At 37.4% G+C, this 116,216-nt stretch overlaps 2 protein-coding genes across 6 annotated transcripts; one reads left to right on the top strand and one right to left on the bottom strand.

Moving 5' to 3' along the window:
* Positions 1 to 15,680: 15,680 nt before the first annotated feature.
* Positions 15,681 to 62,666, bottom strand: LOC149775034 (uncharacterized). 4 transcript variants are annotated; one of them, XM_089943259.1, is made up of 11 exons: positions 62,575 to 62,666; positions 59,236 to 59,346; positions 53,551 to 53,677; positions 33,132 to 33,304; positions 30,747 to 30,886; positions 27,666 to 27,866; positions 23,166 to 23,240; positions 22,123 to 22,279; positions 21,268 to 21,330; positions 19,149 to 19,436; positions 15,681 to 17,516 (listed from the first exon to the last, which is right to left on the bottom strand). In XM_089943259.1, exons 2-11 carry the CDS (start codon positions 59,276 to 59,278, stop codon positions 17,323 to 17,325), a joined length of 1,461 nt encoding a protein of 486 aa, XP_089799385.1. In that variant the 5' UTR covers positions 59,279 to 59,346; positions 62,575 to 62,666; the 3' UTR covers positions 15,681 to 17,322. The 4 variants fall into 4 exon arrangements, with proteins under 4 accessions (XP_089799385.1, XP_089799386.1, XP_089799383.1 ...); XM_089943260.1 differs by having other exon boundaries at positions 62,581 to 62,659; XM_089943257.1 differs by lacking the exon at positions 62,575 to 62,666 and adding an exon at positions 60,388 to 60,474.
* Positions 62,396 to 96,345, top strand: LOC149775033 (uncharacterized). 2 transcript variants are annotated; one of them, XM_089943261.1, is made up of 11 exons: positions 62,396 to 62,471; positions 67,420 to 67,530; positions 69,695 to 69,821; positions 77,018 to 77,190; positions 81,194 to 81,333; positions 87,849 to 88,049; positions 89,525 to 89,599; positions 91,752 to 91,908; positions 92,701 to 92,763; positions 94,528 to 94,815; positions 96,029 to 96,345. In XM_089943261.1, the coding sequence occupies exons 1-11, from the start codon at positions 62,450 to 62,452 to the stop codon at positions 96,220 to 96,222; spliced, it is 1,551 nt and encodes a 516-aa protein (XP_089799387.1). In that variant the 5' UTR covers positions 62,396 to 62,449; the 3' UTR covers positions 96,223 to 96,345. The 2 variants fall into 2 exon arrangements, with proteins under 2 accessions (XP_089799387.1, XP_089799388.1); XM_089943262.1 differs by lacking the exon at positions 92,701 to 92,763.
* The last annotated feature ends 19,871 nt before the right edge of the window (positions 96,346 to 116,216 follow it).

Raw genomic sequence — 116,216 nt, 5'->3', positions numbered from 1 at the left:
CCATATTATTCTCTATCCCGTTTGTCTTAAGCCATTTCCGCTTAAACTTCTTGCAAATTGCTCCAGCACGAGTTTGCTTCACATACGTTATTATTGTAATGTATTCCTTACACGCAGAAAGCAGCCTGAGTAGGATCAGTAAGCAGGCATCATCCATCTAGTTATCTAGAAGCCATGCTGGCCTCTATTCTCCTTTAGTCGATCTTCAAGCTCAGTGTAAAACGAGTCAAATACTTGCACGTCCCCATCGGCCTGAATGCTGCGATGCTAGCACCTCCGTAGACTTTTTGGGTTTCGCGTAGGGTGTGGGACCACCTTGTCAAAATCTATTGGCGCTTCTGTTTCATCTGGTCTTAACTCCTTTAAGGCGGAAGATTTCCCAATCCAGCTGTTTTACGTTTAATTTCATGTTCCGAGTCTCCTCCTTTGCTTTTAGCTCTCTTCGTCGTTTCTCCTTCGCAGCTGTTAATTGTTCTGCCTGTTCCTCTAGCTCTACCAGATCTACGTCACTTCCGGGATCATCTGGTCGCAGCACTATGAGGTTCTCGCCAGGACGCAGTGTAGTGCTCGTGCTATGCTAGCTCTTAGGTATATGATACCACAATAATTTTCTCTAACAAAATGGAGGCTAAATCTGAAAACTGAATACTGCATTTTCAACTTCTTATTTCTCTAAGAATTTAATTTCTACCTTACGCCTTCACCTCTACGTTTTACAAAACAGCGTACCGCGCTTTTCTAATATTACGCAGCTAATATGATGAATAATTTTGCTCCCTGCACATTGCTCCTAAATGGATTTTTACACTCCTTCCAGAGCTTCTCATTGAGATCCACGCGTATGTATTCCTTCCGCCCGCCATATTTAATACATCTTAGGTGGCAGGGTCCAGTTTCGTAAATTGGCCCCTGGCAAATTTCTTAACTTAAGGCTATGGTGTGACTTTTTCAGCTATTATTGTTTACTATTTATAGATATGGATATATTTGTGAACTAGGTGTTTTGGGCTTGTGTTGTTCTTGAAATTGATGTCAGGCATGTACACCTTCCATAGTTGCTCTGCAGTATGTTGATAGTGAAATACCAATAATTGGCTAGGAAGAAGAGCTAACCTCCCTTAGCAGTAGACACGTGGGTTGAAGGCAAGCCGAGTATCTCAAAAACGGCTTGGATGACAACTATTCTGAATTGCATCAAACTATTTAGTAGACAATGTTTTTCAAAATTTTCATCCAGGGAAAGGGCTTGCGTTTGCACTGTGAGCACTACATGCTGTCAAAAATGGCATTTGGATGTGAAAAATGCAGGTATAAAATAGGGGTTGGGGTGCATAAACCTCTTCTGCTATGAACTGCCATTGACTTCTCTGGTCAAGTGAATACTATTGTTATGCTTTGTTTTAATATCGGTATCTAAAAATATGGACCTTTTTGACCTCACTTGTGTATTTGATTTTTTATGATTTTTTATACTAGGTCGCTGATTGCGGCATTAAATTTGTACATAAAAATTGGACCCTGCCCCCTTAAGGAAAATTGATCATTTTTTGATGGTGCAGTCAGCCACATCTATTATACTTTTCTATTTCTTTGTGTATATTTAAATAATTTTTATGCATTAGCTTTATTTTATCTCCTTCCTTTTTCCATATATTACTTAGTGTTGTATGTGATGTTCTTTGGAGAGGGAGGTAACTGTGTTTTGTACCTCCATGTGAGAACTGTTTACATCATGACAAAATAGCATATTTTGGATATAACTTACTAAATATGGGAACAAAATGGTAACCATAATGTATTGTCTTGCACTTTCTGTAGCTGTCAAGGTTTGGCACCTCTATTTTTATGAATACTATTCACATTTCAATACAGACACACCTAAACAATTGCATAGCATGTCAACATGTATTCTTTAAAGTAATTTAACTCCACAGGAGCAGATAGTATTCAGAGGAATCATACATAAACATACTGTTGTGAATATTGAATGTCACCAGTGGAACGGTCTTAGAAATAATGATGCATATGGCATATTACTTGCTATATTTTGGTGAGAAGAATGAAAGTTTTAGCACACCGACATAGTTTCTACCTTCATGACCCCACTCTGAAGTTGACATAAGAGATTAATATCTCACACTTGGGTGATAATAGAAAATGTTTCAATGTTATGTATATATCTTGAAATTTCTAGTTCAGTTAACAAAGGGGGAAAAGCTTAAAATTAAGTGGCAGCTTCATGCATTTGACAATGCACATACAGTTTCTCCTCTGAAAGTCTTATGTTTTCACTGAATGTTAAAAGTACATCAGTATCACTTGTTTCTTTTCTTTTTGCAGGTGTCAGTTTGCATAGTACGAGATTAGGATTAATCGGTTAGTCATGCTGAAAGAAACAATAGCTTCAATCTCATCCAGATACTCATTCTGATCTAAGTGCACAAGAGAGTGACTTTGATGGACAGACTTAGCTTCTGCAGGAGTTGTTTTATGGTACGTGCTTATCAAAAGCCAAGCCGGTGATATGCTTTTTACCTTTAACTGGATTTTCCACTATAAATATTTGTTCTATACCTTATCTTATTATTTACTATGATTTTGTAAACTCCAGAAAACATTAAAGTCAGTTGTAAGTAAATTGGTGTTTGAGAAGAAATTTCTCTGTTAAACTGTATTGAGTAATTTGTATATATATGGTCAATTTCATTGGCTATGTATCAATGAATTTATTTGATATGTCACTCTTTGTAAGTTTTAGGGTCCTACACATCAGTATATCAATATTCCAGCATTGTCTAATGTTAATTGATTAAACTTTGACTTTTCCAGACTAGCTAGACTTGTGTTACGATTACCCCCCCCCCCCCCACAATATACACTGACACAACACTGATGTTGCTATTAGCATCTCCAGAATGATAATGAAAAGTTAGGAACCACTTCTTTTATATCAGTCTAAGAGTACTTCTAAAGCACATGATTTACTTAAATGTGTGATTTCTTTAAGTTTGCTAGAAGAGTTTAGAGAAACTTTTCACTTCTGTCACTGACACCTAACATAGCATTTCTGTTATTCCCTCCTAAAATTTATAACTTCCAGATCTCTTCTTGACATTCATGAAACATTGTAAAGGAATTTTGATTTTGTACTGATGCTGTGGTGGTAAACAAAGACCAAGAGCATTGTAGGTTGCAAACAATTTGAAATCTTTCAAGAAATGCAGTCAGTCATAATTCACAATGTAAATAATGCAGTGTTTTTTGCCGCAAAGAGGTAACTTTTTTAAAAGCATAATACCATTTTTAGTTTTGTGCACAAAACGTTTTCCTTTATACCATTGTACTAGATAATGTCTAAATATGTGATATGTACACAACTTTTGACATAAACCATTTTGAGCCAAATCCTTAAGGTGGCAGGGTCCAGTTTCGTAAATTGGCCCCTGGCAAATTTCTTAACTTAAGGCTATGGTGTGACGTTTTCAGCTATTATTGTTTACTATTTATAGATATGGATATATTTGTGAACTAGGTGTTTTGGGCTTGTGTTGTTCTTGAAATTGATGTCAGGCATGTACACCTTCCATAGTTGCTCTGCAGTATGTTGATAGTGAAATACCAATAGTTGGCTAGGAAGAAGAGCTAGCCTCCCATAGCAGTAGACACGTGGGTTGAAGGCAAGCCGAGTATCTCTAAAACGGCTTGGATGACAACCATTCTGAATTGCATCAAACTATTTAGTAGACAATGTTTTTCAAAATTTTCATCCAGGGAAAGGGCTTGCGTTTGCACTGTGAGCACTACATGCTGTCAAAAATGGCATTTGGATGTGAAAAATGCAGGTATAAAATAGGGGTTGGGGTGCATAAACCTCTTCTGCTATGAACTGCCATTGACTTCTCTGGTCAAGTGAATACTATTGTTATGCTTTGTTTTAATATCGGTATCTAAAAATATGGACCTTTTTGACCTCACTTGTGTATTTGATTTTTTATGATTTTTTTATACTAGGTCGCTGATTGCGGCATTAAATTTGTACGTAAAAACTGGACCCTGCCCCCTTACTCGGACTTTTCCACGAGTATATTTTGCTGATATGCAAAACAAAGGGGTCTGTCATTTAGGCTGTTTATGACGGCCGTTTCTCACAACGCGGATCTTAAGCTGTGTTATTTGTTTGGCGTTTTTGTTTTTGCATTTATTTTGCTTTTGTTCCCTGGTATGGTGATATGATTTAGTTTATTTTTCTTTAGCCGCCCATGTGTAGAGACGAATGGCTGGGAACCTCGAAAGAACCATTTGTTTGGCGCAGCATCATCACTACTCAGCCTCCATGCTGTTATTTTCGTATATGATTGAATACACTAGTTGTTCTCCGAGCTGAGCTCAAGCCAATGATTCAATCACACTAGGAATCCATGCGGTGACAGTGCCGTTATAAACCATTACGCGTATCATGACTTATCAGTCGCTGCCCAGTATAGTTATATTTAACATTTCATGAGTAATTGTTGGCATCCTTGTTTAATTTTGGGGTCAATTATCAATTTCAAACTATTTTCAAACTAACGGTATATGTTCACTTCCACCATACTGTTTCCACAGCCATAATGAAATGCATTTCAAACAAAACGAAAAAAGAATGACTCCTTGCCAATTATTCCAGTTTAAAACCAGTTTCTGTAACAAAATTTCTCCGATTTGTAGGCACAGCCAACCAGAATATCCAAATTTAAATATGAACCTTTTAGCTAGATACTGATGTGGAATTATATTATTTCGGTCTGACTTGAAAGTGATGGAAAATTAACTTAAAAGTGCATAATTTCCTTAACTATTCAACATAAATTTACCTGGAAAATTTGGATTGCTTCGTTTTCTGGAACGATTCAAATTGTGTTAGAATGAGTTTTGGGGAATATACAAACCTGTAAACTATTGGAACGATTCAACTTGTGTTAGAATGAGTTTTGGGGAATATACAAACCTGCAAACTATTGGAACGATTCAAATTGTGTTAGAATGAGTTTTGGGGAATATACAAACCTGTAAACTATTGGAACGATTCAACTTGTGTTAGAATGAGTTTTGGGGAATATACAAACCTGTAAACTATTGGAACGATTCAAATTGCGTTAGAATGAGGTTTGTGGAATATACAAACCTGTAAACTATTGGAACGATTCAAATTGTGTTAGAATGAGGGTTTTGGCATATATAAACCTGTAAACTATTGGAAAGATATGTCAGATTAAATTTACGCGTAACAATACTTTGGTGTATTTTTGGATTTAATCTGTGAAACTATTGCTTAGAAGTTTAGCATTTATTTATTTTCTTTGTTATATTTATTTTCCCAAGTTGGTAGTTTCTTTGTTAGTTCATTTACTGGTTGGCACGATAAGTAAAATGCATTTGTATTGTCTGTCATATCATAATATTCTCTGTTCTGTTTCGATTTAGAATTAAAAAAATTATTTATACTCTCTCTCTCTCTCTCTCTCATTGATCTGACACCAAACACGCCCAAGTAAAATCGCCTTGTTCTCCGCTTGACCGCAATGTCAAATACAAAATTATCATCATCATCATCAGCAGCAGCAGCAGCAGCCAAGCACGTTTCCCTAATAGAACTGCCAAACTAGTAAGACATTTCAACGTGACCTCCAGACACGGTAAGTACCTTGCTGGGCAGCTGCGGTTGCTCAGTGGTTAGCTTGCCGGAATCGCGATCAAAAGGGTGCGGATTAGGGTCTTACCATCTTACCAGCCTCGTTAGATACCGTGTTGTGTCCTTGGATAAGGGACTTTACTCCTATTGACGCGGCAATAAGTAACCTGCTTATGTTGATGTGCAATAAAACACGTAGGCAAACCAAAATCCTGCATGGAGATGTATGTATATCAATACCATTCACATAATTGTTCCTAGAAATCGGACCCGTACCATACTCTATCCTGATCAACAACTTTAACTTGATCAATTTTGTGTAATTTGAATAAGTTTTCAAAATAACAAGTAACGGTTAAATTACGGAATGTATGCTCTTTAAATGTCTCGTTCATTTGTGAACAGTTTCAGTTATTTTTTCTCATTTGTTTTTGTCAAAAAAGTAGAAATATTATGGGCAACCTGCATAAAAACATTACTGAATTTCTTGAACACGAATTGTTTCTGTTCCTGCTTGATCCGTATAGGTTGACATTGACAAGGATGTTAAGTCATTTAAAAACTATAATGCACCTTGCATGAATGGCAGTCATAAACCTCCTTTGAAAGAGATGGCTTTAACGTAAAATGTTTGAAGCAGTGTCTTTGTCAAAGGTGCAAAAGGTAGGTCTCGCTGGAGTGTACGTTACGAATTATCGTGTTTCCAATGTTTGTTTTGTTTTTGACACAGGACTGCAAATGGGCGTCGAAACAAACACCGTTGTCACCTAATAATGTCACGAACTTGTTTTCCTAATGCGGTTATTGATTATAGCGGCAACAGTGAAAATAAATGTCGTAACTGTATAAACAACTGATTTTACAAAATACATCACAATGGTATGTTTTATATCCGACCGCGGGCCAAAATGGATAAGATGTGTAAATGAAAGGTATGTTGTTTTCTCCAGAAAACGATTCGTAAATGAAAATAGCAAACGCTTGCTACAGATTATTACAAGAATATCAGCCGCAGGATATGTGGACGGGTGGAAGTTATTTTGGGAAATTCGTTTGTTTTATAAAATGTACTATTATGATACAAAACTAATAACCGCGATCTGCCTTACGCCTTTCTATTCACAAGAGCACCAAGCTAAGTCAACTCATCGATGATATCATTCTAAACGTTTCTTATATGATTGCCACGATGAGAATACGTAGGTACAAAGCAACGAAAGACTTAAATAAAATGTACATATCCTTTGTTAATCCCTTATTAAAATAAGACAATATTTTCCGGGAGTTCTGGAGTTAAACGTGTGCTCATTATACATTCTCCCATACGAAGCTGCAAGGATAGTTATGGAACTGACGAGTAGTTCTAGATCAGTGTTTTACACTGTATCTGGCTGATAACTGTTAGAAATACAGCGAAAGACTCAGTAATTAATTACCTTTAACAAAATCATTTATCGTTTGGCAGCCGAATTTTTTAAAAACCGATTTGCTATCACCAACTCTTGCTGTAAATTTAGACTGCAGATACGACATGAGCAATATGTACTACTTGGTCATTCCTTTCTGCCATCTCCAAATTTGATCGAACTACTGCATGTATCAGCCAAATTGTGGAATTATGTAACTCAAAAAGCGAGTAAGTCTTCATCCCTATCATTTTTCCAATTTTTTTTTCTTCAGTGAAAACTAAAGATTATGCATGGCCTTCACACGTGACAATAAAATAAATATTCATCTCTAAAAATGGATATTTTGCAAATTATACAAACGTATATCCGATGTCCGACTGCCACGAATACAACTGAATATCTTTACGTTTCTACAATTTGACATTTTCAGGCTACATTTAATGGCGTTTCTTTATGTACCAGCAGTGCCAATCGATCTAAACTTGTTTTTATCTGGTAATGAAAATTATATAACTGCAATATTATCAGACACGTTCAAATCCTACCGGATGAGCCAAACTCCTTTGTCTGAATGCATACCTGTTATAATACTGTATATCCGTTTATTGCTAACCAATTAATAATCTAACCCAAACATTTATGCTCATGAATTTACCAAAATATTAGATTTCTGTGCTTTTCCGCATCAGTTTCACGTTGTTTAGCTGTTCCCTATCAGTATCACGTTGTTTAGCTGTTCCCCATCAGTATCACGTTGTTTACCTGTTCCCCATCAGTATCACGTTGTTTAGCTGTTCCCCATCAGTATCACGTTGTTTTGCATCGGTATCACGTTGTTTGGCTGTTTTGCATCAGTATCACGTTACTTATCTGTTCTGCATCAGCATGGCGTTGTTTAGCTCTCCTGCATCAGTTTCACATTGTTTAGCTGCTTCGCATCAGTATGGAGTTGTTTAGCTGTTCTGCATCAGTATGGAGTTGATTAGCTGTTCTGCATCAGCATGGCGTTGTTTAGCTGTTCTGCATCAGTTTCCCATTGTTTAGCTGCTTCGCATCAGTATGGACTTGATTATCTGTTCTGCATCAGTATGGAGTTGATTATCTGTTCTGCATCAGCATTGCGTTGTTTAGCTATTCTGCATCAGTATCGTGTTGTTTTGTTGTTCCGCATCAGTTTCACGTTGTTTTGCATCGGAATCAAGTTGTTTGGCTGTTCTGCATCAGTATCACGTTGCTTATCTGTTCTGCATCAGCATGGCGTTGTTTAGTTCTCCTGCATCAGTTTTCCATTGTTTAACTGTTTCGCATCAGTATGGAGTTGATTATCTGTTCTGCATCAGTATGGAGTTGATTATCTGTTCTGCATCAGTATGGAGTTGATTATCTGTTCTGCATCAGTATGGAGTTGATTATCTGTTCCGCATCATTATGGAGTTCATTAGCTGTTCTGCATCAGCATGGCGTTGTTTAGCTCCCCTGCATCAGTTTCCCATTGTTTAGCTGTTTCGCATCAGCATGGCGTTGTTTAGCTGTTCAGCATCAGAATGGAGTTGATTAGCTGTTCCGCATCAGCATGGTGTTGTTTAGCTGTTCTGCATCAGCATGGCGTTGTTTAGTTGTTCTGCATCAGCATGGCGTTTTTTATGTGTTTCGCATCAGTATGGCGTTGTTTAGCTACATCACTATCGCCTTGTTTAGCTGTTAGGCAACAGTATCCAAATGTTTAGCTGTTTCGAATCAGTATGGAGTTCATTAGCTGTTCCGCATCAGTTTCACGTTGTTTAGCCGTTCTGCATCAGTTTCACGTTGTTTAGCTGTTTCGCATCAGTATGGCGTTGTTTAGCTGCACACCTAATTATTTTATATATACTTTTTCAACTATAATTTGAAATTAAGAAATTAAATGTTTGCAACAACATATCCCCGAGTAACCACCATTCACAACCAGCTCCAATACAGAATCATTTTCATCTTTAAATCGCGTTCACCAAATGAAACATAATATATGAAAAATTATCTCCAGAAACTGATTCTTTAGAAATATGACCGTGTACTTAATGATGCAGTTGATATATTGATCTAGATTCGCGTATGTATGTATGTATGTGTGTATGTATGTAAGCTAAAATAATATTTCATTTTATCTGTAAAAGTAAACATAAACTCGTTCAAATAAAATGGGACGCGTTATCTCGTGTGGATCAGTATTAGCCATTGTTTGATGTTCAAATATAACCTACAAATGTATAGTATAACCTATTGATAAGAAAAATATATTGTGGGTTCATTGGGTTGAACTCCGAAGATTCGTGTATTTCTTGCTTTAAGAGAAACAGAGAGAGAGAGAGAGAGAGAGAGAGAGAGAGAGAGAGAGAGAGAGAGAGTGTGTGTGTGCTCGTTGATTGGTTTCATTATATCTCTGGATATGAGATAATGAGGGACAATAATCAGAGTTTATTAAAGCAAAGGCTAAGATACTAACAGAACGTCTCGTCAAAGGCTGAGTCGTTGATCTATTTACATAGCAAGACAAATACTGTATGTGGTTGCTATGGATTTGCAATCAATTTAGAACACGCTTACATCATGTGTCCTATATAATTGATTAAGTCATCTCAAAACAAGTTCACACACGTGTCTGTATCCAAGAACAAGAGTGTCGGTGGTCGTAATGAGTACAAAGCCTCTGAAAATAAGTTCAGTTAGCCAGACAGTGGGGCTTAAAAACGTTATCAGACATTGGGGCTGGGTTTAAAACGTTTCGTCCCAAAATTAGACCAGGCGTTATTGAATGGTCTATATTTTGTACGCAGCTTGTTTAAAACCTACGAGGAAGAAATACAATGTGTCAGTCTATATTATCCACATCACCCAACATGTATGAATACTGTGATACAAAGAATGGAAAGAGACATGCAAATGATGAAAAGATTTAAGGATTTTGTGCTCCGTTTAGACACGACCACACTGTTAGTCTGGAACCATGCTTCTTCAGAATCAACTACTTTTAACTGGGGGTGTCTAGTATTTTTGTTTTAATTTCCGGCACTGAAATAGCTTGCAAAACATGCTTGTTCCAATTTCTGGAAAGAAAAAAAGAACTTTTTCTTCCATTTATTATTGTAACAAAATATGAAATAATTAAGCTGAGGTAAGAAAAAAATTCGCGGCTAACAAAAACAACCTCCCCCGTTTTTTCATTTCGGACACCGTACGGGACCGATTTCGGCTGGGATTTAGGAGTATAAAAAATAACAACAGTCAATCCCTCAAATAGCTGCCAACATATTCTTGTTCTGTTTTCCAGAAAAAGAACCATTTAGTTTTATTAACTTAGTATTAAAATATTAATTAACTTGAGATTTTTAAAAAAATAATAAATTATCATCTCGAAATATTTCAGCCCACATGCTTATTAAAACCTATTTAAGACTCATTAAAACCCACCACCAAAAAAGAAAAGGTTGATGCCTTTTTGAAAAGATTTCTTCCTCCTTTTCATTTTGGGCACTGTAGGGGACCGACTTCGACTACAGTTTGGATATTCTCGGTAGCATTGATATGTAAGAAAACGTATGTCGAAACTTGGCCTGTTTATAATTCTTTACCAATACTGATAAGCCCTACGTTCATTGTCGATATATTTTGGAACATCTAGCGTAGATACTATAGTTTAGAGCTGAACACTTGCCATGCAGAAAGAAACAAAGAAAAGAAAGGGTTAGTAATAATATTAATAGTTTATTGCTTTTGTTCCTTGGTTCGTTTCAACAATATATTTTTTTTTGATTTGTGTTTTCAGGCACAGGAACAAAAGTAGCACTTAGGCGATTGGAGTAAAGGACAAACAGTGACAACGAATCTGGCCCGATCCGAATATAGGATTCAAACCTGTGCCCTTTCGGTTGCAGTCCGGTATACTAATCACCAAGCATCTGCGGCTCTTACCGGCATTAACCGCCTCTTGTCATGCAGGAGCGCTATCTTCTTGATTGAAAGATTTGGGAGAGACATGATGCTTTACCAGCCATCTGTTATTTTACTTGCATCAAATCAATTCAATACAAATAATATCAATGCATTTGACACCCCCAGCCCCCCCCCCCAAAAAAAAAACAGTCAGAGGAAAAGAACGTTTGATTATTCTTCTATTTATACAAAAGATATCTTACCATATCTATTTTCATGTTTTTGTTGATGAAAAACAAAAAGCAAAAAGCTTGTAGACTATTATTTATCCGGTAAATGAGAACCCGGATGTTGCATTACTAAGCGTAGTCTGGTACGGGTTTTGTCTTCATATTTTCAATGTTTTGGAATTACTTGTTTATCTATATTAATTAGCATGTTCATATTAATTACATGTATACACCACATGAAAACTGAAAACAATTCAAATATTCTGTGAAATCTGCATAGTTTCAGATATTTGAATTTTCTTTGAAGTTAGGTTATGGCATGATATTTTATGCCAAAATATGTTGGCACAGTTTCTCCGTTTTTTAATTTTTGTTTCAAAACTCGTCCAAAGTTATCTAGCTGAAGGTATAGGTAGGTTTTAATATAAAAAAGCATAAATTATCTAAAATTTGCACATTTATTTATATTCAAATATGAATATTTCTTGATGAACACCACTACAGAATGTAATTTTCTATTTGTTCGTAAATATTACATCCTGTCATCATTTTTGTCTTATAAAACATAGAACAGATGCACACTAAGATTTTTTTAAAAACTCTACTGTGTCTTGTTGGATAATATTATAATTATGTAAATTGTTTATTTATTTATTATTTAAAATAGTAGTTACTGTAAAAGTATATATATATATATATATATATATATATATATATATATATATATATATATATAAGTAGTTAATGAGATTCTGTCTGCTTTGGATAGCGGAAAGATTACAGTCCTCACCCTCCTTGATTTGTCTGCAGCATTTGACACAACAGACCAGAATATGTTACTTCACCGTCTCCAGCATGTACTTGGCATTCATGATAAAGTTTTACTGTGGTTCAAGTCTTACTTGGTCAACAGGACACAAATAGTGTCTGCAAATGGAATACACTCCAGCCTAGTAAATCTATGTTGTGGTGTTCCACAGGGGTCTGTTCTTGTACCTGTTCTCTTCATTCTATCACTCAGCCGCTCTCAAGTGTCATAGATCATCATCCGGTGTCTCACCAATTGTACGCTGATGACACCCAAATATACAAATCTAGCCACCCAACTGAAGTAGATGCTACCATCCAAGGTGTAGAGAGGTGCATTTCTGATGTGAAATCATGAATGACATGTAACAAGCTGCGCATGAATTATGATAAAACCGAGGCGATTACAATCACAACACAAAGATGTTCTCATTCACATCCTTTACCTCAAACAAATATCAGCAACACCAACATTACATTCACACAGTCAGTACGACCTCTATGTGTTACTCTGGACAGTACTCTCACATTGCACCAACATGTCACGAACATATGCAAGGCTCCATAAGCAAATATCTTTACGTTGATGCCACTAAAACACTTGTGTGTTCATTGGTACTTTCAATACTGGACTATTGTAACTCAATTCTGTCTGGTTTATCTCAATATCTACTCCAGAAACTTCAAAAAGTTCAAAGCACAGCTGCTGAGATCATACTTAGAGTACCACGATCAGAGCACAACTCCCCGCTGCTCTTTACCATACACTGGTTATCCATTTGATCCAGAATCAAACACAAAATTTGTTCTTTGTGCTACTTTCTCTGATGGACTCCAGTCCAACATACCTATCCGATCTCACCCATGTGTACACACCAGCAAGATACTTACGCTCCTCTTCTGACAATCGTAAACTCATTATTTCCACTATGAAAACAAAGTCATATGGACAGCGTTCTTTTGCTTACCATGGCCCAACTACATGGAATGAATTGCCCACTGAACTTTGACACAAAGACTCAGTGATCACATTTAAGAGTGCTCTTAATTCTCACTTATTTCAACTGCAAGAACAAACTTAAAGACCTAATAATGTTTCCTACCTTAAATATTTTCAGCATGTTGTTTTCTGTTTTCTAATTTCATGGTGTTTGTTTTTGTAATCATATCATTATATGTTTTTTATGTTATATGTGTTGTCTAATGTTGTAAAGCGCTTAGAGCTTCTAAAGATTAGGCGCTACACAAAGTCCTCATTATTATTATTATTTATTTATTTATTTATATGAAACTAAGAAGACTCTAAATTCCCAACACTTTAATAAGAGACTTGTATGACCTACTACATATTGATCTGTGTTTATGATAGCAATACAGAACCATAATTTGGAAATTTTATTTGATATTTATGTATACGTTTTATAGATCTGTACTTTCATATGGATCGATACTTTTAATGTGATGTGATGTGATTTTGATTTTTAACGTAGCTTTAACAATTTTTCAGTCATATCGCTACGATGTCTGCAATGTGGCAGTTTATAGTGATGTCTAGCACTGAGGCATCATGCTGCAGACATGTAGCATGATGTCCCACCCAGTCACATTATCCTGACACCGGGCCGACCAGTCCTAAAACTAACCTCTTAATGCTGAGCGCCAAGCGAGGCAGCTGTTAGTACCATTTTTGTAAGTCTTTGGTATGACTCGGCCGGGGATCGAACCCACGACCTCCCGCATCCGAGGCGGACGCTCTAACCACTAGGCCACCGGAGCGGTATGATACTTTTAATGGATGTATGAAAGTTTTTTTAAAAAATTTTTGAATGTATGTGTTAGATAGAAAACATACATACATACATTCATACATACATACATACATACATACATACGGCATTTTGCTGTGAATATTTATTGAAAACGTAACTTTGTATTTACTAAAAATAATCTAAACCCCAACAGAGTTTTCACGATGAATCAGTCATCTACATTAGCACGTTGTTTGAATGGTGAAGGAACTGTAACACACCAAGGATCTTACGTCATTCCACTACCTACCGAATTAAGCAGCACCTGAGCGAGTCTGGCTTGAGTTAGCTGTTTCCCATGTTTCCAAATATCCCCAGGACAACAATTATTGTCAGCTAAAGGGTTCTTAAATTTGCTAATACGATAAAAGAAATTCTGCAATCGCCTAGCAGTCATTTATTCACGGGAGGCTAATTTCACACTTGCATGTTGTTGGGGTTTTTTTTGTTTGTTTTTTTTGCTTCATATTTGTATGACTCGTCAGCATCTTTTGAAAACCACCGATCAGCATTTAATACCACGTATTCCAAACGCCTAATACACAGAATTAGTCCTATCTCAAACAACCAATCAATTTTACTTGAGAATATCCTGATAATTCCTTATGTTAAGAAATTAGGGAGAGTCCACTTTACAACCTTATGGCGTCTTTTAGGTGTGCTTCTCTAAAAGCACGCAAACCAATTTTAATTTACTAAAATCTTGCTGAAAGCAGGAAACGAACGACATCTGACTATTGGTTATGGAGGCAAATCATGTGCGTGATTAATCCGAAACAATTTACGCAAAAAATGGCATCTGAATTTGCATAAGAATGTCAGAATCAAATAAAATAATTACAAAATATACACAAGGGAAGTGTACGAAGCTATCGGCATTAACTATTCGACATTGTAGATTCAACCCATTGGACAGTATTGGATCGTCCTTAACCCAACCATGCAACAACCATGGGGTGGGGTGGGGGTGGACACAACAGTTGTTTTCCACCTTTAACTGGTCAATTAATACAATTAATACAAAATCAAAATAAAACAACAAAACAAAACAAACTGAAAGAAAAACAAACTCAAGACTCTGTTATAAAGATGCAGTTCAAATATGAGCAAAAGCCACTGGTTTGCTGTAGGCACTGGGTTTAATTAACTTGGTTTTCTGAGCAGAGATAGAATCGATGCTTATCACAAGTACTTCCTTTGCTACAGTTCTCATATTCATTTCTGTTTGTTTGTTTGTTTGTTTGTTTGTTGTGGGGGGGGGGAAGGGGGTAGCTTTGTTTAAGAGCGACTGCTACAAGCAAGATAGCCGAATGCTTTTCCTGTATTCCTCAACATCATTCACCATAGAGTAGAGGCAATCTCATTGATCTGTCTAGCATAATAGATCACAAAATATGTAAAGTAAATGCAGTGAAGTGATGATGAAGAAGATCATGGCTTTGAAATCAAGTACTCACACGAATAAAAAAGAAAAGGTGAATCATATCGGATATAAATTTCTTTGGGAAGCTTTAAACGGTTACTCTAACAAGACCGACTCACATACTAGTGAAGTGGATGTAAGTTGACAGAATTTATTAAACTAAGGGGTCAACAATGAAAAATGTTCAATGCATTCTTAAAGCTGAAAATGGAGAAAAGTCTAGATTGCATTTCTGACAGCAAAGGCAAACAAATAGCATTTTGAAGATAGATATATACGTGCTGAATCTCGTAAGAAAAAATAAAACCAGTCTAAATGACAAAGCTTCTGACAATAATGGAAGATAAAATTTTTCTAATTTTTAAAAGAAATAACCGCATAAAGTCAAGACACAAAAATACCATTAGAACTTAAATGTGCGTCTTGCTTCACAATACATTTGAAAAACGTTTTTATTTTAGCTTGAAAAGAGCAATAATAATAATAAATTCCTTTTCTGTGAGTAAATGAGCGATTGATTAATGGGCTATAATCTTGTTTATAATTTTGCTCCTCCTCGGCAGAAGAGTTCCAAAACATTTATTTTTACCGGTTAGGTTAAGGACGATCCAATACTGTCTCTAAATGATGTTGTAGAGTTCAATTTATATCGCTTTCAGCATAATGCTTTATATTCCCACGAAGGAGACACATATGGTCATCTTAGATTCTTCTTTGGGCCTACTCAAGTTAGAATGGGCCCATATAACTTTAACTGTCATTTGAAACTATTGACAAATGCAAATGAAAGGACGCAAGGAAAATCGTTTCCACGCCATCCCCAAGAAACACCACTACAATTTTAAAGAATAAATAAACGATCAAATTTCATATCCTCTCCTTCCAGGGTAAAATGCGAGCTAATGCGCTGGCACGTGCCAATGAACTATTTTGACAAAATGCAAATCATAGGATATTCATTAAAAACAGAATTTTTAAACTTGCATCAATACATGAAAAGAGATAGAACATGTTGAAAATTAGGACGGAAAATCATTATGAATGCAATATGCATTATCAAAGCTATAACACCATTATCTAGGCAATAGTAACACCAGCAAAACGAAAACTCAGCAAAGCTGTCTCTGCATCAGTTTGAAAATAACACTGTCACCGGAAGAATCACTCTCTAAGCACAGATATTCTGTTCCATAGATGATATGGCCTTGCCTTGTGTAACCGGCAGTATAACGCCCTGTTTTTCAAATGACATGGCCTTGCCTTGTGTAACCGACATTATCACTCCCTGTTTTTCAAATGACATGGCCTTGCCTTGTGTAACCGACATTATCACTCCCTGTTTTGCAGATGACATGGCCTTGTGTCACGCGCAGAACCATGTTGAGAACACAGCCATGTATCTTTCACAGATGACATGTCTTTGATTCGTGTCACCAACAGAACCACCGACCCACCCCTTACAGAAGCATGTCTGTTTTTTAACTTTCATCTCCTTGACTGAAAGAAAACAAGTCTCCATAGACTGTTTATTGTACAAATTTATACATCAATGGCCTAGCTAAAGAATACATCTTCAACAATCCCATTATATATATATATATATATATATATATATATATATATATATATAGCCACTGCCAGCTACAAAATTGATTTCGGATATAATAGCAATATTGCCGCAACCAGTATAGGTGATGCTGTCAGGTGACTTGCGAGATGAAAACATAACTTAACACTTCACGAGTTTCCGCTACAATGCCTGATTTGTCTGAACTGAATATTCTCTTAGAACTTCACTTGTTGACAATCCCGATATGAGATATAATTATGGATTACAAAATTACTATAAAGAAATCGAGCGCTTGCATACAATAAGTTTGATCGTCTCACAATCAACAATTTAGATTACAAAATCAGAGAAAATAATCGTATCGTCTTCAGGAAAATTTAGGAGGTTGGTTTTAATTAAGAACATGCGTCATAAATAAATGCTACCCGTCCACAGTATTGTCATTTCACCTGTATTCTGGACGTCACAATTTTATCAAATAAATGTTTGCTCCCCTCACATCTTCTGCAACAGTTCGTATGCATAGGCTATCTGCAACACTGACACTTCGTGAAAATGGCGGCCGACGATCATCATCCCTACTGGAAGTCCATCTAAGGACCTTCCAGCATTGATTGAAATGGCTGGATGACCGGTGCAGTTAAATGGCATGCAATTTACGTCCATTCCCGAATCAGCCTTGAGCCGTTCTGACAAAAAAAGTGGAGTCATGTTTTTAAAAATCTTCTAAAATGTTTAAGGGTATTAAAAAGAGTATATATCCTATCATCTTCTGTCTATGGCCGTGTCTTAGTAGTGTGCGTACGCTATTCATAACTGAAAGGATGCGGGTACGAATCCTGCAATTGGATCTGCCTTTCCAATGTATCTTGCATCAGTTGCCTCGACACAAAAAAATAACCCCGTTTGTGTTACTGTGCTGTAAAACACCAAACCAAGGCCTATGTCTCTCTTTTTGTATGTATACATGCCACTTTCAACCATAATTCTACATGCATGCTTTAAATCATGTACTGGTACATACTTATATTACCGTATAGACTTTCAGAGATTTTCATTGGAGGCATAGTCGAGAATGGCTATTTTTTAAATTATTTTGCGTGACTTTTCTTATATATTGTATTTAATCAAACTAAAATGGTATCTTATGACATAAACCAATTATCTTTATTTCTAAATAAGAATAAATATGCATTGCTTACGAATTTAAACAAGCCACCACACGTTTGTGACAAATAAGAATTCTTAATCTTCATCCCGGGAAACTTGTAAATCAGTTTCGCAATATCAATTGCAAAAGAAGAAAGAAAAAAAGTCAGCACACACACACACACACACCGTCGAGTCGGGGACCCGAGTGGCCGAACGGTCTAAAGCGGTCACCGTTCCGGATCACTGCCATCTCACCTCTGTCTGCGTTGGTTCGAGTCTCAGGTACTGCCAACGTGGGTACGTTAGAAAGCCTGCCAGTAGCTTCTTGTGGGTCGGTGGTTCTACCTGGGTTTTCCAGGGTTCTTCCTCCACCAGTTATACTGGCCGCCATGTATAGCCTATCTTGTGCTGAAAAATTCAATTAAAGCCTACAACAACAACAACCGTCGAGTCAACGCAACACCTAAAGCCGCTCATTGACCCCTACCTCTCTTCCCACCCACCCCGAAATTCGGATTAAAAACTAACCCTTAAAACCACTCAGCTGTCGTCAATTACAGTTCACAGTGCGAAATGTACGTACTACAAAAGCGAACGCAGGTGCTGCACAGAGGCTGTTCGTTTTATATTTCTTTTTGCCGAACGCGATTCTCCAACTAAATATTTTAACACCCTGTATCCAAATCACACCTAAATAAAGCTGTAAAAGAACATCACCAAGGTAAATAATGAATGCAAGTAATATGATATTTTCAAAAACAGTATCCGGTGGCCTAGTGATTACAGCATCCCTCTCGGAAGCGAGAGGTCAAGGGTTCGAATCCCGGCCGAGTCATACCAAAGACTTACAAAAATGGTACTAACAGCTGCCTCGCTAGGTGCTCAGCAATAAGAGGTTAGTGTTAGGACTGGTCGGCCTGGTGTCAGGATAATGATAATGTGACTGGGTGGGACATCATGCTACATGTCTGCGGCATGTTGCCCCAGTGTTAGACATCACTATAAATTGCCACACTGCAGACATCGTAGCGATATGACTGAAAAATTGCTAAAGCTACGCCAAAATCCTCATCACACAAACACACACACACACACACGCACACACACACACACACACACACACACACACAGAGTAATTTCAAATGGGGTGCTATTCTCGGTTACTACACCTTTCAATGTGGAGTCTTTCTTGGGCAGTTCGGGTGCCACAGATGTCAAGGTAGGCATCAGAAGAACATCGTACTCTTCCAGAATCTTATTGTAGGACGCATTCAACATGATGTTTAGGTTCTGAGCCATCGAGTAGAATTTGTTCTGGTAATTCTTCTGAATGAAAGCTCCGAATAGTACCGCTCCCTTGAAGGTTTCCGACATGTCTTGAGGTCTGAGGTTAAATCCTCTTGTTAAAGCATCTTGCATGGACGACGGGTAGTATCCCTTCCAGTGATATCCGTTCCCTATAAAGAGGAAACTTAAACTTAAAAAGACTATATTTTGTTTTATTTTATTCCTGCGTTTTTCTAAAAAAGGCTGGGATGATGTGAGCCTGCACGTTAAGACGTGCCTGTGTAAGTAATGTTGCAAAGCTCCTAGTACACCGTTGAATGTAGAAATGGCAAAAGTGAAATGATTAGAGAGTGTCTGCAATGTCCACAGAGGTTTGAAAAATCTGACGCAGCCCCACCCATGGATGGGGCGGGGATACACGAATTTAACTTAACTCCCAAATTATAAGAATATCATGTATTAGAATTATTATGCCTTATAACTGACCCAAGTTTCAACGCATAACACATGTCAGATGAGAGTTTGACTGGGATACCTGAATCGTGCCCAAAGGGCCATACGATTGTGGATCCTTGGTCTCAATAATAAATTATTCGAAATCACTATCATATACTCACATATTGCGAATCAGATAGGAATTTATATACAGAACTGACATTGGTTGCTGTGTCTTTTTTTGCCACAAGATTTTTTATCCCAAAAGGCAAAGCTTTTAGAGTAAGTGAAACAAAGCAGGGAAACACTGACATATGTGTCTATTGTGTGTACCTGTGTATATTAAGATGGAAACATAAAAAACTAAATCGTCTTAAAAACCACAAATATATGCAGATAAGGTTATATGAAAAGATCATGAAGACTTTCTATCAATTTTGGAGAATAATTCGACTTAAAACAATGAGAGTTCCATATGTTGGGTTGAAAAGTCCAAGAATTCGAGATATCAAACTCAAACTATAGATTACAACTGGTACTGGGCTCACAAGCTGAACTTTACATAACAAACAACAAATACTGGTAACGGAGCAGTTACGAAACATTGTCTCAACGTATCAAACTAGTCGAGCTCTTCGTCAAGGAAAGAGAACAGCTTAAATAGCTAATAATTACTGACAAAACATTAAGCATTGCACATAAAACCGTTACATGTTTGAATGAAAGGGGTAATCTAAAACAAACAAAAAATAATTGAAAAGAGAAGAAGAAACAGATGAAAAACTGTATTAAAATGAGTAAACTACAATCTATTTGTGCTGTTATCAGAATAGCAAAACTGTACAAATTAATCAAAGATGGGGTGGTCTGTGTAATTGCGTGTTTATCATATGGGGAACGAAGCAATTTCGAATTCATTCCAGGCTATAGTAGTAAAGACGGCAAACATGCGTAGCGGAAATCAACGCCATCTAAAACTGGTTGCTCCAATATCTACTAAAGATTAAATATCGTGGTAAAGTTTTGTATGGAGGATTTAGTATAGGAAATATGTCATAAAAATGATACTGAAAAGAGATAATAATAATAATAATAATAATAATAATAATAATAATCGTGCAAAGAGATAATGTATATCTACTTTGGTAAATATGGTCGCCAAGTTAAACTTGCTTTTTTTCCTTTCCATTATTTTTTCTTTTCCTTTTTTTACAGGAAACTTATTTAACGTAAAACAGCACAAATCCTCCTCTTCTTTTTCTCAAGATGGCCACCCAAATGGTTATATTGGATTTCAGAGAACCATCGTTCCGTTTAGGACCAACTAGACTACAAAATGTGAGTTATCGACCAAGTTTCACGACGTTTTTCTTTCATGGTAACGATAAAAAAATAAGTCCTAATAGACGGTACGGTTAGTCAACGGTTCATTGTGCTGATTTTGTGGTCTCGACCAGTGGAGTTTAAATTTACACAGTTATGTGATAGTCATCGTTACAAGTCGTTTCTTAGCCGCAATTTCTACAGAGTTACCGTTGTCACGAAGAAATAGTTAAGATTACTCACCGTTTCCTTTATACAAACAATTGTATGCCCCTTCCAAACAAATAGCACTCCATATTGCGAGACCTGTAAACATTACGCATTAAGAAATTCATATATTCTCTTAAAATTGGGCGAGTGAAAAATGTTGTACAGCTACCGAAATACAGAAAAATGAAGCATGGTTAGTGACCTAAAATCTCTGTAAGGTATTGATGATGATTTGCATACATGTACACGTCTTCTTCAATACTTGTAGAAATGCCTATTGTAAAGACTATCGCGCCCTCTTTTTTAGCGTAATCGAATTTTCCGTTTCTTGTTTGGGACATTATATAAAACTCTGTTGCACTGGAGTGTATTCAGATCTATAATATCACAGAAGTATGTTATTAATGATAACATTTCATGATGGCATTAGAAGATACGTCGTAATTTTGAACAAAATCCTTTAACCAATGTATCGATCATGACATTTTCTAATTGCTTATTATGATAAGCATCTCAAATGTTTCATTTTTTCAACTAATATCTTTTTGTTCATTATAAAACGCACGATATGAAATTTCAGATATGAAAAGAAATATGGCAGAAATAATACAGATTTAGAGCAAAGCAAGTCTTAAATACATACAGAAAAAAAACAGAGGAAAGTTACGAAATCTATTAAAAACGCAAAATGCAGGATATTTTTGGATTTTTTTTCTTCTCTTTCTTAATTGTGTAAGAGCCCATTTTGTAAAGTTTGAAGTTAGGTAAGATTCCAAAAAGAGAAAAAAAGACCCAGATCTATTGTCCTTGTATTTTGTTTGACCAAAGTAACCATAACAAATATGTATTTTAAAAAAAAAGCGTGCAAAAACATATAGAGATGAATACCGTCTTTATGCAAAGGTATCGACACCTCTTCCACTAGAGCTCCTTTGGTTGAAAGTTTTAAGGCTGTCTCCTTGACAACATCTTGCACGTTCTGTTCACAGCACGCGAACCCTTCAGTTATCAGAGCTATCTTTTTTCCCGTCATTTCAGTTTGGAGCTGAAAATAATCTGATCACGTGTTTACTTCATTTGTGTGCAATACAACTTATTCCTGTTCAGAATTAAAAAGTACATAGTTGCATGTTTATAATCTCACATAACTGAGAATGCATGAATGCGCTAAACAAGCTTTCGATTAAATTTTTATTAAAACTAATTACTACGACAAAAAAAGTATGTACTTGATATACATGTAATTAAGAACTGATAGTATTATCAATCTAATCTCCTTTCATCGATTAAAGAAAGAAAAATATTTTTTCTTGTCATACCCAATTTATTTGAATATCACTATATATATATATATATATATATATATATATACAAGGCAGCAGCAGCAGATAATATCTCTTTATCGTACAGGAGAATGAGTAAGTATGAAGTAAGTAGTTATAATTCATGTCCTACTGGGAAATGAACTCGGGTGTTCGAGATAGTGCACCCATCGCCTTGCATGGACTCACCAAAACCCACGCATCCTTCGATTAAACGTATATACCCAGCATCCCACCCCACAAAAGATGGAATTTATTCTTGAATATAGACATTCGTGCGTAGCAGAGAAACTCTCACGATCCACTAATTAACTCTAAGTATACAGTCACTCCGAATTCCTGTGACGGAAATCAAGTCATATAGAGGTTATAATTGTTGGTTACAAATATATGCCAAAGAAAGTAGCAGCCGCTAAGCCTACATTCTGCAAAAGGATGCGTGATAATATGCAGGATAAAACAAAGTATAATTTACAATTTTAAAAGTTTTGTTTTGGGGTTTATTTTAGCAAAGTATCAAACAATTTTAAAAAGCAATACGTTTGCAACCAGGCTGGGGATTTTCTGCCGAAAATAATTGTATAGTAGTTCCAATATAGTGAAGCTTACTTGTTTCGTGTACTCAGGCACATGAAAATTACTTGAATGCCTTGAATCATTATTTCCATCCCGTCCTGAAATAACCTGAAAAATATAGAAATTTTGACATCAACGTCCTTAACAAACTGTCAAATTTGTATAGTAAAGGGCAACTCAGAAAGACCAGATTTCTATGACTGAATCAAAAGTTTGTCATGTGTAAAAATTTGAAAAGCATGTATCAATCTCTGGATAGGTAAGCATCACATTTTCTAGAACTGCTCGACAGGTTTTAATGAACATAATGTATTCAAAACCACATGAAAATAATCTAATAGTTCTAATATCGCTTTTAAATCAAATATAATGGTTATACTGGTGTCAAGAAGATATATTTTATAAAATTATTTGCTTTTTTGTGTCTTTTCTTTCCACCCTTGTATATTTCTGATTATGAAACAAAAAATTCCACTTAAACCTACACAACATATTTTTAATACGTATTCCTGTGTGTGTGTGTGTGTGTGTGTGTGTGTGTGTGTGTGTGTGTGTGTGTGAAACAAAATCGGAGCAGTAATCGAAGCATAGTCTCAACCCTGATCGCGTGAAAATCACTTCTGGACCATCTACACTCTTATGTATCGCGATGACGTTACAACTTATACAATCAAGAAAATAATAGGTTTTCAGTTATGTCTGTACTAAATTAACATATACTGTAGACAAGGAACACAAAAACCATACACACAAATTTAGTTTAACAAGAAATCCGATAACAAATTTAATATATCAAAATATATAGCAGAACATGCTTGGATCCTATCACAGTTCAGAGCATCGTACTTAACCCAATATCCGGTTTTCATGCGTACATGTGCTTGCATGGGTGTACTCAGTGCATTCATGTGGGTATATGCCTGTGCAGAAAGTAGGAAGAAAACAGGAGAGCACAGTGATAATTCGTATGATGTCTTCTTAGGGAAACAAAGTAGAGCCACTGTGCGTGTGTGTTATATAACTGAAACTGAGAGAGTGGCGTGCTCTGCCTGGCTGTCACCTGGCTCTGACATGCTGAAAAATCTCCAGTATGTATATGTTTACACACACACACACACACACACACACACACAGTACAGTATCCGTCCATCGGTAGCAAAGACGACCAGTTTCAATTGTCTGTTGTCAAGCTGTTTGTCGGACATGACTAGTAAGGCCACCAATCCGGGCACTGAAGTCGCACATGAGAGATAGGGTGGAAGTAAATGTGCTGGCTTTCGAGTGGCACGTTTGCTCTACGTCTAACAATTCTCTGCTATTCCGAATAGAGCGAGCTAGATGTGATCTTTGCTGCGCTACGACGGACGGTCTTACGCAAGGGTCTCACATGAGGCACTGTTGATGTGCATGTTTTTTCAAGGACACCGTCAACGAGTCCTTGGAACGCTTATTTTGTCCTCCAACAGTGCACTTCCGCTCGCAGAGTGCGCCATAGAGTAGCCGCTTTGGAATCTGTTCCTTAGGCATGCGGACAAAGTGTCCTGCCCATCTATATTTGGCCCTCTGTATCAACGTGAAGATGGATGGAATGTCAGTCCTGGTGAGAACCTTGTTGTCAGGACTTTTGTCTTGCCACCTTATCCGCATCATGGAGACAGCTCATGTGGAATTGATTGAGTTGTCTGCAATGTCTTCTATAGACAGTCCACGTGTCGCTGGCATGCAATAGGGTGATGAGTACTACAGCAAGATACAATTCAGGTTGGTGATAAGGCTAATTCCTCACTGTTTTGCAACGCATGTTTAATCGTGGTAGTGAACATCATGGTGAAGAGCGTGGGCGCAGGAATGCAGCCTTGTTTGACTCCTGGAGCACCTACACGCTCACGTTAGCCAAAGGCAAACGCACTTCGATACTCATTTCTACGGCTTCCAGTCCTCTGGACAATGTTCCTTCCATAGTGCAGATGGGACAGCACTGCTTACTGATTAGGGTAGGATCATGAAGAGCAATGGGCCGACCACTTCACTTCTGTCCTCAACCGCCATCATCCATTAATGACGAAACCGTAGAACGTTTGCTTCAAGTGGAAACTAATGCTGCGCTGGACACTCCACCCAGTGTGCAAGAGGTTCAGAAAGCTATCTGTTGGCTTTCCTGTGGAAAAGCCCCTGAATGAGATGCCGTATGTGCCGAGGTGTACAAAGATGGGGGCCCCATACTATTTCAGAAACACACATACATTTTTCAATCAATATGGAAAGAAGGAGTAGTCCCATAGGAATTTACACGCACCTCTTTAGTTCATCTCGAAAAGCGAAAGAGCAAGTGTAAGTGCTGCGACAACCACAGAGGAATCACCCTCCTGTCAGTCGCTGACAAGACACTTTCTCTCACCAGCTCAATCTCCCCATACACTTCTTTAGCAGGGTCTATTCCCAGAAAGCCAATGTGGTTGCCGCGCAGGCCTAGGGATAGTCGACATGATTTTGCTGCACGACAACTCCAGGAGAAATGCCAGTAGCAGCACAAAGACCTCTTCACAACATTTTTTGATCTGTCCAGGGTGTTTAACACAGTCAGCAAAGATGGGCTTTAGAAGATCATGACAAAATTTGGCTGCCCGAACACGTTCATCACAGACGTTCGCCAGTTCCACGATGGCATGATGGCCCACGTAATGTATATATATGGTTACGTGCATAAAACGTTTAGTTTTTAAAAAGAGCACCTACACGCACACGTTATCCAAAAGCAAACGCACTTAGACGCCCATTTCTCATATATAGGATCGACTGAGCGGAAGTCAAAAGCAATTTGAAGTATTTATAGCCATCATCCCGACACCAACATATACAGTACCAACATTATCAAGCGAGCAAACATTATATGCATTAAAATACGCCTTAAGAGTTAATGTTATCAAATTCGATTTCTGTCACCCAAATAGAGAAAGAGACTCATAGGATGAAAAGCAAGGACACTCACTCAACGGAATTTATGTCTGAGATGGAAGGGTTACGAACCTAGAAACCCAAATTGGACAACGTAAGAACAATAACATAAACAGGAGGAAGATTATACTCATCTACGTTTATCATCAAAAAGGAAACTTAAATCAATCATCATTCAAAATTATATTTTACAGTTTTATTTGCTTTTCGGGGAGGGGGTATGAGGGCCATCTCTTAAAAATCTAACATGTTATATGTGCTAGGAAGAGTATGGGAGATGTCCACACTCAGATACTCCAACATTTATATGTGTTGCGAAGTGGCATCGAGTTGTCTAGAAATAAACAAGTAAATTCCAACGGATACTGCTGACAAATGTTTGGCAAATACTCAACGCAACTATATAGAAGAAAGAGACAGACAGACAGACATACATACAGACAGACAGACAGACAGAGAGAAATAGAAAGACAGGGAGAGAGAGAGATTGGTTATTTAGCTAAATATATTTTGAATGAGATCTATCCGTCATACGAACTGGCAAGTAAGTTCTCATTCTTATGTTACGTATTTAGGCTCGAATATACAGTAATACAAGAACGAGTGAAAACAACAAGCTTTGAAAAATACAATAATTTATTTCCCTGGAAAATTCTGCAAAAATGAAAATTTATGAACTTACGGTTTTAAGAATCAAATAAAAAAATAATCCACGAATTATCCACGAATAAAATTTATGAAGTCCTAATTACAGAATGTTTTACTGATTTCAAGTTCGAATCCCGACGAAGAATCCAAGATGGAAGGCGATGACGTATGCTGTAACCTGTCGTGTTGAAGTCTACAGATCCTTGTAGAAACAAGAATTGTTACTCTGGTTTTGGAAATCTAAATAAATTTCTTATAAGAACTATCTTTTATTAAGAATCTCACATGAGCACATATATATTCCAGAGAAAAAAAGGAATTAATCCTTTTGAATCCAAATAATTTGAAATAACTCCAAACAGCACAACATACAACTTACCGTGTAACAGCCCAACTTCTACTGAGAATAACACTCCAAAATAAAGGTTATATCGTCTTCTAAATCGTAAAAAGGGGGTCACGTGATCATGTTCTAGAAGCTCATACAAATTAAGTCCTTGTTAAAATACACGTACACCTAGTATGACCCTTACGAAAACCAATAATTTGACTCTAAGAAATAAAAAATAAAAAAAATGTTTACATCTTAAACACGTAGTTCCATCATGACCTCGACAACAACCAATCATTTTAAAATACAAATAGAACTTATTCACGTGGTTGCTACTAATTGTGAATCAAGGTCAGGATCTAGATCAACACATATTGTGTTTATAAAAGGAACAGCCAAGGTCAAACTATTTCTGAAAAAAAGTATCATATCTAGTGAATAAATTTACATTACAGAAGCATGTAATACAAAATATAAGTTTTTAAAAACTTGACAAACAATTAAATTGAAATAAATGTATATTAAATCAGATATAATTAAATCAAATATGCATAACATCACGCTGTGACAATAGTTTGAACAATGTGTCTAAGTCAAACCTCCAAAAGAAGAGCACAGTCATGGACATTTCTAGCCATCGGTCCGAGATGATCGATTGTTATTTCAATTGGACACGCTCCGGTATAGGGAACTAGTCCAAATGTCGGTTTCAATCCCACAATGCCACACAAGGAAGCCGGTATTCTAATTGATCCTCCTTGGTCCCCACCTATTGCCATGTCGATTTCACCAACGGCAACCTATGAAAAATGTTTTAATTTCCATAAATGCACAATATTGTAACTTTTGATTAGCATCTTTTGACACGTTTCAGACATATTCTGATATACTATTTATTATGATGTAATAAGTAGTGCACAAAATCGTTTCGAGTTTTAATTACTAAAATGGATCTGATTCACAAGACTTCTTTCCCCCAATTTATGATCTGGTTCTACCATTGACTTTTATGACTTTACATGTTTTACCGTTACCTATATACATTTCACCGAATTTTCCAATCTTATCCCTTTCTATTTTATCTTGTTATACTTGTTATAATTCATGTTTACATTGGAATCGAAGGATTTATCTTCCCATTGTATTTGAATTATTATTCATTTTTACATTTACAAAATTACTTTAAATTTGCAACATTTACCCATTCTCGAGCTGCCGTTAAACGCTAATATATGCATACATCTTATCTTAATGTTCAGACTAAATCAGGGCCCCATTATCCTTGGTAAGAAAAGCTGCAAATATTTAATTACAGACAAAACACACACATAATTACACACCCCCACACCCATATATATATATATATATATATATATATATATATATATATATATATATATATATATATATATATATATATACACGCTTTGGGTTGATTAGATTTGTGTGTGAATTAACTAAACAAGCGATTTCGTCCACTTGAAAGTTGTTGTTGTTGTTGTAGGGCTTAACGCCATTTTTCAGCACAAGATAGGCTATACATGGCGGCCAGTATTTTGGTGGAGGAAGAACCCGGAAAACCCCCGGAAAGAACCACCGACCCACGAGAAGCTACTGGCAAGCTTTCTCACATAACCACATTAGCCGAATCCGAGACTCCACTTGAAAGTAGAGATGATAAAGTTAACGATGTGGACGAGTTCACTAATTCACAAACGAAACTCTGAAACAAGCAAATAAATGAACGTGATATTTGCAATTTCAACAACAAACGCGAGAGACGCAGTAACTGAAAATACCATACTGATCACTTAAACAGTTATTACGGATAAATGTTCGCAACTTTTCACAAATATAATGGTTCAGACTATGGCCAGTGCCCTCTAGGGTCTATAAAGTAGCATAGAAAAGCAAACTGAGGACAATGGCTAGCATATCTATCCGAGATGTACCATTTTACAAGTCAGTCAAAACACTAAATTCGAGAAGAAATGCAAATGAAGGTCCTGGTAGAAGAATGTGCGCATAAAAGCCAATAAGCTAAGACGACGGCCGTCTAAATGGACTGTGACACAATAGCTGCTTTACAATTTTCCCCCGTTTAACTATTTTAATCCAGTGTTAATCCAGCGATAGAAGACATATTCTGTATGACACAGGTCATATGTCTTCTTTAGCTGTTAATAAGAGTGGTAATAAATATACTTACATTTTTGCATCTTGAATTTCCTCGAAAGGTACTTTCTTAATTGGTTCTGCAAATCCGAATGACATGACTCATGTCATGGAAAACCTGATACACACCTAAATTGTACTGTAATTTCGACTACACATCCAGCTGAAATCACATAGTCCTTACTAAACTGAATTGACCCAATAAATCAAGTACATCATAAGTAGAAAAACAGAATTGAGTTGGATCAACAGAAAAACAAACTCTTTCCATTTCACAACAACATGGAAAGCTTGTTCAATGCAGGATCATTCAAACTATGACTCTAAATTTCAATTTTATGAGACCAAAAACGATAATTTTTTAAAGCTATTATCGAGCGCATGACGAAGTTCAAATGTCGTTGGGTGGTGCTATGTACGCATTAGTATTATTCATTTGTATTGATGCATGTACGGTTGTGTATATATTTTGAAATACAGCATAAATTCAATTACATTTTTACTGGTCGTGTATTCCTTTATTATTAAGCCTTAGGTAGGAAAACGAAATGAGTATATAATAAAAAAGGTTACTTATTTGTTTGGGTAACTATAAACTCGTTTAATCTTATTAATAATTCACTCCTAAGGTTGTGCAGTACTACGCAGAAAAAACTAGTTCATATTTTCCCCATACAGATACACTAACCAATAACTCTGTGACTCGTCCGGCTAGATGGTATGGCTGAAATCAAATACATATTTAGTGCACACCTAAGCCAAATAATCGGTCGTATAAATGTTCAAGCGCCGAGGTGATAAACCAGATAGTGTGGGTTATATGCCAGGTCGTGCATGTATTCTATGTTGCTGAGGAAAAGAAGGTAATTTAACACTATATGTGTAAATATTGTAGACGATGCCAATGTACGCGTAACACACCTATAAACGACAATGTGTAAACAAAATTGTCTTCAAGCTCAATACAATGGATCATATGATTAAATAAATGTTGAATTATGCGAGAAAATACGTAGATGATAGAGGGAGGTGCAGTTTGATAAACATAGATAAATTAAGAAGACTATATTAACATACACCTCATTCTAAATAAAGAATGATATATTTCGGTCATACTGTGGTTTCCTTATCGTGTACTCTAGAACAAGGCCAGAACACCCACATCTTTGTATACAATAGGTCAACCAGGTGACCCCTTAATATTAGTCCGTCAATACATGTAAATGTGACGAAGGATACATGACCTAAATCTTGGTCATAAGGCAACGCACTCCGGTTCCTGTGAAGGTCACATAGGGTGACGTAACCATACTTAGATTATCATGTCACTCATGTGCAGATGACGACGCCATTTGCGGATGCGCAGTCGATTGGGCTATACTGAAGATGTTACCACTGACAATTAATTTCAGACAGTGCATTCTCTCGTAATTTTGGTGACACGCGCGTCCGAATGCGAACAACCTAGATCAATGAATTCAAAGTTTAAAAATATACAGTCTTACCAAAGCTGCACTACCGGAACTGGAACCTCCACTGGATCGGCTCCTGTCATGAGGATTTAGTGTGGGCCCCGTAACGTTGGTGAAACTGCTGCCACACATGCAGAGGTCCTCACAGTTTGTTTTCCCAAGTATTCTACCCCCTACACAGAAGAAGCAGCAACAAACTGTATTAAAACCAATTTCTGGTGAAAAATAACTTTTCTCTTTAATTAGTTATGAAAATGATCCTCTGTCACTCAACTGTTATTTTCCAGCATTTTCTAGAACCTTCTGTACCAATCTCTGCCATTCCCGAGCACTCCCGAGAATGTAACGAAATCTCAAACATTTCTAACAATTACCGAATATATAGGTCGCTATATTTGAAAGAAAAGGGAAATCAGCTGCGATCATATAAATATATCGATAAAAATTAACGTACTAAACGTGCAGACATATTCAGAACAGGTTGAGATCCCATTAAAATGTTATCAGACATGTAAATTGAGAACAAATGTTGGAACGAAAGAAATATTACTAGTTTCTAAAATGTGACCATTATTATGTATTTCAGAAATACTCTGCGATCTTTCATTTCATTTTCTGACGCTTAGCTTGAGACTTCGAGATGCAATCGCACGGCATTCCTTCCAGAGTTTATCGCGCTTTCCTCAATTTACCTCTGTCAACGTCAATGTGTTTTACAAAATTGTTATTAAATGCTAACTAATGATTTACGTTTACAGGTAACGTTCTCTCCAATTTATTCCACCCTTTCCAATCATCTTTTGTATTGTTGGCATAATTAAAACAGGTTTTCACTTATATTTCCAAACAAATATTAAAACAAATATGCTGTGGAAATTGAATTGTGGTATTCATATCAACTAAATCTGCCAAAATGTTGATGTGGTGACTAGCCAAAGGTGACAAGTAAAAAACAACAGCACATAGTTGGTGAAACGTTGACGTTTTATACAGCTGCAATTAACTCTGAGATAAGGAATCAAGCCGGGGATAAATGATTTTCAACGCTATATTACTAAGGATTCTGACTGAGCTTAGTATTGGCTGTGCTTGTTAAACATTAGAGATACAAATGTATGCGACCATCTGCTTTCACATAGTGAAGAGATCACGAAAGAGCGAAAGAGAGTAAATCTTAAAGTCACGACTGACCAAAACTCAAAAAGGAGTAGCGTTAAAGGAACCTTTCTGGACCTCCCCGTTTTTAAAAGATGTATCTGCACTAGTTGGGGACAGGTGAATCTGGTTCTGATTAATGAACAAACGGTCTCAATGACATTGATCTTTGATAACTGTATGCAGTCTTAAACTAAACATACTGCTCAGAAATGATTTTTGTTTATTAGACTTAAATATGAACGTGGTCTTTGACCTTTAGACCCTAAAATGTATGTGTCTATTTTGCACCAAGCGCTAACTATCAACAATGATTGGTTCAAAGCCTTACTCAAGAACAAAAAGTATTGTGGAAAATCCTTGTCACAATGACCCTAATATTTAATTTATTTTTCGACCATAGACTTTTACACTACTCCAAAATGTAAGTCACCAACAGTCCTGGTCTGTGAACTAGAATTAAATGTTTCTTCCTTCAGCCAGAGTAACTTGATCATTCTCCCTTTGACTCCTAAATCGATAGACTTATCTTTTACCCCAAGAGAAAGTCATCTAAAATGTTTGGTCCAGGTCTGTGATGTGGAATTAAATGCTATCCAAATGAAACGTTTTTCTTTTCTTAACGTTTGATTCCGAAACGTATAGGCTGTTATCACCTCAAAATCAAGATATTTCCACAACTTTGGTAACGGTAGACGCTGGAGATCACGAATAAATGGAACTTGAAGGAAGAAAAATGGGAAACAGAATAAGGACTTCATAACATGATACGCCATTCCTTATGGATAGAATATAAAACATCGCATCATGTCAAAAATAAATGAAGAGGCTGTATGTGTGTGTATTAGCTGTTGTTTCTGGATTACCACTTCGTTAGGACATACTGTCTGACAGAGTGCAAGTTAGAGCTAAATGGCAGGAAAATGAAGTAAACCGCCCTGATTTAAGCAGGCGACTCTAGATGCCATGCATTCGCTTTTGATTATTTCTGAAACAGTAGCGTTTGATTGAGCTTTTGCTGCAATGAAAAGGCATTATTCTCCATCAGTGCAGAAAGAGGAAATCAACCCCGAATATATGGTATATACAGTCACACAATTTTCATCTTGTTGACAACGTTCACAATGTACACTAAATAATTCAAAACTATTGGGCTAATTTGATTGGTAGATTAGCTATGATATCTGAAAACCAAACAAAACCAAATTATGCGAAAGTAACAAAAGTGTTTTAAAAAGTATGAGCAGTAATATTTCAGTATACCTGCATCCAGTATTCGTGAGACAACGGTTGCGTCAAATTCAGGCACGTACCCTTCTAGTAATTTTGAACCATTCATCATTGGGACACCGGCCACAGCCACATTGTCTTTGATCCCGATAGTTTTACCTGAAAGTTTTCCATTGTCGGCTCCTTTGATGTCACATTTCCAATACCTGGGTGACAAAGAACATGTATCAATATATCAACCAACAAACCAATCAATCAAAATATAAATTTTTATATATTTAAAAAACAGGTATAAAGTTTATTTTGCAACGTGCGTATTTAGAAAGAAGAAACCAATAAACTTGAAAAGAAGAAAAACGTCCCAGAACTACGTCACGTTGAGTGGATCAACTCAGAACACAGTTGCAGATCCAGAAATACCGTTTGGTATAATTTAGGAAGAAGCGTTTAAACGTAGGCATGGGTCGGCAGGACGAAACCCTACGGGGTCAATGGGCGAGGCTCCTAATTATAAGTGTTTTCAGGTCAAACCTGCAACCGTCTTACTGCTATTTAAAAAAAAAACTTACTCTAAAAAAATCAGGTTATTTCGGCTTATTTTTTGCAGCGAGATTAGGGTGAGGGGTGAGGTGGGGGAATCCGCTACTCCAAGAGCGACATAGTTTGGTTCTGTTATAATTTTTTGTGCCTTACGACCTAGCAACAGTGACTATGAACATCACTCAGCTAATAACTATAATGTCTTGAATAAAACTTGCAAGTGGCTTCTTTGATTTGCCTCTGGCTGAGTGCACCACATAACTTGCAATGGAAAAGGACGTCAATAGTCCGGTTGTTCCGAATGTGATTTTGTCTTCTTCCGTCGTCATACTGTGTCATGTGACCAAACGTAGCTCCGATTATAGTTCTCAATGATGGGGAAATACATCTTGATGTATCTTTCTCCACGTAACGGCAAAGGCCGAGGATGTTCCCAACAAAACACCAATATAAATGTTACATCGTTTCGAGATAAAGTTGAATAAAGAGTATCAACGGCATTCGACTCAGGCAGTTTCGATGGTGGGAGAAGGAACCAGTATGCTTCAGGTCACGAGTCCAACGTAATCGGATTAAAATCCTACGTAAAGGTCTGACAATGACCGCGTGTTGTCATGTTCTGGTAATCTTTGAATTAGCCAATGGAAATGCGGGTTCCTGAAATTTTTAAAGTGATTCAAATCGTTAGGCACACAATAATGCTCTTCAGTCATACTGCTCAGTCTCCCAAACAAAAAATATAAGACTTCATCTGATAGACTGATAAAATTATCAAGTACGGAAATAAAATTAGTCACCAGAACATGACCTTTAAGCGGTCGCTGCAAATATCTTCACATAGGACAATGAAGTCTGATTTTAGGCAGATTGTATTTCAACGCCTATTCTACCAAGTCACAAGGATATAACAAGGATACTGTCAAAGGTTTATGCGATCTGAGGTCATTTGAAGTGTCCCAGTCTCATGTTTTAAGAAACAAGCCATTCAAAAGAACACAGTCAAAGAGGATGTGAACAACAACAGCAGTAACACCACTACCAACACCACCACCTATAATAATAATAATAATAATAATAATAATAATGATGATGATGATGATGATGATGATGATGATCGGCAAGAGACACGGAACAATAAGGCAATGAGGCTATCTCGAGTATGCTTCAGCAGCAGAGAGGGTGAACAGACCACTTAGGGGAATGGTCACCCTTGTGTTTTACCAAAAAAAATAGTGACCACTCATAGAGGTCAATTACCACGTCTACGATTATTGTTTGTCCCAAACAGAACCGTAGACGCCCCTCTCTGCTGCTATCAATATTGGGAATCATCATCTGAATCATGGGAATCTTCATCTGTTTCATCTTCATCTGAATCTTCGGAATTTGTTCTATGTTTCAAGTAATATTCAAGTTCTGATGGTGGTTTTTCTATTTTTGGATTTATGTTCTTTCTTTTTCTGTAATAGTTCATCAAACTTCTGTATTCCTCTTCTGCTGATATTAATTAAATTATTATGTTATAATAAAATGGTACATCCAGAATCTCATACTGCAAGAACAGCACGAGAACGATTAGAAACAATTAAAAAATTTCTTCCTGTCAGAGACTCATTTAGAAAAAACTTGCAAGCGCAGCAAGAAGCACAAGTTGAGTATGAAGAGGACACTAAAAAACTGTTTAAACCCGTCACTGCAGCTACTGAGAAAGCTTCAGCGGCTGTTGAAAAAACTATATGGGGAGATATTAAAGAGGAGGATAAGAAGAGGAAAGAGGGTATTTTTCCGGTATTAGAACAAACTGCGGTGCAGGCTGAAAAAACAGCAAGAAGAACCAAACAAACAAAAAAGATTTTACGAGACCTTCCAACTGACATAGCTGCAGCTCAGCCTCCACCTGTTGATGAGGAAATACTTGAAGGTATTGGAGAACTTCGTACTGAAGTCGCCGATGTGAGAAAAAAACTTGCATCTAAATCCAAATCAGGAGGAGAGAGCTTAAAATTAATTGCAAGATTTAACGAAGGAGTTGTTGAGCAAATTAGAAACACTGAAAGAGAGAAATTACCTGAGATGATATCAAAAAATATATCTAATAAATCTAATTTTTTAAAACCCTTTTATGGAAAAACAACTGATGATGATTTCATTAAATGGATATATCGCGTATATTACAATAAAAAACAAGCTAGAGGTCAAGAATTTAAAAGATTTAATGAAGAAGTAAATAGACTTAGAGGGAGACGGGAACAACCAAAACAAGGAGAGTTCTCCCAGTATCAGCTTCCTCCACCTCTGCAACAAATAGAACAACAGCAATCTTCTTCGCCACAGCAAAGGTTGAAGTCGGAAATTAAAAAGACTGAAGAGCTAATTAAATCACTATTCCATGGGAAAATTTCTGCACCGGATGTAACATTTACACCGACAGGTTCACCATCTGGATCACCCCCGGCCACCACTGAAGTACTTACTCCGGTAATGCAACCACCAGTATTTAAAACACCTCAAGATGAACCTAAAACAGGATCTGGTTTATGTCCTGATAATATCATCAATGACGTATCACGGTTAGAAGTTCTCATAGGAGGAAAACGTGCCGGAAATAATTCACCAGAAATAACCAATGAAGCAGCTGATATTTGTCGGCGACTATTTCAAGGTGGCATTATGGATATCGGCGTTTACCGAGAACTTATTGATGAGCTCGTTGATGACTAGTTGTTAGATAAATGGTAAATAAAATAAGATGATTGTGCATGATAATCATCGTAAACCCACACAGGTTAGAGCGGTAAACTCACGATTACCAATCTATAGTGTTATTTACGGAAATGGACTTGGTGATGTCATTCGAGGATTATTCACGAGGATAGCTCCAAAAGTAGCACCTGTAGCAAAACAATTATCGATGAAGGCTATTGATATTGTTCGTGATAAAGCTCCTGGTGCAATTGTCAATGTTGCTGGTAAGGCGTTCTCGGCGATCAAGGAAAGACTAGCACGATTATTGCGACGAAAACAACAACCACCGGTGAAACTGGCAAGTACTGAGGTGATGCCTGCAGATGTTAGTAAAATAATAAATCAGGCCGCAAATCAAAAACTAGCAGCGTTAGCAGATCAAGGACTCGGTGAATCTGGAAATAATATCTCAAGTTTGATATCCGGAAGTGGAACTTCCCGAGGTGGAACTTTCCGGCGGCGGTGATCAACGTGTTAGACGAAAAATAATTATAATAAAATGTTCAAGCGCGTATCCGACACAGCATTTGACATGGAAGCACCCGTCCTTAAGGATGAATCTGTACGTAATTATCAATTTTATTCCTATGACGCAAAACAACCAGATCAACGTGGAAGAATTGAACTACAAGTTCATGACACAAGTAGATACTTTTTACCCGCTGATGCCTTTCTTGAGGTAGAAGGTACAATTATAAAAACGGATGATACTAATTACTTAGATCCAGTAAAAATTGGGTTTGTCAACAACGGGATCATAGCATTATTTAGTGGCGCCACATACATGATTGATGGAAAAAATATTGAATCAATTCAGAATGATGTCGACGTTGCTACAACAATAATTGGTCTGGCGAGATATTCTGATGATTATACAAGATCAGCAGGTCCCACAATGATGTTTGTGAAAGATAACTCCGATAACCCTGAAAATAATCCGTACAATACAGGACAACCAAGAAATTTTGCCAATAACGCTAATGCTGATGTGGAGTCAGTGGTTAAAAGTGTTAATGACAATTTCAACTTGGGATTTGCAACACGTAGAAATATGTTGCTAGGAGGCAATAGAGGTTTTTCATGTACAATTCCACTATCGCATATTTTTGGATTTTGCAGGAATGTTAAAAAGGTTATTTTTGGAGCTAGACACACGGTTGTTCTTGTAAGAAAGAACGATGATGATGATGCTCTGTGGAGACCCGCTGGTGACGCTGGTAAAGTAATATTATCAAAACTTTCATTGTGGATGCCGGTAATGACTCCAACGATCGCAGAAGAACAGCGATTAATTTCTTTCATGGATGCAGGTGGTAAATCCTTGTTGTCATGGTTAACAACAGGCACGGATAGCATGCAAACTAACGTTAACGGTCAGTTTACATGGCATATAGCATCACAACAAGGTGTTTCTGCACCACGACATATTTTTATTGCGTTTCAGAACCGTAATCGTTTAAACTCACAAACTCACTCTCATATGATATTTGACCAACTAGGTCTCACAGATATTTCTTTACGGATAAACGGACAACAGGAACCAACAGAAAATGTACAACTAAATTATGCATTAAATCACATAGGACGTGCATATCATCGTTTGATGTCATTTATGGGACGTGATCAAAATGTTGATACCGGGTTGCAAATATCACAACTAGATTTTAAAAAATTGTATCCGATTTATTATTTTTCATTAGAACATCTTGATCTATCAAAACAATCTGTCGTTGATATACATCTCAAAGCAACATTAAATACCGGTGGTGTTGATTACAGAGCGATCGCGGTCATACTTAGCGACAAGGCCATGTTACTTGAAGGTGGTAGTGGTCGAATGAGGGTCGTTGATGCACCGGTGGAAAATCTTTAATCGTGTTATTTAGAAAAATATATTTTATATAAAAATGTCGTATGGTCATGTTAATGTTACTCTGACCCCGGGTCAGGTAAAAAAGCTTCAATCAAAAACCGCCAACAAATGCGGAACTAAAATATCACTAAAACGAGATCAGATTGGTGGTGGTCCAAACAAATTATCGCTGACAAATAATCAGATTAAACATTTCAATAAAGCCCTAGAATCAAAAACTGGAGTTCAATTCCATCTCTCCCCGAGTGCCATCAAAGACATGGTTAAAACGGGTGGTATATTTCCATTTCTTGCGGCCATTCCGGCATTAATAGCTGCAGCTGCTCCAGCCTTAGCAAAAGCGGCCGCGTTAGGTGTTGCTGGAGGTGTTGCTGGAGCGGCGGGTAAAAAAATTTTCGAAAAAGCTACTGGTGGACGATATAACAAAAAAAAGGGACGCGGTCTAAGATTACCGGGATCTCGTTGGGGGAGAGGCCTAAGGCTTCCAGGGTCATTTCGTTAAACGTTCCATCATCAAATTTTGATTTACTTGATGCTGCTAAAAAATTAAAAATATCCGCCTTTAGAGGTGTTTTTATGCGAGATCAATTACCGAAACAACCAAACAAACTAGAAACAGGTATTATTAATCTTGACAAACGTTCCGGACCTGGTACTCATTGGGTATCATACGCGATTGATCCGCGTGGAATTGTTTATTTTGATTCGTACGGGTTAGCTCCACCTGTTGAATTTATCAAGTATGTCGCACCACTCCACGCAACAACCTCTGGTTACAAAGTTTGGTATTCAACGCTACCCACACAAACAATGACAGATCCGCCAATATGCGGCCGTGAAGTAATTAATGTACTCGACGCTATATCAAAATCATCCAGGCCGCCACATAAAGTCGTGCACGATTATACAAGCAACCGATATGTTGCGCGTAAAGCATTTTAAACAACGGATCTTATTATAATGGTTGACATTTACGGAAGATCTTCACGCGTTAAGAAAATAAAATCCGACGTTGATCTGTCAAAGTATGCGACTAAAGATGACCTCGCTGATATTATGAACCTTGCTGGAGTTGACCCAGATGAAGTTGTTATTTTTCAAGATCGATATGGTAAACTAAAAACCAGCAATATCAAATGGAATGATATAGTCCGGCGAGTACTCGGTGCAGTTGCAGATAATATTCCCGTGTTTACTGACGGTGGTAGAATCAGGGATTCAAGTATGTCACTTAAAACCATCAGAGATGAAATTGCAAAAAGTGTTGCTAATCGCGTGAGAAACACCGGTGACACGATGACAGGTGAACTCAACATGAGCGGGAACAAAATAGTAGCTGTAACAGCTCCAAAATCTGACAACGACGTCGCAAACAAACTATACGTCGACGACGTGGATGGAAAACTATCCACGCTACGGGCCGAATATGACGTTCACACGGGCGCGTTTACAAGGCTTCGAAGAAATTTTCAAAAAACCGATGATGCCATAAATAAGTTCTTTGGAAATCCTTCCGTCATCGATATAAAACTCGTTGATATCAAAAGTAACCTAGACACGATCAAACGAACACAACTAGACATCGTAGCGGGAATTCCTGAGATTATCAATAAAACCAATCTGATTAAAATTGCAGCTGAAATAACTCCCGGGCATATCACAAACATCGTATGCACGGTATCATCGGGATTTGCAACATGGTCAAAACAAAATAATACCATCAAATATACCGCAACAGTCACTGGCGTGTACAGGCTGTCTGTGTTCAGTGCTGCAAAATTTGAAATATTTACAACGTTTCCATGGCGTCATTCCACAGACAGGTTTTCCGGGGTTGTATCTGTTATATTAAATATCGGAGCCGAGGAAATATTTATTCTGGAAGCAGCTGATAAGAAATTAACCGCAACATCCTTCTGGTGGTGTTTGGAATTTGTAGCTGAAACACCTCAATTGGTTACTGCATAAAAATATATATGGACGGTGCGCAATACAGATACAATCAAGCACGTGAATGGCAGGCGACGCTAAAAGATCAAGTTGATCAATATACAGTAAAAGTAAAAAAATATCGACGACGATTGGTTATCGTTGATGTGATTGTTTATTCAGTATCCGCTGTTGTTGCTGGAACCGGTGTAATATTATCAGCGTTAACAACGATGGCACCAGTAGCTGTAACTATCTGTATTTCAGCAGCAACAACTATTGCAGGTGTGCTTAGTATCATCACAAAAAAAATATGTACCTGTACGAACGAAAAATTATCCGATTACAAAATAAAATTACATACAGCGACGGTAGCATACTCGAAATTATCCTCGTTGTTATCAGCGAGTCTCAGTGATGGAATTATATCTGATTTCGAATTTTCAATGATGACCAAAATATACGATGAAGGTATTAAAGATACAAGTATCAATAATGACAGAATTACTCCAGCAGATCGTGACCAACACAACTCCGCCAAAGATAACGATGATCTCGGTAAGTTCAACTAATCCTGAATTTAGTGTTAATTTTCCTATTGCAATTCCAGTAAAAGAAATAGCACTAGCTCAATTACGGGTATATTACAGCTGGCCAAATATCAGATCAAAATCATTTCATGGTACACCAGCAAATAATTCGCTCGTATTTACTAACAAGAACAAATCCGATGGAACACCTGACTGGGTTGTTGTTGGAATACCAACCGGCAGTTACCAGATTGAAGATATCAGTGAGGAATTTGCGCGTAGAATAAAATCAATAACAGGAAAGGAATCAAAAATATCAATAAACGTTCATGAGCCGACGTTGTCCTCGACGGTTGAAATAAACTCGCCTGATTATGCCGTTGATATTTATCAATCTTCAATCAGATCCGTGCTAGGATGGCCTGAAATTCCCCCGGTGCATAAAGGACCACCAGAACCAACTCGGGCTGATTTTATCACAGATGAAGCAAAATTTATGATAGTTCCTGAATATAGAGGTAAATATCCATGGAGAGGGGAGGAGAGGGGCAAGATTTCCGTGTTTACAACTACTCCTGATGGAACCTTTCCTACAATAATAAATAATGTACGTAATATTCGTACAGATGTTAGAGTAAATCCACTCGTTGATGAAGAATTTATTAAATCATATTCTGATCCTGTTAATTTTGAATTTAAACAATCAATCAACAAACTACGAAATTTCTTTACTGATAGCTACAGCGATGACGTAAAACAAAAAATCATTGAGACGATAAAACATCTAAATCAGGTCATATCAGATATTAGATACGTTAATAAAACTATCATTGTGAACATGGTTGAACACGGTGATGAAATTATTGATAATTATAAAGCTAGACCATGGTTTCTCAATCATTACAAAATAACTGAACAACAATTACCAACATTTGTAATACCGGGGATTGATGCTGGAGAACTAGTAAAATTATTAAACGATCTTATCAACGAAAACTTTCCTAAAATACTCGATGCGTGGAGAAAACTAGCACCATATCCAACTGTTCTCAGATATGATAATGATCCACATGGCGGCGGAAGGCACGTATCCCCGCGGATCGTTAATATAACACCGACGGTCGCGGTCAATCTAGTTTGTGACGTAATCGATGGCAGCTATCAAATAGATCTCGGAAGATCAAATCAAGCTCAACAAGGATACATCCTATACACGTTCACACCACAAGTTCCCCCTGGAAATTTAATCGTGCAAGAACCAACTAATCCCGTGTATTTACGGTGTCACAATAATATGTTAACACGAATCAATTTTAAACTCACAGACCACCTTAATCGCTTGATTGACATACGTGAAGAAGAGCTTGTAATAAATCTGTATGTAAAGTCCTAGGACTTTTGTCTTAAGGATTTTTGTCGTAAGGACTTCCGTCGTAAGGACTTTTGTCGTAGATCTTCATGTGGAGGAGGGTTTTACAAGCGAGGATTTCTTAACAGTTAGAAGAACATTTGTAACAGAGATCAGAATCAAATTCGATCAACTTAAAAAAATATTTTATTATTACTAGCACAAATTTGTGTTTGGTACAAATTAATCGGCCCAGGCAACTAAAAAAGCTAGTCGATGAAAGTAAAATTAAAATTTCTATCACAAAAAAAAATAATATTTATTAATTTTCCTGATTTTACAAATTACTTGATTTTGACTACCAACTACCCCCTCAGAAACATAAAAATGCACGAACTACTTGATTTTGACTACCAACTACCCCCTCAGAAACATAAAAATGCACGAACTACTTGATTTTGACTACCAACTACCCCGTCAAAATCAAGAAAGTTCTAACCTTGTCAAATTGTTCCTAATAAATTTTATTTATTATAAATTAATTTTATTTATTAATAATATTATTTTTACTGAGATTTTTATTTTTTTTTTACTAAAATACAACGAAATTGCTCAATTTTCCTGATTTTGACTACCAACTACCCCGTCAGAAATCAAGTAATTCGTGCATTTTTCTTTGATTTTGACTACCAACTACCCCGTCAGAATCAAGTAATTTGTGCATTTTTCTTGATTTTAGTAAAAAAAAATAAATCCTCAGTAAAAATAAAATTTATAATAAATAAAATTTATTAGGAACAATTTGACAAGGTTAGAACTTTCTTGATTTTGACTACCAATACACGTGGTCAGCGTTGACTTGGACCCCAGTTACCAAAACTTTCATTTTCATTATCATCAGTAACGAGGTTACCTTGGATCGTTTCACCAGTAACGAAGTTACCTTGGATCGTTTCACTCTCTGACATTATTTTTCTTAATAGTCTTATGCGAGTACTAATCGTTTTCTTTGCCTCATACTCGTGGGATAATAACGACTTAATTCTTTCTACGGCGGTAGAAAGAGGAACGAACTCCTTCACATGATCATCTTCTACGGTAGCTAGCGACTGAAACATTGCCAATTGAATCCGTTTCATGAGCCTGTATTCAGATGATAGTGTGTGTGTCCCCATGGTTTTACGTTCTTGTAAAATCTCAAAGTCAGAAACTATTTTTTCAGGATTAAGTTCATCAGATATATTAATTCCATCTTTTTTTAATTTTTTAATAGCGACAATTACATCATTGATATTTTCATGGTTCATTATATAATATATAAATCTTTAAAATAAAAAAAATATCCTTAGAACACCTATCGAGTGTATTAGCGAGTTCGTCGGGATGTTTCAGGGACAGCACAGCCAAGAACTCGTAGCTTGCCACCGCAATCTACCAAGTTCATTAGGCAAATATTCCCTCTACGAGAGCCCCTAACCCGCCAAACAACGGTCTAGAGGCCCAAGAGGGAGGACAGCACAACCCTCATTAAACTCGTAGCTTGCCACCGCAATCTACCAAGTTTAGAGGGTATACACATAACATATAACTAACTAAGGACAGCACAGTCCTCATTAAACTCGTAGCTTGCCACCGCAAGCTACCAAGCTTAGAGGATATACATATAACATATATACAATGAATGAAGAGCCCCTATCGAGTGTATTAGCGAGCTCAGATTATGAATGAAACGGCACTAACTAAGGACAGCACAGTCCTCATTAAACTCGTAGCTTGCCACCGCAATCTACCAAGTTTAGAGGATATACATATAACATATATACAATGAAATGGTTATATACAATGAATGAAGAGCCCCTATCGAGTGTATTAGCGAGCTCAGATTATGAATGAAACGGCACTAACTAAGGACAGCACAAACATATACGCTCAGCAAAATCACACCCACAATAATTAATCCAGTGGGTGATACGAAAATATGTATCAACAACCAGTCAATATTGTGGTTGTGAATTTGCTGAGCGGAGGGGTTCTTGCGGTTCCCCCCACTATTATAAAAATCGCAATTATGCGCACCACCGACAAATTGTCAGCCATGGGGATTCGATCCTGGACCGCGAGCGCCACAGTCCAATACCATACTGATCGAGCTATCAAACATTGTTACGAACATATGTTTCGGAAGTTAATATATAGCTAGCTATATAGCTAAGGAACCAATATTTACACTAAACAGCGGTTTCTGAATAATAACGGTTTCTGTATTTAACAGTTTCTGTATTTGTAGCGGTTTCTGTATTTATAACAGTTTCTGAATAATAGTTTCTGTATTTATAACAGTTTCTGAATAATAGTTTCTGTATTTGTAGCTGGTTTCCTAAGAGCAGACCGAAAATCAATAATAACAGTGGCATTAATGCACCAGTCAAAGAACTTTCCAGAATTGTAAGTTCAGTGAACACACAACTGCAGGTCAATTACAATGAGTAACGGTTTCTGTTTCACACACAGCTTCCTACGGATCAATAATATTATCATGTGTTGTATGATGGGAAAATATTTAAAAACCATAAATAATACTTATGAGTCTAATGAGTTAGGTTCGTCGGCACTATACGATGTAATTAGTTAAACTGACTAATTACGATCATAAAAAACCAACCATCTACGAAGAAAACTATATATTACAAAGTAATCTCCCCTTAAATCAAAAATTCAGTAGTGTATGGAGGACCTACTGTGACATAAATTAAAAAAAATTAATTCAATGTGGTGATGATAGTTAATAATGTGGTGATGATAGTTATTGATACTGAAAGATGATTTTCTGCTTATATTTTTTCGAGAGAGCAGATCTGGTTATATTATCTGCTACATTTTGTACTGAACGCGAGTGAATATCAAAATATGTCGCAGCTGAACGCATCGAACGAAACATAATTACTTTACCGGTTTCTATGTATGTAGAAATTACCGCCCTCTTTCCGATTGTCTTACATCTTCCTGTATTACCGCGTGTATTATTCTCGCTGTGAGAGATAGCTTGTAAATTGGATAAATTATTGTTTTGAGTGTCCCCGTCAATATGATCAATAACAAGACCATCATTGATCACTCCGAAGAAACATTCATACGTAAATCTATGACACAAATAATGTTTCTTCCCAACTGTAAATCGAAGATAACCAACATTATTAATACAACCAACTTGTCTCTTCCACTTGCGGTGTCTGATGATACCATTAATATTTGATTCATAGTTTGTTATGACAGGATGTGGGACAAATATATTTTGCTCCATTATAATAATATTATATGTTTAAATCATTGTTTGTCTGAAATCTTGATATATAATCCTTCACGGATTTTATAGCGTTTTCACCGCTATTATTTTTTTTGTCATAATATCTTTTGAGCTCTCTGAACCGTTTCCCGCTACACTTTCCACATAATTCTGTTTTTCCTCGCACTCCAATACCACACCGCAGACATGGTATTGGTCCTAGACTTCCTCGTCGTATGTTTTGTGAGTGCATCCAACAAAATTCCTTTCTACAGGATTTGTTGCATCGATTTACTGAGCCGATCATCAACCATCTACATTGGGACATTGTATATATAATTTTCTTTATTTAAATATTTGTTTTAATTATATGAACGAGTTTGAGAGATTATCCCAAACTAGGCCTGTTAAGTATAAATTCAACCTTGACAGATTATCTCAATTGCCAGTACGAGATCTGGTTGATCCGAAAAATAAAAGTTTGATCTCGAAAATTCATGACGCTAAGAAAGAATTTTACACGGATGGTGCATCTCATACATGGTCAACGTTCAAGATTATACGCCCTGACTCCGTCAAGGACGCTGTCACGGACGCCACAATGAACGACAAGCGAGCAGCAACTATCATTAACTACATCGCTGAATACGAGGGCAATCAAAAATATTTCTTCAGAGTAAAATTTATTGTATTAACAGAAACAGATAGTTGGATTATCCGTGACAAATATGATCCTGTCCTTGGTAATAATAAAACTATCATATTAAGTAAAAATTCCAGACCGGGTCTATTGACTGGTATTGATAAACCGTATTATGAGCGAGCGTATCCTGTAACAGCAGTTATTTATGGAATTTATGAGATAAATAAAAAACCCAACGTTGATAAACTAGCGCCGATGAAATTATCATCCTTGACCTTGTCAAGGTTAAATTGTGTAGCTGAACGAGTAATAGAACACTTTACAAACGCGATGCGTGGAAATGGATTAACTGATTTAAGGCGCGAAAAAATAAACTCGTGGGCTGATTCAGTTAAGGATACTGGTGCTACAATAAAAGATGTTGCTGAGTTAGGAAAAAAAATATTAAAATTTCCAATAACCGTAGCAACAATAACGGGAGAAGTACTGTACCAGTCGAAATATAAATCGAAAGGAGCTCCAATAAATATTATCGATCATAACGCGCACGCATGGACTAACGCAGTAACAATATTTCCACGTGATCGAACTGTTAGATTTTACTCCCCAGATAATTCTGGGGCAGATAATTCTGGGGCAGATAATTCTGTGGCAGGTATGTTTGATTTTATCAGCGAAATAAGTAAAACCGATCCTGTATCGGTATGGTTATTCAAAAGTAATGAGGAGGGTGAATTTGATCAGTTTGTCAAACCGAACGGTGAAATATATCGCACAGAATCCCTCCATGACGAGATGAAAAATCTTGCGACGTTTTTACAGTGCAAGCACGTGGAAAATACTGACAAATTACTAACTAATTGTTTTACCGTTCCATCTGTTGCGGCTCATTTCGCCAGAGAACGAAATTCATGGAAACCAACACGTTTTGATTTACTCGAGGACGTGCGCGCAAGTTGCGTCGAATATGGACATGGTGGATTATGGAATACCAAGTATAATTACAATGATGTTATTTCGGTTGATATGGTTGCATGTTATCCAGGAAGTTTTCTGGGATACGGAGATTGTTCTACGTACTTTGAAAGATTTGGTCACCCTACAAACGAGATGACGCGAGTGGCAATTAATGGACCATTACCTGATTTTGATCTGACTGGATTCGCCTGTATTGAGTCATTCGAGTTTAACGAAAATCTTCACAAGATTTGTTATGTTTGGTTTGGCAGACATTTTTGTGAAAAACGTTGGGCACCTATAGTTTTGTTACGATATATGCTAGATTGTGCGATACTGACATCGTTGGTGGTCAGTGAGGCAATTATATCATATCATGCACAGACCAAAGTTTGGTTGCCCATGTCAGATTCTGAAGTTATTAGCGAGTTTAAGGATGATATTCCTAATAAACTCAAAACCGCAAAAGATCTCGGTAGAAAAATTATAGGTAAATTTACTCAAGGTGGTGCATATGATTATAAAAGACATCACGCACGATTAATTTTAGATGATGCCGAGTACGATTTTATAATCGCTGATACAACGGCGAAAAATACATTTGTAAATCGAGAGAGTGTTTATTTATCCGACGGAACAAAATTAGGTACGATCGTTAGTTACATAAATGACGTATCCCCGCAATATACTCATCTAAGATCTTCCATGTTGGCTTATGTTTCTATAAATTTATTATCGATGATTAATAGATTTCCTGAGACCGCAGTCAGAGTCGCAACGGACTCATTTTATATTTCAAGTAAATATTTAGAACCTGTTAAGAAATTTACAAGTGATGATGAACGATGGGGTTCGTGGAGAATAAAAAAGGAACTATTACACAATTATGTAGAATCAGCAGATGTTCCAGTGAGAGATTTTTATCGTGAGGGTAATAAAATATCAGAAATGTCGAAAGCACCATCGTTGAGTGATCCAATAACCAGATATAAGACAGTATATCTCAATGGACCTGGTGGATGCGGCAAAACAACTCGAACGATTAATGTTTTTAGAAATTCAGATATAATCGTGCTGACACCCACACATAGACTCGCACGTGAGATGAAACAGCGGCAAGTACAATCGTGTACGTATCATAGTTTCTTCCGATGGCGCGGGGATACATGGACTCCTGAGCGAATGGGAGAAAAATATATACCTAAAATAATTATTTGGGACGAGATATGCACGGTGTCATTAGATACATTAAAAATGTTTCTTGATTGGTTGTTGACGAAAAATACCGCCATAATAATGTGTGGCGATCATGGTCAACCTCCGCCCTTTGTTGGACCATCTCCACATGATTGGTTAAAAAATTTCGTTGATTATTACGAAGAAATAGATGATGATCATAGAGCTCTTGATGCAAATTTGAGGGAGTTTAAAAAATTAATCAGATTACAATCAAACAAAATTCAGTGTGAAATAATACGTGGAGTGATCTCAGAGACATCAATGAGTGATTTTTTGAACTCATGGAGACCCAACGATTTGATCGTAGCAAGTAGAAAAATAATCAGAGACGCTTTACAGCAGCAGTTATTTCAGCTACATAAAGAACAATATTCAGAACTACCCGTACCGTTGTGTTATAGACCATCAGATACACGAAAACAGAATATTAATGTTGATATTCCAGGACCCTTGACAGAGTCAAGGAAACAGATTCTCGTATTAAATGATATTGTCGCCGTTGATATCAGTGTGGTCGAAGATGCATTACGCGCTGACAAATCTCCATGGGTGTTGGGATACGCTATGACGATCCACTCGTCTCAGGGATTAACTATTTCTGATACACGAGTCTGGATTATAGACGATCGTATCGAGTGGTCAAATTTAGTTTATTTAGCGGTATCGAGGGTCAGAAATATATCTCAATTACGTAGAATCATAATTCCTGAAATCGTTGATAAATTTAACATCATCGATGATGATATAATAAGAAAAAAATTAATCGGATACAAACAATCTGATAAAAAAAATAAACGTGACTTTGATCTTGATGTTGAATTTATTATTGAGTTAAAACAGCAGCAGAACAATCACTGCACCAGTTGTAATTGTATAATGTTATGGCGGTATTCAAGTAATGATTCAAGACAATTTACCGTAGATAGAAAAGATAATAGTCGCGGTCATACACGAGAAAATACCATGCTGACCTGTCTGGAGTGTAATCGACGTCGGGGTGCAGGCACCCTGGCGCTAGTTAAGTGATCGAAATCAACGGAGTGATCGCGGCGGTAGTTGTGTATCCGCGGGAATTATTTGTAGTTGTTCACGTGTAAATCCACGTTGAGGAGCAGCTGAATCTAATCTGTAGATTGCAGGTCTGGAAACGCCTACATTTCTTCTAGTGGATCTTGTCACGGTAGATATTTTGTGTGTGGTAACACTCCAAATAGGATCAGTCGCTCTCGCTTTACCACCTTCAAGTTCACCAGGCTCATATAAATATCTGACTGTGACATCACCTAATATTTTTTGTTTTCCAGCATCTTTCCGTTGTGTTCGTATACTTTTTTTTGTGACCGCGCTAATGGGTTTCATGTTGGTTGTTCGTGTGATCTCATTATTTAATGCAGCTATCACGATTGGTAATCTTGCAACCCATTCGCGAGATCTTTTATCCTGAATAAATTCCCTCGCGTATTGATATCCAAATAACCGTTCAGCAAGTGTTCGATTAAATCGCTCAACGATTGCCTGATCACGGTGAATTGCAGTATGACCTCGTCGTATTTTGGTATTATGTTGTTTCATCAGCGATGATACTGGACCAAGAAATTCCTTACCAGGATCAGCCTGTAGTAGCTGCGGCCATCGTAGACCACCTTGTGGTCCGAGTCCTCGTTGATAAATTCGTTCAAACGCATCGGCTACTTCAGATGATGTTTTCGCCGATAGCGGCTCTGCTTCTTTATATCTACTTGCAACATCAACTACGGTTAACGCGTACTTGTACGTTTTTCCACGCACAGTATCATGCGGTAAAAACAGAATATCAGCTTGATGAACTTCATTAGGAACACTGACATCGAAATACGAGTACTGAATTTGTTTAGGACGTGGTAGATAAATTTGCCATATTGCTTGTTTAGATAACCACGTTTTAGCAGTAGAATGTTTAACCGATGCTGCATCAGCGAGTTTACCAATTGCTGCTTTGCCTCTCCAGTATCCTCTCGGCGAATAATAAATTGATTCCATTATTAATTACCAGCCCCAATCGCTAATTTACCTTTCATCGAGGATCTTACTAACCAATTAGCTAATGATTCTCTAATATTTTTATTTTTTATAGAATTTAATGAATGAATTAATTTTACATCTGCAATATGCCTATCTTGTAGATTTTGACTTTTATAAGCTACATCATGAGCATGACAAGCTCGATCAATAGCATTTATTGGTTCCTCGCCTGGTTTTGGTTGATCTTGATTATCGAGCCTGATATCGAGTCGAGTACCAGGACCGCAATAATTATATCCTGGTAGATGTTTTTCTCCGCTGTATTTAGCCCATGGAGCACCTGGAAACTTTGACATCAAATTAGCAATATCACCCCCCCGCTTATTAGGTAAAAATGAAAATTTCTTTCTACAGCATACAGAACATTTTCCACCGTACGCTATTTTTTTATTTTTTGTTGTAACCGTAGCTAAATCAATAGTTGGAGTTTTAACTCTACAGCGTAAACAATATAAATTCATGTTATAATATATATGGATATAATTGATTTCTCAGCAACTCGGCAGCGAGAGCCAGTTAAGCATCATCCTGCGCTACCGAACTCCATCAGAATGATTATCATAGGACCATCTGGATCGGGTAAGACGCAATTATTACTTAATCTGATAATGAGATGGTTGAAATGGAATAAGTTGTATTTAGTAGCACCATCCGTTGATGATCAACGATGTTATGATGTACTTAAAGATTTCAATGAAAACGCGCGATTACTGGATGAAGATACTGATGTTATAGAGTTTATAACCGATATTGATGAAGCACCATCCGTAGATTCCATAGATGGATTTATTAATAATTTAGTTGTGTATGATGATGTGATGCTAGATAAACAATCAAATCCAGCCAGAATATTTTCCCGAGGGAGACATAAAAATACAGACGTGATCTATGTTACTCAACGATATACACAAATACCAAAAGTGATCAGAGACAACTGCAACATTTTAGTTGTGTTTAATGGCGTAGACACACACACGCTGCGAAATATTCATCAAACTTGGTGTGGTGGTGACATGGATATAATTAAATTCAAAAATTTCTTCTCACGAGCGCAAGCTACCCCGCATGGATTTATAACAATAAATTTACATGATCCAAGAACAAGATATCGTGTGGGTATTGATAAAATATTTGGGTAACAGGGGTGATGATAAAATTAAATTTAATTAAACAGATATCATTAATATAATGAACAACTGTGCGTGGCTGCGTCAAGGAACAACAGATAAATGCAACAAAAGGTGCCGTGGAGAATATTGCAAGAAACATAATTATCTTATAAAGAAAAATCCTCATGCTGGTCCACGAAGATGTGTTGGATGTAACAACGGCGCTAGAGGATTATATCAGATTTGCAAAAATTGCGGTGGAGATCGATACAGAAGTTTGATGATATATTATAAACACAGAAAGAACATAAATCCAAAAATAGAAAAACCACCATCAGAACTTGAATATTACTTGAAACATAGAACAAATTCCGAAGATTCAGATGAAGATGAAACAGATGAAGATTCCCATGATTCAGATGATGATTCCCAATATTGATAGCAGCAGAGAGGGGCGTCTACGGTTCTGTTTGGGACAAACAATAATCGTAGACGTGGTAATTGACCTCTATGAGTGGTCACTATTTTTTTTGGTAAAACACAAGGGTGACCATTCCCCTAAGTGGTCTGTTCACCCTCTCTGCTGCTGCTTCCGCTAAAGAAATAAGCAGAATGGTTGCTCATGAAGGAAAGTGTACAAAATCAAACATTCTTATCGATGTTGTGCGAAATGTGCAAAGGAAATGTTAACTGAGTCAATCTATAGTTTCAGACTATACCTCTGGCAGCTGTATCCCTGTACCTATTTTAAAAATGAAAAGCGTCAAGGTTATAAAAAAAAAATAAAAAAAAAATAAAAAAAAAAAAACATGCACAGAACTTACTCATTCCATTCACTGATTTATAACTTCTAACTCGATTGCCATTAAGCGTTCCCTAACATTATCACCTTCTTCGCGTTTTAAACCTAATGGAACTTCAACACTGACGCGGCGTCCATATTTGCGAAGGCGATTTTTTCACACAACGGAAGTGATGTTGTTCATAGTGTTCCGTCAGCTCTGAATAATTCCTTATATTCCGTAAAACTGAGATGTAAGAGCATAATTCTCCCACTTGTTTTTAATTTTTGTTGGTAGTATTAGGATTAGACATTGCATACATCGGAAGCAGACGAAAAAGTGCTTACCTTCTGTTAATGTGGAGGACATGCAGCCACCCCTTCACCTAAAATGAACTATTCCATCATTCAGAAAATAACAGTGAGTAGGTTCCTTCTAACATTGAAAACTTCCGTTTGGTTTGAAACACGAGAAAAGAAGACAGTGTTCGTTACTTTTTGGTGACAATCGTGTTAAAAATTATAAATCAACGAATGCATTGAATAAGTTTTGAATAGTATTTTATCCTTTATGCTTGTCGTTTTGAAAATTCGTAGATGGTTACAAGTTATAGTTGGTATAGGCTGAAGCAAGAGTCACTGAGTTCAGTAAGGTAGCGCAGTAGAAGTATTAAAATATGTATGAAGATAAGTTGCAGTATATGTACACTATGTACTGTTTAGGAAACATGGAATGAAATACACAGACAAACAGTAGAACTTGAATCAGAGAAAGTGGTTGAAAGCGGGCTGGAAAAAGTCCGTGGAAACTCGACTACTCGCACAACAGTTTAAAGCAGGATTCCAGAGAGATAGTACCGTTAGACAAGGAAATAATTCTCACATCGAACAAAAGGAACCTGAGAAAGTAACAAAGGACTGTAACCAGGGTCCCTCTGTCATAAAACAACAATCGACTTCAAAATCTTACTCCAAAGTATACTGACCAATCAAACCGCCGTATTTGCTAATTTCGAGTAAGATGTCAGAGTCTGGAGGAAAATTTATTATTCAAAATGTTCAGAAAAGTTTTATAACTGAGAACGCTGACCATATAGGATGGAAAGTAATAACCAACAATCTCAGAAATAGGCTAAACAAACAAATAATGCTGAAACCAGACCTACAATAGAAAGTAGCACACTCCGGGTCTGCAAGAAAACAACGCACATTTCTTGAAATCTAAAGCCACAAGAAGAAGCCTATTGACAAGATACGAAGGGAAAAGACCAGTAAAAATACCATCATAATTTTCAGTTATTTGCTTCTGGTAACTAGGTCAAGCATTCGTAGGACTTTCATTATAGTTATCGATATGCAACATTCAAACTTGGGGGGGGGGGGGGGGGGGGCGGGCAGACAATTTTGGACTTACCATCCGTTAAGCGTGTTTTCGTCCGGTGAGGGTCTATACCCTGGTGTTCTGGGATATTTTACCGGAAGGGACGGTCCTACCAGCTGGCTTATCCTATCGTAGCCACGCAGAGTTCCAGTGATATACTCTGACAAAATAGGAGATAAAGCTGAATATGTAAAATATATAAATGATTATTATAAAGATCACAATTTACTGTCTAATGTCGAAGCAGATGTTTTAGGAAAATTTCAGTTTGTACACGATTACAAAATATTTAACCCTGACAAACCATTCGCTAACATATGTATTATATAATACCATTACTAAGAACAAACATAAAAGAGAAAAAAAGATTTTATCGGAATTGCATTTAAATTTCAATAGCTCCAACGTCAGCTAATCCAATATTTTTAATAACTCTAAAGACTCTATAACAAATAAAGTCTTCTACTGAATACGACCTCGAAGGTTCCACAAACCAAAAACTCGAATAAAAATATTTCGGATTATTAAATTCGAAGTTGTGTTGTATCCAACGATCGATCTCTGCCTACTTTACACCATCGAAATCATTCGTAGAGCCTTAAATTTGCAGTTAAGGCAATAACAGATTAGTGCATAAATTTCTGAGAACTCTAATCAATAACCAGAAGATTTAAGCGCGTTTAAGTCAAAGGTGGATGATATTCAGACGTGAAGTTAAAAGCGCTGTTGTTGTGCAGGATTTTTAATTTATTTAATCTAGAATGTCCTATTGTTATCCATGTATTTGTTTCCTACACTGCGACATACAATTAACACAATGAAGTGCTTTGGGTTCACTTATACTGGTACAGCTTGCTAGCACCAACAGGATACTGTGTGAACTGTATGTATTAATTTTAGTTCGCATTACTGTGGCGTTTGGTAGGGTTGGGGAGTAGTGCTCCCAATATATTATTTAAATTACCATAGAAGTCCCACCCCGGGCTCAAGTTTATAGGGAGTGAAATTAGTGATAGAGAGAGGTAAGGCTCCGACCCCCCAGTCAGCAAAGCAGACAGTTTAATTATTGAGAACACACAAGGTGAAATTCAAAAGAATAACAATTTAATACAGTTCAGTACAGTTTAATACTTATAGGTTCCTGCATTTGTATGGGAAAATATGAACGAGTTTTCGGAATGAATACTGCACGAACTTGTGAGTGCAGTATATCCTTCCGAAAAAAAACGAGTTCCTATTTTCCCATAAAAATGCAGCAACCTTTTTATTATATGCTCATTTTTTTATTCAACCTAAGGTTAAATTATATAAACAAAATACACTACAAGAAACAAAGTAAATGAATGAATGCCGTATTCCAAACTAAATACACAAGCTCAGATTTGACATTACAAAATGACATCATTATTAATGCGCACATAGCTCCGCCCAGATATATTTGAACTTAGTCGCGCGGTCGACATAACTTTCGAAAGAAAATGGCGTGTCTAGTTAAAATTGAAATTTGCAGTCATATTGTGAATGAATGCGCATTGCAACGACTTTTCCATTTGATCTGGAGTGAATGTATTTTTTGGTATTTTGTTTCGATTCGATGAAAGTTTGTGATTTTGGACTGGATTCATCTGTGCAAATTATACATGAAATTCATCGGATTGAAGTGGCGAGGGAGAAGCGTATTTACGTCTGCAAATGTGTTTCTGTTTCTGTCATTGAATGTTTGAAATCATAACGTGGGAAAATATGAAGTCTTTAAATTGCAATTTTCTAAAGAACGCTATGGAATTTAATGTGTATTTCATTTTGAGTGCAGTAAGGAGGATGCAATTGCACTTATAGAAATTACAGCACACTTTTGAAATGTGTAATCCAGATTGAAAACCTATGACGTGGCTCATGTAATTCCGATTTGCAGGATTAAGAAAAAACATTTTGAGGAAATTCAGGATGTAAAACTGTAAGTATATTTTATTTTGCCATTCTTATCACCACATAAAGAATACACTATATTCCTTGTCAGTTGTATGTTATTTGTAAGGACATGATCGTCCGTCTTTTATATAATGTAGCTAGCCTAAATCCGTAACATTGTATCAACGCGGAATGTGCCAAAACAGCTGGGTTTTTTGTGTGTGTACAGTCTACGAAACATGTTTTAGTTCATTCAGAAACAAATTTAAATAACCACAACGTAAAGAGCCTCTTACGCGAGTGTATATGATTTGTTTACAAATCAAAAGTGCTGGTGTCTTGCGTCTTCGCTTTTTTACAATAGAAAGTAGTTCCTTTATTCACGTGAATGCAATATGTGTATTGTCGCGCGCATGCAGTATCGGGGAATACTGAACGATTCCGACAATGTAAAGTTAACGGGGGAAAAAATGAGCATATAATAAAATTTAATACAGTTCAATATTCAAATGATAATAATTTTCCAATCACTCTTCTTCCTCTCGACTAAGTGATAGCCTATTGCATCATGTGCTTTATAGTGTGAGATCGCTTTTCCACCTGTCCTTGTTTTCTACTCATCTATATCTCTCCTATCCCGCCAATTTCTTCTCTCCTTCGATTCACAATCGACTTCTCCACTAGTTTTAATTCCGTCTCTCTCCTAGAGACTCGGGACTAAACCACACCGGAAGTTTGTCCCCATAAAGCTTCCTTTACGAAGCTTTGTCTTTCCTTAGAAATTCCTAAGTTTTCCCGCCGTTTACGACTGGCTTTCCCAGAGTTATTGCTTTAACTTTCCAGCACGATGTTTCACAATTACTGAAGTTTCTAGTCTAAATTACTCAATTAAAATCGGATTGAACTGGTGACCACACCCTCTCTCAATTCCGATTGGATATCGATTCTACCCTGTTCTATTCAACTTAGCAGACAATGCTCCGGCCGTCTGTCAACGTGGTGAGATTTACAACGCCAATAAGGGTCTTTTGTTCTTGAACAAAGCTTTCAGTGTCCACATGTGATTTTTGACACCCAACAAAGCTGGCTCTCGTAACAATTCCGAACAGGACCACTATAGCCGCGGGGTCTAAAATATACACATGGCTTCTAACCAATTCCTTTATTCTTGACTTATGTAATCGCGGGCAGGCAACGTGACAATTACTTACAAAGCATTTAAAACGGAACCAATCAGTTTACTTAAAGAAATCTTATCATGGTTTGCCTATTTCGTTCTATTTAAAAAAAAATCTAAGTAAAATTACATAGTGACGGAAATGACCGTTCTAAAAATGGAATATGATATGAAGTCTCTTCAAAGCCCTTGAACTTTTCTTGTCAATGTCAAAAGCGACCATAAATTTTCCGAAGTTGCGATTCTTCAAGCGTTTATTTGGTATCGACTATGGAGTTTGTATCCAACGTAGCTACGTTTTATATTGGAAACCCACGATTGTTCATTTTCAGTCTCCACTTTATGCAAAGAGGTAGGATATATGTATGTTACAGACAATATTGTAAAAGAAAATCATCTCATCATTCATATATTTTGATGCGTCAATTACGTGTCACTACAATGTCAGTCTACCATGCCAAAAACTTCATGTCAATGGAAACAAAATGGCAAATCATGATGGCGAATTTTTGTTTATTTCTTGGGAAAGCCATCTGAGCTGAATGCTTCAGAAGCATTTCCAAGCGTGTACTTCCTGTACAAAGGTAGATATCTACCAGTCTCCAAGACAGTGAAAATCAAGCGACTGTATGATCATTGGCAGGATAAAGTATTGCGTTTGGTCATAGGAATAAGTCATTCTGACTACAGCACTTGCATGCACCAGAAATAGACAAACAGTAGCATCCTCTGTAAAACACTGATAACTTGGTTGATAAAAATAATCGGAATATTTATTTGTTTTCTTAACCATTGTAAAATATTCAGTCACATATGTATGTACGCACCTGTGTACGTTTGCATGTCCAGGGAGGCAGCATGGTCTGGCTTTTGGCTTTCCAGACAGAGGATCGATTGGGACATGTAAGTGTTAGGCTCGCAGTGACAGGGGCTGCCGTGTCCTATTGTCGCTTCTGCTGCGTGTACGAAGACTATGTGTGTGGGTGTGAAAAGGAGGAGGGTGTGGAGGTGTGTTTGATGCCGTGCTTTTCACGGCATGCACATCGAAGTATCCTCGGGACAGGTAATGCACGTTGTTATGTATATTTAATTTATATTGTTTGCCTAACTTTGTGCATGGCTGTAAGTTGCAAACAACATGTTTGCGTAGAGGAGTTCAGTCTTTTTTGCCGTTAAACTAAGTGTTAATGTTGGAAATCTTCACATTCTATTACGGTTTAGCTAAAGTAAAAATATGTATTGCTACACGCACACAGGTATTTACTTGACCGAGCGGTTGTCAAACCCTGGCGCGATTCTCGCTAGAAGTCATAAGTTTACCCCGACTTTCCAAAGACTTCCATACAACCTCAGTTGTAAATTAGAAAGCCCGACGTGTCCATTCTATACCTAAATTTTCCTCTAATTAATGCAAGATCACAGATAAACCAAACTGCCAACTATCTATCAACCGTACATCTGCGTGTTTTGGCTTCATTATGTTTCCGTACCACCAACCGTTCACGCCTTAGAACATATATAAGTACTCCCTAACAATGGGAACTATTTTAACTTCGCCACCTTAGGCCAGTCAATGTATAGTTTCCAGGCACATTTCGCCGATATAACTGCACCATATTCGCCCACATGGCGACATAAACGGTGTCTGCCAAGTCCCTTTTTATTTATGCCCTTGTGTAATTTACCGGTTTAATACCGTAAGTACTGTCCTTGCAGTCACGCTACCAATGTATACCAATAGATTTTAATATGGACTATTTTACGACAGGGACATTCATTCGGTTTTGGTCGGAATTCAGGACATCATGGAAACACACCTACACTTCACTCCGTGACGTTTGCTCCTAATAATTAGCTCATTAGTTCGGGCCAGGAATATTTCCATGGTGCCGAATTCCAATAATCGCACAAGTAATCACACAAATCTAAGAATTGCTTAAAATTTGGGCGCTATAACCAAGTGCGCATACTCTAAATTTACTAGAGTATAAATATGGATTTCATAAAACATAATTCGTTCCTGTTTTAGATCAGTTTATCAACAATAATTCTCGGGGGAGTATTTTTTAACATATTAATTGAAATTAGCAAAGTGTTCATTCATCTTGTAGAAATGGATACACTACTTTGGGATCATTGTAAACTCATTAAAATCATTCTGGTGGAGTACATCATTGCGTTACTTCAGGACAGTCAAGACTATTGGAAATCATTCCTAACATTCTATTTCTTTCGAACATTCCATCTTTTGGACTTGTGGAAGGTCATTTAGGATTATTGTGGATTTGATTCATAATACTGTAACTATCTCTTTGAATTTTTACTTCGTATGTTGTATTGAATTAAATAACTTATTGAATTTACGTTTAACCTAAATTGTCGGTGTCATTTCTTTTTGTTGCATATTTTAAAACCTAGATATGTATGTATGCATTTTTTAATCTATGTCACTAAACCACACACACGCACATACATACACACACACACACACACACACACACACATATATATATATATATATATATATATATATATATATAGAGAGAGAGAGAGAGAGAGAGAGAGAGAGAGAGAGAGAGAGAGAGAGAGACAGACAGACAGACAGAGACAGACAGAGAGAGAGAGAGTACCTCGATAGACTCCAAGGTCGACATCTGAACATTGCAGGCCCATGGACTGAGATAATTCTCGTAAGTTCTCCAAAGTTGGCGGCCTTACCGCTGGAACACGGTATAAATCTACTGTAAAATATGAATTACAACATTTTTATTTTCTTCCTCAAGATAATATCTAATAATGTAGTTGTAATTCCGGTTTGAAAAGGACTAATAAATGCAGAAAGAATATGACCGCAATTGATTATCAAGCCCGTTGTTTGTCACAGGGCTCACTAACGACTATCGGACCTTTGCTCGTTTATCCAGCTACACTCGTAAAAACGTATTGTTTGTCATGGGGCTAACTAGTAAATAACGCCCTTTTACTAGTAGTTCCTGCTACACACATTAACAAGCTTGTTTTGTCACAGGGCTAAAAATAAAATGCTTTTTTACTCGTATGCCCAGTTACACACTCTAACGTGTTCACTGTTTGACACGTGACTAAATAGGAAATAACGTCCATTTACTCATATGTCCAGTTACACACATTAACAAGCTCCTTTTTTGTCACGGGGCTATAAAGAAAATAATGCCCTCTTACTCCTATACCCAGTTACACACTCTAACGTGCTCACTGTTTGACACGAGACTTAATAGGAAATAACGTTCTTTCACTCGTATGTCCAGTTACACGCTCTAAACGAGGATAAACATGCAACGTAAGCACACGTTTAACACCTGCAACCTAGTATAAACTGGCAAACATTTAATGCAATGACAGTATCCAGTGGTCTACGGGTCCATATCTGAAACACGCGACATGGGATCGAACCAATACTCTGGCAGCGTGCTTTTCCGTGCCTTAATAAAAACTTTATTTCCTAGATCATAGGCATCTATAACAATAACAAGAACACGTAATTCTTTCGACCTGAGTAGTAGGAAATAAAGGAAACGGAAATGAATCTTTTTTTTAAAAAAATTAGTAGCTTATCACAGATGTGTGCCTTATTAGCGCTAATGAAAGAAAGCCAGATATGTAACTTCTGTTCCAAGCAGGTCTCGCTGATAAATCAGAATCCACATGTCCACCATTCTATCATTGAAAAATAAGATGATTATTAAGGTTGTGTAACTATTCATGTGTGTGTGTGTGTGAGAGAGAGAGAGAGAGAGAGGTACCTGGATCTTCGATGGAAGCCATATCATGTCGCAATGAATGCATATCTCGATAAAAGGATAGCGACTATCATCCGAGTTAAATTCCCCACGCCATTAGAGTATGTACGCGAATAAATATAGTGATGCTGATTTGGCGGCACTATTAGTAGCTAAGAGCGTAGTCACTGGAATTTGTTGCGCTCTTCTATATTTATTAATAATTATTAGTTTTATTTTTTACCAATGAGCAACTGACCTTCCGAATAAATGGAATATTTGACACAAACAACATAAATGTTAAACACACTTTAGTATGATGCCACGCCGTTTCAGTTTGGTTAGAGAAATGTTTACGAGCGAGAGTATATCTGTTTCACTTCTAAGCATTCAAATTGTTGGATATGTGATGGGACGATTACGGATGCAGATATTCCAGATTTACAGTAATGCATCTGTGACCGGATATTTTGCATTATTCGATTTGCACCAGTATACATAGACAAATTCGGAATTGCATCACATGATAAAAGCTATTTTACGGCGTAAATCTGATGTGTTTGGATGACGTTCTTTCAGTGTGGAGACCGGTTTATGTCACATTCTTTTGTGAACAGACGTGAGTTCATTTACTCCCATAAGTTAAACTTTAAACCACTCTTGTACATAGGGTGGATTCCATGTTACATGTATACCCAACCCCTTTCCATACGCACGCTATCAATTCCCTTAGTTTTATTTGTGGTTGTTGTTGTTGTTCTTCTTCTTATTCTTCTTGTATGGGGCTCAAAGCCATTTTTCAGAGCATGATAATCTATACATGGCACAACGTGGATGTAAATGGGCCATATTCAGATTGACGTGACTTTTGTTGCACAATTCCCTTTTGGCTTTCGATTCGAGAAAAAAAAATGGCCGTAAAAATGTTAATAGTAATATTACAAACAAAAAGTTGCAGTAGGCGGAGTAATGAAATTTTCGCACTATCGCTGCCAACCAGTTAAAAGATTAATGCGCAAAAATTTCATCGATATTTTTTATCTGACCAGAATCGTAGAAAGTGATATTTCACATCTTGTCATATCAAAAATATGAAACCGAGCATACTATATGTAGTGTTTACTGGTTATGTGACAAAGGTACCTATAATATTGGGGTGGGGGGTGGGGGGTGGGGGGTGGGGGGGGGTGGTAATGAGAGAGGAAAAGACCTGTTTCTACAAACACTTGCTTTTTTCAAAGCATGCATACAATGTCTGACTTGCTTGTCAGACCTACATCTAATACCCTATATGTCAGACTCATCAGATCTCTAAGTTGCTGATTAAGCAGTGGGGAAAGTGTATATTACCATATCACTTCTTTTAAAACACTACAGCACCTATTAGAATGATCTTCTCCCTCAAAGGGCTGAGAAAACATGTAACGGTAGCGAGGAATGTAGAAGCACAGCTAGCAAGGAAGAGCGCGACATGCTGGATTTCCATGTTGCTGTGGAAACTATATAACAAGACTTTTTCAAAACATTTTGTTTTCTCTGGAGTGAACATGAAAACCAAAGCACCGGCTTACTTACATATTATAATTTAGGGAAACTTAACAAAAATGTTGGGACAAAATGTTTGGCCGTTTTATAGAGTTGGTTATTATAAAGAGGATTTGGGATCTAAATATGGAGCCATTTTACAGATGAAACCGCTTTAAAGACCGTCCGGTTTTAGGGAATCTTCACAGAATTCATAACCTGAGATGTGCACCTAAGTAAAATGTTAGGTTTTTGTGAAGTTTCCCTGAATTATAATGGGAATACCATGACTTTGGGTTCCTCTTAGGAAGATATAAATTCTAATGTGTGCCTTTATAAACTACTTCTTAGTACCAAGTCATAGAATCACGTACATAGTATCTCACATAGTTGCTGTATTTAAAATACGCCATTATGACCATTATTTGCCACTAGTTTTCTTATGTGCCGCCAAATCATTATCACTATATTTATTCGCGTTCATACTCTAATGGCGTAGAGTATTTAACTCCGATATAAGCTGCTATCCTTTTATCGAGATCTTCCTTCGTTGCGACATGATATGGCTTCCGTAGAAGACCCAGGTACCTCTATCTTTCTCTCGTTCCCTATCTCTCTGTCTCTCTCCATGCAGCTAACCAGATAAAAAGACGTAGAGAAGCAGACAGAAGTTACATGAACTCTTACACAAACCACAATGGCTCGTATCTGGGGGTCGGCATTAGATGAGAGGGACTGACGGCAGGTCTACATGGACATGGAGCTGAGTAGATATGAATATTCATGAGTTTGGGCTGGCGATCTTGACTGGTACACTAACGTTTAATATTCCGATAGTCGCAGCCTAAACTTCATTCCGCATACCACATTTCGCTTCGGCTGCAAGAGAGGCACATTTTCGACGCGACATAAACAAACAGTACTTCTGTTTCTGTTCTTAATGGTTTTTACACATGATGCATCAGCAGTATCTTTTATTTATTTTTCTAATATCAGATTATGTTTTCCGATTCAGATTTCAGGTCAGTTGTCGTTTCAATTTCGCACTAAAATCCAACTTTGCAAAACATATTTTCTTATGTCTCAAATTTAATATAAAAAGTAAACTTTTTAAGCGGTTTCACAGAATGACTTTCTCCGTTAAAATGAATGCTGACGTTTCAATTTTCGCAATAAATTCTAACTCGGCAAAACATATTTTCTCATCTTGCCGATTAAATTAAAAGCAAACATTTTAAATAGCTTCAGAAATTTACTTTTTCTCTATAACAGCTATAGTTGACACAGCATGCAGAATAAATTAATATCGTGTGCTTATTAATCAAGACTCCGATCCGTAATGACCATAAAAATACGCATTTTTGCGTCATGTTATGAAATAATTCGTGGCCACTTATGCGAAACAGGAACAAAATAATATGATTTTCTGAATTTCTCTTTTAAAATGCTAAAGAATAAGCCTACTCTGTTTTGGTCATCGGGTCCAAGTAATGTACATAGGTCTAGGACATAACATTGGCACATCATTCAAAATACGGCTAACGCTTTTTAAAGAGTCCTAGTCATAAAAAAGACCTTGTGAAATGTATTAATAAATATATAATTATTGTGTATGGAGTATAGTTAGAGGAAAAGGACCTACGGTAGGATGCTTTAGAATAAATTTAATGCTGACGCACGATTTCGAATAAGGATAACATTTATGATAAATGGACATAACTTTTATAGACATGACTATATTGGCATAATTCGAGGACAAGGACCTGAGAAAGGCTGCCATAGAATAAGCATAAGTCTGAGGAAGATTGCCGTAGAACAAGCATAAGTCTGAGGAAGGTTGCCATAGAATAAGCATAAGTCTGAGGAAGGTTGCCATATAATAAGCATAAGTCTGAGGAAGGTTGCCATAGAATAAGCATAAGTCTGAGGAAGGTTGCCATAGAATAAGCATAAGTCTGAGGAAGGTTGCCATAGAATAAGCATAAGTCTGAGGAAGGTTGCCATAGAATAAGCATAATGTTTGTCTCTGAGTGTAAGTCGTGTAGAGGGACTTAGGATAATTCACATTGAGGACAAGAATCTAAAGTAGGTATAAGACCTATCTAAGATACGAATGTGTGTGTGTGTGTGTGTGTGTGTGTGTTTATTCATTGAGTACAGGTAGAGGGTCTGCTTTAGAACCTTAGGTCATTGTTGTCAACCTGTATTCAGCGAATAACAACATATCTGCAATAATAATTATCCTAAGTCCCTTTACCTGTTGTTGTTGTTGTTGTTGTTGTTGTAGCACAAGATAGGCTATACGTGGCGGCCAGTATAAATGGTGGAGGAAGAACCCGGGAAAACTCCGGAAAGAACCACCGACGAACTTGAACCTTTCTCACATAACCACACTGGTTGAATCCGAGACTCGAACCCACGCAGACAGAGGTGAGTTAACGGTGATCCGTAACGGTGAGCGCTTTAGACCACTCGGCCACTCGGGAACCTACCACCTTAGGTAAAATGTAATAAATTATATTAGACACAGGCAGAATAATTATCTTATTTTTCAGTGATGGAAGAGTGGACATGTGGTTTCAGATTGTCAGCGAGGCCAGCTTGGAATACAAGTTATATATCTGGTTTTCTTTCAATTGCACATACATCTCAACATCTCCGGTGGCCTAACTAGTTAGAGCATCCGCCTCGGATATGGGATGTCGCGGGTTCGAACCCCAGTCGTGTCATAACTAAGACTTGTAAAAATGGTATTCGCAGCTGCCTCACATTTCACTCAGCATTAAAAGGTTAGTGTTAGGACTGGCCAGCCTGGTGTCAGGATAATGTGACTGTGTGGAACATTATGCTACATGTCTGCGGTATGATCATTCGTTGTTAGATATCACTATAAACTGTCACACTGCTGACATCATAGTGATATTACTGAAATTGTTTTAAAGCTACGTTAAAATTCCAAAATTCAAACGCACACACATACACACAAACACATATATATGTGATATGCTAGACATTTAAATACGAAGAACCCGTTCTGGTCCTTTATTTCCGGCAAATCAGGTCCAAAGAATAACGTGCTTTTGTTATTAGTAAATGGCAATGATCATGGAAATCCTTTAGACCACTGGGTACTGACACTTCGCGCATTAAACGTTTGTTAACGTATACTGTGTTGCAAATATTACACAGATTGTTTGCGTTTCATGTTTATCCTCTTTTATAGTATGTAACTGGACATACAAGTAAAATGGGCGTTATTTACAATTTAGCCCGTGTCCAACAATGAGCTTGTTAGAGTATGTAACTGGACATACGAGTAGGACCACTGCAAGGGATATGATCCAGGACACCACCCTACTTAGGGGTGGTATCTGTCTGTGCGCGAACTAGGCTCCCCTTCCTTACTTGTTCGGATCCATAAAGGAGGATTTTTCTTTGGAAAAGTGGTGAAGTTACTCAAAAATACGAATGATTAACATGAAGATATGGTATCTCCCATACTAATATAACAACTTAATAAATCAAAAATGTTACAATAACAACACCGTAAAAGACGCCCCAAACATAGATTTTAACATTTGTACTAGGTACAGAAATGCTTTACAGATGGAGACAGGGAACTGCAAAACTAGGGAAGTAGCGGGTATGGAAACCATATGGCTATGCCACAGAACGCTATGCGAAGTGGATAGGCTTACGTAAGAGCCTCAGAAAACCGAGCAAGTAGTACATGGGCAAACAAACAAATATACTTAAGGAGTACATTTAAACAAGTAACATAGTTTCCCCTTTACTTAACCACCCACACGCATATATAAAAACGAACACCCAATTGCACATAGTTCTCAAATTAATATTTTAACTTATTGTTTTCATTTTCGGCTGTTTTCTCCGGATGTGATGACAGGGACACAGTCTGAGTCAAAACTAAGGAGCAACTGAAGATATAAAGACAGAAGAACAAAAATCTCCTGTCATAAGACAAAACCTGTGAGAAAAAATGAGAGACATAAGACAGCATACATATAACACTTTACAGAAACAAATGTAAGGGCTTAATTAAACTGTATTTTTCATTTTTGAAGAGAAGGATCATACAAAATATGTCTCTCATTTGAGAGCAGCAAAACAATTCAGTCAAATTTTTTAAAATATCTTGAAAGGAAATAAAGATTTTGAGAAGACAACTGTGATTGAATTTTATTTTAAAACCAGTCCTAACAATAACACAGGGAAACGCATACAAACAATATAGCAAATGTCATGAAAACGAGGGAGTCTCAAATTGTTACAAAAACAGTATTTATTCACGTACGTTCTGAGTACACATCAATAAGCTTCCAAGATGGATCGCGGCATTCTTGCCTGATTGAGCAGTCCGTATCTAATGTTGCAGCTACTAAGGGGAGCAGTTATTAGTTATAACTAGCAAGTAAACTACGATACCACACAACAAACAACACATAGCCAACACAGGACAATAGGAAATAGTTTGACAAACATCACTAACGAGAAACAAGGGGAAGGAAACCAGCTCATGGCATGTGCCTATGGAAGGAAGTACGACCTACACTATCTCAGTTATTTTAGAATTGGGGAAGAAAATTTAGGGAATCCAGCTTATGGAAACCACTCATAATCTCAAGAATGACAATTACTTTTAAAACCCTGATAAGTACCAACCCAATAAAATGTAAAAATAGACGAACTCAGATTCCAAAATTTATTTTAATAAACTTTTGCATCCAGATTATATCTGAGGTTTTACAAGATACCCACACTAAAGACGTTAGGGTGATACACGAACATACAAAACATTCTTTCTAAAATTAAGGCTTAATGGGGGTTGGGGGCAACAGTGTTTAGCTAACTTAGCTGGACATAGAACACAATTCATTTTGCTATATGTTCTCTACATTTGTTTCTCAATATTATTGACCTTTCCACTGTGTGACAATCAATACAGATCATATGTTAATCTAAAATAACTTCAAAGGTGACTTCACGGTAAGTTCTTGTCAATGCTTGACCTGCATTTGTTTGAGAGGCTGGACTGTCAACAGAGCAGCATGTAAAGAGAACACAGATTTCACTTCCGGATCATCCTCCAAGGCCTGTTTACTCACTGTGCACTGTCGCCGAAATACACAAGGAAAACCACACCCTGAGCTCATATTCTCAAAAATAAACAATTACTTTTAAATCCCTACCAAAAATGCATAAATATGACTCTTCTATCATCACCAAAATGAGAGAGGAAACTATGTTCTAAAATTAGACTAGAACTACGGAACTGGAAGTATTAATTGTGACCCGATTCCAGCTAGGAGCTTGAGAGAGATCCTCATATTAGGGTCATCCTAGTAAAACGGCGTTAGTCGCTAGTTAGCCCTGTGTCAAACAATGAGCTTGTTACTTAACTGCGGTCGTATTCTTACTGCATATATTAGTCCTTTTCAAACACAATTACAACTACATTATTAGACAGTATCGTGGAAAAGACAATAAAATGTTGTCATTCATATTTTACAGTAGATGTATACCGTGTTCCAGCGGTAAGGCCGCCAACTTTGGAGAACTTACGAGAATTATCTCAATCCATGGGACTGCAATGTTCAGATGTCGACCTTGGTGTCTATCAAGGTACTCTCTCTCTCTCTCTCTCTCTCTCTCTCTCTTTCTGTGTCTCTCTGTCTCTCTCTGTCCCCCCCCCCCCCTTATAATATGTAACATAAAGAAGTGAAGCCAACAATGTAAGTTAAACAAAAGGTTATTTTTATTCTCGTCAATACAAAATGAAAATTCAAAGAGACACTTACAGTACAGTGAATCAAATCCCAAATAATCCTAAAGGTCCTTTCACAAGTAAAAATGAAATAAAATAGTATGTTAGATAAATATAGAAGGTTCCGAATGAATTTCAATATTCCTGACTGTCCTGATGTAGCACTTTGGCGCGGTCCAGAAAGACTTTGAATGAGCACTCGATAGTCCACAAAGTAGTGTATATAAATCTAAAAGGTGAATGAGCTCTTTAGTAAAGTCCAGTGAATATTGTACGTAACTAACTCCTCTCGAATTATATCTGACAAACTGATTTAAAACGGGAATACATTATTTGTTTATCTAACCCCTATTTATACGTATTTTCATGTGACCTAAAATTAAATAGAAGGTGAAGATTTCCAACAGAAAATCCTAGTCTAACAGCAAACAAGACTGACATTAAACGCATGCTACACAAACATGTTGTTTGCATCATGGACAAAAGTTAGCTATGTAAATAGTCTTTTACAGCTTACTTCCATGCACACAGAATACATTAAATATGCATAACAACATACATTACCTATCCCGAGGTTATATCAGCGTACATGCCACGAAAGACTACGGCATGAAGCACACCTCCACATCGTCCACCTTTTCACACACACTATTATTACTCAAAATTTGGAGCGACCTTGAGACAAGGCAGTGACTGTCATGGAGGACATAAAACTTGCGTCTCCCAATCGAACCTCTGCCTGGAAAGCCAAACACCAAACCATGCTTCCTCCCAGGACATGCAAACATACACAGATGCGTACATATCTGACTGAATATTTTACCATGTTTAAAAAAACAAACAAGGAAACTTGAAAACATTCCGTTTATTTTTTATTAAATAAGTCCGAAATGTTTTACAGAGGACACTACGGTGTGTCCGTTTCCGGTGCATGCACGTGCTATAGTTAGAATGTCGTATTGCTAGTACGGAGCGCAGATGCAATACTGTGTTCTGCAAATTATCGCATGATTTTTACCAACTTGAAAACTGGTAGATATCTGCCTTTCTACAGGAAGTATACGCCCAGAAATGCTTCTGAAGTATTCAGCTCAGATGACTTTCCCAAGAAATAAACAAAGTCGCCAGCATGATTCGCCATTTTGTTTCCGTTGATATGAATTGGGTAAGGAGAGACTGAGAATATAGTCAAACGCAGGTGACGCAGCGAAAATTCTGAGTGATGCGATGCTTTTATTGTATGATATTGTCTGTAACATAAACATATCCTACCTCCTTGCATAATGACTGAAAATAAATATTCCAGTATAAAACTAGCCGTGTTTCATACAAAACTGCATAGTCGATGCCAAATAAACGCTTGAAGAATCGCAACCTCCAGCCAATTATGATCGATTTAGCCACTGACAAAAATATGTAAGGGCTTTAAACAAATATCCCAGGGGTCGACAGCCTACGGCACGCGTGCCACACATCAAGAAGTTTTGTGTGGCACGCGAAGGGCAGCCAAAAAAAATCTCTATTTTAACAGTGTCGTTCTCTTACTGGTGGCTCGCGCTCGTTCATTTTTGTGATTAATCCGGAAAAAGTTTCGCGCTATGTAACTAGGTTGCCGACCCTTGAAATATCCAATCATATTCCGTTTCTACAATGGTCATTTTTATCACTATGTAGTTTTATTTAGCTTTTTTAAACAAAACAAGAACGAATCTTCGCCAATCCAAGATATTATTTCTTTAAGTAAACTGATTTATTGTTTTAAATGATGTATTTCCACGAAAATGTTTATTCTTCTTACATAATGTTTGTTCTAAGGAATGCTATTTATATGTTAAAATTATAAGTTGTTATGTTCTGTCGGGGTAGAAATTTTTTGAAAGCATGTACAGACTGAAATACTCAGTTTATAAAATTAGTCTTATAACCTTACTAAAATATCTGTTTCAACATTTTACAATAAATTACCTTTATAATAATCGGTGGTATATTTTACATGTAAAGTTCTATTTCATATTTTGTTAGAGTATATCACTGGAACTCTGCGTGGCTACGATCGGATAAGCCAGCTGGTAGGGCCGTCCCTTCCGGTAAAATATCCCAGAACACCAGGGTACAGACCCTCTCCAGACGAAAATACGCTCAACGGATGGTAAGTCCAAAATTATCAGCCGGCCTATTATAATTTTGAATCTTCTATTTCGATAAATATGATGTAAGTCCTACGGTTGCTTGACCTAGTCTTACCAAAAACAAAATGCTGAAAATTATGATGACAGTATTACTGGTCTTTATCTTGCGTATCTTGTCATCAGGCTTCTTCCTGTGGCTTTAGATTTCAAGAATTGTGTATTCAGTTTTTTTGCAGTCCCGGGGTGTGCTGCTTTCTAAAGTAGGTCTAGTTTTTACGTTATTTTCAATTTGTTGAGGCTATTCATGAGATTGTGGGGTATTACTTTCCGTGTTAGATGGGCAGCGTCATCCGTCATATAACTTACTGAACATTCTGAGCACTAAATTTTACCACAGACTGAAATCTTGCTAGAAATTAAAAATGCAGCCTTTTGATTTGTCAGAATACTTTGGAGTAAGATTTGAAGTCGAGTACAGTTTTATTATATATGGGTCCTGATGGTTACTTTCTTCAGTTTCTTTTGTTGGTGTTACAGTTATTCCCGTGTCTACCTGAACAGCTGCTCGCTGTCATTTTCCGAATGTAGGGATGAAAAAATTTAATTTTTGGTGAAGGGGTGGATGCAAGGTCTATACATTATAGGAAGTAAACACTTTGTCGTCTGTGTACAATGAATGCAATGCCTGACTCTAACATTACCAACAACAATGCTAAACTGTTGGGAAGAAATATACTTTTAAAGCTTACCGGCCATACTCCAACATTTTTCTTTTTACATCAGACTTGTATTACATGATTTAAAAAAGTTATACTCGCACAAAAAGAATTTTTAAAAAATGTATCAAGTGTAAAGAAGAAATAATAATGTAATTACTCCAAATAGAAGTATACCACGCTGTTACTTCCCCATAGCTACGATTTCCCACTTACTGAGGATGCCAACCGGAAATGACGTACATTTATCCCCACAAGACAAGGTACATGCTTCTTGTTGTCGAAAAATTAAACTTTATAAACTATGGATAGGGAACATTTAGACGAAACTATTGAAAACTAATTTACTGTTCAGTCTTATATCAATGTGCGTGCACAACGCACAAGATTGTGTCGCTTTCAAAACTATTCCATTTTGTTTCAATTTATTTTCGAAATTCCCGTTAATACAAGTAAAAAGGAATCAATGCTGGTTTCCCTAGGTCGGCCTACTTAGTAAAAAAAAAGGAAGCAAATCGACACACTTGAAAGAAGCCAAAGGAACCAAAGTTGGCTTCCTTATGTCGGCCGACTTCATAAAAATAAATCGGCACACTTAAAAGAATCCCAAGTCAGTTTCCGGGGTTAGCTTGCTTTGTAATAAAATAACCTTTGCATTTGATATCCTGTCGGTAAGTTTAGGCAAGGAGTTATTGCTCGCTGCCAGTTGTTGTTATTCATCATCCGGGCTTCTATTTGATTACCATATATAATCATAATTGATGTTTACAGGGTAAATAGTATATACAGCAATAACTTGATTTAATAATACTTTAGTAACCCATGCTAGCGAAAAGATTATTACTTTTACTCACAGTAAATGTATTTTAAAATAATAATTTTTATTTGCGAGATACCGTCGTATAGTTAACCTGGATGCAATACGGTCTTGTTCATTTTGCACCTTATAACTTATCATGCGTGAATGACAGGTGCCTTCAAGCAGTCCGGTGATATTCTCATCTCTTTTGCGATTTTGTTATCTGGCATATGCGATACACACTAAAGTTATGATTCATACGCCAGCCGAAGTTCGTGGATAAATTGTTTTCTTTCATTTTATTTTCAAAAAAGTGTTTGCTTATCATTTAATTGTACCGTACGGGTGTGTGTGTGCACAAATTCAACACAAAATTATTTCCTTCTTATTTGTATGGAATAATGGAGCAAATATGATTGACGATATTGACTAGTAATGAAAGCTTTCAGTTTATGCGCGCACACTCTAAGACATCAACTTGAAAAATAAAAACAGTAAAATTAGCTGGTAAGAGTTTCATATTGCAGCAACTAAACACTGACAAAATGCATAAAAAATAAATCTATATAAATATTTTAATTAGAATGAGCAAGATATGTCAGTCCGTGTTTTCTCTCATTACGTTACGAAGTATGATTATTTTCGTTTATAGAATATGAGATAGATTAGTTTGTTTAAATTTTATTCAGTTTTTTGCCTAAAACCTATTCTATTTTACAACCTTTAAAAATTGTCAAAAGTATTTTCTTATATCCACATTTCTTTCTGGTAAACAGGGTCTTCCGGAAAAAGAAATAATCCGTTGTCCCATCATCACTCTTTCGGGGTTGCATCCATATGCAACAGAGTGCACCATATTTGCTGTACAAGAGCACGATCGTAAGATATATCACATAGATATTTGCGTGGGGAAATTAAACACTTGAATGGCTGGGTTGAATATAAGGGACAAATGTACGTCATATCCGATTTTGGCATGCGGAAACTACCGATTGTTTACGGAGATTGGCGATTACTTTTTTTCATTTAAAAAAGCGGATTTTTAAGTCTAATTAAACATTTTTATGGTGTGCATACATAACAAATGCGTTTTTTTATGACTACAGCAATATCACACGTTTGCACAATATAGGTGCCCAGTGACCTTTAAATCTCAGCTTAACGGAAATGTGCGGAATTATCTTAATCTGAAGGAACACTGAGAATTTGATCACCCCTGATGTGTGAAAAACATACTCGCCTTTGTAAATAACGAAGTCGTGTTAAGGTTGAAGTTCCCTTAGGTTTGAAACGCGAAGAAGGTAACAGTTTAGGGACTGCTTGGTGCCAATCGCGTTAGGAATTATTAATCAATGAATGAAATGAGTAATTTTGTGCACATTTATATCCTTAATCTTTTTCCTTTTTTCAAAATCGGTAGGGGGTACATGTTGCCCGGGTTGTAGCCTGAAACAATAAACTGACTCAGTTAACGTGTCCTTTGCAGAGTTTGCACAATATTGGTAAGACTTGTTGATTATGTACACCTCCCTTCAACTAGTTGATATTGCACAACCCTTTTCTCTTTAGCTCTTCCAGCTGAACCCGTATCTAGACGTCCTAATCGCCCCGCTGTTCGGTTTCTTTTGATTATTATTATTAATAGTATTAGTATTATTCTTGTCTATCTATCTATAAATACGCTGACGCAGTCACACTTGACTATTAAGCAACGGGTTGTACGTGGTCAAAGATAAAGTAAAGATGGAAGTGATAGGACAGTCAGAAGAGTAATGATAGAAAAGTCAGAAATAAGTAAAAGTGTGTCAGTGTACGTTTTCGTCCCTTCATACTCAGACCAATCCGGCTACCGTAGCGGCAATGAGATATGGAACCTCAACCGGCATAGCCCTGAGAATCACTAGGTCTTACTTGTAGCTGACTAGTTCATTAGAATGTGATTTTGGAAAGCTCCTGCTTGTGAGATACCAAGTCAGGAGCTTCTGCAATTATTGATGGTAATTTGTTCCAAGTCCCTATTGTACATGGAAGAAGCTGAACTTGAAACAATTTGTCGATGCTGACTTTAATTGGAACTTTTTCCTGTGGTTTGCCCTAGTTTGGCTATATGCCAGGGTCAGGTATTTGTCTGCTGGTATGTCCACTAGGTTGTTCGCAATCTTGTACATCATGGTTAGCTGGGCCTTGGTTCGCCTGGATTCGAGTGATTCCCACTGGAGATGGTTGATCATTGCACTGACACTGCTAGTGTTACGATATTTATTTGTGGTAAACCTAGCCGCTCTCCTCTGAACCATCTCTATCTTATTTGTTAGATCTTTACTATGTGGGTTCCACACAGTCGAGCAATACTCAAGACCTGGTCGAACCAGAGTGAAATATGCCGCACGTTTTACTTCTTCATTGTTGATTTGGAGGTTGCGGCGCAGGAAACCAAGGTTACTGTTCCTTTTTTCACTATCTTGTCTATGTGCCTTTTCCAAGAGAGGTCTCTAGACAATTCCACCCCGAGATATTTTGTTGCCTGCTCATTGGCTAACTTGTGCCCCTTAAGAGTATATTCGGACAAGATTGGTGATTTTTTTCCTGTAAACTCTTAGGATGCTGCATTTTTCTGGATGGAACGACATACCCCAAGTTCTTTCCCAGAGGTCCAGTTGTTTCAGGTCTTCTTGAAGGATCTCACAGTCCTTGGATACATTTATTTCCCGGTAGACTATACAGTCATCTGCAAAAAGTCTTGTGTTGGATTTGACGCTTGCAGGTAGATTATTGATGAACACCAGGAAGAGTATGGGACCCAAAACACTCCCCTGAGGTACCCCACTAACAACTGGTGCTGGGTCTGATGTTGCTCCATCTACTATAACTCTCTGCGATCTGTCTGACAGGAAATCTCTGATCCATTTCTGTGTGTTACCCCTGATGCCATAGTGGTCCAACTTATTGAGGAGTCTTTCATGGGGGACACGATCAGAAAGCCTTACTGAAGTCAAGGATTGTTGTTGTTGCTCTCCACATCCTCTTTGATTGTATACTTTTGAATGGTTTGGAATTTTTTTAACACGAGACCGGGTCACTCTAAATAGCCTCAGATCTCGTGAGCCTTTGGCAGTATTCTTGTTAGCCAAATATCGGACACAGTGTCAAGTAGCCGCGGTGACTTGGTAGCATAGGCCTTGGATTCATGACATGAAGGGTACGGGTTCATTTTCCCACCATAGTAACATCTTGGGCCGACTGCAGTTGACCCTGGGAAATACTCTTTATTCTACATTGCCTCGACACGATATCCATTCAGTTTGTTGCTCTGTCAGAAACATCCTCGACCTTTGCTGTTACTTGGAGGAAGAAACATTAGATATAATTCGTCGCGAATGAGAATTATATTGAGAACTAACTTTGTTCACTTGGCACAATATGGCGACGGAAGCAGACAAACTCACAATCGAAACAGTGTCGACCTGGAAGTTGTGTGGTGAACTCATCCAGAGGCGAATCACCAATTCCATAAAATGTATGTATATTCCTATACTACATGCAAGGTTATTTATAGACTTTATAGTTATTCCATGAGCGATGTTCCGATTCACTGTTACTGTACCGTAAAGCACAAAAATCTCAAAGAAAACCAAGCTGCTCCGCACAGAACAAGATCATTGTTACGCCCTAGGGGCTTAAATTATGTAACAAGATAATGTAAAACCTAATAAACATTCCATTTTCCAAGATATAAATTTATTTCCCTAAAATAAACAAAGTGAAAGAATTAAAATTACTTACGTTTATAAAGTCATATATTTCCTGAATGTACTACCAATTTCACAGAAATCCGGAAATTATCCAAAGGTATTCTGAATGAAGGTTCTAGTGTGCTTATGTGCAATGCTATCACCAGTGAAATAATCCTGACCTAATATCCGAAAGTTCTACTTCAAGTTAATACAGTGAAGTTGAATGTCACTTAAGTCTTTAAATGTTTTACGTAATCCAACAAAATCAATCAAGTATAATAAGTTCTTGAATAGTTTCACATTATGCCAGCAAAGTACCGTCTGCCTAGAATAAATAGTTTTTCCTCTCTGCAATTTAAAGGAACAAATCATAAATAAATAACATTTCCTCTCATGACTCTTACAGAACTGAATATAACCGAAGAGTGTCACCGCGGTACTTTAGTTCTCTTATATAGTCGCCTAATGCGTATCAAATAAAAAATCTGAATCACTTCAAAAGGTTCCAGAACACTTAAATTATTTTTCCTTTACGAAATACCTTGGTCATCAACACTACTTTTTATTTTAATATTATAATCCAATCAGAGGTTAGGGTACTTGTGACATTCCACAGTATTCATGCACTTTCTAGATCACGCTATGTTGACATGACCTTCATTCCCCTATGCATGCCATACTGGATCGAATTAGTTGTTGGCAAGAACTTGGCAGATTGACCCTGATTTATGAATGGGGAAATTACATAAAAGTTCTCTTCTTATACTTCACAGAATTAAAGTTAAATTAACAGTTAAATGTAATTAACCCAAATGACTTAAACAAAAACTATATTATAAATTAATATATGACATAGATACCCGTAACAATCATATCTGACATTATTATTATTATTATTATTCGTAGTGCATATATTATTATTATTATTATTCGCAGTGCATATATTATTATTATTATTATTATTATTATTCGCAGTGCATATATTATTATTATTATTATTATTATTATTATTATTCGCAGTGCATATATTATTATTATTATTATTATTATTCGCAGTGCATATATTATTATTATTATTATTATTATTATTATTATTCGCAGTGCATATATTATTATTATTATTATTATTATTATTATTATTATTCGCACTGCATATATTATTATTATTATTATTATTATTATTCGCGGTGTATGTATACATTTTAAAACTTAAATCTATGAAAGGCCTGCTATTTATGATCTTAAAGATCTACATAAGAATAGTTATCAAAATACAAACTGCGTTTCACTGCACTGCATTGCATCTCCTGACATGTGATTCGGTTTTTAACTCCTTCATTTACATGGATCTAAGAAAATATATTGCTGGTATCTGTTATTTTGCCAGTGCTATTTTTTAATTTATATCATCGTCAAGTCTAATAGCATAGTGATTATTTTTTCAAAACAGGCGAGTGTTATATATATGTGTGTGTGTGTGTCCTAAATTTCACTCAATATCTCTTTCTACTAATAAATTCATCTTGATCCAGAGGTGGAAACAGGGGTGGAGGAGCCGATCCCACCCACCCCAGCACCAACACTAAAACTAAAATAACCTGAACGTTTCGCACAGTAAGTTTTCCTGGTAGTTGTAATATGGTTAAAATTATGGCATGGCAATGCTGATAATAGGAACTTTCGGGAACATCGCCCCCTGGTACACACCAGGGCTTTCGTCCTACCGACAATGCCTCCCTTATTACGCTCCCCCATAACTTTACTAAACGTTATTTCTTTATCCGCAACTTTGTTCTGAGCTAAACCAATCACATTACATATTTCAGGATCGTTGTTTCTTATGTCTTATTCTCAATAGTCCTGGCCGCTTCACTCTAAATATGAGACATTGCAAAGTAAACGTTATACGTGTATATTAAATAAATAAAGATTAATTGATTGATTCATTAGTGCATTTTGTCACTTAGGTATTGGAAATGTGACATCAAAGGAGCCGACGATGGCAAACTTTCAGGTAAAACTATCGGAATCAAAGACAATGTGGCTGTCGCCGGTGTCCCCATGATGAATGGTTCAAAATTACTAGAGGGTTACGTGCCTGAATTTGACGCAACAGTTGTCACACGAATACTGGATGCAGGTATACTCAAATAGTACTATTCATATATTGTGTAAAACATATTTGTTCCTTTTGTTTTCTTTGTTTTGTTTGGTTTTCAGATATCATAGCTAATCTAACACAGAAATTAGTACAATAGTTTTACATAATGTACTTTACATTAAAAACGTTGTCAATAAAATGGAAAATATGTTGATATAGGGTTGAGTTCCCCCTTCTATACCGATGCAGATCAATGCCTTTCTGTGACAGCAAAAGTACAATCAGACACTACGGTTTCAGAAACAATCCAAAGCAAATCCATAACATCTACTGTCGCCTGGCCTAAAGCAAAACAGATTGATTGCTTTTCCCGCTCATTTAGCTCAAAATATCAATCTGTTATACAGTATATCCCAACGAAGTGGTATTTCACAAACATAAACTAACATATTCATGCAGCTTCTTAATGTATTGTTTACTTTGTCGTACTTTGTTTTTATATTCCGCCATAAGGAAGGGTGCATTCATGTTACGAAGTCCATCTGCCCGTCGGCATGTTCCCTATTTGGCTTCCTTCAAGTTCCAATAACTCCAGATATTCAACATCTACCATTACCAAACTTGTTAAGTGGCTTGATATTGGAGTGACAAAAAGGCCTATACATTTCTGAGTCAAAATGTTTTAAAAAAGAAAAAAATGTGTATGTCGGATCGTATTAGTTTTACATTACATACCTAGACCATACATTTTTGATGATTTCACTTTGGGTAAAGGAGAAACCTATCAATTTGGGGGTAGAAAGTTGAAAAATACTGTGATTGACAGAGCATGGTTTCCTCACAATAATTACAATTACACATCACAGGCCTGGACTAAACTTTATGCATGACATGCACGAGTAGTGCCGAATATTTTGTTACAAAAAAAAAAAACATCAGGGTCATTGTGACTGAAAGAAAAATGAGATTTTCCACAATACATTTTGTTCTTCAGTAAGCTTTTGAACAATCATCGTGGATAATTAGCACTTAGTGTAATAAAAACTAAGGCCACCATCATATTTAAGTCTAATAAAGAAAAATGGTTTCTGAACAGTAAGTTTAGTTTAAGACTGCATGCAGTTATACCAGGTCAGATCACTGAGACGCTTTGGTCTATAATCAAGAGAATTGAATTCAGATATGCCCTACTAGTGCATATACACATAAATAGGGGTGGGCACATAGACACATAGACACATAAATAGGGATGGACACATAGACACATAAATAGGGGTGGACACATAGACACAAAGACACATAAATAGGGGTGGACACATAGACACATAAATACGGGTGGACACATAGACACATAAATAGGGGTGGAGGAGGCTAAAATACACCTTTCACGGTACTCATTTTTTAATTTTGGTCAGTTGTGACTGAGATTTACTCTCTTTCGCTCTCTTGTGCTCTACTCGCCATGCGGTCGGAGACGGTCACCGAAATCTGTATATGTACTGTATGACAAGTATAACCGTTTCTAGGCTCGATCGAAATCCTTGGTAATATAGCGTTACAAATCAGGTATCCCCCGAGCTGATTCCGTATTTCAGAGTCTAATGCAGCTGCATAGACCGCGAACGTCAACTTCTCAACGACTGTATGGTGTTTGACTTGTGACTGTTGATTTATTCACCCATGAACATAATGGAGGATTTAGTTTATATAAATGTCACTATTTAATTTCCACAAAATAGTTATTTGAAAATATAGTTGGAAATACAATTGATAACCTGTTTCAGTTATGCATTCTGTACACAATTTAATTGAAAAAGATGAAATAAATCAACAAGAACAGTAAATATAAAAGCTCCTAATATATGTTTAATTCCATAACAAACGGATACTTATCGGTGAATTTCTATACCAAGGCATTCAAGCGTCCAGGGCCAACTTCAATGTTTTTACTTGTACAGTTGCCTCATAATGGATATTGTAGCACCTACTTTGTAAGTATCTATAACGGTGCCTAAGTTCCTTTTTATGCAAAAGGTTTTGTGTGTAATGTCGACACTTGTGTACATTTATGTCTTGCTTCCGCTCTGGTCAGACAAGTACAGATAGTATTTCTTTCCACAGTTTACTAAGTTGAGTCTTGCTCTTGTATGTTTATATGGGCGACACTTGATTCATGTTTAGGTACATAATCATTCCATCATATTCAAAGAGCACTTACTCACTTGCACGGGTAGCCTATGCAACTTTACAAAATAGGTCCGGGCTACAATATTAATATGTGTGCATGTCTTTATGCCCTTAAGAAACTAGTTATCCCAGCTCACATGAAATTAATAGGTATTTCATCTCACGAGGTTAGATCCGTTGACACCAACGTAGCATTCGTACGGATCTATTTCACTAACCAACATCAATCAGGCTGTGGGATGAATATCGGAGTCCACATTTTCTAGCTTTGATCTCAAGGATCTGTCATCTCAAAGGGGTCAATTCAATCTGGTATGACCTATATTCGCAGCTCAAAAAGGTCAACATTCTAGGTCGATAAGCAGCTTTCTCAAGACGCGGCTTCACAACTTAGCTGGATTTACGGGAAGGGGGAATTTTGTCTTATTTGAAGCTGTGCCCCTTACAGATGGTGTCCTGTCCAATCAGGTTACCTAGAAGCTGTCTCACATACCTTAGGGAACCGGAGATTGTATCCTCGGGGTAAAGGGATATACCTCCCTCCGCCTCTTACCTATTCTCCTAAGGTATTATGATTGAATAACATATTTAAAGCAGAAACCAGTTTTTCCTAGTAAAATATGTTTGTTTGTTTTTTTGAGAATACTTAGTAGTTACGTCCTTAGAGAGCATGCATTCCGCTCCAGTAGTAACGGAGAGGTTCTTAGATTTTGCCGCCAATTCTTATACGTAAGGTGCAATCACTCTGCCCAACCGCCACATACATTGTCAGACAACTTTTAGGACTCACGGTACTAATTCAGTTCCTATAGTAAACATATGCAATCACCATGATATAAAAAACTCAATATCTTAAAATTTGAGTGTTTATTATCATACCTATATTTATCAGTATAGATGAAACCTGGATGTCAGATTCTGTGTTGAGGAAAGGATATAAGCCGCGGCTTTTTCTGAATCTGTATGTGTTTGAAACATGTGCTTTCATTTCCGCACAAAAGAGCCCGGTGCTAATTTTAGTAAGGAGTGTTCCAAACTCATGACTGTTAAAGGACTGAAATTCCATCAATAAAACATTGTCTCTAAAAAAAATCATTTACAACTAGGATAAACTCTCAAAAGATTTATTTTCCTAAAACATTACTTACATTATTAACCAATCCTAGTTTGCCAAACCTATATATACTCTATTTTATTTTCACCCATTTTCAGGCTGGTTCCCATTTTTCCATATCATTAGTACCCTGTGTCCTTTATCAACTGTAGCTAAAAGTAGTATGTGGGAGGGCTGGATTTGTGCGGTAGAATTAGTTCTCCTAACGTATGATGATCGAGTAAGTATTCTCGAAGAAACATGTTATACTAAGGAAAATTGGTTTCTTTCCAACAGAGTCATTCCCTTGGAATTTTTGAAATTTCTTGGTGAATGTCATACGTCTATTTTGAAAACGCTGGACAAAGAAGAACACAACTACTTATAGCCTTTGAAAAGAAATAAATAATCTTCTCTTTAAAGTTTTAGTACAATAATTATATTTCTATTGATGGATCAAATACATATGCAAGACTCCAATTACATGAAAGTGTTTTAAACTGAGCCCATCGACTACTTAATAAAGCTGTTTTAATGCAACTTTTGTTTATCTCTTACATTATTGGCATTAATTTTTCACCCGGATTTAATAATCGTTATACCTGCTGTAGCTTTCGTTACCCAGCAGGAATGGCAGAGACTGTTGCAGGAGGAAATAACAGGTGAGTGACAGAGGATCAATTTCATAACTAATTAAAGAGACGAATTATTTTTCACCATAATTTGGCTGTAATACAGTTTGTTGCTTCTTTCTCTGTGTAGGGGGTAGAATATTTGGGAAGACAAACTGTGAGGACCTCTGCTGTTGTTTTAGCAGTTTCACCAACGTTACTGGTCCGACACTAAACCCCCATGACAAGAGCCGATCCAGTGGAGGTTCCAGTTCCGGAAGTGCAGTTTTGGTAAGACGGTACATTTTTAAGCTTTGAATCCATCCATCTTCTAGGATGGTTGTAGCTAGATGCGTTTGTCAGCCAAGATTTAGAGAGAATGCACTGTCTGAAATTAATTGTGAATGTCTCCGCATATAGCGTCATCTGCATATGTTTGACATGGTGATCTAGGTATGGTTGCATCACCCTATGTGACATAGATAAGAACCAGAGGGCATCCAAAACAAGTATATTACCTTCTGACCAATATGATGTTTGTATATCATTCAACTTGTTTACATTTCTTGACCAGTTAATGTTAAGGGGTCACCTGGTTTACCTATTGTATTGAAAAGTCTGGGTGTTCTGCTCTTGTTGGAGAGTATACGATGATGAATTCACCAGCATGACTGAAATATATATTACTTTCTTTTAAGAATGATGTGATTTGAGGTGATTGTTGCTAGGGTCTTCAATTTATATGTTTGTCTAACTGTCTGTCCCTCTATGATCTACATATTTTCTCACACAATTCAACAGATAAGTTAAGCGTATATCCCATTTTATTTATTTTGACAACAATTTTGTTTACTCATTGTAGTGTATGGGTTTGTTACATGGTCATTCGCATTATCCACAAGTTTTTAAACATATTGTGTTAAACATCATTTACTCTTCAGCAACATGTTGTGCCCGTACGACCTCGAATAAAACTCACTCCATCTGGTTTATCAGCTCGGTGCTTGAACATTTCCACTACGGATTACTTCACTGAAGTGTGCACTGTGTATTGGTCTGATTTCAGCCATACAATCTAGCCATACGAGTCACAGAGTATTGAATTGAAATCGTTAACTTTGCAGGATATGACCTGATTCTTATACCTGAGGTATCTTACTACATTCACTGTTTCGCATGTCTGTATCACCAGTGGATACCTTGTCCGGCTCACTTATTCTTCCTTGTCATCGTTGATTTCATACTTCATATGTTAATTGCTTCCTTGTGAAGTCCCAGTACTAGATATCACTGTAAACTGCCACACTGCAGACGTCGTAGCGATATGACTGAACTTTTTAAAGCTACGTTAAAAATCCAAATCACACACACACACACACAAACACACACACACACACACACACACACTTCTCACGAGTTTTGCGTACACTCTTGGTCTCTATATTAAATTGTATTCAGTGTAGAACACATGATCACGATCACTTCGCCAACACAGACATATGAGCATGGGATCTAAATAACAAATTTGTGGTCGACATTGGTGTCTGCGATTAGCGATTTGGGAAGTTAGGAAATGACCCTTGTCTGTATGTTACGCTGATTTCCTACATATAATGTACCCTTGGTCTGATCGTTGGCAATGATGACGACATACAAGTGTTGCCAATTCGGGTAAATTTCCAGAGATATTTACCGCCACTGAGAGATGAGGCATTTGTTCAGCAAGGTTTTCATCCAGGTCATTTTGGCGCAGGACAGAGTCACTAGCACAATAATAATCAACTGGAGTCTTTTTAAAAACAAAACTGTCCTTCTACGGCAGCGGTGGCTGGGGTGGGTTGGAGGAGGTGTTGAGAAGGGGCCTGGAGGCGGTAATCAGTGTTTATAGATACTGCCACAATATGCCTGGTCATTTGTGTTACGTGCATGAACCACGTTTTGTGTTCGTAACGAATATCTTAGCACAAAGTCTTTCCCGTAAAGGAGTTCCTCGTAAGTCAGACACTTAATCTAACTCATGTTCATTTTTTTTGGTGGGGGGATTAGATCACACAACGAAGACAAAAGGAGAAAATTTTCTTTTCTTTCGGTCATCAAGCAAATAAGAAAACTTACATTCTCTGATAAAGTTTCATATATGGCACTCTGGCACTCAGATGAATCAGCTTTTTGTGAACCACTCCACTTCAATCACACGAACGCTAAGCTTCAGTAAAAGGATTTGGGCAATCCCTTTGTATAGCAATCTCTTTGTATAGCATTCTCTTTGTATAGCAGTCTCTTTGTATAGCATTCTCTTTGTATATCATTCTCTTGTCAGCGTCATCGAAACCCTGTAAAGGACTGAAAATTCGAACTGAAAAAGCATTCCTTTGAGCTTTCTACGTTCTACAGTAGTTGCGTTTATTTGAGTCGCACTAATTGGCCTATGTTTCTCCTGAATGCCTTGGATCGTAGTCTTTAAATGAATCTAATACTCTGTGAAGTACACATGTGGCCTTCCTGCTAGACTGTGAATGACTATGATAGACGTTTTCATGTCTAAACCATGCATTTCTATTTAAAGATGTTTTGCATCTAGATGCTATAGAATGTGCTGTTTTACTTTGGTGAAACCATGTAAGCGATGAAAAAGCTCAAGGCTTATAGTCGTCACAGTGGTCAACGCAAAGGTAAAAATCATGGACTTTACACATTACTCTTGTCTACCTTGATCGTGTGAGCATTCTACGTGATTTCTAGACTAGTTGTCTGTTTATAAGTACTGTGCTTACTAGCAGATTTTCTGAAAAAGGGAACCAGACTGCTTATTGTACACATATGCTGTATGATGGAATAATGTGTGGGTGATATGTGTGAACGTCTATAGGTCTGAGGGAGTCACGGGCAAGAGGTTGAAATTGCCTTCCCCCTTTCCCCGAAGTAAAACTTAATTCAAAAGCTCATGGTGATATGTTTCAGGTTCCTACCACATTTTTGCCAAACTTTCATCGCACAAAATGCAACCATAGTTTGAATGACCCACAAGGTATGCACTGATTGGCTCTTATCCTTTACGATGTTGGAGATCTAATTTCAAAATTGTTCCGTGGCTACTGTATTTTTTAGGATCACACAACTGCATCATTTTCTCTCTTATCACGTGACTTCCTCGGCAGATAAATTGTGTGGGATGATCCACTCCATTTTCCACTTATTGAATGTTGTCAACCATTTATTGGATATTAAAAAACCACAATTTGAAACCAATAAACGTGTTTCTACTTTAAAAAAGACAAACATCGCAGTACGTCTATCATGACGAAACAGTACCTTAACACTTGTAATATTAAATGATGTATTTATACACGAGTCAGCAGTACAAAAAAAACCCAGTCTTTAAGTTTCATTCAGTGGATAGCAATTTACATGCAAATTATTTCTTTGCTTTGGATGATACCGCGTTATTCGAAGTTTTTTATATATCTTTCTACAGCCACAGAAGATGTACTTATCTTTTATACACTGGATGACCGAAAGTTACTGCATTACCATTTCATTCTGGAAAATGTCGAGAGAGACTGCTGTTTTAAAAAAGCACCCATGACTATCGCTGCTCTCCATACATGGCCGTACCTCTTGTTGACAAATATATTTCTTCTTCTTAAAATCGTTATGACTGTAAACAAGCTGTTAATCAGTCTGTGTTCTGACCATGTCCAATGATGTCATGCTAGAGTCTGATAACATGAGTACAATATTTGTCAAGAAGCAATAGATGAAGTCAAAGACAGCATATATGAGACAAAATATGAAGTATTGTAATTATGTAAGTTCTGACGGATAGTGAAATTTAGAGGTGTTAACCTCGATATTTTATACTTTAGTTAATCTCTTATGGCATTAAATATGCATTTAAAATATATTTATCAGTTTCATACTTTTGTGTTAAATAAAGCTACTTCATATATATATATATATATATATATATATATATATATATATATATATATATATATATATATATATATATATCTGACACCAACATTACAGTCAAGTCTTCATTGATTTAGGGCAGAAGTATTACAAATCCCATTGTTCAGCAACCAGGGATAACATTTGTTCCACCCTTCCTCATATCAGGAAATCTACTGAAGAAGTCAAGTATTGATCTTCTCAAATCGGAAGAAAAGAAGATACAGTTTAGTAACGATGTCACGTTTGCTCAGTCCCAGTTAGTAGGTCGTTTGTAAACAAAGGCATTATTACAAGCCATGGTTTGATGTCTAAACATAGCCGCAGGCTAGAGGTAATCTCTTACGCAAGGTTACCGTGACCAGAGAGAAGCTCTGACATCTTGGATCGGCACAGGCGTTAGCTCGATTGACTTCCCACATATGTGTTACAAAGATCAGAGGAACCTACGAGAAACGGGGCGTGTTCTAAATCCGTCTCCACGTGGATATACAGCGAGAAGGATATTGTCCGCTAAGTTTGATTGGATCGGGTCAAAGCGACATCCAATCGGACTTGAGACGGAGGGTGTGATAACAATTTCTGTCCGAATTATAACTTCTCACTAGTAAGCAAAAATTTAATCTCTCCTAGGAAGATTGCTGAGCAATATAGGGTTACACCGAGAAAGCCACTCGTAATTTGGCAGTAAAACTTAGAGAGGAGATTCTAAGAAAAGACAAAGCTTCGTAAAGGTCAGTAAGCTATTTGCTCGATTTTTTGCAGAATATTACGGCATTGTAATTGTAATTATGATAGTATGTATACTTAATTACTATGATCGTTTAGTATGTAGAATTACCTTTGTAGTGTTCATTTACAGGTGTATTTGAATATTATGTAGAGAATTGTATAGATTGTTAGCTTGTGGTCAGAATTAATTTTGTCATTCGCTGATAGGTTACTTCGTTGTAAACTAGTGCATTTATTCATGTAATATGTTATAATTTACATATTCTTGAACTGTGAATTTGGAAAATGGTTGAAGTGTGTAAGGCTAGTTAATATGGATGCATGGATATTTTAATATTTGTGTACTTTGTATGAATTGTAATGTAAAGAAATGAGTCTGATTGCTGTGATATTGTCTGGTATAACGGAATTAGGAATATGTACTGATGTGACGCAATTTATTGATGTATGTATGAGAAGTAATTGATACCGTGCTTTTATTACGACGTTGTTTTACCATACAAGGACGTATCAGTATTTCGATGTGAATGAATGCGTGACCGAAGAATTTAATAGCTGTTGTCTGATGATAGGATGTGTGTAGTGGGAGGTGAGAGGGCTTAGGAAAATATCGTACCGTCCTTGTGTTTTCACAGGAAAATGTTAGGGGACAGAACTTCCGGTTTAGTTAAGTCTCGAGTCTCTAAGAGGGGTGACGGAAGTGAGACTAGCAGAGCAGTCGCAGTCGACAAGTCTAGTCGGTGGAGAGAGTCGAGGAGGAGGAGGGAAAAGGAGTCGAGGAAGAGAAAGAGGAGAAGGAGGAGAAGTATCGAGGAGTCGGCGGAGAGAAGGAATTTGGACAAAGTCGGGAGGAAGAGGAGAAGGAATAGCAGGAATAGGAGGGAAAAATACACAGATGAATGGAATACAAGGACAGACTGAAAGATATCTCACACTACTAATCAAATGATGCAATAGGCCGTCACAGGGTCGAGCGGAAGGAGAGTACTTGGGAAATTTTAATCATTTGATTATTGAATTGTCTTTAAATTGTTATTCGTTCAATGTCACATTTTTTGTATTTTCAGTCATTTACCCGTTGGCATTGCTGACTGGGGGCTTGGAGCTTTACATCTATCTTTCACTAATTTAACTTGCATCCAAAGTCGATCCTGGGTGGGACTTCTATAATAATTTAAATTAAAAAAATTGGAAGCACCTCACCCAACACCTACCACAGTGACGGCATAATAATTCGTCACACCACAAACGAAAACATTGTGGGGCTGTAAAAAGAATAAACTGCAGGCCAGAAGGAACGGAACGTTTTAAACGTCTCAAAGAACCTATTCCTGGCAGTTCATAAAGCACCACAAAAGCAACACCCATTAATTTCAGAGTTGAAGAAAGTGAAATTTCTGAGGATCTTTATGAAGATGAATAATGAACACATAAAACTAAACTATATATGCCAATGCACTAAATAAGTGGCCAAATACAGGTTATATCGCATATATGGCCATTATATAGTTCAATTCAAGAGTCAATTGAACGATACGTGGAATGGAACATTTTGCCCGTTTTCCAATCAAAAAAATTAATTCATATTAACGGCAGCTCAGTAATGGATATCTGGTGCCAATTTAAAGTGATGTTTTAAACTTATAAATGAAGATTTGCACAAAAACTTTAGGAAGATAAATCCTTCGATTCCAATGGAAACAAGAAGTACTATAAGAGAAAATAAAATATTAAAGGTAAAGGCACCAAAAGTCTGTAAAAGTTATATGGGCATGTATGTAATGGTAACAGTTGTACAGTCCTAAAAGCATATGGTAGAACGAGATCATCAAGTGTGGAAATGAAGTCTCCGGAATCAGATCTATTTTAGTAATGTTGTATACGTGTAATATATTTTCTGTACCTGACTTTTGTCATGATCTCGATCGCGGCTTGTAAATGGAAGTAATGGTGATCTGGTTTTTGCCAAGATTTTTGAGTTGTATACAAGATGTTTTCCATGGAAATGATTAGTTTTGTGTGTGTGTGTGCGTGTGTGTGAATAAATCTGACAAGTGTCAAAAAATGTTAACCAAAGTTACAACAATTTTGAATTATGGAAATTGAAACATCTTTTAAAGGTCTCCGCTGGAGAAATCGACATGGCGATTGGAGGGGACCAAGGAGGGTCTATTAGAATACCAGCTTCCTGGTGTGGCATTGTGGGATTGAAACCGTCATTTGGACTGGTTCCTTATACCGGAGCGTGTCCCATTGAAATAACACTCGATCATCTCGGACCGATGGCCAGAAATGTCCATGACTGTGCTCTTCTTTTGGAGGTTTGACTTAGCCACATTGTTCAAACTATTGTTACAGCATGAGAACTTACCTGCCAGTTCGTATGACGGACACATCTCATTCAGAATATATTTAGCACAATAATGGTTGTTACTTTCTACTATATAACCGTGTTGAGCATTTTTTGCCATTTGTTCAACAGTATTTGTTGGAATCTACTTGTTTTTTTCTTCTGGACACCTCGCAGGCCCTTCCCATCACATATATATGGTTAGAGCTTTAGATATGCCCCTCCCCGCCCCTCATATGTTCAAATTAAAAAAATGGCTTTTGTTTGTTATTCCCTTTCCCACCCCTATTTTTGATATATTATGTATTTTCCCTAAAAGAAATTAAAAAAATCCAAAATCAAATTGAAAATCGTTTTGCATGAGGTTTGTTTTTATTTCCTTTTGATGATATACGAAGATGAATTTAATCTCCCTCCTTTTCATGTTATTGTTTATTAATATCTAATTTGGTTTTCTAGGTTTGTCCCTCTCCCTCTTTCAGGCATAAAATCCCATTGGGTGAGTATCCATGTCTTTAATTCATATGAGTCTCTATCTCCATTTTGTGAGAAACAGTGCGTTTGATAATATTAGTAACCTTTCCTCCTGAGATGTCTGTTATAGAATATAATATTTGTCCGCTTAATCATGCTGGTGCGAGGAACTGCGTAGGCTCAGTGGCTAGCAGGCCGAAAGGGTGCGAGTTCGAATTCTACCCTCGGACCAGCCTAGGTCAGCTACCGTCGTGTGTCCATGGGCAAGGCACTTTACTCCAATTCCCTTGACACAAAATAACCTACTTGGCTAGCTGTGTCGCAAACAAACAACCATGTTGGTGCTGTTTATATTGATGTACGGGGAAGAGCTATACATAGATCAATTGCTTATGACCTCCGGTCTATCTATCCTATCCCGCATAACCAAATACATAAATATATACATCTGTTGACATATACATAGAGGAGATTTTTCCTGCGTGTCAGGGCAAGGAGACAGTCAGACAGAGCACGCCACTGCCTCATTTAGAGTGTTAGAACTGTCCCACACACCACAATGACTTACTTTTTCTCCTTAAGAAGTCACCATATGTATCATCAAAAAGCAAAACAAAAGCAAAACAAAGTAACCCATCCAAAATACTTTCCTCATAATTTATTAATATTAACGTTTTTAACATATATATCTTTGTGATACCGTATAACAGGTCTTCTTGAGTTGATACAGTTGTTTGAACTATTATATAATTTTCATATGGCTTTGCATACATTTTGTTCAAGCAGTTTTTAGAGCCTTTGATGTGTCCAAATACAGCATTATATGGGAGGCTTTTCTTTTTATTACACTTTTACAGTTGATAAACTTCTGATTCAACCAAAAACGTCAGATCCTTTTGAGTTGCCCTGTCCTATGCAAAGCTGACAGTTTGTTAAGGACGTTGATAACAAACTTTCTGATTTTTTTTTCAGGTTATCTCAGGACCGGATGGAAATAATGATTCAAGGCAATCAAGCAATTTTCGCGTACCTGAGTACACGAAACAAGTAAGCTTCACTATATCAGAACTACTGCATTTTCTTCAGCAAAACACAGCTTAAATATAAATTTAGAAAATACCCCCGCCCCATCAAAAAAACTTTCAAACTGTAAATTATAATCTGTTAAGATCCTGAGAGAGAGAGAGAGAGAGAGAGAGAGAGAATGCATGTAATTTGGATTTGTAACGCAGCTGTAACAATTTTTCAATCATATTGCAACGAAGTCTGCAGTATGGTACTTTATAGTGATGTCTAGCACTGAGGCATAATGCCGCAGACATGTAGCATGATGTCCCACCCAATCACGTTATCCTGATACCAGTCTGACCAGTCCTTACAATAACCACTTAATGACGAGCGCCAAGCGAGGCAGCTGTTAGTGTCATTTTTATTAGTCTTTGGTATGACACGGCCTGGGTTCGAATCATTGACCACCCAGAGAGAGAGAGAGAGAGAGAGAGAGAGAGAGAGAGACTGGTTCGGTGGTCTTAAACCAATTAACCTGATAAAATAGAAAGAAACTAGATTATCAATCGCAACAAATACATTGATTTATGTATGGTAGAAAGTGAAAATTCAAGAGGATCTTGCAGTATTGTGAATTAAATCCCAAATAATCCTAAACAGTTTATCACAACTCAGTACCAAAGCAAAACATTCCTCCACGATTGTAAAATAATTTCTCTGTTGCTTGTTTATTTTGTTAGAGAAATAGCACACTGGATGATGCACACCATTTTCGTCTTCTGTAATCAACACTAAAACATTTACAGCATCACTTGTATCGACAGACTTTTTAAATGATTGACTTAAGTTCTGAGACGAAAGAACATGTGCACTATTAAGTATGACCTTTAAGTTTTCAAAAACTGCCTGACATTTGTCAGACCAATGAAACTGTATTTTCTTACTCAACACACTGGCCAGAGGTTCAGCAATTATGAAAGAACTGGCGCAAAATTTCCGATAATACCCAGCCATACCAAATATTGCGTCATGCTGGTTTTTATTAACAGGCGCTATGAATTCAGAGATTACTTTGATCTTAACTTCTACTGGTTTAACTTGACCGTGTTCAACAATATGTCAAACTAATTTAACACAAGCATGTAACACTTGCTTTTACCTAACTTAATTGTCAAATTTGCAAGACTTAGTCAATCAAAGAATTTATGAATGGTTTCAAAGTGATCTTTCCAGGTATCGTTGTAGATGATATAAGTATCACAATTGTCTGGACCAGATGTTATCATGTCCATTACACGCTGGGATGTTGATGGAGAAATAAATTTTCATGACAAGTGGCATCACTTTGTATTGATAACGTCCATCTGGAGTTGAAGGTGCAGAGATTTCTTTTGCTCTTTCTGTGAGTTGAAATTTCCAGAATTCTTTTAAAAAGGTCGAACTTGGAAACATTATGCATTTCCAGTTTTGTCTATGCAACCATCCATTCATGGAAATGGAAATGAATCGGCTTTGGGCACACCGTTGACTTTTCTGTATTCAGTACACATACAGAAAGCATTGTCTAGTTTAGGCAGAATAATACTTGGTGAACTCCAGTTACTTTTACTTGATTCAATGGAATCATTCTCCACATAATGTAAATTTCTTTTTTCAAACATTCCTGCTTGTGAGGATTCGTGATGTGATGATACTGTTTCACATACATATAATCTATAATCTAAACAACGCTATAGATATGATTTGTTCGTGTTTAAATATAAGGCAAAATATGTTCATATTCACATGACAGCTGTTTTGATTCACTCTTTTCTTGTGGTTGTAGTTATAAAGGTTTCTTGTTCATGTTATTGAATATTTCAAAATTCCGAAGATTGGTTATTTACAAAGTCGTTACTATCAGATTACATTACATTCCACAGTTTAAATCTTCACTGATACTACCATTAGTTCGGATATGCATGTATATCATATATATATATATAATTTGTAGCAGTATGCAGTGCATTGCAAAATTGCATCAAGATTTGTTTTGCGCATTCATGCATTCGGCATAGGCACTTAGATTAATATAAATGTATTTTCAGTTATTTTGAGATTATAAACATGCAACCATGTACTTCTTAATTCTGAACAGGAATAAGTTGTATTGCCCACAAATGAAGTAAACACGTGATCAGATTATTTTCAGCTCCGAACTGAAATGACGGGAAAAAAGATAGCTCTGATAACTGAAGGGTTTGCGTGCTGTGAACAGAACGTGCAAAATGTTGTCAAGGAGACAGCCTTAAAGCTTTCAAACAAAGGAGCTCTTGTGGAGGAGGTGACAATACCTTTACATAAAGATGGTATTTACCTATATATTTATTTGTATGTGTTTGGGTTGTTTTGTTTATTTTTTCAAAACCCAATACAAGGACAATGATCAGGATCATTTTGTTTTTCTTTTGATGGAATCTTCATCTTGTTGGACTTCAAACTGTAGTGAATGGACTCTTTTGCAATGAACGAGAAGAAAAATTGCCAAAACAATCCTACATTTTGCGTTGTAGCGATGATATAGATTTCTTTGCTTTTTTTCTGTTTTTCTGAAAAATATTTAAGACTTGTCCAGTTTTGTTAGAAACATCCGTCTTATTTCTGGCATATTTCTGTTGATATCTGCGATTTCGTACCGTGCATTTTATTATGAACAAGAAATACTAGTAGACAAAATGAAGCATTGATTCTGTTGATTATCAAAATATCATGACTGTTACACAGGGTCAAGATTTATGTTCAAAATGACGACATATCTTCTTTTGTCATCACAGAATCCTCACTCAATCTAAAGCATCAACTCATTAATAACCTACTTATGTGATATTATAAATTTGCATACACTCCAATGCAATAGTTTTATATAATTTGTCAAACAATAAACTAACAATTCGAGCCTGCTGATGAAGGAGACTCGAAAGGTTTTTGGAATAGTTAATTCTAAAGGTAGCCTGCATGTAAATCTTCATCAGTACCTTATAGAGATTATAGGTCCTGAGCGATTATTCATCTTTCTGTATTTCAATTGCCTTACAATATGTTTCATTCATCCAATTTTAAGAATGATAATATATGAAATTCTTAATGCGTAATGTTTACAGGCAATGCAATTTGTAGTGCCATTGGTTTGGAAGGGGCATACAGTTGTTTGTATAAAGGAAACGGTGAGTAAACTCAATTATTTCTTCATAGCAACGGTAACTCTGTCATAAATTACAGCTGAGAAACCACTTGTAACTCTGAATATCACATACTTGTTTAAATTAAAACTGCATTGGTCGAGATTACAAATTCAGCACAATAATCAGTTTTCTGATTGGTGACTTCTATTAAGATTTGTTTGTGATCAGTACCATGAAAGAAAAAAGTCGTTAAACGTGGTCGATAACTCTTATAGTACCATGAAAGAAAAAAGTCGTAAAACGTGGTCGATAACTCTCATAGTACCATGAAAGAAAAAAGTCGTGAAACGTGGTCGATAACTCTTATCCTGCATTCTATTTGGTCCTAGATAGAACAATACTTCTCTGACATCCAATACGGCTGTTTGGCTGGCCATCTTATACAAAAAGGAGATAGAACCATGCAGTTTTATTGACAAACAATTTAATTTTTCCTATTAAAAAGAGAAAACAACAAACACATAAAGGTTAGAAAAAATGAACGCACACACACAAAAACATACATTTATGACCCATATTTACCAAATTAAATAAACAATAACTCGTCTTTACATGAATTATTATTATTATTATTATTATTATTATTATTTCTTCTTGTTCAGTATCCTGATACAACATTTTATGACATACTTCCTACACTAAATCATCCAGGCAAAACTTTACCAGGATATTTCATCTTTAGTATATATTGTTGCATCTGATCGCAGATGGTATTGATTTTCGTTGCGCATGGTTTCTATCTTTAGACTTAGCAGTGAATTAGGTCGAAATTGTTTCATTTCCCGTATGATAAACATGCAGTTACACAGATTACCCCCATCTTTGATATATTTATAAAACTGTTATCCTGATAACAGCACAAAATATACCTGTAGTTTACTCATTTTAAGACCGTTTTTATCAATTTTCTTGCTTCTTTTTTCCATCATTGAATTTGTTAAGATGTCCCCTTTCATTCAAGTAAGTAACAATGTTTTGGACAGTGTTTGTATCGTCTATTCAACTTGTTTCTCTCCTTAACGAAGAGCTTGTTTGCTTGATACCGTGGGAAGCTGTTTAATACCTCTGCAGTTACCAAGATATATATATATATATATATATATATATATATATATATATATATATATATATATATATATATATATATATATATATATATATGAAGCTTATGAAACCAATACAACTTTTAATCTCTAGCTTGCTTTGCTATCTAAAATTCCTCTGCGTTAGATGAACGCTATTACCCCATATAAGGAATTCTCATTGTTTTAAGTCGAATTATTCTCCAAAATTAATAGAAAATGCGCCTTAAAGAGCAGTTCATGTGCCCATATATGTATATCTTTGCCTTTTATAACGACTGCCGTTTTTCTGATTCCAACATGTTACAAACACACAATAATGTGTTTTTCGACACATATTTCAGTGCTTCTCTGCTTTGTCATACCCATTCCAAAAATCTATGCCTCTAAGGTAATATTCTTTGTGATGAAAATAGACCCGGGAACCAAAGTCAGTTCCATATCTAAATTCGTTTTCGACTTCAATACGTGTAAATACAGTGTTGTTCTCTAATAGTTTATGATTGAGACCGAGGGGTCACAATTGAGGCATGATATAAAAATTGGTTTCTCACATACACACGTCCTAACGGTTAGGTCCGCATCATCCCATCTTTTTTTAATCTTGAAAAGCAGGTGAATAAAATTAAACAATAATGTAGTCGTTTTCGTCTGCTCATTATAGGGAACGGATATCACTGGAAAGGATACTACCCGTCGTCCATGCAAGATGCTTTGACAAGAGGATTTAACCTCAGACCTCAAGACATGTCGGAAACCTTCAAGGGAGCGGTGCTATTCGGAGCTTTCATTCAGAAGAATTACCAGAACAAATTCTACTCAAAGGCACAAAACCTGAGCATCATGTTGACCGCAGCCTACAATAAGGTTCTGGAAGAGTACGATGTTCTTCTGATGCCCACCTCGACATGTACGGCATCTAAACTGCCCAAGATAGACTCCACATTGAAAGGTATAGTAATCATTCAGGCCCAAAATAATACCCCATTTAAATTTATAGTTTAAGACAACATCCCATTTTTTGCATTCTTTTTTTACCTATGTAAATTTATTTTACAGCTTCAGTTGGAGGTGATAAGGTTTAAGCCGTTTAAATATTCATTAGGAGAAGCGTGTTTGTCAAAAAGAAATATAGAACTAGTAGCCTCTGTTCAGCACGTGCGTCCACTTTCTAATTGCGCACAGTCGTACTGTGAGCTGTAATTGGAGGCAGCTGAGTCGTTTATAGGGTTGGTTTAGAAAATATACATCTTTGACCGGAGGTTGGGGTGGGGTGAAGAGGTTTGAAATTTATATTCCAAAACTGATTTACAAGTTCCCCAAGAAGAAACCGAAGAACTCTTGGTTGTCATACATATGTGTGTTCGCATGTAAAAAGTCGTAAGCAATAGATATTTCATCTTATTTACTACAAATAAAGACAATTGGTATCTATCACAACGAAAACAATTTAGTTTGATTTAGTACTATTACGACACTGTAGTCAAAAACTAAGTAACAGAAGCGAAACCATCAAGTTTTGTAAAACTTTAAAAATAATAATTTAAATATGGAAGCTATCAAATAAAAATTTAAGAGGAACTTACAGTTTTATTAGCTAAATCCAAGATAATTCAGAAGTCCTAAATATTCGAATGCTCTGAATAAGCTCCAGAGCCTTGAATGTGCTGGTTTGCCAACAGTCCTGATGTATCAAGATGGCATATTCTAGAACTCCAATGAATAATTCACAATAGTTCGATAATAATATTTCAGTCCAATGAACAATTTCTAATTCCAGTGAATAATCCTATTGTTTCCTCTCATATAATATCTTAATACAACATTAAATACACCTGCAGACATGTTTCAGCAAGAACATAAAAAATAATGAAAAGGTGTCAAGTTCCACACACTTATATATAAGCATAAGGGGTGAAAACGAATTTTGGGCCCACTCGCTAAGTGAAATTTTACAAATATCCCACATCGTAAAAGAACCCAGCGAAATTAACCCATCCAGTGGGAAATAACTTAATTCTTCTAAGGACCGATTTGAATCAACCACTTAATAAGAAACTTGTCAACAGTTTTATTATTAATTTTATTATTAATGATCGTAAACACCTCTTTATAGATCAAGAAAAACATGTTTTATTTTGAACAAGTCTCTACTTTTTTGTCAGAACGGCTCAAGGCAGATTCAGGAATGGAATTAAACTGCACACCCTTTAACTGCACCGGTCATCCAGCCATTACTATCAATGCAGGAACATCCTTAGATGGACTTCCAGTGGGTATGATGATTGTAGGCCGCCATTTTGACGAAGTATCAGTGTTGCAGATAGCCTATGCATACGAACAGTTGCAAAAGATTTGAGAGTAGCAAATTACATAGTACCAGAATACAATTGAACTGCCATTTTTTGGTGTTATCAGGACGTTAACATTCATTTGTCTCTACTTTACATATAAAAAAATGTGAGTTCTTATTTAAAGTCAACTGCCTACATTTTCCTGAAGATAGTACGATTATTTTCTCTCATTTTATAATCTAAATTACTGATTGTCAGTAGACCGAAAATATTGTCTGCAAGCGCTCCATTTCTTTATATTAATTTTTATACATAATTTTATTTCAATATTATATTAATGTTGCGATTTGGCATAACTAATTATTGTTGCAAAACTTTATTATAAGTTTGATATATGAAACCTCTTGCCTATGTAGAAAAAGAAACAGGAGAAGAATGCTTCAATTTCCGGTTCTAGAACCACAGCTCGATAACTATAATGCTTAAACCCCACTCAGACAAGGTTCTGATATTATGATATATGCAACAGATGGAAATTTCGTAAAATCTGTTGGTGATCTTTTATGTCAATCGGAAGTAATTTAGTTTCAGCCGGTGCCAAATCCATTCAAGCAGCATCAGGACCCAATGGAACTTTGAGACTGAGTGTAGCATCAGGTCTAAATGTGTGTAAAGTTGACCTTGCCTCCCTATTGGTCATTCAGTTGTAGATCAGAGTTTAGAATTGCAATCAGCCTGTTGTTGTAGCTGATTGATACTTTTATGTGACTGTGAACGTTAATTAAAGGTAATATTAAATAAACCTATTATCAGCAGGTGAAGTCAGTTCTAAGAGAACATTCTGTTCAGAAAAATCTGGCTGGTAGTGAGAATTCTTGAAAGTGTAAAGCTGCACATTCATCTTGCAAGTCATGTGATTGCATCGGCTGTTCGCGATATATCAAAATTCAATTTTGTAGCTGCCATTGGCGACATAGGTATATATGTACTTTAGGTGTGCACTCTAAAGTTTCTTGAAAATCTTTTCCTGTCTTATGGGGTTGTTGAATGTGTATAGTGATGTATATTTTTGTGCAACAAAAAGTACATTGAGACTTGCTTTATTCCTTAAGATTTTACAAGAACGCTAACGCCATGACACTTTGTTGTTATAGGATCATAGATTTGATTTTTAAAAACTGTACATCATGTAAATGAAATAATTCCCATGTTCTTACGTCGTATCGCCATGATCCTGTGTGTGTGTGTGTGTGTGTGTGTGTGTGTGTGTGTGTGTGATTTAGGTTTTTGACGTAGCTTTAACAATGTTTCAGTCATATCGCTACTATGTCTTCAGTGTGGCAGTTTATAGTGATGTCTAGCACTGGGGCATCATGCCGCAGATATGTAGCATGATGTCCCATCCAGTCACATTATCCTGACACCAGGCCGACCAGTCCTAACACTGTCCTCTTAATGCTGAGCGCCAAGCAATGCAGCTGTTAGTATCATTTTTGCAAGTCTTTGGTATGACTCGGCCTGGAATCGAACCCACAACCTCGCGCATCCGATGCGGACGCTCTAACCACTAGGCCACCGGAGCGGTTCGCCATGATCCTGAACAACATCTCACTGAAACATGACGTCAAAGCAAAAATACAATAATTTATGAATGTATATTTGCTCATAAAGCCTGCAATATACCCTGGCAACTGAGGTGGGTGTTTGGGGGCAGGAAGGACGTGTGATTGTAGTGCTTAAATTTATAATCGGAGATTTCGTCTGCCGTTGCGAAGTTTGATCTGAAGAAGTGTCAGGAAGTCGAGCTTGTTGCTATTTTGATGTTGCAAGGAGCTTGTAAACTAAGCTTGACTGAAAAGTGCTGGAAACGGATCGGGTACCAAACGTAATCCCCATAATTTACTGGTGTGTTCAAAATTACGGATCACATGGCGGGAAATGCAATCAATTTATAATAGCTGTCATGATTAGCGCTTAAACAATTTTCATGTATCTTCTCAGAATCTTCAAAAGCATCCCGTATACATCTTCAGATTACATTTAGACAAATTCGATCCATGCACATCCGGGGCATTAGTAACATTTTAGTGTCTCAGTATCTATTTATTCACGTTTGTCTTTTATGTTGTTGTTTTTTAAAATGTGTATCTTGTCCACATCATACCGAGTTAAATACCGTACATGGTGTTTGACACCAAAATCACCGTCAATGGGGAGTTGTGTCTGGCTTCTGAAGCATTGGCAATATAAAGAGATATCTCTTCTCCGCTTTCTGTTGTGTACGTCTAAGGTCTTCAACTCCACGTATGTAAAGGCAAGTGTCAGGAAACCTGCGTGTTATTCCTTCCATCCTTCCATTCATTCGTTGAAAATTTAATTCGGCTTAGATGATAATATAGGGTGTAGTTTATATGATTTTTTTGTAGATATTATATATTTGCTTTTTGTAGATATCCGAAAATGTTTTACACCGATTCTTTTCGTGTTTAGATTTTCTACCATGTATATTGACAGTCACATTGTGCTAGCTGTTCAGATGTCCTGAACAAGAATATGCCATCTCTAAAGCATACATTGCCTGTGCTGAGGTAGTTGTTGTACCTGTGACACAAGTCAAGGCTATACAATCTAACAGTCATACCTCTGGTCAGGGATTGGTTCTGCTGGTGACACAAACCAAAGACATGTCATCAATAACAAAATACATGCCTGTGTTCCGACAGTGGTTCTGCCGGTGACACAAGGCAGAGCCCTGTCATCTGGAAAACGGACTCGTGCTCCGGGAGTTATTATGCACGTGACACAAAACAATGCCATATCATTTATAAAACAAACCTATCTGTGCTCCAGGGAGTGGTTCTGCAGGTGATTCAGTGTTTTTTTTTATATTGATTTAGAGACCGCTATGCTGAGTTGTCGTTTTTGCTGCTTGCTTTAGAGTCTTTGATAATGCATATTTGCCTTTATAATGATTGTCCATAATCAGTTTAAGTGTGTTCTTATCTCGTTTTATATGTTATCGCATGTTTAAAACTTTTTATTGTTGACTATCTTGTCATTTGCTTCCTGTCAAATTATTGCCTTGGCATATGCCACTCTCATCAGCTAGAATGTTACCCTAGAGGGAGAGGATATAAAATATGGTCAGTTATTTTTCTTTTAAATAACAGTTTCCTGGGGATGATGTCCAAATGATTTTGCCTGTGCCCTTCTCTTTGCATCTGGCAATATTGTTGAATGAAAGAATTAAAATTATATGGGTCTAAATTAATTTGGGTTAGAAAAGGTATAATAAGATGATACTGTGTGTCCCCTTCTTGTGAAAATAAAGCCAACGGTTTAATTTGAATAGTGTTCTACAACGTCACTAAGAAACAGACAGCATGTGGTACAAAATAATGATGTTTTGGGATACTTATGTTGAGGACTAGCATTATTATAAACAAGAATATAGCCAACAGAATCAATCGTCCATTTGCTCACAGAAAAGGAATTGATTATTCTTCTTTCTCTGTTCAAAGGTAAAATAAAAACATCTTTAAGAATAATAAGGCTCACATGTAACGTCTGATGGTATTTTAGATTACGTTGGCATGACTTCATGGTGTTTTCTTTCTTAGAAAGAAATCATTTTCCTTTATTGTCAGAAGCTTTAGTCATTTAGACTGGTTATAATTTTTCTTAGAGAATATACACGAAAACATCTATTTTCAAACCACTGTTTCCCTGTCAGGAATTAAATGTTGACTTTCTCGTTTTTAGGCCTTAAGCATGCTTTGAAAATTCATTATTGATGACACCTTAGTTTAATAAATTCCAGTAACTTAAGAAATTTATATCTGATATGATTCAACTTTACTCGTACCGTACTTTTTCTGCCTGTGAGTACTAGATTTCAAAGCCATGATCTGCAGCATCACTTGAGTATGGCATCTACATTACATCTTTTGTGATCTAATCATGCTAGATACATCAACGAGAGCGTCTGTCTGTTATCTTTAATTGTTTAGAATACACGACAAGCATTCTGCAGTCTTGCAATCAGCAGCCGCTCTTAACTATTCATCTGGCCGAAAAGCAAAACAAAAAAAAAACTACTTGTTTTTAAACTAACTCATCCAGAACCGTATAAAATTGTACACAAACTACAACACTTGTGGTGGTATGAAATATCTTATATTAAAATATTGTTGATATCAAGAATTGCTGAGTAACTGCATTTTTTCAGAATATTTTATCTAGGTTCTTCATACCGTAATATCACTGTGTTCACCATAACTTGAAAGGAATATTTTATAGAACGTCTTGGCATAGTTTTTACGTGTTTTAAGTTCTAGATTCACTGCTAAAGTCACTAATATACACAGTGCCTTCGCAAGTTTAGGCCGGGCGAAACTTCCACCCACCCACTCACAGAGGGAGTGTGTTACCTTCGGAGTCCCCCTCTCAGAAAAAATAGCCACATACACCTTCAAATGACCCCACCCTAACCCAACTGTCACCAGAATCGTCCGCCTCTTTTAATGACGCTATCCCTAACACGCTGAGGCATTTATACGGTTGTTGTACATTACACAAACAACAATGTCAATACCAGTGGGTTATTCATGTTTTCAAGATAAAGAGGTAAATAAATTTACGAAAATGCAATATAATGAACATTATCTTTTCATTATAAACATTTGACGAATGTGAAATGCAAATCCAAAGACGTGTGTCCACAGGCCTTAATCCAAGATTCAACACCTATGATATGCACGTCTCTGGTTATAGTTTTGTTAGATTTAGTGATTATTTGTTTGAGTTCATATCAGAACTATATTTCTATAACCGACTAATTAGCCGATTACTAATTAGCAGACGTCACAATGTACAGTATTCAAGAGGGTGAACACGAAACTTCTAATACCTACGAGGAGTCATACCATGAGACTGGGAAGGGGGACATTTCACCATATCCCATTACGACTCGAAAAGCTAAGCTTGCTGCACGGCGGAGAGCACACAGCCAGTCAGAGAGAAATGAACATGAGAACTGTAACTATGGGAGTACTCGGAGTAACTGATCTTTGCTCAGAGAATCAAGTAAATTCAGAAAAAGAAGACGCTCAATTATCAAGGCAATCTGGTGGCTTTTCCTCAAACTTGAACTGCAAGTTTCTTGCGTTGTCTTAACTGCCTTTCATTTTTTTGTTGTTGTTGTTTTTATTTTGATTTTGTATTAAGTGACCGATTATAGATGGAAAATAGAATAACGGCAAGCTCGTTGGGGCTATCTTATACCATACCAAACTCGTAAATAAAGTTAGGTTTGAACTCGATTTTTAGTAAATATCTTTTAAATAAGATAAAAGTATGGTAGGCCAACCCCCCCCCCCCCATGACGGACAAGGTCAAGCACACACAAACACACATACACACACACACACACTATATATATATATATATATATATATATATATATATATATATATATATATATATATATATATATATATATATATAACAATGTGATCTACCATCACTGTTGATATGTCAAAGTGTGATCCATTCATGGCGTATGAATACGCATATAAATATGGTTTCGACAGTAGGCGATCTGGGAGATAAAAAGAATAACTGAATGAAACCCATGAACGTGAACTTGCACTTAGTTACCTTAAAGAACCTGCCTCGTCGTAATGGTATGTGTACACTTTCTTAACCTGTAATTAGGGTAAAAAACATGTCACTTTAAATATTAAAATGTCCGAAGTCGGCCATCCACCTTTCTTTTCACCTTTCGCTGTGTTGGTTGGGCAGGCAGCAGACTAATCCACCAAAGAAACATAGGGATGAACAATAATCGATAATCTTATGGTAAATTTCTCCGACACCCCCCCCCATCCCACGTGTCTCTCTCTCTCTCTCTCTCTGTGTGTTTCTCTCTCTCTCTGTTTCTCTCTCTCTCTCTCTCTGTTTCTCTTTCTCTCTCTCTCTGTCTGTCTGTCTGTCTCTCTCAAAATCCGTGCAAAAACGAGCTTAGAGCAGATTTCGCAGTTGTCATGCAACGAAGTCTCTGGACCTATGAATGATGGCCATATTTACGACAAACAGAGCAGCGCAGAGGGGGGGGGGGGAGAGAGAGAGAGAGAGAGACGGGGTACGAAACAATATTTTGGTCGGTAGAAAAGTTAATTAAAACATAATCATCATTACAGACATCAACTGTGAATAAATTTAAATGTAGGATTTAGCTCCTGTATGTTCAGTCTTCGTATTTTCTATTTTCACAACTAGTTTTAATATACTGGGTGACTGAATGGCTCCGCGTTCAGTGGTCAAGAAACTAACAGCGAAATGTTTGTAATGTTCTGTTTTCATTTCAACCACCTTTCATACTTACATTATAAGTGTGTGTTATATGTTTTAATTAATATGAATGAAAACAATATCGATAACAAGATGCAAATGATTAAATTTCCAAAGACGATTGTGAATAGCTGCAATAGGTTGAGTACTACGTTTTATAGCAGACACGCTGATGTGCGATCTAAAGAGTTCACTCCCTCCGTCAATACACCGTTTCCTGTGGTCAATCGTGACTCAGTCGGAAATGCAAGTATATGTATTTTATGTGATATAAATAAAATATATGATACACTACTTGTATAAATTTGTATTTAAAAGAAAACTCGGTAAGCCTTGTTTCCTTTTAATGAAAAATGTAGGCATTTCATGGTATATTAATGATACCATCTTCGCTAGCCAAGGATCCTATATGATAAACCCTATTTACATCTTGGTGGATCGAACAGATATTTTAGTGTTTTGTCCTAGCGACATCTATTGGATTCGATTAGTTGCCTCCCTCAGTATATAATGCCAACTAACTATTTGGGCGCTCACCAGTTATTATGTACTTTTGAAAGAGTGACGTATATATGGTGAAGTTGTTTGCATTTAAAAGATGCACAGTGGAGAGAATGTTGGCATTCCTCTATGCTACATTAATGTAATGTGGGTGATATTTATTTTGGAAATTATACATGATCGAAGCACATTGCTAACTAAAATGACTGCTCCCTTGTGCTAAAACAATCAGCCTGAATTAGTCTCAAGTACACTATCCGTAGCAGCTATTAAAATAGGGAAAATGAATTTTGCCAGACTAGACAATACCAGCTACTGAAAGTGCAATGAATGAATTACCAAATATATAAATGTAAAAATAGTTATCGGCTCCTTTTTATACAATTTACCTCTGAAGTTCAGGAAGTGAAATTGGCCAAGTGGAGCTAGCACTTTTTGAAAGGTGCACATCTGGAGTAAGGCCAAGCTGTATACTCTATAACCCATATTACACCCATCAATCATACACCAAGATAAAGGGAATTAAAGGTTCTTTGAACTATACCTAAGATATACAATGTCTTTTTTAAATAGCCAGTATAACCAGTGAGGAAAGCCGGGGAAGTTCTTTTTCTTTAAAATTCTAACCCCCTATGCCAAATACGAAACTGTAGAGCGCCACCAATAGCGAGTAACAGTGGTGCATAGTACACCGGCCGAAAACGGTTGGAGCAATTGACCTAAAAAGGATACTTAGGAAGTTTAACATCGAAAGTATGACTACGTACCAGAGGGAATCCATTATTGGTGTTTTGAGTGGTATTTGTACAAACACGCACCGGCAGTGGAAAATTGCTTAGTTATCAATCCATTCAAGTTTTGTGCACCCCTTGTCTCGATCATGTAGGAACAGTGTTACAATTTGAACACCTTAATTTTTATTGGATGCGGTGGCTTGCAGCCGCATCCAATGAAATTCACTGACCCGAAGCACAGAAATATCTGCTCGTTTTTCCAAGGTGTATATAAGGTTATCATATCGGAACCTTAGCTAGCGAAGGTGCAATGATACAGCGTGAATACTATATCGACCATTTAATTTGAGCATGGTCATTGTAGCTTAAATTATGTACCTCAAATTAAAATCCACTCACTTGGATGGGCTATCATTCCATTTTTCTATGATTTAACATTGGTTTTGTCGGCCTGAATAATACCGGCTGACCCACCGGGCTGATGGATTAAATATGCAAAATTATTATCTGAGTAGCGACGTAAGACTACTTTTTGTTAAGATCGATATCTTTATGAAAATCTGGTGATAGTTTTCTTGAAAGGCCATGCGACTGGCAGTTTTCCAACCACCATTTTCAGTTTCGCTTTAATCTTTAAATCACTTTCACAAAATAGTAAATGTTCTTTGTTAGGTTATCTCCAGAAAGTTACCAAAATATTTCCTTTTTCAAAAGACCATCGATCATATATATGTATGTATGGGAATGTGTATGAGAATGTGTAAAAGATAAATACTCTGCCACTATGCAAACTTTAAAGAATATTTGAAATATTTTTATTTTAATTTTCATGTGCTTTAAACGTGTAATTATCATGAACCTGCTAATTAATATTGACACACAATTAGCAGGGGACCCAGGTAGCCGAGTAGTCCAAGGCGCCCACAATACAGATCACTGACATCTCACCTCCGAGTGGGTTCGAGTCTCGGGCTCGGCCAATGTGGATATGTGAGAAAGCTTGCCAGTAGCTCCTCACGTGTCAGTGGTTTTCCCGGGTTCTTCTTCCATTTTGCCGCCATGTATAGCTTTCATGTGCTGAAAAATGACGTTAAACCCACAATAACAACAATAACAACAACAATAACAAATTGCCAAATTAACCAAGACATATTCAAAGTATGAAGATAAACCCCGTACCAGACTGCACTTTAGTAATGCTATATTCGCATTCTCATTTACCGAATATATACTAGTATAAAATCGTTTGTTTTCTATGTCAACAAAGGCATGACAATAAATGCGTTAATACAAGTTCTGTATAAATAGAAGAAAACAAACGCTCTTTTCTTCGGATGTTTTTGTTCAAATGCGTTGATGTTGTATTTATTGTATTTATATTGAATTGCTTTGAGCTAAGTGAAATAATAGATAGCGAATAACATGTTGTTTCCAAATCTTTCATCCACCCGTGGGCTCGGGGAAGTAGAATGTGTCTGATACTCGGTCCTGCTTGTCATAGGAGGCGGTTAATTTAGGCAAGAGCCATGGTGGTTAGCATGACGGACTGCAATCGAAATGGTACGGGTTTTAATCCTATAATTGGATCAGGCTGGACCAGTTGTCACTGTGTGTCCTTTAGTCCAGTTTCTTCAGTACTAAATAAATATTTGTGTTGCTGTGCAGTTAAACACCAATCCGAATCCAAATACCCCTTCTCTTGTAAAAACGAACGAATGAGAACCATAAACTGTATAAATTAGTCTTAATCCTTTTCTTTTCTTTGCTTGATTCTGCATGTAAAATGTGCTCTGTTCAGCTGCAGACCATCTTATCTATGTTAGGTATTCCAAAATATGCAAACAATGACAGTCTGGTTTACAAGTATTTTCACAGAATAATAAGCAGGCAAAGCTTTTATATATTTTTGTCGGTACACAAATGCTACTGAGAATATCTAAACTGTAGCAAAAGGCGGTCCCAATATAGCAAATGAAAAAGAAATGGTTCTTTATATAGCAATAAAAATTCATTTTTGGGAAGTGTTGAGGCGGTGGGACCTGATATTTTTTTCTCACTGTTGGATCACGTCAAGTGTGGGGGTGGGTGAGGTCCAAAATTTAAATAGGGCCCTAAATTTCCTCGAAAGTACACCAACGCAAACGTCTATGTCTATTTACTCAAACTATGCACAATACGCAATACACACGTGCAATAAAAAACAATGGTCAAATTTCAAGTGACAAGTGACTGTACTTTGTGTGTAGGTTTTTTTTTCTCCTTCTCAGACACCCTCTCCCCCCCCCCCTCCGGCCCTGAATTTCGAACCTGGAATTTTATTTAATTTTTTAACCTGAAGCTAACTATTTTACTCCTAGTCATGTAAAGAAACTAACATGCGATATGTTTATTTTTCTGGAATTCACGGCAAAAATAGTTTCCCACGCTATATCAGGGCCGGAATGTTTTTAAAAATCTCAGCCGAAACTGCGTATGTACTTAGCATGTTTCGCAGTGAGCGCAAAAGATCGGCTGAAAGAGCGTGAAAGCGAGCATTTGATCTTAAATAGCCAAATGGATGATGCCCTCTCACGACCATACTCAGTCTGATTTCCGCAGGTAAGGAATCCATTATAAGAGTAAAGTTTATACACCATGAAAGTGAAGCAATGCTGTGATGCATACATTTGACCAAGTTAGGACTAGAGGGGGCAAGGGCACAGTTGTGACAACCATGCGAGAAACAAAGCGCGGAACTCGGGCTGAATTCGATAAAATTATTATCCAAAATCCCTATTCTGTGTTCGCAGTGGTATATTAGTAGTATAGGGGGGCGATTCAGCGACACTGGGAATTAGCATTACAGACCCCCCTGGGACTGTTTAGCGACTATGTAAATTTAACATGGAGAAAAATCGTGGGACTGTTTAGCGACAAGAGAAATTAACATGGAGAAAAAATCGTGGGACTGTTGAGCGACAAGGGAAATTAACATGGAGAAAAATCGTGGGACTGTTGAGCGACAAGGGGAATTGAACATGGGAATAGGGGACTGTATAGCGTCAACGGAATTTAAACAGGGTGGGACTATATAGCGTCAAGGGAAATTTAACATGGGATTTTTTTTTTAAAAAAATAAAAAAAAATAAAAAAGAGGGTTGGCAATTGAAAGTCAATCTCTTTTCGAGACCTATGAGTGGCCCTGAAAAGGGCCTTTGGATTTATGTTAATATGCCTTTAACATAAAGGGCATCTGCGGCATCTTCTTGTCCTCAAGCTGCGTCTTAGTGTAGGGCCATAAATCAGAGTTCTCTTGAGGCAACCTTGTCTTTCCACATAGACTCTTCCTATCCACAGACTGGTGTCTGACTTGTCGACAACGGTCCACTTGGATCGGACATACATTAGTATGTCCGTCCTAAACATCATTGAAGACACAAGGGTGGATGATTCGACTGTGGTCCACATCTTGAGGCGCCGAGAACAGGTGAATCAATGCAGTGAACTGCGCTTATTTATAGGTAGAGGAAGGATTGAAACGGATTGAGTTTATTGACCAATCCAAACACGCGTTACAAAATTCAGTCAGTCCGCATCCAATCCGAAGAGAACAGTCTGTGACGTCACGTGGTCTGTATAGATTCGCTAGCGCCTGTGTGTAGTCAATCTATGCGACAGTGATTCAACATGACGGAAACTCAGAAAACGATCCATTGGGGTGCACCAGCAGTGGAGACCACCCAAGGGAACCGGGACTTACTTTCAGAAGAGGTAAATTGGGATTTTGTGGATTTTCTTACCTCGCAAGAATTTGTTCCGGAACCTTCGTCACCTTCTTCATTACCGCAAGTGGAGAATTTTAGACAGAGACAGAAAGAAGAATTGGAGAAATTTATACAACGACAAAAGGAAGCGGAACAAGCTTTTCTCCTACAGCAACAGCAGCAAAAAGAAGAAGAGGTAAGAAAAAAAAACAACAACAAGAAGAAGTAGCAGCAAAGAAACAAGAGGGTGAAAATCAAACCGTCACGGTACTGTTGGACATTTTAGCGGAGTTAAGAAGTCTGAAACAAATGTATCAGACTTCTTTATCACGACCGAAGAGAATACGACCTTCCCGAGCTAAACACGCCAACCCTGTGACTAAGCCTACCGTACCACCCTTAGTGATTTCAACCAAATCATCATCAGAAGTAGGCCTCGGCCGTGGCAAAGGCTTAAGGCAGTTAAAGTTGATTGCTTAAACTCACCCCTACACCAAAAACCAAAGGCCCTTTTCAGGGCCACCCACTTCTCTCGAAAAGAGATACACTTTCAAATGCCAATAACTCAAAAATCAACACAAAAAACCCCATTTTACCCCTATAGTACGTGTATATGAGTGCGTGAGTGCATGTTCTTATTTAAAATCAAAACTCAAAGACACTTACCTTTTTATAGCTAATTTATTCTTTTATCAATAGTTACAATCCAATTCAAAATTCACAACAGAGCACTTTAAAAAGTACATTCACTCCTTCTGTCTCACTGTTTATTCTCTCTGTTTTTTAAATTTCTTCACCGTCACAGTCTTTTCCTCCTCTTCCTCCTCACTTTCTTCCCTTCTTCTTTTCTTCTCCTGTTTCTTTTTCTTCACCTGTCTGCTATCTTCCTCCTTTTCTTCCTCTGAAGAAGAATCCCCCTCTTCTGAAGAAGAATCCCTCTTTTCTTCTGACTCCTCTTGTTTCTTTTTTGGGCAATCTGGAGACCAATGTCCTTTTTCTTGACAATAATAACAGGTATCTTGACTTTTGTCTCTTTTAACCCCTGTTTTTGTTTTTTGACGGTCTGGACACTCTGAAGACCAATGCCCTTTCTTCTGACAGATATAGCAAGTATCTTCACTTTTATCTCGAAAAGAAGGAGAGTAGTCCGTCGGCTGGTCTGAAGAAAATTTTCTAATGACCCCTCGCAACGCTCTGATGAAACGTTCCATCTGGGTAGTCTCTTCCATCGTTGTACTCGGTTAGAGAGTGAAATGAATAGTGAAAGGACAAGACACATACCCTTTATATACGCTGGTCTGCTAGGACTATAAATTAGTCCATGGTGTTTAAACTTGAGTCATTTGACGTTTTTCACTCAAGATGAAACGATCCTTTTCATTCGAGAAGAAAGAAGAAGAAGAAGAAAGTAAGAGGCAGAAACGTGATCTATCGCCTCGTACCAGGGCTGAAGTCTTGGCACAAGTTCATGCCAGTGATTTTGAAGAGGACATGAGTGAACCAGAATTCGAACCCTCTAAACAAAGTTCACCACCCTTAGTCAACCCTGAAAAGTACTATTCCATTCGAGAGACGGAAAAGCGCTCCTCTAGAAAATTTAGAACCACGGCTTACAAATACACAGTGAAGTTTAAAGATTTCAAGGCTGAAGTACCGTTAGAGAAAGCAGAAGGGTTCATCACGGGGGTGTGGGATTCTTTGCTCACCGCACTCAAGCGACAATGTCAACCCAAAGAAGACGATCGCTTGAGACTTTCCATACAACACGACGGTTTGAAATCCCCTGTTTGGATCGAGTTTAGCAGACCCGCAGAACTAACTGCTTCCAAAGTCATGGACAAGATTCAACACGTGCAACAATCTAATGATCAGTTTGACATCACCGATGGAAAAGCCACACTGGACATGACCCACGTCTCTCCTCCTCAAGGGACCGGACAACGCAATAAGGTGTTACTGGTGAACAACCTTCGCAGCACCAAAAAGAGTCTCGTCCAAATTCACAATTCTCAAGACCAGATGTGTTTAGCCCGAGCCATCGTGGTGGGACGAACCTATGCCAACAAGAACGACACGGTAGAATGGAAAAGAACCTGGAAAACTATTCAACGATCCGACCGAGCCAAACAACGAAATGAAGCAGAACTCCTGTTGCAACAAGCTGACCTATCCAAAGACACACCCTGCGGCATTCCCTGAAATGCAAAAATTGCAAGATGTCCTAGCTCCACGCTACACCTTGAAAGTGCACCCTCAAGAAGTGCGTGGGCCTCTGTTGTTTCGAGGCCAAGACTTTAAGGACGGAAAATACATTCATGTCTATTATCACGATGACCATTTCGATACCATTACCAGTATCACTGCATTCCTGGGATACGGTTATTACTGTGAGAAATGTGACCATGGTTATAATAATCGAGAGCAACACAAACATTGTGGATTGAAATGCTCAGGATGTTTGGCCTCTCCACCCTGTCTGAGCGAAGGACAAGAAAGAGTACATTGTCCTGCTTGTCTGCACACGTTTGTCAGCCCTGCCTGTTACCAACAACATCTGAAGACGCAAGGTTCACAGCAGAAATGTGCTTGTCAACTCCTGAGATTGTGCCCTACCTGCGGACAAGACCTACGTGCCAATAGTGTCAAGGCACACGTATGTCAAGGAAAGAAAAAGTGTCACATTTGTCATCACATCGTGGACTTGGAACACCAGTGCTACGTGAAAAAATACCAACCCCCACCAGAGAAAGAGGACGGTCACAAGAAGAAAGGCAATTTCATCTTTTTTGATTTCGAATGCATAGAAGAGACCGGCATTCACATTCCTAATTTCTGCGTGGCTCATCGAGCGTGCGAGAAGTGCATTCAAGAACCTATCTTGAGTCATTGCCCTCACTGCAGCAAGATTCCTGGAGGACGTGAAAAAATCTTTCGAGGGCCGAAAACGCTAGCCGATTAGACCCCATCGACAAGACGTGGAGCCAAGAGGACGTCGAACGTTACGGAGATTGTCATTGTCGTGCCACGGTGATGGCTCACAATTTCTCCGGATACGATGGACAGTTTCTTTTGAGATACTATACGGAACAAGGCACCGAGCGTCCTAAAGTGACTTTGAACGGAGCCAAAATCATTTTCATGCAAGTGGGACAAGTACAGTTTAAAGATTCGATGAGTTACTTGGCCATGCCTTTGAGTCGAATGCCTAAAACGGTTGGAATGACAGAAATGGCTAAAGGGTATTTTCCACACTTTTTCAATACGGAAGCCAATCAACAAACCGTTCTACCCCATTTACCTGAGGCTCACTATTACGACCCGGACAACATGCGTACCGAACAACGAGAAGCTTTCTACGCTTGGTACCAGGCTCATGCCTCTGACCCCTTCGACTTTCAGGAGGAAATGTTAAAGTATTGTCGTTCCGACGTGGACATTTTACGACGTTGCTGTGGAAAATTTCGAGAACTGTTCATGGAACACGGAGGGGTCGATCCTTTGAAAGAAGCTTGCACCATTGCCAAAGCGTGTTCCTTAGTGTACCGCCAACGATTCATGCCTCAAAAGACCGTGGCTGTCATCAGTCCTCAAACGACCAACTATGTCAAACGTCAATACTCGGTCAAAGCTCTACGCTGGTTACATTACTTGTGCGACAAGGAAGACAAATGTATTCAGCATACCCGCAACGGAGGGGACGAAAAGACCATCGGAAAGCATTCGGTCGATGGTTGGGACTTAGAAAACCCCAAGATCGTGTACGAGTTTAACGGTTGCTTATTTCACGGATGTCCGGTCTGTTACCCTGACCGCGACACTAAAAATCAGTTTTTACAACGAACCATGGAAGACTTGTACCAGGCCACTTGTCAGCGACGCTTGAAGTTAGAACAGGAAGGATACTAAGTGGTGGAAATGTGGGAACACGAGTACGATCACCGTTTGAAAACCGATCCCGAATTTAAACGCCTCGTGGAAAGTTACCAGTTCATGGACCCCCTGAACCCAAGGGATAGTTTCTACGGAGGAAGGACCAATGCCACCTGTTTGCTGTACCAAGTCGACGAAGAGAAAGGAGAAGAAATGAAATACTTGGACGTGTGTTCGCTGTATCCCTACGTGTGCAAATATTGTCGCTTTCCTGCAGGGCACCCACAATTGTTGACGGAACACATCGACCCGAAAAACATTCGACAATACGAAGGTCTGATCAAGTGTAAAGTTTTGCCGCCCACGGACTTTTACCACCCCGTGTTACCTCACCATTGCCAAGGCAAACTGATGTTTCCTTTGTGCCGTACTTGTGCCGAAACGTGCAACCAAGATCAGCCTTGTCAGAACACCCAGGAAGAACGTGCCTTGACGGGGACGTGGGTTAGCATGGAATTGTTCAAAGCTCTGGACATGGCATACCAACTGTTAGAAGTGTACGAAATTTGCCACTTTTCCAAGACACAACAATACCACAAGGGTGACCCCACGCAGAAAGGCATTTTCGCAGACTACGTGGATGCCTTTTTGAAACTGAAGCAAGAAGCCAGCGGCTATCCTTCCTGGTGTCACACTCCCGAAGACCAAAAGACATTCAAAGAGAAATACTGGGCACAAGAAGGCATCACTTTAGACCACTTCGAGAAAAACGAAGGCAGGCGATCGTTTGCCAAAGTGATGTTAAATTGCTTGTGGGGTAAAATGGCACAACGACCGTGTTTACCCAAGACGGAATATTTGACAGAACCTTCCCGCTACTTCCAGATGATTCACGACAAAACCAAATTCATGAAACACGTGGACGTCGTTCGCGAGAATTTGATCTTGGTCAATTACGAAGAAGATCTGGACTTTGTACAAGACGACCCTTTTGGAAATGTCATCATTGCGGCTTACATGACAGCTCATGCTCGCTTAAAACTGTACGAAGCTTTAGAACTGTTAGGGGAACGCGTCCTGTACTTTGACACGGACAGTTGCATTTACATCCATCACCCGAGTCAACAGCACCCTGACATCGAAGGAGATCGTTTAGGAGCCTGGACAGACGAACATCCTGACGACAAGATTCTAAGTTTCGTCAGTGGCGGTCCCAAAAATTACGGCTACGAATACCGGGACCCACAAGGAGAAGTGCACACGCAGTGTAAAGTGATAGGATTGACTCTGAATTATCGTACCAGTCGTGTGGTCAACTTTGGGGTATTGAAAGAAGCCTTGCAATCGGGAGAGGATGAACACTTTAAAGGCACCATCTATCAACCGAACAAGATTGTACGTTTACCCACTCACCACATCGTCAGTCGACCCTTGGAAAAAGTCTATCAAATCGTGTACCAGAAGCGAGTGCGACTGCCCAACCGCTTTACTTTGCCGTATGGACACGTTGGTATAAAACATTGGTTGTAAGAGGATAGCTACCCACCAGAAGGATGACTTCGCCACAGCAAGAATCGAGTGAGAAACCCGATGAGAACTCCAAGTTCAAACCCTACCCTTTTCCGGTTTTCTTGCCTGACTATTGTGATTGTGCCCGTCGATTGGACACGTTTCAAGCATGGCCTACGGATAGGAAAGGATTACCTTCTTCGCATATTTTAGCTAGAACAGGATTTGTCTACTTGGGACCTGAGTCAGGATTGGGATACGAAGTACAGTGTTTCGCTTGCGGACTGAAGTTACGAATGGATCTATGTATCTATAAAGATTCAGCTATTCTTTAACATACTCGATGGTCTCCGCACTGCCCTTACCTTTCTATGGCCTTTCCACCCATGACATTACGGTACAATGATGACGGTACCTTAGAGACGGTACCTTCTAAAACAAGACATAAAAAACATAAAAAAGGAACCATGTACAAGCTTGAGACTGCATTGCGACTAGTATAAAAAGGGGCTATGGTCAAGATCGATAGTTCATTGGGACTACCAAGACCTAGCGAACAAGATGAATACTTTCAGAGAAACACAAAACAAGTTTAACAGGCACAATTCAAGTGTGGGGCTTCGGAAGTGGAATGCGATTGTGAGCCTTGCGATGGGTACGATGCTCTACGTTGTGACCTTAGCGATGCCGTAAAGCATCGTGGTAACTTTGTTCTCACGACCCCTATCATGGAAAGTGATGCTGTGCGTGTCAAACCTGAGGTATGCGAAAGCGATGCAACTCGTCCTCTTGGACGTTTTACTGGGTTTCGTTTTAAAGGTGGATGTTCACCTTCACGTCTACCCCCTTACGGATGTCATCCAACTCTGAGCAAACTCCTGTCCATGTCACCCAACCCTCATCGAAACGAACCTGTAAAAGACGAATATTCGTTTCCTGTGCGTTTTTCAGAATACTGCGACTTTGACAATCGTCTTCAATCGTTCAAAGGAAAATGGCCTAAGTATCTGGGAGGCTCGACCCCCGAAGAATTAGCCAGAGCCGGATTGTTCTACTTGGGCGAAGGAGATAAAGTCAAGTGCATCAGTTGCGGTGTGTCACTTCACCACTGGGAACCACAAGATTCGGCCTACGTAGAACATGCTCGATGGTCACCGAATGGTCATTACTTACCCTTAGTGGGACCGAGACATTGAAGTAACTTACCATGTCGTTGACGAAGAAGAAGAAACCAGATTGGTTAGGAGTCAAATGTTGGACATCACCGAGACCAGTATTTAAACTTCATTTCAAAAACGATATTGAATCATTACCTAAAGAACTGCAAGAAAAGATTTACGAAGAAGTTTGGCAGGGGTTTGCCAGAGTGAAATCTCAATGGGTGACTGTAGAACTTTTGTGCCGAGAAATTCACAAGAGAAAAGTGAAAAAAATTAATCAAAGTGTTAGATTTCTTTGGGTCAAGTGTGCATTCGTCCTATTGTATTACTCTAGACCGTTTACATCAAAAGAGTTCAGTGGCATTCTTGGACGTTACCCTGAATGGCAGTGGTCAGAAATTACTCACAATGTGGATTACTTTTGCTCTAGGAGAAGATTGTGAATTGTACGGACTGACCTATTCATGGATACTTTACAAGAGAACATTCGTGCTTTGCCTGTGGAGTTGAGAGAAAGGATTTACCGAGAGCTGGTGAAAATACAAGTGAAACGTAAAGAACAGTTGCATCCGTTACGTCACCGGTGTTTGAACCACTGATACCTGAATGCTATACAAGGACTGATTGAGTTGAAAGTCTTCCATTGGACAGACATTGATCAACGACCCCCTGGTTTTAAAAAGGGATGGTTTGGTATGGATAATTCTATCTACTACATTGTAAACATACTGGATCCAATTCCAGAGGAAGAGTTAACGAATTACCAACATATTGTACGCAATGTCGACTTAGTGAAAGAGGAAACTTCTGAACGAATTGTAACGTGTAAATTACTGTTTAAACGATTTAGATTTGACAATGAATTAAAACCATGTCTGTGCAAACAGTATATGTCTTGTGTCAGTCAAAAGAGGATTTAGCATGACCTATTCATGGATACTTTACAAGAGAACATTCGTGCTTTGCCTGTGGAGTTGAGAGAAAGGATTTACCGAGAGCTGGTCAAAATACAAGTGAAACGTAAAGAACAATTTCATCCGTTACGTCACCAGATCTTTAAGCACTGGTACCTGAATGGTATAAGAGAACTGATTCGTCAGAAATTGTTTCAGTGGTCAGACCTTGTTCAATACTTCCAAGCCCCTGATGATCCACGTGTTGATCATTTTGGTTACTTCGAGATTCACCTAGTACAACACATTGAGGAAGACAAGGTAAAGGATTACCGACATATTTTACATGGAATCTACTTAGCGGAAGAGGAAACTTCTAAACGAAGTCTGACGTTTGGGTTACAGTATGCAACATTTAAATTCCCCACTGGAGAACGAAGATCTCTGGCTAGAAAGTACGTGTATTGTTTCCGAAACAAAGAGACTATAAAAACAGGCTGCCATGCCACGACTTTTATTGCATGTAATCCAACAGATTCCGTGGAAGGAACTCAATGACCATATTCAAACCGTGGATCATTACCATCGATTATTACAAGAACTGTATCCATTCAATTTGGGTCGACAAGTGGTGTGTGTCTTAGTGACTTGTTTTCTGGGATTTCGTTTACCAGCCGATTCCTTGTGGACTCTTTACGATCAGTACTTACCACACCCCCATGGCCTTAAATGGTCACGAAAGACTCCTTTTGCTCAAAGCCTGGCAGTTTCATCTGGATACTTCTCGACCTCTACGGGAAAAAAAGATTCGTCAACTTTTAGCTACCCAAGACGTGTATGACGATGTGTGTGTAGCTTGTGACTTACATCCCCATTGGACAGATGTCCGTGCCTGGAAAGAATGGGATTTTGAGGCTTGGACCCAAGAAGTGGCCCAGTATGCACGAGAGTTGTTCAAGGAAAAAAGTTACTTTTCAACCTGTGTTAGTGACGGTACCAGAAGAACCCGTCACCCAGGACAGGACTGTCGTGGACAGACCTGAAAGACCCTTTCGGGACGACACTTGTGTGACCTTACCCCCTATAGAACTGGTCAGAACTTTACCCAAAACATGTTGTACAGACACTTGTGTTTATTCCACGTTAATGATTATCATGTCCCTTTTATCGTTGTACTTAAGCCTTTGGCTTTTATGTATTTTTGTCTTTCGTATTCATGTTTAAAACATTCAATCAAACGTGTTCTGAAAAAAAGTATATAAACTCTTGTCTTGTTTGTTTTCGTGTCACAAGTGACA

The sequence above is a fragment of the Sinohyriopsis cumingii genome, chromosome 19 (genome assembly GCF_028554795.1).
Source record: "Sinohyriopsis cumingii isolate HCF-2022 chromosome 19, ASM2855479v2, whole genome shotgun sequence".
Lineage (NCBI taxonomy): Eukaryota > Metazoa > Mollusca > Bivalvia > Unionida > Unionidae > Sinohyriopsis > Sinohyriopsis cumingii.
This window is presented reverse-complemented; position numbering and strand designations above follow the sequence as displayed.

Excerpts from the sequence above, each read along its gene's own strand:
- LOC149775034 (XM_089943257.1), bottom strand. The coding sequence starts at position 60,430 with ATGCATTCATTGCGACATGATATGGCTTCCATCGAAGATCCAG. Across the intron at positions 33,305-53,550 it reads GAAAACACGCTTAACGGATG|GTATTGGAAATGTGACATCA; the intron begins GTAAGTCCAAAA and ends TTTGTCACCCAG. Across the intron at positions 30,887-33,131 it reads CTCACGAATACTGGATGCAG|GGGGTAGAATACTTGGGAAA; the intron begins GTATACTGAAAT and ends TCTTCTGTGTAG.
- LOC149775033 (XM_089943261.1), top strand. The coding sequence starts at position 62,450 with ATGGCTTCCGTAGAAGACCCAG. Across the intron at positions 81,334-87,848 it reads GTTCCGGAAGTGCAGTTTTG|GTCTCCGCTGGAGAAATCGA; the intron begins GTAAGACGGTAC and ends CATCTTTTAAAG. Across the intron at positions 92,764-94,527 it reads TTGTTTGTATAAAGGAAACG|GGAACGGATATCACTGGAAA; the intron begins GTGAGTAAACTC and ends TGCTCATTATAG.